General features: G+C 40.5%; 1 protein-coding gene across 3 annotated transcripts; it reads left to right on the forward strand.

Annotated features, from left to right (window-relative positions):
* Window positions 1-2,979: 2,979 nt before the first annotated feature.
* Window positions 2,980-67,290, forward strand: epc2 (enhancer of polycomb homolog 2 (Drosophila)). 3 transcript variants are annotated; one of them, XM_055638690.1, is made up of 14 exons: window positions 2,980-3,216; window positions 31,228-31,387; window positions 32,479-32,624; window positions 34,768-34,974; window positions 36,386-36,534; window positions 36,645-36,780; window positions 42,248-42,445; window positions 45,664-45,753; window positions 47,129-47,277; window positions 49,042-49,382; window positions 49,828-49,946; window positions 52,832-52,991; window positions 60,097-60,430; window positions 62,565-67,290. In XM_055638690.1, exons 1-14 carry the CDS (start codon window positions 3,064-3,066, stop codon window positions 62,632-62,634), a joined length of 2,412 nt encoding a protein of 803 aa, XP_055494665.1. In that variant the 5' UTR covers window positions 2,980-3,063; the 3' UTR covers window positions 62,635-67,290. The 3 variants fall into 3 exon arrangements, with proteins under 3 accessions (XP_055494665.1, XP_055494666.1, XP_055494667.1); XM_055638691.1 differs by having other exon boundaries at window positions 42,251-42,445; XM_055638692.1 differs by having other exon boundaries at window positions 42,365-42,445.
* The last annotated feature ends 51,488 nt before the right edge of the window (window positions 67,291-118,778 follow it).

Consider the following 118,778-nt stretch of genomic DNA (forward strand, 5'->3'; position numbering starts at 1 on the left):
AACATGAACCTTGTTTGGTTTTAAATCATTTCGAGGTGAAATCATTAACATCATTAACGACAGGCAAAATCATTAAACTTAACATCATCCAACATTTCTTATATTCTTTATGATACAAACCTTGATTTCAGGAGGTAAAAAAAGATTCAACCACAAACGGCAGGTACCAGGTATTGGAAATTTTATTGAATATTCAAAACTTTGCGCTGTCAAGGACACAATGTCGCCTATCCCATGTCTTCCAGAGATGTTGTCTGACCTGCTGAGTCACTCCAGCACCTTGTACTTTTTTGCTCGAGATGCCAGCATCTGCATTTCCGTGTGCCTATTGTTTTCCTGTTTGCAAATACACCTTCCATGCAATGGGATAACTTAAAATCTCATTGGAGACCCTCGGACTGTCTTTGATCACACTTTACTGGCTTTATCTTGCACTGAACATTATTCCCTTATCATGCATCGGTACACTGAATGGTTGATTGTAATCATGTATTGTCCTTCTGCTGACTGGTTAGCACGCAACAAGAACTTTTCACTGTACCTCAGTACACATGACAATAAACTAAACTAAAAGTGGACAAAAATAAGCAAGGAGAATGTCCAGACATGGAGGTTTACCAAGCTTTGAAGGTGCACAGAGCTCGTCTCCTGCACTGCACATGTGTATCAAGGAACTGCAGATGCTAGTTTAAACTGAAGATAGACACAAAAAGCTGGAATAATTAAGCGGGTCTGGCAGCATCTCTGGATATGCAAAAAAGCAACGATGATCAAGGAAATGGCCCATTATGATAATTGTTACTTTTTTGCATATCTTTCATTCATTTGTTCTATATCTCTTTATATCACCGTCTTTATCTCTCATTTCCCTTTTCCCTGACTCTCAGTATGAAGAAGGGTCTCGACCCGAAAGGTCACCTATCCATGTTCTCAACAGATGCTGCCTGACCCGTAACTCATTTTTCGTGTGTATCTACGGTTTAAAGCAGCATCTTCAGTTCCTCCTTACACAAGTGCAGAGCAGGAGTTGAGTGCTGTGCATCTTCATTGCTTGGTAAACCTCCTTGTCCAGACAAACCTCCCGCTTAGTCTGAAGAAGGGTCTCGACCCGAAACATTGCCTATTTCCTTCGGTCCATAGATGCTGCCTCACCCACTGAGTTTCTCCAGCATTTTTGTCTACCTGCTTATTTGCGCACATTATTTTTATTGTCATGTGTACCGAGGTACAGTGAAAAGCTGTTGTTGTGTGCTAACCAGTCAGTGGAAAGACGATACATGACATCATGCCTACATGAAAATGAAATAACGTATAGTGTAAAATAAAGCCAGTAAAGTCTGATCAAATATAGTCCGAGGGTCACCAATGAGGTAGTTTGTTCAGGACTGCTCTCTAGTTGCGGTAACAGCCGGGAAGAAAATGATCCTGAATATAGAGGTGTCCGAGTTACCCATATTCTCCAGAGATGCTGCCTGACCCGTTGCATTACTCCAGCATTTTTGTGCCTATCATCCATCCATGTTCTTCTCCAGAAATGCTGCGTGACCTGCTGAGTAACTCCAGCATTTGTGTGCCTATCATGTATCCATATTCTCTAGAAATACTGCCTGACCCGCTGAGTTACTCCAGCTTTTAGTTGCATCATCCATCCACGTTCTTCTCCAGAGATGCTGCCTGACCCGCTGAGCTACTCTAGCATTTTTGTGTCTATCATTCATCTATATTCTTCTCCGGAGACGCTGCCTAACCCACTGATTTACTCCACCATTTGTGTGCCTATCATCTATCCATGTTCTTTAGAAATGCTGCCTGATCCGCTGAGTTACTAAAGCATTTTTGTGTCAATCATCCATACATACATCTATCTATGTACCTCCCTCTCCCCCTCCCCCTGACCAGTCTGAAGGGTCTTGACCCAAAACGTCACTCACTCCTTCTCTCCAGAGATGCTGCCTGGCCTGCTGAGTTACTCCAGCATCTGTGTGTGTATCATCAATCCATGTTCTCCAGAGATGCTGCCTGACTCTCTGTTTCTCCAGCATTTGTGTGTTTATCATCAACCCATCCATGTTCTTCTCCAGAGATGCTGCTCTAGTATCTTTATTGCTGCCTGACCCTCTGAGTTACTCAGGCATTTGTGTCTATCATCCGTCCATCCACGTTCTTCTCCAGAGATGCTGCCTTACCCTCTGAGTTACTCCAGCACTTGAGTGTCTATCATCTATCCACGTTCTTCTCCGGAGATGCTGCCTTACCCTCTGAGTTACTCCAGCATTTGAGTGTCTATCATCTATCCACGTTCTTCTCCGGAGATGCTGCCTGACCCTCTGACTGAGTTACTCAGGCATGGATCATTTGCCCATCCACGTTCTTTTCCAGAGATGCTGCCTGGCCATTTGAGTGTCTGTCATCCATGCAACCACGATCTTCTCCGGAGATGCCGCCTTCTTACCCTCCGAGTTACTCCAGCATTGTGCGTGCGTCTGTCATCCATCCAGATGTTGTCTGACTCTCTCTGTTTCTCCAGCATCTTATCATCCATCCACATGTTCTCCGTCATTTGTACGCCTGTCTTCCTGCACTGCTTGCTGCACTTGACTGGGTCGCGGCCGGCCGGCGGGTGCGCGCGCACCCCTCCCCCCACGTTGCCGGAGGCGCGCGCGCGGCTCCCTGGGATCGCTGCTTTAATGTCCGCCATGTTTGCCGTGGCGCATGTCGCGGACCGACGGCCAAATTTCGGTTTCTCCGGCTCCGCTCGGTCGGCATGAGGGGCATTTTGTGTCGCGACCGACCGATCCCGCGGACGGACTCCTTAACTCGCATCCATGAGCGGCTCCGGGCGCCCGGCCGCCGATTTAAGACTGCTTTTGAAGCGCCATCTTTGTGCCAGTGAGGTCCGCTTTTTTTTTTGTGTATGTGTGTGTAACCTCGCAGCGATAAACCCGGGGAGGGATATCGCCTTCTTTTTTCCTCCCCCCCCCCCTCCCCTCCCTCCCCCTCCCACCCTCCCTTCCCTCTTCCCCCCTCCCCTCCCCTCGCACAACAACAACAACACCACCAACAATGAGTAAACTCTCCTTCCGAGCGCGGGCCTTGGACGCCGCCAAGCCGCTGCCCATTTACCGGGCGAAGGATCTGCCGGACCTCCAGGACTGCGTGTCCATCAACAGGGCCGTGCCGCAGATGCCCACCGGGATGGAAAAAGAAGAGGAGTCGGTGAGTGTGAGACAGCGCGGGTTGGAGGGAGGGAGGGAGGGAGGGAAGAGCGGCCGCTGGCGCTCCACTCACTGCGCAAGCCGCGGCCTCCGCCCGCCCGCCCGCCGGCCGGCCGCCATTGTTGTCATTCCCAGTGAATTGGCGCGGAAATTTGAAAACTAACCCAACTCTCCTCATCCTAACAAAATCCCTCCACGGGCGAAGAGAATGGACTGAGACGGTGTAGATGTTCTGCTCGTGCGGGAGGCAACTTTTTGTTTTCAGAGGGGTTAATAACAATTTTTTTATAAGTTTGCATCTGCTGCTGTTCTTGACGGCTTTGGGTTGAGGGAGGCCGATGTCCCGCCTCTCCCTCCGCCCGATTGGCTGCCCGCCCTGTCAATCACTGATTGCTGGCCGGCTACCCGCCGCTGATTGGGTGGCTGCCCATGGGGCGGAGTTCCAGCGGTGCCGGCGCTGTGATAAACACAAGTTGCATGGGCTCTGACTTGACAAGTCTCTCGCCAGCTGACACCATTCATTGCATGTGCACCTAGGGGGCAACCAAAGGATGAATTGCCCTTATTTCTTCGAGTAGTTTTACAGATACAGAAGAAACATTACGCTGTTGCTAGTTGTTCTTGATTTATTTGAGAAAAATACCCTTCAGTGCCCCTTGGATTCATACTGTGGAAACAGGCCCTTCAGCTCAACTTGCCCATACTGGCCAACATGTACTAGCTCCACTAGTTCCACCTGCCTGCGTTTGGCCAATTTCCCTCTAAATCTGCCTTATCCACGTAGCTGTTCAATTCTTTCTTAAATGTTGCGATAGTCCTTGCTTGAACTATCTTCTCTGGCAGCTCATTCCATACACCTGCCGGCCGCGACCTCAGTCAAGTGCAGCAGTGCAGGAAGACAGGCACGCATTCCACCACTCTTTGTATGAAAAGGTTACTGCACTGATTTTTATTAAATCTTTTTCCCTTCACTTTAAACCTACGTCCCCTTCATTGCCCTACTCTGAGCAAGAGAAAGTGTGGATCCACCCGATCTATTCCTCATGATTTTATACACCTCTGTAAGATCTCTCCTCTCCTGTGCTCCAAAGAATAAAGTCCCAGTGTACTTATCCTCTCCCTGTCGTTCAGACCCTTGAGACCTGGCAACAATCTTGGAAATCTTAATATTTTCTTGTATTTGTTGTACTTTTGGTTAAATGCAAATGCAAAATATGGTTTACAATGATATTGAGACACGGGGAACTACAAATGTTAGTTAGCTCAAAACAAACTCTGGCGGAGTAGGTCACTGGTAACTGAAGGAACATGTAGAAACAAGGAGCTACAGATGCTCAGCAGTTCAGACGGCATATCTGGAGAACATGAATAGGTTACATTTTGTGTTGGGATGCTTTTTCAGACTGTAGGCCTTGGGTCAGGATCCTTCTTCAGGCTAATTGCAGGATTAGACTACAATCAGTCTGCAGAAGGGTCCCAACCTGAAAAATTACCTGTCCATATCCTCCAGAAGCTGCCTGATTATTTTATTAGTTAGTGATTATTTTATAGTTTTATCCATTGACATTTATTAGTTAGTGATTATTTTATAGTTTTATCCATTGACAGACTAATAATTGAGCGGCATCTCATATTTCGCTTAGGCAGTTTACACCCCAGTGGTGTGAACAGTGACTTCTCCAATTTTGGGTAGTCCCTGCTTTCTCCTCCCCTTCCAAGCTCTCCCACTGTCTCTGCCTAGTGCTTTCTTCTCCCCCCCCATCCTCACATCAATCTGAAGAAAGGTCTCGACCCGAAACATCGCCTATTTCCTTCGCTCCATAGATGCTGCCTCACCCGCTGAGTTTCTCCAGCATTTTTGTCTACCTTAGACTAATAGTGATGCCTTTTTCCAGAGTAAACACTGCATGCCTTTCAAATTGGCTTTGTTATTCACGACATGAGGCAATTTGATAAGGCATGACTTTAAGCGGCACTGTATACTAATCTGGGTACAGATAGCGGAGAGATGTTGGAATGGGGTACTGAGCAAAATTACAATTCTTTCGTTTGCATATGTGCACATTTTTCAAATCTGTAGCAGGTGTGTTTGAAAGTTCTTGGATTTGGCAAATTACAGTAACAAAAACTAACATTTTTGGTCATTGAGGGCAATGTTGAATGTTTGAAAGGGAATTTACAAGGATTTGCTAAGACGAATAAGTGCACATGAAAAAAGTTTCCTGGGCTTCCAACTTGCTACGGAACACCCATGAAATTCGGGTATTATTTGTAATTTTAAAGCACAGTAAACCAAGAGCTAGGAGCTCCGGCTCTGCTCTGCTGATGTGCTCTATATTCAGATTCAGATTTGTTTATTCTAAAAAACACCAGAATGTAATGAAATTCTTAGTTTACATGAAGCTCATGGAGTAAACAATACAATATTTACAATAATAAATAAAGCAACAAATGCAAAACAACATAATGGTGTAAAGATTGTAATGCAATCTGACATATCACAAAAAACCCTGAAGTACAATAACAAAATAACTGAGTGGGTAGAGTAATAAGTAAGTACGGTGCGAACCTGGTAACTGTGGGAAAGAAGCCATTCTTTCGTCTGGACATCTGTGCTTTCAAGCTCGCATATCTTCTCTTGGAAAGTAGAAGAGGGGAAAAAAGGGTGGCAGGAATCTGAAAATAGTTAGATCTTTCTTGATCCAATTCAGCTGAAAATTAATTGAATAGAAGAAAGTGATGAGCATGTGATGGACTGAGTTGCATTCATCATTCTGCAGGGTAAACGCGTGCAGTCATGGGCAGAGCAGTTGGATACCAAACTGAGATGCCTCCCGTCAAAATGCTTTCTGTAAACCATCGGTAGAAGTTTGAGAGAATCCTCGACAGCTATTTTGTTGATAAGGACGAGGTGATGTTCACATCCCTGCTTTGTAAGGTCAACATCCAACACTTCCATCATTGTTGGAATACAGCTGTGGATACGTTTGATGAAATCGGTGATGGCTAAATGAGCTACCAGTGAAAGTGACAGAGATGGGTATAATTACAACATTTAATGGACACTTTACATATCCATGTATAGGGAAGCCTGCTTAGTCTACCAAGTTATTTAATTCTCCTTCCCATTCTTCAACACTTTAATTCCCCTCCACATTCCCACTGACATTGAAACATAGAAACATAGACCTTTCTGTCCTAGGCCTCGTTGATTGTCAGTGAGGCTAATCGCAAATTGGAGGAACAGCATCTCATATTTCGCTTGGGCAGCTTTATTGATTTCTCTAACTTCAAATAACCTCTGCACCCCCTCTCTCTCCATCCCTCCCTCACCCAAGTCACACCAGGTTCCTGTTTTCACCTAGCAAACAGTTAACAATGGCCTGTTTCCTTTATAATCATAACTTTTTTGCATATGTGTCTTTTTACAATACTGGCACACAATAATGTGACAAAGGGAGTCAAATTTCAAATTCATTCAAAAACGTTGACAAGCACTTTATTGGGTTCATAGCTAACATAGTATCAACAAAGGACATAAGAAAAGATACCATGTTGATGGCAAGTTTCCAAAAATGGCATCAGAATACACAAATACATTTTGTGAAACGGTTGTCATGTGGTGTCCACCAGTAACCTAGTTAACACAGTAAATGTACGTATTTCTTATTCCTTTCTATGTTTATGAATACCACATGAAACAATAACATTGCAAACACCTTTTCCACCAAAGATCATAGAGGCAATTTGATAAAGATGGTCCACTCAGCAAAAAAGCCCTTGTAGGTCATGGGTAATTTTTAGCGGCATCTTTGGAAACGGCTTCGCGATTACCGTCATGCTCCAGTATCTTTGCCTGCAAGTACAGAGTATGCAGCACCACATTAGTCATGCCAGCGCCGCACATTAATGTTATTATATGAAGGCTCATTAATGGGGGGGCCCCTTTTAGGCCAGTTCATTGGCTATATTTAAGAGGGAGTTAGATGTGGCCCTTGTGGCTAAAGGGATCAGGGGGTATGGAGAGAAGGCAGGTATGGGATGCTGAGTTGGATGATCAGCTATGATCATATTGAATGGCGGTGCAGGCTCGAAGGGCCGAATGGCCTACTTCTGCACCTATTTTCTATGTTTAGCCTGCAGCCATGATTACGCCATTCGAGTCAGCTTGCACCACAGCAACAGCGTTCCTAGCTCCGTGAACTTACCGTGTTATCTCCTAGGAAGTGACTTCTCCCAAGTTTAGTCCATTCAATTCCTTGTGCAAATTTTTTTTGAATGGGTTGCAGTGAAAAATGCACGCACTCTGGGAGCGAAAATGTGGGACGTTTCCCTAATGCGTCCTTGGGTGCTTGCATTTACTCATTAATGTTTATTCACATATTAAAAAGTAATTAAGAGACAGGTAATTTATTTAGATATTGCACACATTAAGTAACGAAATGGCCATTTGTGAAAATGAACACGGAATAAGTTCTTATCTACTTCTCACTTAAGATTTAGAACATATAATGTTGTTATTTAATTTTGTGAATCAAACAATAAATGGAAAAATACAATTTAAATTTTAAAACTTCCTCAAGCATAATTTAGTCACCATTTAAATGATTTAATGGTTCTTCAAAATATCAAGATCATGATGCATGTTAAATTCAAAACTAAACTATGGTAGCAATGTACATTATTCATGTCTAAAGCTAATACTTTGGTATCAGTGTAGGCATGTATACACTACATTTTATTACACTAATATCGAATGAAAACATATCTTGGCATGTGTTCATGGATATTTTATTCACAATATTAGGATTTCATAGAGGGAGAGAGAGATTGAAAGAAAAGGGTTGCTCAACAAATAATTAGAGGAAATCACAAGAAAGATAGAGAAATGTGTGTGGGTGTCTCTCCTCTCTTCCTCTCTCCTCTCCTCTCTCTCGCTCTCTCTCCTATCAATGGACACATGCCAGGATGGCTCGCCTGCCCCGGGATTGGTTGTAGTGCGCAGGCCGGCTTGCTTGCCCCGGGACTGGCTGTAGCGAACACGTCCGTCACAATCGTTTTGGAGCTTCTCGAAGTTGACATGAAGGAATGAAGTTAGCGACTTGGCCCGTACGAAATTTAAAGACGAGACAGTGTGTTGCCAAATTGAAAATTGGCGCAGTTTCTTAGTTTTGATGGCCAATTTATGCCAAAATAATGTTTTAATTGACTTTAAAAAGTCGGACAAGATCATAAGCAGTCGTTGTGCTTTTGACACCACAGTGTTTTTGATATATTAAATTTGAATATAAGAAAAAATAATTAACTCGCCCAAAAATCACTACTACCATAAGATACCTCGTTGATGTTTGTGAAAAGCAGTAGAGGTCTGGAGCCTCCGTAGTTTAACTTACGGAGGTACCGACCCCGATAACGGTCATTGTGGCAATAGACACCCAGCACAATGACCGTTACGAGATCTTTGCTGGGCGGAATACCAAACGTGTTACTGTATTTTTCTCCTGGTATTGATGAAGATATTTCCCTAGATCATTATCAAAAAGTATATGTATGAGAAGCCATATGAAGTTTATGAATTAAATATTCATGTCTAAATGTGGCCGAGTTTTTAATGTCACATTTTTGGTGCCGTTTTGGTGGTAAAACGATGAAAATGTGTCTCATGAACAAAGTTTTTGACTTTCGGCATTAATTCATATCTGTTATTTATTAGGTTTCACATGCTGGGTAGATTTTTATTAAGAACAGTGTATTGGTGTAAAAAACGGAATAATAATCTTGTTCCTCGAAATCTCTCCAGTATTGTAAAAATATACATTTCATTTGTTCTATATCTCTCTACATCCCTTTCTTTATCTCTTGTTTCTCTTCCCCTGAAATGTTACCCATTCCTTCTTTCCAGAGATGCTGTCTGCCCCGCTGACTAACTCCAGTATTTTATGTCTATCTTAAGTTCGTCCAATGTTCTGTTTGTTGACCCACTGCATGCTTTGCCCTGTATAATCTTCCCCTGTATAACCTTAAGCTTCTATGATTGTTATAGAAGCCATAGATTTCAAGTGTAAATGCAGTACAGGACCCCCCTCCCGCGCATCCTGAGAATGTACCAAGGCTGGCTAAAGCGGCCGAGCTCAACCTCATCAGGACTTCCGTGGTCAATCGGTAGACTGAATTTGCCCACTGCTGCCTGGTCTCTGGAACCTGACGGGAGCCGGCAGGTCCATTCTCATAACCGACTTCTGAGCCCAGCTTTGCGGGCTAGTATCTCGTCCCAAGGCAGACCATTCTGGTACTGTTTGTCTCCTCTTGTAGGTCCTGACCTCTGTTAGTCCGGCAAAACGGATAATCCAGCAAGGCTCTGGATAATCCACCACGGATGCCAGAAAATCAGCAGTGGACCTGTATTAATTTGCCCAAGAAAAATCATACGAAATATTTGGCTGCCAAGATAAAGGCAAGCTGCAAATGCAACATTTCGTCAATGATCTAGGAACTTATCAAGCATCAAAGACTGGTGGTTCATATTTGCGGCACTTGCCCTCCTCATGAAAATAATATCAACTTCTGCAACTTTCATACAAAGGCTTAACAGTTTGAATCACTACTTTCCAGATAATTAGAAAGATTGTTAACGGATAGATAAATGTAATGTAGATACGTTATACATTTTTCAGGAGAAATGAGTGATGAAGTTTAATCCAGACCAGTATGAGATGATGCATACATGGGAAATTAAGTACAAGATGAAATTATACGGTAAATAGCAGGGTACTTTGGAACATTGCTGTTTGTAACAACTGGATTTGGTGGTAAAGAAGGTGCATGACATGTTTGCATTCAGCAATTGGGGCGTTGAGTGCGAATGTTAGCAAGTCATGTTGCAACCGTATAAATCTTGGGATCTGCCACATTTGGAGTATTGCATGTAGTTTTGGTCGGTACATTACATGAGGTATGTGGATGCTTTGGTGAGGGTGCAGAACGTGCTACTTGAGGAATTGGAAGACACAGATAGGATAACCATGTTCAAGCAGCTTTTAAACAGATAAATAAACATGCAAAGTATGGAGGACATGGACCAAGTCCTGCAGATGGGATAAGTTTTGTCTGGTATCACAGTCGGCATAGACATACTGGACCAAAAAATGGTGTCCCTTTGCTGTATTGTTCCATATTCTGAAATTTAGGACTATCGCTCTTCAGCATACATCCTTTAACTGAATATACTCATCCCTATAATAATATTTAAATTTCATTGCATCCACATGATGATGATTAAGTACCCATGCAAATCCTAACTGCATTCCATATTATTAAGAATTGCATCCTTAACAACCACCTAAGAATTGAAATGCATTTTAACTGTGACCAAAAGTTTCTCCAAGCAATAAACTGATTTGTTATGTTTAAAATATCACAAGACTACCACTGCAATAAATGTATTATTTTGGTGGCATATTCCTGACCAATATGGATATGCACTTATGACCGTGGTGAATAAAAATATATGAATTACACAAGTAAGCAACTAGCCTTCAGCATACAATTTATAGAAACAAATTGCACTGCTCATTAAAGGTCAGTGAATAAACGTTAATTAACAAAGGGTGTGTACAACAACACAAAGAAAATATTGCCAGAAGCAATGTTTACGCTTTCAAAAAGCAAGTACTGAACTATATGTGACAATAAATTAAACTCAATTGAACTCAAACTGACAACACGGGAAGCAATTACTACATACAAAATAAACCACACAATAGTTTTTAGTCCAGCTTGAATAAAAGAGAGGTGTGTCGCATGCACATTTTGGTAACAATGTAAGCAAGGCAGTCTGAGGAAGGGTCCCAACCCGAAACGTCACATATTCTTGTTCTCCGGAGATGCTGTCTGACCCTCTGAGTTGTTCCAGCACTTTGTCCTTTTTTGCAAACCAGCATCTGCAGTTCTTTGTTTCAACATTTATAAATTGCTGGTTTTGGATTACTTTTCATATTGTGTCTAGTTCTTTAATAAGTTACTTATCTGATCCAGTAGTTCAATAAAAATCGGAATCTTTCCTGCTTTGTGGCTGATATTCCACAAAGAAATTGCAAACCTTTTTTAGTTGCTATACTTTGCTGAGCAGGTACCTGCATGACAATACTATATACTTATCAGTGGTGATTCATGGCTGATTTACATATATTTTTGATCAGAAAGATTAGCTCAATTTCCTGCATAGGCATTTTGTCAGATGTTGTTGGTTTCAATCCCTTTGACAAAATGTACACAACATTCCAAGGTGATATTGAACTACCATGGGATTGATGCACTATTAAAAAATAAACATAATGCTTGGGTAGTATGCGATTTTTATGTAGGAACTGTCATGTTGACGATCTGAAATCATTCTGAAGGCAGTCACGTGAAATGTTTTATTTCAGGGGAATTTTGGGTGACATTGATATGCCAGCATCATTTGCATGCATTTATTATTGAAATATATTATCCTAAATCTTGGTATTTAATCCAACCAACATCGTTGATTGGGGAAAAAAAAACTATAATTGATTGGAAAAAAAATCACCCCACGCAAACTAAATGTGTAAAGTGTGCTAATTTTTATTTGCTTTTTCTAAAATCACGTCACTTCTACCCCTTCTCTGGATTATATTTGAACTAATTGTATTTGTTTCTTTATTAAATAATGATGCAACTCATCATTTAGAAAAGAATTACAATTTTTATACAGCATATTTGCAACTACGTATCTGGGGGGAAATTAGCAGGCACTGGAAACCAAACTAAGAATTTCTATTTTTTTTAATTATTCTCTTATTTTATTATGCCAGATCCTGATTTGTGCCTGATCCTGATTTGCAGGTACAGATCCAATTTTAATGAAAAGATTTGCAAAATATTGTCAATTACTTATCAGTTTTTGTGGTGGCATTTCTTAAGAGAATGTGTGTTAAGTTTCTGAAAAGTTACTAAATTACAATTGGTCCCAACTTCTCATCTTCATTCTGGACATCAATTTGTTCTGATATATTGGTCAGTTAATTATCTCATTACAACAAAACCGCCATCATTTTGTCGGAGTTTCCAAATTAAAAAATCTGAACTTCTAGAATTACATTATGCCTCAAACTACATATCATCTGAGCCTTGGACTGTTAACTTTAGGCGAGTATGTTTTCTTAATTTAGTTCAACGTGCTTGTGTGTGGATGTCTGAAGAGAACTATAACAGGGCTGCCCTTTTAACTTAGTTTTGTCAGAGGTGCCCAAAGTAAAATCTGGTCCTTGCAAAAGTGTTGACATTTTTGAAACGGGTCTGGAAATAAGCTTGTGGGACATGTCTGAGGACATCCAGAGACCATATTTCAGAAGTGTTTAAGAAGGAACTGCAGATGCTGGACAATCGAAGGAAGACAAAAGTGCTGGAGAAACTCAGTGGGTGCAGCAGCATCTATGAAGCGAAGGAAATGGGCAACGTTCCGGGCCGAAACCCTTCTTCAGAAGCACTGGTTTAAAAGATCCCACAGCATTAAAGTAACCAACAAATCTTCCCTAAAGCACCGCATAAGATGCTGAATGTAAATCAGACATAAGAAATGGTAGATGCTGGATTCTTGTAAGAATATGGTGTAATTTCTCCTTCCTATCCAGAATGCAGTCCAATGAATCTTTATACAGTTGTCGTGTTTTTTTTCAGAATTTTGCAAACACTAACCAGTTTGAATATTTTGGTCTGCTGAAATTATATGTAATGCTGTGAATGTGATTTTTAAATTGTTTTTAACTTGCCTATATCAATCATCTTGCCTATTTCAGCTTTGTACACAAAGTCACACAGACTACAGGAATTGATGAAAAACTGTTTTGTTATGTAAGCTAAATAGCTGGCTATCCTTTTCTATTTTGAACTCAGTTGGTTTCAAAATTTGTAGTTCTCATTGAAGATTTAGTTATATATATCTACATGGCTGGTTCCAAACCAACATTGAGGATTATTGTAGATAGATACAAAATGCTGGAGTAACTCAGAGTGACAGGCAGCATCGCTGGAAAGAAGGAATGGGTGATGTTTCGGGCAGAGACCCTTCATCAGACTCATTTTGTGTCTATCTTTGATTTAATCGCCATCAATGTAGCCCAGAGAAATTAGCAAATTCGCTCTTTTGGTGGTCTAATCGTCATTTTACACTTGAAGTTACAATGAATGGGAGATTGCTTATTAATTATATGTAAATAGAAAAACAATACTATTTCTGATTTTATTACACCTTCCAATAAAATTAGTGAATTATCTGAAAAGGGAGTAATGTAGTTTAAGCAGCCAAATTTTTTCTTAACTATTTTCATAAAGTTGTCAAAGCTCATGTAGTTACAATAAGCATCCTGTGGTCCTTTTAAATAAATATTTATATTTTTATGGCGTAGATTTCATATTGTTGATCTTCATATTTTGCAGATGTCCTAAACAAAGAAAATGGGTAAAAATCAGGAGAAATTATTTCAGTGTATTGTTCCGATTGGGGTTGATCAGCCATGATCACATTGAATGGCGATGCTGGCTCGAAGGGCCAAATGGCCTACTCCTGCATCTATTGTCTTTTGTCTATTGATTGGCATCTTTGTAGTGGATACAAAATATATATATTTACCTTGTTCATAATCATTACAATCTCAGCTATAAAAGCTTTTTTAATATGAACTGTCACAGATATTAACATGTTTGTGGAAAATAATAGAAATTTGCAGAAAATTATGAGAGTAATTAAGAAAATGTTTGTCTTTTTAAGTTGCATTATGTCAGTTTCTGATAATTTGCCCCTAATTATAAACATAGAAAAATAGGTGCCGGTTCTGCTTCCCCCCCATATCCCTTTAGCTCCAAGAGCTCCAAGAGCTAAATCTAACTCTTTGAAGATGTAATAATATTGCTTTCATTTTCTTACGTTGCTGTCTGGAAATGACGAATGTGAGACCACAAAAACAAATGTTGGATAGAAAGTTTCCAAATTAGTTTGGCTGTAAACTTCCTCTGGATATGTAGAAACATTGTAGTGCATTAGTTAACATTTGTAATGTATTCTGTTTCTAAAAGGCGTAGTTGAGGAATTTTGTGTGGCTGTGGGGGAGTCAATGTGGGACCCGTGACCTTGGTATCAGCGGGCCAGGAGGTACTTGAAAGGCCAGGCAGGTGGTGAGCTCCTGGTTACGCTGGGCTTGGTTTTCTGGATTTGGTTTTCAATGCCATCTTCTCTATTTTGAATAATTTTGAGCCTGTGATTCCCTTGATACAATGGGGCTGCTGACTTTTTCCAGAAATCGTTGTGCACATTCTTGAATCTTTTCCTTCTCTACTTAGTAATCTCTTTCCCATATCAGATATGTGAATGATGAAGTCTGTCAGAACTCACTTGAATGCAATGTTGGCTTGTTAACCCCGCTCGTGTTTATGGTGGATTTTTCAGAATAGCCTTGCTGTTGTCTTTTCAGTACTTTGAGGTGCCTGTTGCAGGTGGACCATGTCTCAGAAGCGTACTTTAGGGCAGAGGTCGTGGCTACCCAGTAAACAATGGGCATTGTGCCAGATTTGAGCTTTTGATGTTCCTCAGATGATATAAGGCTTTGCTGGTTTACTGAAGGTTGAAATGAATTTAATTATTGGTGCCTACATGCCCTGAGTCTCACAATGTGTTCCATGTTTTCATGGGAATTTGTATGCACTGTTGTCAGTGGGGAGTCTTGTAGGTTGGGAGACTTGCATTTTTGTAGGGAGCATTCATTTGTATATTTTTTTTAGCGAATCAGTTGGCAAATCGGAAAAGACGCGACTGAAATTGGGATGACCTTGGTTTTGCAGTGGAGACAGGGCAGTGAATAACTGTTCTTTCTCAAGGGGCTCCATACCAAAAGGCCGCTTGTGGGATTTGCGAACTAGCACCGCACAAAAATAATGTGAAAAAACTTTGGGCCGATGAGACGGCCTCGCATGACAGTGATCAGTGCAGTCGATTAGGTGTTCTCGGGACTGTTGGTTAAGATCATGGTTTGTATGTCATCAGTGGTGCAGGTGCAAGATAGAGACAACCTTGCTTCAGAATATCCCTTGATATATGGGTTTCAAAGATATTTGTGGATTCTGAAAAGACCATCTTTAGTGGTTGATGCTGCTTCTTCCTGCATTTCTCTTGGAGTTACGCTTTGCAGAATATGTCTGTGGCTCAAGATGGGTATAACCCACACTGTGGAAAATGTATTTGACCTCTGGCTGGTTATGGGAGTACCTTCCCTGTTATGTTTTTTTTCTATTTTGTGAGTGAATGCAACAAAAAAGAAACTTGATTGCATCGTCAAGCAAATTTGTAAGCTTGTTCATTTGAGAGGTTGTATTATCATCGTCATAGTGTACTAAAATGTGAGGATTACTCACTTACAATCTGAAAGTTTTAAATGCAGACTAATGACATGACCAAAACAAGGGTAAGAAGGGTGTATAGTGTTTTATCAGCTGAGTTATTCAGTATCGGTTCAAGTCAGTATTGAAAAAAGAAGTAATTGAGTGATAAGTGAAACTTGTAATCATTGTTTGTGGTTATGACATTTTCAGTGTGATGGCTATTTAGATTTCCTTGCTGTTAAATTTAAATTAAGAATTGATTGTGTTGAATGTTGTTGTATGATTTAGTTTGTTTCATTACATGGTACAGAAATGAATGGTTTAAATTATGTCCTGTTGTCACTCTCCTTACTAGCAATCAGAATTATAATTGCATTTTTAACTAAATACTGAAACACAATGTTAAAAATGTACATTGGTCAGGGCTCTCGCTTAACTTTTTTTCCCTGTTGCCAGCCGGGAACCGTGGCAGCTTTCTAGGTTGCCAAATGACAGTTTAGGTAGTCATTTAAGATGACTTGCATGAAGCGTGCGATAATGTGCTTGGACGAAGCGCGTAGTAACCAGTCGGAATTATACTCAATGAAGCATTCTCATATTATTTCTGCTTCAAATAAAGTCACAAACAAATAAATTCACCAATCAAGACATGATATATCCCACAATGACATGCAGCAAAATTATGAGACAGTATCTCAACTCTTTTTACACATTGCAATTAATGCAATTTCTATTAGTTCTTTCCACTTCCAAACAAAAATGTGGTTGGATTATTCAGCGTATGATCAACCCGTGTCAATAAATCCTGGACCATGGTAACATACATGCGTACGTATAGTTGTGAATGTTGCTCATTAAATAACTACAGTACTGATACTCCATATTAAGAGCATTGATTTGCCGTTAAAATGAATTCTGTAATAACGTGTCAACGGTAGCAGTGACAATCGAACACTGCGGTTTTAATGTTTCACGTGTTCACAATTTAATTAATCCATCTTTATGGATTAAAACAAATAATAACATTGGGAATTAAAACACATTTGATTGCATTCCGTTATCAAACATAGTCAATATTCGCTCTGAAGACATGTCCAGGACAATAGGGTCAGGGAAGGGGGTGTGTGTGAATCAGTGCGGGGTGGATAGATGGCGGAGGGGGTGGTTAGAAGGCAGTCGGTGCAGAATGGATGGATTGAGGCAGGTGAATTAGTACGTGTTGGTTGGAGTAGGTAAAATTGTGAGGGGAGAGCACGGGGGATGTCAGTGGTGTTGAATGGGGGGGTTCAGTACGGGATGGATGGGGGTAGACAAAAGTGCTGGAGAAACTCAGCGGGTGAGGCAGCATCTATGGAGCGAAGGAAATAGGCAACGTTTTGGGTCGAGACCCTTCTTCAGACTGTTCCCCCCATTCTTCTTGAATGGGCGGATCACTATGGGATGGATGGGGGGGGGGGGGGGGAGATCAGCGCAGGATGAATGGGGGGGGGAGGGAGTCAGTACAGTGTGGATTGGAGGGTCTGTGCAGGATGAATGGGAGATCTCTACAGGATGAATGAGAGGAAGGTACAGGGTAAATGGAGAGTTGGTCAGTACAGGATGAATGTGTGGATTAGTACAGGATGGATGGGGATCAGTACAGGATGGATGGAGGAGGTGCAGGATGGATGGGAAAGGGGTAAGTACAGGATGAATTGGGGAACCCGTGTAGGATGGGGGGGGGGGGGGGCTATGGCGGAAGGAGAATTAATGCGAGGTGGATAGGGTGATCAGCGCGGGATGAATACATTTGGGGGGGGATGGGGAGGGGAGCACAGGGGATGTCAGTGAGGACTGAATAGAGGCGGGAATGGGGATTAGTGTGGGATGTAGAGGAGGGGTCCCAGGATAAGGGGGGGTGGAGGGGGCGTGAGAGAGAGAGAGAGAGAGAGAGAAGGGTGGGGAGGAAGGAGGGTCAGCGCTCCTCAGACAACATCGCTCGCTGCCTAAGCCATTGGGAATTCCTCACCACCGCCTCCCTCCTCCGCCAGCCAACAGCAAGGTGCGGGGCCGAGCGGTGCAGCTCAATGATCCTATAGCTATAGTATCTTTGGTGCAGCTGCTTCAGAAGTGTCGGTGCGATTGACAGGTCCCGCAAAGCGGCTCCATCTCCTCCTCCTCCCTGATAGCGATCGCTGCTTGCAAACCTGCTAGGCGATAACCGCTTTCAAAACAAACCCTCCCGCACGCCGAGGCCTCCCCCTCCCTCCTCCCGGCCTCCGCGTGCGGGAGGGTTTTTTTTTTTTTTAAACACAGGGCGGGGGGGCGGGCAGAGGAAGAGATGGAGCCGCTGTGGCCGCTGCTGCTGTTCGGGGCCCGTCATTCGCTCCAACCCTTTGTCACCACGCACCTAATATCTTTCTCACGCCATACAGCTGTCACCGCCAACACAAAACGTCGTGTTCCTTTTCTCCATAGATGCTGCCTGACCCGTGGAGTTACTCCAGTTTTTTGTGTCTGTCTTCGGTACAAACCAGTATCTGGTTGCCAAGCCGGGCAATATGACTCGGTGTTTAGTTGCCCGGCGGCGCTTTGAGTGGTCAATGGCACCCGGGCAACCGTTAATTTCGAGCCCTGTTGGTGATGCAATTTAACATTGTGAGGTATTGAAAGTGATTAATTGGGATGGAAAGCATCGGGCAAATTGTTAATTATTTAAAATATCAATGGGAATGTGCTACATTAGGTGCTTATGAGCTTTGAAAGTTGCATGGTTTGGTTGGCAGATTGAGATCACGTACTATATGAAAGTTAATGGTACAACTATTGAAATAGCTATGGGATGAAAATTGGACTGGGATATTTATTCTCGTGCACGTCCACACGATCTTTCTAGTCTGGAAACGTTTACAATTCTGTATTCCAGTTATATTTGTTCTTTACGTGAATTAAGTCTCGCCATGTTATCAGCACATGATGAGAAGTTGGGAGTAAGATTGTACATGGAATGTGAGTTAGTAAAGAGGGTTTGGCGAAATATTGGAACATTTAATCATTTTGAATGTACAAGTGCGAAACTGTTTGCAGCTTTATAATCTATGATTTGATCACATTTGGAGTTTTTTGTGCTGTTCTGAACATCACACTATAGGAAGGATCTGGAGATTTTGAAAGTGCAGAAAAGGTTCAATTGTGTAGAGAATGTTAACAATACGAAGAGATTGGACAAACCCAGCATAATAGGCCTGTAAACACAATACCCTTATTAATATATAATAAAGAAATAATAAATTAATAACCTCAATACCAGTGCAAAAAAATCTCCCAAAATTCTTAATGCCACCAAAAGCAGTCCACAGTAGATAGTTGCTGGGAAGAAGCTACTCTTGAACCTGGTGGTCTTGATTTTCAACCATTTCCCTTCTTCCTAATGCTGATTGTGAAATGAAAGCATAGCCAGTGTCTGTGATGATGTTAGCTGCCCTTTTGATGTAGGGTCTCCTATTGACCCCTTCTTTGTTCATGGGTATTCGAATTGCCGAACCAGGCCATGATGCAACCAACCAATGCACTCGCTATCATACACCTGTAGAAGTTGAAGAGAGTATTTGTCGACATACAAAATCCCTCCAATCTTCTAAGGCAGTGATTCCCAAGATTTTGATACCCATGTACCTTTTCGTAACCATCTTGTACCCCTCGTTAAAAACAATCATATTTCATTGTAAAAGTCGATAAAAATTGCATACAATTTTATTTTGGATTAAGGTTTGCATGCAAACAAAACATTTCTATAATATGTATAATTACTAGAATAAAATTAATTAAGTATCATGGAAGTATCCATTAAATATGTTTTTATTAAAATAATTTATCATCAATGTGAAGGATGAAATTGCTTATGTTGGGAAAATATTTTAGCAAAATTTGGCTCTGTTGTTAATTTCAACCTCGGTTGCGTTTCAATATCTAATATGCAGTTCCTCTTCTTCGTCTTAATGTTCACAAGGGCCAAAAATCTAACTTCACTGGTATGAGCTTGGAAATTCCAAAATTTAAGTATCAATTTCTTTCCAATTATTAACCCATAATTAAAAAAAAAAATGAACTTTAGGGCTTTATCTCAACCTCGTTTTTTGAATAATATAGTCTATGTAATAATTTGAATTGAATTAAATTTTTTAAGAATCTATCCATCATAAGCTAGTTCCAAAAGTTGTTCTTTTTCTGTTTGTGACAGACTTTTTGGCACTGATTGATTGATGTTGAATTGGTATCTTATGTCCATATTCAGGGAAATACTTTTCTATATTCATCTGTAAACTCTGTAAATGCTTTATTATAATAATCATCAAACCGTCTTCAATTTGTTCCCTCGAACTTGTCTGTAATCCATGAAGAGATGGAAAAGAGTCCACTTCGCCATTTAACAACTCTCTTTTGTCACAACTTCAATTTACGACTGTGGCGCTCACCTTATCTTGAACGTGAAATATAAACATTTCCTTGCCTTGTAAGGACAAATTAAGATTATTTAAAACTGAAAACATGCCTGCCAGATATGCTAATTGACAGAGCCATCTCCAGTCTTGTAAACATCCTTTCAATTCAAAGCTTTCATTAAGAAAAACCAGTAGTTAAATAAACGAGTCAACACTTTTCTACGAGAAAGCCAATGAACCTCGGTATTGAAAAGAAGTTGGGTATGGTTACTACCTATTTATTTGCATAGTTGTGAGAAAAGCCAGGCATTTAACAGATGTCCTTTAATAGGGAGGTAAGGTCATCAGGTCAAAGGGCTTGATGCACGGAGTAGCTCAATCCTTTTGGGGTACAAGGCAGCTCCCGGCATACACTAGTAACACACGCAACACGTACGTTCTTACTTGTTAAAAAAGCGGCAAAACGATCAATTTTTGCGCTGTAAAAAATTGTGGAAAAGCGGGTAACCGTGAGAGGAAACCGCCAATATTACTGCTGCGCACAGACTAGTGAAAGAGCAGCGTGCCGGCGGATTGAGGACAAGTCCCGGCCCATGACTGCCCGAGGCTGGATGGTGACTGATCGCTCTGAACCCGAGCACCAAAGCGTAAGCAGTCAAAGGAGCGCATCCCTCGGGACAGCCTCCACTCTCCCCCCGGGGTCAGAACTGTCCGGTGACGATCGCCCTCCGCCTCGTCACCCCCCCGTGCGGCTGCATTGTGACGGGCTGTGGGTCAGCAGTGCCCACACACAGGGCCAGGTGGAGCGGGGCCGCGGCTCCGGGCTGCGGACACAAGGGGCCATAAACCCGTCAACGTCAGCTGCAGCATAGTTGGGGAAAGTCTGGTCCCTCCGCCCACCCAGAGCCACTGAGCATGCTGCACCGGCACCTGACCCCCACACCGGGGTGATTCATCCGCCCCCGACCCACACACGGGGAGATACCCCCTCCCCGACACCCACACACACACGGCGTGATTTAAACCAGCCACACCCACACACGGGATGATTCATCCCCCAACACCCACACTGATCATCCCCCCCCCCGACCCACACACCAGGTGATTCACCCTCCCCAGTTAGTGTGGAGTCTGGATGCTGGGACAGAAGACTGGCCCTGCTGCATTTGCAGCCATAGTAAGTGCTTGCCGGACGTTCACCACTTGTACTCCAGAAGGCGTTGTGTGGCAACAGTACGGGTCACGGGTCGTGATCTCGAATGCCATGCAACCTCCCTACATAATTTATGATTTTCACTGCTTCGTCTGGAACTTTTTTTTGGTTTGCAGACTTATGTGTTGCCAAAGGCTCTCTGTATGCAACAATGTGTCGTTTTTGCATCTAGTGCAAAAGTTTTAATCCTTGAAACGAGCCCTTTTTTAGATCCGACCATGGCCTTTGCTCTGTCTGCGTAGGAATGTTACAAAATTTTGAGATTTTAAAAATCAAGCCTGTAATTTATCCCATCAGATAAAGCATAAAACTAACTTTAATTTGATACTTAATTTCACTTTCTATATTTTAAGTATTAAAAAAAGTTATGGCCATTTTCATACTCAGAAATTAGCATCTTGTCCCCTATTGCTTTTCCATTAACTTAACTCAAAAGCTGTGATCGAGGACAGTCATTTGACATTAAAGCCCATAACTTTCTTAAAAAATAAGAGGACTGAATGAAATTTTCAGTTATTATAGATTGAAGCATTCTGAAACAAATATGATACATCTTACTTGGATGACCTGAAATTAAAGCATATAATTAGTTAGTTACCTAATTGTAGATAATTACAAAATTGACTGTTGTGATGGAAATAGTAATAAACACCCAGACTGCCGTGAAAATTCAAAAATGTGATATTTTCAGGATCAGAACTTTAATATTGTTGTAACTTTAAAACAAATAGTAAATACCCAACAAAAAATGCATATTCATCGGTGTCATTAAACCAATTAAATTCATCTAAATTCAATTACTAGATCTATCCTATTGCTAAGAAAAGGCTTTTTTTTTTAAATATCCAAAGTATCCAAATAACAAACTGATCCCATTCACACAAGAATTCACAATTTAACATGATTTTTAAATCTCACTTTGTCATGAATTTCTATGCCAATAGGAAGGAATCCCTATAAATTAATCCAGAAACAACCACTCTTAAGGTAATCAAAATCATCATTTTTTTTTTTGCACAATACATCTGACTAAAACTGTACTGTGGATATTTAGTATGAAAATATTGATAATGGATAAACAACACAAAATATAGATGATTTCGATGTTATGACATGCTTGTGCAAAAAAAAAAATTGATTTTCTTGAGAGTGGATGTTTCTGTATTGTGATCGATTGGATTGTTGCCGCTGCCATGATTTAAGCCCCTATCAGCAGATTCATATCGGGGCCTAAATACCATTATTTTTTTGCAACAGCAGACTAAAATGAAGACAAACAAAAGCAAGATAATACGTTAAATAAACGATATACTTTTTGTTTTGTCCTGCACTTGCGATCCGTGATGTTGAAGGTGTTTTTAGTCGTGTTTAACTTCAATCCAGCGATGCGATCGACCAGCAACTTTTTGTTTTAAACGGGAGCGGGATCGCAGAACGGATTTTCTTCATCAGCTAGCAGTCCGAGAAAATTCCTCTCCGACAAGCAATACAAACCTGTATTTTAATCTCCCACCCCCACAAAAGTCTCTGGAATCACACGCACAGGCAGCAGGCAGATCTGCAGCCCCACTGATTAGGTTTTGTAACAACGCTAGTCTGTGCTTATTCCAACGCAACGCTTCCAATCAAGTTTGTTTGGTTTCATAAATTCATCCATAATGTTAGATTTCTTCTCCAGTTGTATGTTCTAGCAAAGGTTGGCAAAATAAAAGGTTGTCGTGAAGTTTTTGGTCTTTTTCTTACCAAATGAACACCAAAATATTTGCAAAATTCGCAATATCGCCTTGTTTTGGACCATTAAATCATTTTTTCAATATCCCTCCTAAACTCTTGATTCATCATTATCAGTTATTCGTCCAACAACAATGTATTGTCAAATTTAAAGATGTTGGAACTGTGAGCTACACAGTTGTGGATTATAGAGTGACTGGATCAGGCATACAAGCACACAACCCTGATGTACTATTGTGCTCATGGTTATCGAGGAGGGGGTGCTGTTGCCAATTCATACTGATTGTGCTCTGCCAATGTGTAAATTGTTGATCCAGTTGCATGGGGATGGGCAGAGATCCTGTTCTCTGAGTTTGGCAACACGTGTGGCGCGAATGATGGCGTGGAACGCTGAGCTGTAATTGACCAACAACAGCCTGCCATTGTTCTTACTGTGCCCTCCATAATGTTTGGGAGAAAGACCCGTCATTTGCTCCACAATTAGAGATTTGTAATACAAATATATCACATGTGGTTAAAGTGCACATTCAGATTTTATTAAAGGGTATTTTTATGCATTTTGGTTTCACCATGTAGTAATTACAGCTGTGTTTATACATAGCCCCCCCCCCCCCTCCCCCATTTCAGGGCACCATAATGTTCAGATAAATAAATGATGGGTCTTTGTCCCAAACATTACGGAGGGCACTGTATCTACCAAGTGATCCACTGCAGATTTGAGATCTGGCGAGATTGCATGCCCTGACCAATGAAAGCAAGCGTGTCAAACATCTTATTCACTACCCTGTGTTGCCAGAGTTCTGTAACCTCTCCAGGGCCTTGATATCATGCAGAAAATAAGTTATAATGTGAGTAATGTGTTTTAGCTGTTGTATCCAACCCATACAAGGATTCTATTAAGCACTCCCATCATGTTTGACAGAGGTTGAAGCTGGGGGCTTTGCTGGGTCAGTTACTAAATGTTGATTCTGCACACTGCAGCCATCCCACAGAGAATATTCTTTATGGAAATTCTGGAATTGGGGTCTCTGTTTTAAAAATAAAGGGTTGCTTTATTGAAATGAATTTCATTTTCTGAGGGTCATGAGTATTTGGAACACTTTCAAATTGCTGGAGCCTGATTCTTTAAATTATTTTTAATAGGTAGATATATTCTAGATGTTAATATGTGTTTATTGTTGTTTTATTGTATTGTATTATATGTATGACTGCTGCAATTTCGTTCAGACTTCGGTCTGAATGACAATAAAAGGCTATCTATCTATCTATCTATCTATCTATGTTGGCTTGAACTGGTTCCAGGGGTGGTGGGCTTCAAGATTCAAGAGAGTTTATTGTTGTGTGTCCCAGATAGGACAATGAAATTCTTGCTTTGCTTCAGCACAACAGAAGATAATAGGCATAAATACGGATCAGTGTGTCCATATACCATTGAATATATATTTATATATATATATATGTGTGTGTGTGGGGGGGGGATATATATACACACACATACATAAATAAACAGATAAAGTTGAATGGGTTATTAATGTTCAGAGTTTAGTATGAGTTGAGTTTAATCGCCTGATGGCTGTGGGGAAGCAGCTATTCCTGAACCTGGATGTTGCAGATTTCAGGCTCCTGTACCTTCTACCTGAGGGCAGCGGGAAGATGAGTGAATGGCCAGGATGGTGTGGGTCCTTGATGATGCTGGCAGCCTTTTTGAAGCAGCGACTGCGGTAGATCCCCACGATGGTAGGGAGATCAGAGCCGATGATGGACTGGGCAGTGTTTACAACTTTTTGTTGTCTTTTCTGCTCCTGGGCGCTCAAGTTGGTGAATCAAGCCACGATGCAACCGGTCAGCATACTCTCTACTGTGCACCTGTAGAAGTACAAGAGAGTCCTCTTTGACATACCGACTCTCCGTAATCTTCTCAGGAAGTAGAAGCACTGATGTGCTTTCTTTATAATTGCATCCTTGTTCTCGGACCAGGAGAGATCTTCAGAGATGTGCATGCCTGGGAATTTGAAGCTCTTGACCCTCTCCACCATCGACCCATTGATATAAACCGGATTATGGGTCCCCTTCCTACCACTTCCAAAATCCACAATCAGTTCCTTGGTTTTGCTGGTGTTGAGAGCCAGGTTATTGTGCTGGCACCATTTGGCCAGACGATCGATCTCACTTCTATACTCTGACTCATCTCCATCAGTGATATGTCCCACATGGTGTGGTATCATATCAGCAAGAGTGAGAAGATTAAACCTGTATTTTCTGGAATTAGATGAGATGTAATTGAGTAATTCTGACTTGGCTTGATGGACTTAATATTTACCCTGTCCGAGGAGTCGAGAACCAAAGGTCGCAGTTTCTGAATAAGGGTCATGTCATTTAGTTCAGATAAGAAACCTCTTCATGCAAACCATGCCTAGTCTTAGCAAGGATACGGAAAAGACTACCTGGGTTGATGCGCTGTTAAGAATCTTTACGTGAAAGAAAAAGCCTTGGAGAGCCTGTCTGCAAGGAGAGATTCAAAGACGAATGATTAAAACTTTTTTCTTATTTTTCTTATTAATTTTGCCAAAATTCATTGCTCTGTCATGTGAAAATTGGCACAGTGACTATGGATTACCTAAATAATTGGTTGTTTTGACTATCCATATTCACTAAGCCAACTTTCACATGATAATGTTTACAGTGGGATATCATATTTAGGTACCCATTTAATAACTGGCCAAATTGAGTTGCCTCCTTCATTTGATTTCACTGAAGAGTTTTCTTGGTGTGCATGGTCTGAGACAACTTTTGAATTGTCTTGGCCTATATGACTTGTATGGATTTAATAACGCAATGTCACCATCTTTGACTGAGGTGAATGGTTAGTTATGACATGTTAATTCCTTAATATGCAGGCATCCCTTCTTCTATTGATCTGTGCATGGAGTTGTTACTTTTCTAAATATTAAATCCTGCCTTGTAGGATATGCACAATTTGATATTTTTTATTCGTTAGGGTGAGGTTCAAGTATTTATGAATCATCGTGTTTTATTACAGTAATATTTTACAAATGCTCAGCTCTGTTTTCTCGACACCTGTCATTCATGATTTTTCTGTAATTTTATGTCAATCCAGACGCAGAATATTTGTCTAATTTCCTTACAATTTCCTTATTATGTAATATAATTTCTCTTGTCTGATTATGTAGGGAACCCACAGTTTAACTTAAGCTAATCTTTTTTCTATCAATAAAGTTTGCGTTGCTATTTCTTGTGAGCCTGCTCTTGTAACTACTTTTACACTGGTCCTATGCAAAACACTGAATTTTTCCAGTTCACGTGCTAACTATTTTGCCTCTGTTGATATAATACTGCCTTTAACTTCCTTTCAATAGCTACGGCAAAAAAAACACTTGTTCGTTTTGTACTTGTCCGTATTTGTGAACTGTATTAACTTAAGGATTTACCATTGCATTTTTATTTTAAAACCACTTATTGTTTCCCAACCTACCATAAGATACTTGTGCCTTATACCATCATAGTTTATTTTATTCAGATTCAAGACATTAGTTTCAGACTAAGCAAAAATCTTTTACGATATAAAATTCTATCATTATTATGGTAGCATCTCCCTTAACGCCACTTAGCGAGCAGATACCTTAATTTCTCAGTATATAATCCTGGACACAAAGTAGTTTGTTTCCACAATTGGTTCTCAACAATTGTAGAAAATCAGTGTGTACTTTTCATTAATGTATCCTCCACAATATTATGGCTAATATGGCTTGTTTTATCCATATGAAGATTAAAGCCCTCCAATTATTATTCTTGTTGCATGCATTTCTGATTTCCTAATTCATATCATGGATAGCATTATCAACTTTGCATGAGGGCATGTGTACAACTCCCAATGTTTTCAACTCTTTTCTGTTTCTTAATCTTATTCACACTTACCATCAGACTTTTGTTTTGAGTCAAAATTCTTCCTTTTTTTGTATAGTCTAAAGTGCTGGACATATCCACAGCAAAGTGATACTCGGGTGGGAAAACGTGAACTTTTGTTTTATTTTACTACCTCTGCAATTCCATCATTGTCCACAGGATTTCCCTTTTTTTCTATTTAGCCTTGGGTCTAGAAATTATTTAGTGCCTGAAACAGTACATTAAACCATAACAAAACTAACACCCGCCTACTGCCAGGAGCTAAGTTTTGTTGAACAGCAGGCCAAAAGTATTATTCATGATTATACTTCTGCAGTTGTATAGGGAGATCTCATCTGGAGTATTGTGTACAGTTTTGGTCTCCTAATTTGAGGAATGACATCCTTGTGATTGAGGCAGTGCAGCATAGATTCACGAGATTGATCCCTGGGATGGCGGAACTGTCATATGACGAAAGATTGAAAAAACTAGGCATGTATTCACTGGAGTTTAGAAGGATGGGGGGGGGGGGGGGGGGGGTCCTCATAGAAACATATACAATTATAAAAGCACTGGACAAGTTAGATGCAGGAAAAATGTTCCCAAAGTGGGGCGAGTCCAGAACCAGGGGCCACAGCCTTAGAATAAAGGCGAAGCCATTTAAGACTAAGGTGAGAAAAAACTTTTTCACCCATAGAGTTGTGAATTTGTGGAATTCCCTGCCACAGAGGGCAGTGGAGGCCAAGTCATTGGATGGATTTAAGAGAGTTAGATGGAGCTCCAGGGGCTAGTGGAATCAAGAGATATGGCGAGAAGGCAGGCACGGGTTATTGATTGGGGACGATCAGCCATGATCACAATGAATGGCGGTGCTGGCTCGAAGGGTCGAATGGCCACCTCCTGCGCCTTTTTTCTATGTTTCTATGATAGACCAGCCTTCCACATAATGCTAATAGAAATTTTTTTTCGCACTAGTCCTGGATTAGCAGATCCAATAAAGGAAATCGGGTAAACCAGTGATCATTAGTTTGGAGGTGTGGTTAAGAGGGTTAGACTTGAATTATGAACATCAAGGGCAAGGCCTTTGAAAGTTTGGGGAGGGGTGATGACCAGTATCAATTGCACACCAGCATAGGAGAAAGTTGAGTTTAGAGCCTGTTAAAAATTCAACTAGCCACTGGCAGAGGTTAGATGCTGAGGAGCTGGAGATGCTGGAATATTTTGTTAAAGGCACCAGGAACTGACAGAGGTTGGCTCAGTCTCGGTCCATTGCTGATATATGATGCCTGGCTTCATGCAGGGGTAGGGATCCAAGCTCCAATTAGGGCGTGCTGTTTTTGGACCCTGCGTGTGCATGTGTATTTTGTGTGTATAATGTCAAAACACAAATTGTACTCATTGAGTGTGCCCTTTGGCGGCTGTGTAAATTTGACATGCAAATGGAGGACTAAATACAATTTTTTAAAACGACAACACATGCATGACACACAAAGTTGGACTTTGAGATCTGTGTTTAAAGCACAAAATTGTTGTGCTATATTATGAATTTTCAACCTCTGGTATTTAAACGTTTTCACCCTTTTATAAAATCTTTAACTGATACTTTATTGCTTGCCATTTCACAACTTTTACATGGTGTGGTTTGATATGGGGAATGAGGGGGAAGAATCAGGAAGAAATGGAAATTTACCTTATTTTTGAATGGAGTCGAGTTGAGAATGTTAATATGCATAATGGTGCAAAAGCCATATTAAGAAGCAAGTAATGTGAACTATGAATGTGGAAAGAGGAAATTCAGATATTGATTGGGCTATGCAGAATTTTGAACACTCGCTGAAATTAAAATAAAAACTACAGAAGAGATTTGGAGTAAGTATTAGAAGGATTGCCTGTACAAAGAGAATGTGTTCATAAAAAGGTATGGCAATGTTTCCTCAAGCTGAAAAGGGTATTAAATATTAAGTGTGGAATATGATTTTTAAACTAGGCTAATGGGAATAAAAACCCAAAGGAAAGTAAATTAGATTTTTAATCACTATTTGCACTAGCTAATGTAGTTTTGCAGGAGCACATCACACGATGTGGTTCTCATTTACAATTATTTGAAAAGTCTTGTACACAAGGCGAAGCTTCGTTGTCGCACGGCTTTCTGTCTACTTTTGAAACCGACTAACAAAATACGATCATCTTTGTGTGTGAATAATTCCATGCAATTACCCATTTGTAAAGAGTTGTGGTGTGCTAACGTGGTATTGTAATTCTAGAGAAGGATGAAAATTAACTTGTTTTATTACTTTTCCACTCGGTCCTTACTCTTTTACTTGATTTTCCTCACTGATTTCTGCCCCATGTTCTTTCCCACTTATTTCTTTTATGTCCCCTCTTTTTGCTCTTGCCCCATGCTGCCTCTGTCCATGGAAATGCCTTAAGCCCAAGAGTAAGATTAGGGTTCTATATCTTGAACAATGTCCCTAGCAAGCCCTTGGTAGATATTCTTCACAATAAATATCTATGATCATGTCCTGTAATAGAAATAAATAGACCATCTTGGATGTAAAAGGTTAGCAAAAATGATATCCTATCTTGTGAATAGAATATTAAAATGCTTTACCTTGAGGTTGAAGTATATTTTGTGAATTTCTGAGGCTACATTCTGGGATGCTATGGGTACACATTAGATGCAAAACTTTTACGACTTCACATTTGGGCTGCAACCTTGTATTAATTCACTCTGCCTGTTTACTTCCCATTTTGCAGGGCTGCTCAGTTTATATTATAAAAGGCAATTAAGTGGGACCTTTTGGTGCTCTGGTGCTTTGAGCTGCTTTCAAGCCAATCCCTTGACAGCACACGAGCTAGGAAACACCTTTCAAATTTCAGGTACACTTGAAACCCAAAAATATAGACTCCCTATTAAAATTATCCTGTTTGGCAAATTACTGCCATAAGCAAAGATACTGATTGAATTAGACACAATGCTGTTTACTAGAGGTTGAGATGAGTGGTAGGATGTTGTGGGGAAGAGTCATTCCCGTCAAAATTACAGTTTGGATATGAATAATAGGCTAGAAAAGAATCGATGTAGCAATAAAATGCTCCTAAATACTTTGGACAGTTAAATAGCTTTGAAGTTTCATCATTGAGGTTGTCAGCAGTCCCTCAAATAATACCCAAGACAGTCTTAGACCCATTAATACCAATGAAGTAGATGACTAAATAATCAAATTTATAGTTACATATGCTTTATTTGGAGGTGGGGGGGGGGAAGAAGGAGACGGGAGAATAGATATTGAGATGTTGATTAAGAACAACTCCCATGCACTGATTTAGAAAATGTGATGCATCTTTTATGCCCCATTAGGTATTCTTTATTTGTCACTGCAGGTGGAATAGTTATTTCCTAATGCTTTTAGCTCGGATCAACTATCGGAAATACTTCATTTTGGCCCCACCTCTGCCAAGCGTTTCAAAAGGATGATCCATTCTCTTTTTGCTCTCTTCAGCGATCATAACCTCTTACCATGTTTTCATCAGTGATATGACTCGACCAACATCGTCTTCAACCACCAACTGGGAATCCTGTACAATCAGGCTTGACTGGAATCATTTTTAGATCAGCATTCCCGGTGCTTCGTGCCCCACTGCTCTCTTGGCTAGCTGGTCCTTAGCAATTCTAACCTTAGATATAAAAAGGGGTATCTAAGGGACTTTGTCTTTTATCACACATTTCTATTGTCGACATAGTGTTTTGGAATCTTGTCTATTTCTTTGAATTCTAACTCTAACGCATTTTTCACAATACTCGCAGGCAGTAAGCAGGCACCTTGCGTAAACAAAGCCATTAAGAAAATGTCATGACAGGTGATTTGGCTGTCTTGAATGAAAACGGACAGCATTCGACTCAGTTGCAAACTGAGCTATACTTGAATGCTACTTAGTAGTATGAGTCTACATTTTGAAAAGCTTATTATGTTGGATATGTAGTAGAAAATTCAAATTTTTTCCACTTCTGAAAGTGACTTGTTTACAAAGACTACATCATTCTTCAGCGGTATTTGCTTGTTGGGAATATGCCCGGAATGTTATCTGGCAGTTCTGTGATAGCGTATCATGATAATTCCAAATCCTCACCGCTGCAGGTGTCTGCATGTTCAATTTGCAGAAAGTAGTGATTGAGTTTTTTCTCCCCTCTGCATTCGTAGCTAGAAAATGTTTGCTTATTTTTGTGCCCTTTTAAAATTCATCAACATTGCTATAAGCCAGGGTTCAATTTTATTTTAGCTCAATCTTCTGGTAACCCTGAATTTATTTTTATTTTTCTTGCTATAAAATAATGTATTTTTCTTTTCAGGAACATCATTTGCAGAGAGCAATTTCAGCCCAGCAGGTCTTCAGAGAAAAAAGGGAGAATATGGTTATTCCAGTGCCTGAGGCAGAGAGTAATGTTTCTTACTATGATCGTCTATACAGGGGAGAATTCAAGGTTCCTAAACAACTCATTCATATTCAACGTAAGTTAGCAACTATCTGATTATTTTCTAGGTGAAAGCAATCTCACCAGTTTGTAGCTTTGGAACAGTTTACAGATAATTCTAATATGTGGGAGGCATTTTTTTTTCCAGTGATCACATTCCATTATAATGTTTAATGAGATTCTAATGAATATGATATATTTGTCTGCGTTTAAATCACGTCATTGCTCACTTAATCAAGTTCATGTTTTTATTAATTTTGTCATGTATATTCCTTAATGTGTTTGAAGATTCAGAAAGTTTTGTTTCTTTAATTTGGGATTTGAATTGCACCAAACTAAGATAAATTGTTAAACTTATTGTTGGCTTCAAATTGCATTTTCATTTTTCTAGGTATACTGTGGCAAACCAAAGTTTAGTTGGGCTTGTACTGTTTAGATCATAGAGTAGTGCAGCACAGGGACAGGCCATTTGGGCCCCAATTTCTGTGCAAACAATGCATACTTAAACTAATCCCTTTTGCCTGGATGTACATATCCCTCCAGCCCTGCATATTTGTTGACGCAAAGCCCCTTAAAGATCACAGTTGCATTACAAAGTTTTATTTCACTTCAACTCTTCACTAGAATATGTTCAAACATATAATTGTGAAAATGTCATGTGACGCTCCAAAGATTTCAACAGTGTTCAATAGCATTGAATGTTTCTACATTTGGTTTTAGAAAGGGTTAATACAGTGCAGATAGGATAGTGGTATTTAAGAGGCTTTAAGATAGCCACTTAAATAGTCGGGAAATTGAGGGATATGGATCATGTGCAGGTAGAGGAAATAAACTTGGCACAGACATTGTGGGCTGAAGTGCCTATTCCTACATTGTGCTATATTCTCGTGCAATTTAAAAATGTAAAACTGATAAACGTAATTGGACTGTTGATTTAAATAATTTTGCACCTTTAAGGAATAATTTTGCACCTTTATGTTAATTTACATATGTTATAAAATTACCTGGTTCGTGTACATTTTTTTTTAGCAAAGATTGGATTGTGTTAAATGTCTTGTCAGCACTGATTTTTAAAAGTATTATTTTAAATAGTATGGAGATTTTTTTTAAATCATTCCTTTTCTTCAGCTATTAATTTAGATAGTGAACAGCCTGATTATGACATGGATTCTGAAGATGAAATCTTATTCAATCGTCTAAATAGAAAGGTGGAAATTAAACCATTGCAGTTCGAAGAAATGTTTGACCGATTAGAAAAGGCTAGTGGAAATCAGGTACTGTGCTGCAACATTTATTATTATGTAATAGTGCAGAATTTGTAATATCTTGAGAAATTATTTAGTGCTATGCCCTACAGTAGACTTAATTTCTTGGTGCTTCCTTGTGTTAAACTGAGTTCTTTTGTCAATCTAAAGTAAAGAAAACTTGACTCAAACGCTTGTAGCTGTTGAAATCGATTCTTTATTCAGTACTGAGACAATTCTTTGAACTTTCCGACAGCGCTAAAAGCTCCGGGGCAGCTCCAAAGAATTAGTTACTTTGATACAAACTCATTGCATTATATAGGTATTAGACATTTCAGATACAGAGGGTACGACAAACTAGTAACCAATCATCTGAGTCCTTCTGGTGATTTACAACAGCAGTCACATGCCCCCCCCCCCCTTCTGTGGCCTCATTTTATAACCTTCGTTTGCCTGTGGTTTAACTGTTTAGAATTATTTTATTTCAACACAGCAAAACCCCAATAGGCTCGATTATCAATGACCACTCATCAAAATATAAGATACATATGTAATACAATGATCACACAAGTCATACAAACAATACACATTTTCCATACCAAGAAGAAAGCTATTTCTATAAATCTAAACAAAGTCTAATGTTTGCAATCCTACTTGGACACAATGCGTTTCATAAATGGTTTAACTACAATTTTACACCATTATTACCTATGTATTAAAAGCATTAATTATATGAATTCACCGAATTACACAACTTCTAAGTTAAATTCAAAACCCACACACACCTCCCAACTCCAAGCATACATGGGTCGTAAATCTGTCAACATTTGTCAACAATTGATGATATGTGTTTTATGCCAGGATGCAGCTTCATTCTAACTTGCAGATGAATTTCCGACCTCATCTGTAAGGCCTTTTACAAATATTACAGAACAAAGGATAAATTTACAACTTCAGACCATTACCTCAAAAGTACATCTGCTTCTTCGACTTTCTATAAACAGAAGGAATGTCACAAATCCATCAATCTGATTCTTTCCTCTTCAAGCATCAATCCCTTATCTCAACCTTATTATAATTTAACATAGTCAAAGCTAACCACAGAGTTTATTATCTCTCAGCCTTGAATTCTGTCTCTACCTCAGCATAATCAGCCATAACTTTTCATCTTTATGCCACACTCAGAGCTCAGGAATGTGCCATAGAGAAAGAGCAGATGGCCTCTGGCCTAGGAAGAGGCCCCATTCAGTTATCCATTCTTCAACACAAAACTATATCAAATATAATTTCCTCCAGCGTTATAATTGCCTCAAAGTAATAAACTAAGCTATGCAGGTTCAGATTAGCGTTTCTATGTTTTGATTCATCTGTTCCCTGTGTGTGTTTCTTTGTACTTTATTTCTTTAGGAGACATGTGTTTCTGAAACCCTTAAGCTTTTCTCTTGCAAATTACCTAGCTTATATAAAAGTCACTATCCGAGCGGTTCTATTATATACTATTTCCTCACTTGGTCTGATTTGTATTTATCTTCTATGTATTCGATTAAAAACAAAAAAATGCTGCATTAAACAATCTGGAGAGTGAGTGTTCAGCAATGTTGCAGATGCATTCTGATAAATAACTCTTATGCTAAACTACTACACGCTGTAAAATCTGTTGTATTAATTTCTGACTTGGCCTAAATGTGAAAATCGGAACTCTAAAGTAAGGCAGCAAAATTCTTCAAACTATTAATAATGACATTTGGTAGCAGTACGAGTTGAAATGCAACTTTGTTGGCTCTACTTGATGGGCTCAAATGTGCTATTATTCCCAATGATGTGATTTAAAAAAAGCTATGAATGTCAGAGTTGGTAAAAAGGATCCTGCTTATATAGAAGAATTTGATTTGTTGAAACTTTTCTCTTAAAGATATGAGTTGATCATAATATTGTCACTAACTGCCACAGGTCTACAGACTATGATGATGGCTGGTATGAAAGTTGTAAAATGGAAGTCTAGTGCAATGGGAGTCTGGTATTTGTGGATGGAATTTAAATGCATTGTTAATACAAAGTGGAGGTAACTTAAAGTTTAATATTGACGTGTCCCAAAAGAAGAGTGAACTATAATCTTAGCAATTTTCCCTATTACCAAATCATTGCCTCTATCCTGTGGCATCTTATTTTTCAGCTTGTATCTATTCAAGAGGCCAAACTGCTTTTGAAAGAAGATGACTACCTGATAAAAGCAGTCCACGATTACTGGGCAAGGAAACGCAAAAACTGTAGGGCACCCTCCCTCATACCTTTGGTCAAACAGGAGAAAAGAGATGGTTCTACTAACAACGATCCATATGTTGCTTTTCGAAGGAGAACTGAGAAGATGCAGACTAGAAAGGTGAGCATTCTGTTACGCTGCTTGCATGCAAAGGTCAAGAGTGTTTCATTGTCATATGCACCGAAATTGAACAATGAAATTCTTACTTGCAGCAGCAAAACAGGTCTGCAAACACAGTGTTCGATAGCTAACATAATAAACAAACAATACATTAAAAAAAGTGTAAAACAAAGGAAAAGCTCAAAGTTCCCAATTGCAACCAAGATTGTTCGTAGTTTAGAAGTTTAGTTGGTATTTGTAGCCTTCAATAGCCCGATGGTTGGAGGGAAGAAGCTGTTCCTGGAGGTTGTGGTTTTCACACTCCTATACCACTTTTCCAATGGCAGGAGTGAAATGCGTGTGGCCAGGCAGGGGCAGGTCTTGGATGATACATGCTCCCTCTTTGAGGCAGCACCTTCTATAGATCTCTTTGATGGTGGGGAGATTAGTACTTGTGATGGACTGGGCAACGTCCACCACTTTATGTGACCTCCTTCGTTCCTCGGGGTTCGAGGCCATGATGCAACCTAAATCTCGGCTGTATTACTGCAGTGTTTATTTTCCCTGAAGGAGGGGTGATCTGAAAAAGCTGTGCAAAATTCTGAAAAGGATAGATAGTAAGAATATTTTTTCCGTCAAAGAGGGAAATTGGAATGAGCACATCGGCACAAAGTGAGAGAGGATGTTGAAAGGTTTTCTTGCACGGAAAATTAATGAAATCTGTAATACATTGCCGAGGAAGTGGTTGAGGCAGCTGCTCTAACAACTTTTAAGAAGCATCTAGATAATTGCAAGAAGGTTGACTACAAAGGTCTGCATGGACTTGGTTAGCTGCGGGTTCTGTTTCTGTGCTGTACTGTGACTATGACCTTCAGAATGCAGTTGATGGACAAGTGAAATAACAAGTTATTAAGGAGCACAGAAAATAACTAGTTGTGAAGTGGGGCAAAATTGAGGGACTGTTACCCTCATATACACATGAATATGCCTGTTAAGGTGTTCAGAGTTTTTGAATTGCTAGCAGGTCAGAACAGTACAACTAAATCATTATTCAATGTTGTGTGTGAATGCTTGATATCAGTATGAAGATGCCACAGAATTGTTCTACCTGGATGCGTTTTCTTAAGCCACAATTCATGGGTGCATATTACATTATGCAATACGTTATATTTGAATGGGGAAAATATGATTAGCTGAGCACTCTGTCTATTATGCTCTCTGTGCTTTTATTTGCTATATGCTTTCAAGAGAGCTAGATAGGGCTCTTAAAAATAGTGGAGTCAGGGGATATGGGGAGAAGGCAGGAACGGGGTACTGATTGGTAATGATCAGCCATGGCTCAAAGGGCTGAATGGCCTACTCCTGCACCTATTGTCTATTTCTATTTCTAATGGGTATATCTCGAATAAAGCATAATGGGTTTTTTTCACAGAATCGGAAAAACGATGAAGCTTCATATGAGAAAATGTTGAAGCTGCGTAGAGAATTTAGTCGAGCAGTTACCATCCTAGAAATGATTAAGAGGCGGGAAAAAACCAAAAGGGATTTGCTTCATCTTACATTAGGTGTGGTCGAGAAAAGGTATGACCATAACTATTTGAACTGTTAATTAAATATTGCCTTCTTCGCTATCTAATTTGAATTCTGATTAGTATTACTGCACAAAAGCTGAAGCTATACTGTTTAAATAGGTACCACATGGGCGACTTTGGTGGTGAAGTTATGTGTGAGCTGAGGACTCAAAAACAAGAAAAGGCAGTCTCCAACACTCCAGTATCTCTTCACAATGGCAATCATTACAAAGCACCAGAAAACAAAACTGTTAAGGTAAGAAACAAAAAAGCTCATTCAATATATGTAATTGATATCGAAATAATTGGTGTTAAGTTTGCAGTATTTTTTTTAATATTCTGTTAATCAGGTTGGTTATCAAAATTTAAGACAATTCTTAACGAAGCTGATTGAGTTTGGGATCAGCATGAAATCCTTTTTCAAAGTTAGTTTAATCTGCACAGAAAATTGAAAATTGAAATGCACGATGAAACATTCTAGTGTGTCACTGTTGGGACCTAACAAGGCACAAAAATCAGCACAAGAACATCCCTATGTAAAGATAAGCATAACCCCAAAGCTGACCAGTTGACGGCATATATATATATATATTATAGACCGCCAAAGGGGGAGCGAGAATTGGAAGAGCAAATATGTAAGGAGATTGCAGATATTAGTAGTAAGCACAAGGTAGTGATTGTGGGAGATTTCAATTTTCCACACATAGACTGGGAAACACATTCTGTAAATGGGCTGGATGGGTTGGAGTTTGTAAAATGTGTGCAGGATAGTTTTTTGCAACAATACATAGAAGTACCTACTAGAGAAGGGGCGGTACTGGACCTCCTGTTAGGAAATGAGATGGGTCAGGTGGCAGAGGTATGCGTTGGGGAACAGTTCGGGTCCAGTGATCACAATACCATTAGTTTCAATATAATTATGGAGAGGGACAAAACTGGACCTAGGGTTGAGATTTTTGATTGGAGAAAGGCTAACTTTGAGGAGATGCGAAAGGATTTAAAAGGAGTAAATTGGGACAGTTTGTTTTATGGGAAAGATGTGGAAGAGAAATGGAGTACATTTAAAGGTGACATTTTAAGAGTACAGAATCTTTATGTCCCTGTTCGGTTGAAAGGAAATCGTAAAAATTGTAAAGAGCCATGGTTTTCAAGGGAAATTGGACACTTGGTTCGGAAAAAGAGGGAGATCTACAATAGTTATAGGCAGCATGGAGTAAATGAGGTGCTTGAGGAGTATAAAGAATGTAAAAAGAATCTTAAGAAAGAAATTAGAAAAGCTAAAAGAAGATATGAGGTTGCTTTGGCAAGTAAGGTAAAAGTAAATCCGAAGGGTTTCTACCGCTATATTAATAGCAAAAGGATAACGAGGGATAAAATTGGTTCATTAGAGAGTCAGAGTGGCCAACTATCTGCAGAGCCAAAAGAGATGGGGGAGATATTGAACAGTTTCTTTTCTTCGGTATTCACCAAGGAGAAGGATATTGAATTATGTGAGGTAAGGGAAACAAGTAGAGTAGCTATGGAAACTATGAGGATCAAAGAAGAGGAAGTACTGACACTTTTGAGAAATATAAAAGTGGATAAGTCTCCAGGTCCGGACAGGATATTCCCTAGGACATTGAGGGAAGTTAGTGTAGAAATAGCAGGGGCTATGGCAGAAATATTTCAAATGTCATTAGAAACGGGAATAGTGCCGGAGGATTGGCGTACTGCGCATGTTGTTCCATTGTTTAAAAAGGGGTCTAAGAGTAAACCTAGCAATTATAGACCTGTTAGTTTGACGTCAGTGATGGGCAAATTAATGGAAAGAATACTTAGAGATAATATATATATAAGCATCTGGATAAACAGGGTCTGATTAGGAACAGTCAACGTGGATTTGTGCCTGGAAGGTCATGTTTAACTAATCTTCTTGAATTTTTTGAAGATGTTACTCGGGAAATTGATGAGGGTAAAGCAGTGGATGTTGTGTATATGGACTTCAGTAAGGCCTTTGACAAGGTTCCTCATGGAAGGTTGGTTAAGAAGGTTCAATGGTTGGGTATTAATGGTGGAGTAGCAAGATGGATTCAACAGTGGCTGAATGGGAGATGCCAGAGAGTAATGGTGGATGGTTGTTTGTCAGGTTGGAGGCCAGTGACGAGTGGGGTGCCACAGGGATCTGTGTTGGGTCCACTGTTGTTTGTCATGTACATCAATGATCTGGATGATGGTGTGGTAAATTGGATTAGTAAGTATGCAGATGATACTAAGATAGGTGGGGTTGCGGGTAATGAAGTAGAGTTTCAAAGTCTACAGAGAGATTTATGCCAGTTGGAAGAGTGGGCTGAAAGATGGCAGATGGAGTTTAATGCTGATAAGTGTGAGGTGCTACATCTTGGCAGGACAAATCAAAATAGGACGTACATGGTAAATGGTAGAGAATTGAAGAATGTAGGTGAACAGAGGGATCTGGGAATAACTGCACAGTTCCCTGAAAGTGGAATCTCATGTAGATAGGGTGGTAAAGAAAGCTTTTGGTGTGCTGGCCTTTATAAATCAGAGCATTGAGTATAGAAGTTGGGATGTAATGTTAAAATTGTACAAGGCATTGGTGAGGCCAATTCTGGAGTATGGTGTACAATTTTGGTCGCCTAATTATAGGAAGGATGTCAACAAAATAGAGAGAGTACAGAGGAGATTTACTAGAATGTTGCCTGGGTTTCAGCAACTAAGTTACAGAGAAAGGTTGAACAAGTTAGGGCTTTATTCTTTGGAGCGCAGAAGGTTAAGGGGGGACTTGATAGAGGTTTTTAAAATGATGAGAGGGATAGACAGAGTTGACGTGGAAAAGCTTTTCCCACTGAGAGTAGGGAAGATTCAAACAAGGGGACATGACTTGAGAATTAAGGGACTGAAGTTTAGGGGTAACATGAGGGGGAACTTCTTTGCTCAGAGAGTGGTGGCTGTGTGGAATGAGCTTCCAGTGAAGGTGGTGGAGGCAGGTTCGTTTTTATCATTTAAAAATAAATTGGATAGTTATATGGATGGGAAGGGAATGGAGGGTTATGGTCTGAGCGCAGGTATATGGGACTAGGGGAGATTATGTGTTCGGCACGGACTAGTAGGGTCGAGATGGCCTGTTTCCGTGCTGTAATTGTTATATGGTTATATTTATATGGTTATATTGTTATATCATAAAAAGCAAAATGTAGCTTGCAATAGAAAAGTGAACTATCATGAATGCTGCCAGAAATCATGAAATATTATATGCAGCCTACAATAGAAAAAGCAGTACTGAATTGTCATTTATGCTTAATGTTGTTGAAGCACACATATACAATAAACTTGAAAGCGGAATAGTATCCTTTAATAGCACCATACATCCATCTCCAATGCGTTATAATTAATGGTAGCTCAGATTACACCAGGGTCGGAAGTACTTGTTCATCAGAGGTAGAAGGAAGTGGATTATCTACACTAGATTATTTCTCACTAATCTTCTCAAATGTCTCAAAAGAATTCCCCACTGTTCCAAAGTAGTTTTCTTCATGTACTAGGTTTTCTCTTTACATTTGTTTGAATCAAATAAGAAGACATTTTTTTTGTAATGTTTTTTGTTTTTGTCCTGCAATTAAATTTCAAGCTTGATGCCTGTATCAATAACAATTCTTTCTTCAACTTCCTTTTGTTCTGTACCTACTTCCTCATCTACTTGTTTCTTCTCGTCATCTTGAACCATGTCCATAATCTCTTAGCGGGTTGATAAGCAATATAATTCACACACTCCTCCAGATTTTCTTTTGTCATACCTTTGTTTACTTTAAGACATTTTGAGTCACATCTTTTGCATACTTGAATTCTCGGATAGTTTTCATTCAATTAGAAACTCAAAACCAGTTAACATCTTTATCTTTCTCTTTCTCAAACTGTTAATGTTAACCACAATTTGTGTCAGCCTTGCTGCAATGTACCATTATCAGCTTCATGAGGGTCTCAACCCGAAATGTCACCCTTTCCTTCTCTCCAGAGATGCTGCCTGTCCCGCTGAGTTACTCCAACATCTTCGCTTTAAACTAGCATCTGCAGTTCTCTCCTACACACATTATCAGCTTCATCCCAGGCTGAAAAGAGTGATCACATGACACTCTTTAGGTTAAATTCATGTATGAACATCAAGAATGCTTACTTACCATATGTATCGGGAATGGAACAAGGCCATTCTTACTTGCTACAGCTTTACAGGCATGTGAATGATGCAACAAGCTTCCCATTATTCACTATAATGAAAAGGGATGCATGAACTGGGTCCATTAATATTTCTGTGAATGCAATATGTACTGGTCACTGGGCTGAACAAAGGGGGTATAGATAGGAGAATGAAACAGTCCAATAGACAATAGGTGCAGGAGTAGGCCATTCGGCCCTTCGAGCCAGCAATGTGATCAAGGCTGATCATCCTCAATCAATACCCCGTTCCTGCCTTCTCCCCATATCCCCTGACTCTGCTATTTTTAAGAGCCCTATCTAGCTCTCTCTTGAAAGCATCCAGAGAACCTGCCTCCACAGCCCTCTGAGGCAGAGAATTCCACAGTCCACTATAAATATCTTTGACTTAATATTCTGCTTTAGGGTGGGCTGAACAGTTATCTAAAAACAAGAATATTTTTTACACTTTGAATTGAAGCCCACAGAATGGCAGTGCGCTCTTGTTTGCCGTAGCAATTAACTTTTAAACCATCCAGACATAATTGCATTGTATCCACTGTTTCTTGTCACCATGGTAGATTACACAAAATATTGTCACCCCTTTAAAGGCCCTTGCATGCACCTTTTAATCATTAACATGAGGTTGCACTGTGGATTGACTGCATTGCTGTAGCCAAGAATTGTGATCTTATGTTTGGAATTTTTATCTCCATTTAGGTGCTCCTCAATATTCTGAGCAAGGGTTTTTTGAAGAATGCAATACCAATACATGGTGGTCTCATCAGTGTTATACACCTGTTCTACAGATACATTTTCAATAGCCATTAACTCTAAATTCATCAACAAACTTTGCCACTGCTTCAATATCAGCATCTCATTTTTACCACACACGTACTATTCAATGAAATATTATACCTACTTTTAAACTTGCATATTCACAGTCTTATCCAAGGTTCAGCAATCTACTTTTATTCTAGCATTCCCCATAATTCAGCCCTTTGACCTTGTTGAACAGTTTTGCTGTATTCTCCGTTTAATGTTTTTTTTGGTCTGTCTCAGTGAGCGGAATTGATGGGTGATTAAGTTGTAAAAAGGACTGCAGTTTGATTATGACTCCCATTAACGACTCCCATTAACTTTATATAACTTGTGTACTTGGATTATAAGTATATTGTTTTTTTAAATCCCCAAATATATTTTAAATTTGATTGTGGTGATAAAGAACTGCACAAAGCACAAATTTGAGTATAGAGGAAATCATCCAGATGTGATATAAACTGTAATTCAAATTGAAACAATCCCAGGATCCCCATGTTATATTTAAATCAACGATCATGCAGCATCTATGCCAGAAATGGACAGACGATGTTTCCGGTTGAGGCCTTTCTTGAACTGATCATCCTGATATTTATGTTAAAGATGGTCTATTGGCAAGAATGTAATATTCCAAAAAGACCTGTTATATTTGAGGGTGTTTGACTTGTTCACCTGGAAGTAATCTATCTAATTTAGTTTTGTTTTGCTTGCTTTTAAAGCAGCAGACTCCACACCTGATATCACTTAAAGAGGAGGTGACTGATGTTGTTCGAGTAAAGAAGAAATATGTGAAGAAGAAACATAAAACTTCAGAGTGTATTGTTTTGCACCCTCAGCCTAGCACAGAATCGCAACCACCCTTGAGGGATATTAAGCAGTATGACTTCCTCAGTTCTGATGAAGAGTCTTACACACAGGTACCCAGTTTTTTCAGTAAGCAAATTAACATTAGGTTCAACATGTTATTGTAGCAATATGATATTCTGCTTCATATGATATTCTGCTTCAAGTTTAGTAACCTGTTCTAACTGAGTAGGATAATGTTGTCTTGCTAGCATCTATTATTTTTAGTGTTGACTAGACTAAGTGGGACCCATTGGGCCCCAGTCACCACGGGGGTGTGGGGTGGGAGGGGAGGTGTGTATGTGGGCGGGAGGGGTTTGAGGGGAGGAGGGATGTGGGGGGGGGGGGGGGGGAAGAGGGAGGTGTGTGGGGGAGGGGGTATGTGCGCAGGGTGTGGGGGGGGGGTCGTTTGGGGGAGGGGTATGTGTGGGCAGGGGGTGCTGTGGAGGAGGGGATTGTGGGTGGGGGAGGGAGTGAGGGGTTGTTGGGGGGAGGGGGAGGATGTGTGCGGATGGTGGGCAGGTGGTGTGGGTGTGGGGGGGGGGGGGTGTGTGGCAGTGGTGGGGGAGGGTGTGGGGAGTGGGGGTATGTGTGGGCAGAGTGGGGGGGGGGTGTGTGTGTGTGGGGGGCGGGGTGTTGTGGGGGGGGGGGTGTGTGTGGGGGGGGGGGGGTGTTGTGTGGGGGGGGGCGGTTGGGGGGGGGGGGAGAGCACGGAGGGTGGGCGGGGGGGGAGAGCACGGAGAAAAGCCAGGGGAGCGTGGCAGGAGCCAGCGAGGGGAAGGAGTTGGTGGTGCGATGGGGACTCACAACTGGCGCTGGTTGCTTTGTTGGTCATTCTCCGCCGGGATCAGCGTCTCCGCCGGGTCGTTTCCGGTCCCTCCCTCCAAAAATTTGGTCCGGTTGGAGACCTCCGCCTGTCATCCAGAGCCTCCCGCAGCTGCAGTAAAGACGCGATGGCGCAGGACGGGGCGGACCGTCCCGAGGAGTGATACTAGATGGGACCAATCCGCACGGTGCTGGATGGCGGTAGTGGCAATCGATCTGCGCACGCGCGGTTTTAAAGATTTTAAAACAATAACTCTTACCAGCTTCCACCGATCGGAACGAAAAGTGGTGCAATCGCAGCACAGGAGAACGGTGAGTAAGCTGGCGAAGAATCGTAGTGCTATTGCGTGCCGTTTTTGCGCAAATAGAATGACTGCCAAACCAGAAGATAACAAGATCAGAGTTTTAGTTATGTATAGATAGATAACGTTATAGGATTTTATTCACAATTTCCATTATTTTCAACAATCATTTCGAGATACGGTGAGAAATGGGTTTCCTCATTGATATTAGCATAAAAGGCCAAGTAATTTTATTTTACATTGCCACGTCAGTGCATTTTATAACGGCAAATATGATTGGATTTTCGGTAAATTCTCTGGGTATATGGGGTGTATTGTAGGTTCAGGAAGTTCAAGTGACTTATTTTGTCTTGGAATATTGGATTGATTCACCACTGGGAAAAAAGCCTTACAGGTTAGTAATTGTTCGGAATAAGGTCAATAATGTAAAACCATTAATCGTTGTGTTTTACCAATTCACCAAACATAGGCCTTTGGTTTGTAGCTCAGTTTTGGGTTGGAGAGATGAAAGGCATGAAGGAATTTGTGAGAAGGCTTTGAGGAAAAATGATATTTCCTGAGGGTGCCTGATATTGGGTCAAAAATGCTGCCTGTGAAATTCCTGCATTGATTATTTGGGACTCAATTTATGGGCCTTGACCAATGTGGATTATTGGGAAAGTGGGGTTTCATCTACTGTCGTGACTTTTGTTCTGTGCATGGAAAGCTGATTTAATAACCTTTGCAAACATTCAAATTAAAAATGACTTGTCTTATTGGATGAATATTTTCTTAATTTTTAATCTGCAAATCAAGATATGGTTAAGTATATCTGCAAATGCCTTAACCAAACATGTGGTGTTGAGAGAGGTCGTAAAGAAAAAAGGTGTTTCAGTTTGAACATTTTCTTCATCTTCGTTAATTAGAAAATTTCAGAATTAAGCCTGGGACAAAATACTGATATAAAACAAACATTTATTTTGGTTAGCAGTGAATGCTGCAAACATTTATAATTTGTATGATGTTTACACTTAGAAATTCAAAAGGTGTTTTATAAATTCCAGCATGAATTTTGGATGAAATATTGTTGCAGATTTGCATCTGCTCATGCAGGCACTTCTTACTCATGTCAGTATGAATCAGAAAATAATCCTTGGTGAAACTTCATTTCCATTTTGCAATGTTTATTTTGCATCAAACAACTGACAGAGGGGAAATTATACCTATATTTGAAATTGAGAAGCTGTGAGCAATAATATTTTGACCTAAATAGCTACAGAGAGAGTTCTCTGACTAATTGGTGCTTTAACTTTTTGTGTGCATATTTATAATTGTTAAAATTTATCCACCACTCATGGAGAAGATGCCGCATCGCTACTGGCAGGAGATGCTTCCCATATCATTATAGCCATGGCCAGCATTATGTTTCCAAGTGCACATGCACTAAAAAAAAATATGTGCTTGACGAAGGACTAAGCTCTAATTTTATTTATGAGTTACCCCCATGCAGTGGATGTGGTGTGTTGAATGACCTCCTGTGCTACTCTCCGGTGGCAATTGAAGTGTTTGTCCAGATGCTGCTGAAATATTTGAGAGTACCTGCGTCCACTTTCTCGGGCAGTAAGATAATTAAGGCCTTGGGTGAACAAAATTCTTCCTTGGATCCCCTCTCAAGCTCTTAATCCTCTCCTTAAAGTAATGCCAAGGCAAAAATGTTTCTTATTATATTTTCAACTTGTGTCTCTCATAACTGTGGACCACTATTTGGTGCTTCTGCACTAAGGAAAACAAACCCAGGCTATCCAGTCTCTGCTCATAAATAAAACATTCCATTTCAAGCAACATCCTGATGAGTCTCTTCTGTACACTCTACAGTGCAGTTGTATCATTCCTATAATGTGGAGACCAGAATTGGACACTGTTCAAATGTTTTCGGAATGTCTGGTTCCCTCCCCATCGCCCCCTCACACCCAGACATGTATTCGTTTTTGCCCCCAATATTTTATAACTTTCAATAACAATAACTGACTGAGGGAATTCCCTAGCTTGTAAAAGTGGGGAGCAATGCACTGCTCATTTTTAATCTTCTAATCGACAGTACCTCAGTTTCTGAAGAGAAAACTTTGATTCTGAACATTTCCATATATTAATGTTAATAATTCACTGAAATGTTTTGGTTTTGCTAGGTTCCTTCTCCAATATCAGAACCTGAGGAAGACAGTGACCCTGATGGGCTCTTTGCTTTCAAGAGGAAAGCTGGTTGCCAGTACTACGCTGTAAGTAAATATGCAATACGCAACTTCTGAGTATAAAGTAGTAGTTTGGAACATGGTATTTTTATCATTTGAATTTTTAAAGTGCCATTTTAATATATATACTTGTATTGAAGCATTTACATGGATAAACAAATTAAATGTGAGTACAGTTGCTGTATTGCATTGCTGTATTGCTGTACCGCTGCAGCTTTCTTGACGGCAGACGCCTCTTCATAGACCATCAACACGGGTTCACCTCAAGTCTGCATGCTAATCCCCCTGTTCTGCTCTCTTTACATCCATGATTGTGTGGTTAAGCATAGCTCCAATTCCATATGCGAGTTCATTGTGACACCACTGTTATCGGCGGACTCGCAAGCAGTGAGGAGTTAGTGTATAGCAGTGAGAGAGAACACCTGGTGGAGTGGCATCGCAACAACCTCTCGCGGAACATCAACAAAACCAAATAACTAATCCGTAACTTCAGAAAAGGGAAGTTAGGAGACCACGCACCAGTTTTAATTGGTAGGTTGGAGGTGGAGAGAGCTGGCAACTTCAAATTTCTGGCATTGACATTTTTGAGTGACCTGTCCTGAGCCTAGAACCTAGATATAATTGTGAAGAAAGTGTGCCAGTGCTTCTACTTTCTTAGAAGTTTAAAGAGATTCAGCATATCACTGAATACTCGAACATACTTCTACAGGTGCACTTCAGAAAATACCCTGACATCATTGCTTGGTCTGGCAATTCCAATACGTAGGAATACTTGAAGTTGTAGAGAGTGGTGTCTGCTCCATCATAGGTACAGCCCTTCCCACCATCAAAATTATCTACATGAGATGCTGCTAAAAGACAACTGGCATCAAGAATTATTTCCATTCCAGTCATGCCCTTGTTTCTTTGCTACCATAGGTAGGAGGTTCAGAAGTCGAAGTCTTAAACCACCAGATTCAGGAACAGCTACTACTTACAAATATCAGATTCTTGAACAGCAACCTGGTGAATCTGCTCTGCAACTTCTCCAGCGCATAGCGCCTGAAGAATCCCGAGCAAAATAACTATGGTTTGATGGTTTAATGAGAGCTTGCATGGGATTAAATAACAGAATAATAAAATATGAAAAACTAGAAAAATTCCTAGGAGGCAATTTGGGATTCTTGGATAATTGGTGTAGTTATTATCGTTTCAAATTTTGTCAGTGAAGTCTTTAACTGAATTCAAAACAGTTCTGCATTAGCTGAATCTTGACAGTTTCTTACCTTGCCTTAATCTTGACCGGATCATACCAGATATTTTAAGGTCATAAGAAGCCTTTATCGAGCCATGGCAGAAATGATAAATCAAATAACGATTCTTAACTAATGATTTAATGCATACATCTTTTGTCTGTTTATAGCCTAATGTGGATCAGATGAGTTCCTGTCCATGGCAGACTACAGAACCAGCTGGGTTAAGTGATTCACGTTATAGATATTGCTTGACCACACTCACTGTTCCGAGAAGGTGCATAGGTTTAGCACGAAGACGAGTAGGACGTGGGGGAAGGTATGTAATTAATCTTTGTGGATGTTACCAGTTAAAACAGAAATGAATTTTAAGAATTGCGCACTGAGCGACTTTGTAATATAGTGCAACAAAACTGCAATTGTGAAATGCTGTTCTTCTATAATAGGAAGACCTTTGAAGGTTTACCAGTGGAGTGGAGGAGGTTTACTAGAATGCTGCATGGATTAGAGGAATGTCAGGTTGAGGGGAGACTAGATAGAAGTATATACATTTCTGAGAGGCATCGTTGGGGTAGACAGTCAGAACCTTTCTCCCAGAATGGGAATGTCCAACACCAGAGGGCATAGGGATAAGATGAGGGGGAAAGTTTAATGGGGATGTGCGAGGCAAGTTTTGCACAGATGGCGATGGGAACATGGAACACATTGCCAGGTGTGGTGGTGGAGGCAGATACGATAGTGGCGTTTCAGAGGCTTTTAGGCAAATTGAAGTACAAGGGAATAGAGGGATATGGATCATGTGCAGGTGGATGAGATCAGTTTAACTTGACATCATGTTTAGCACAAACATTGTACTGTTCAATGTTCTATTTAATTTAACAATAATAAAAGCAAAACACTGTATATTGTAGAAATCTCAATGATGACAAAAAAAAATTGTAAATGTATGACCTGAATATTTCTTCTTTTTATTGGTTGTAAGTTTAGACTTTCGAGGAGGCAGACTTGGTTGCTCAGTGCAGTTTTGTTTTGCATCTTGCTGTCTTTTAAGAGATATATTGAGCACTGTTAAGGACTGAAAATCTTTTTTGCTTGGATTTATTTGATTTGTTCTCTCTGTGTGCTGCAGGGTAAAGTTCTATCTAATAAAGTTATAACCTCTGTGTCCCATATAACCTCAACATAATCTTTTATTTGATGGCAAAAATCTTCCATTTCTACTCGTGTAGCAGTGACGATTTCCAGGTTACTTCAGACCATTTGTGGCTGGACCTCTTCTCCGTATACTTTTGTAATTGCTCTATATGCCGCTCTTGTCTTTTGCTCTCTATTAAGTGAATTTATCTAAATTGCCCATGTTTTAGCATATCCACTTTTGTTTGTCCAATTTTCTTGTTTGCTGCCCTGATTGGTTCGCAATCCCTCAATGGCTTCAATATGTTCCCTCTCAAAACGTTCTCCAAGCCTGCGACTCATTAAGCTATTTTTTTGCAACTTTGTAGCTATGTGCTGCTATCCCCTACTCTCTCCTTTCCCACCACTCCCCTACAATAACAGACAGATCACCAAGACCATTGATCATTCAGCTACTTTCTCTTAAAATTCCAGATCTTTCCCTCATAATACACTGGTTTTGTATATTAAGTCTTGACTCATCACTATTATAATACAGGGCAGTATAATTGCAACTAACAAGCACTATTGCTGAGATTGCAGAAATGCCAAAGATAATCTAACGCACAGAAAATATTTTCATGCTAGCTTTTGCTAGGCTGAAACGACACAGCTGAATTTACTATTAAAATTGGTGATGTTTGCACTTGTCCAAATGGGGTTCAATTTTTGTCCCGTGCATGAAGCTCAAATCAATTATACATGAATGATTATTATGAGGAAATAAATTGGATGAATTATAAATTGTGTTGCTAAGGAAAATCAAAATTTGATGCATCAGAAGTGCTAAAATCAAGAATGTGAAAGCAAAGTGGAACAGGATTTGTATTTTAATTTGCTGATATTGTGATTATATCATCAATAGCAAATGTAAAATATGTATTTTTCTCTGCCATCTTTCTCGTTTTAGGTATTTGCTAGATCGCGCATCCACAGACCATGATCACATTTTACGGCAAATTGACCCAGAAATGCTGTCATCTCCCAGCTCCCCAGCTGCTTTTTCATCTGACGACTCATGGACCATTTCTTCCAATAAAGACTTTACAAATAGACTGTCACTTAGTGAAATACTAAGCAATATTAAAGCTTGCCGATTACGGCACTTCCAGCCTCGGATAACCCAGCTTCAGGACAGTGATAATCGCTGTACTTCCAAAAAATTAGGACAGAATGTGAATAAAAGAAGAATTCCAATGTCTTCTATTTTATCATCAAGTACCATGATCACCAGCAGGAATAGGATATCTGGTAAGATTTTTATTTATTCGTCTTTGTCATCTGCCCCAAATATCCCATTGTCCCATTGTGTGACCTGGTGCATTTATTTTCTGTTTGGTAATGCTTGGGCGGTTCTTGCTATATTGACTATGCTATTTAATTAGATGTTATTGTAACTGTTTTCATAAATCTTTAAACCTCTATTAAACCTTTAACTGCAAACCATAGACATATTACATTGCCTCATAATGACACCGAGCTGTTGATCTCTCTAAACTGCTTAATTGAATGTAGGACTTGTGTTTTATGATCTACATGCAAGCAAGAATATATGTGCTTAATTTCAGAAATATAGAATGGTCATCCAGATGGGGGAAGAAATGAAATTCTAAGGTCCACTACGCAGGCTGACAATTTATGGTTATTTACTGTTCAGCTGATATTCAACAATGATATTAAGGTATTTTCTTAATAGGTGGCATAACAGAAGAGCAGTACCACACCCATCAACAACAGCTTGTTCAGATGCAAAGGCAGCAGTTAGCACAGATGCAACGACAACATTCCTCAAACGTCTCGCAAGGAAGTTCACAGGTAATATAGGCTTGTGTAGCAAATTCGACCGTGGCTTTTATACGCAATGCTACTCCGAGTAACAGGAAGAGTGTTTGAGCTGGGGAATGGGATGTTGCGAATCCAGTGTTTCTTTAGATCTGGCACTGACACTGGTACCGGTCAAATGTGAGTGCCTATAACTTCTTCAGCACAATAGGTTCAAATGGACATCATTCATCAGGGATTATCACACTGCCTTTGTTACATCTTGGGAATGCCATTACCTGGTTTGGAACATAACCAAGCTTAAAATTTATCAAAGAACGTTTATTTTAGTTGACTGTCACGTGTACCGAGGTACAGTGAAAGATTGTTTGTTACGTGCTATCCAGTCAGTGAATATACATGATTACAATCAAGTCATCCACAGTGTACAGGTACACGATAAAGCTTCCATGTTTGTTAATATAATTTCAGATATTTGCTTCTGTACTCTAAATGGTTCTTTGTATTCAGGTTATTTCATGTCCAAAACATCACATTACTACTTTTGCCTCCATGGATGCTGGTTAATCCACTGAGTTCTTCCTGTTCTTCTGTTTTGCTAATCGAATACCTTACCTCTCTGATGTTGTACAAGAGCAACTTCTTAAATCTCCATGAAAACTTTAATTGCAAATTATTTTGCAATTTTTTTAAACAAGTATTGTAAATATTTAATATGGTATCACTTGACTTTTCAAGCATTTTAACCAAGTAACAGATATGAACTCGTTGAATTTTTTTCTGTAGATTGGTTGATTAGCTATACTGATATTATCGAAGGGAAAAGCATCAGCTTTTTTTAGTGTAATTAAATTAAATTTAAAAATCAAAGCTTTTTAGTGTGTAATTACCGTATTTCCCAGCAATGAAGACGCTATTTTTTTACCTAAAAATAAGGCACGAAAATTTACCTGCGTCTTGGAGGCTGAAGGTTAAGTTGTTAGCCAAGAAAGATAGACTTGGCTATCCCTCAGTACAGCAACATCAAGAGTGAGAGGATTCTGGCCTGGGTCAGCATGGCCAGGAGCATTGAGAAAGAGGGGGTCGGGGATCATGCCAGCAACTCACTCACTGCTGCTGTGGTGCTCCGGGTGCGGAGTCACCACGTTGTGGCCGGGGAGGGAAGTAGTCGCCACCTTCTGCCAGCCTGCTCACCTCTGGCAGTGCTCTCCGTCTGAATACCTCTCTCTTGCCGGTCTCGCTCATGTCAGCTCCTTCCCGCAAATCCTTAAATTCCGACTGCTGCTGGGAGCAGTACATGGCCTCACTTGCTGCACTGGGTGACACTGTATGGCATTCACTGCCTGGTCCGTGTCTTTCATTGTAGACAAGACAGTGAGGGGACCAGCTCAAGAGCAAAGATAGAGCGGAGCGGGTCAGTGGGTGATGGATAACATGACAGCGGGTGGTGGAGCTTACTACTGTGTCCGTGCGAGTAACCTCAATTGTTATTGTCATTCAATAAGATCACAACTGATTTAACTTGTCCCGGTGTGCTCCCGTTTTTCCCACCATCTCTACACCTGCCGTCACCCTCCACCCCTTAGTCATTCAGAATGGAGGAGATCTGGAAGCCTTGGGCAAATTGAATTGTCACTCTATCTATTTATTTATTTATTTGTTTATTTTTGCTGCAAGAAGTTCCTAGTTTATTTTTTGGCTTATCAAATTATCATGCTTTTGAATTTTTTTTTATTTTATTTTTAATATTTTTGTTAGAAGCATATACATATAACCAAAACATGGTTTGTTTACCAGTTACATTTTAACACAGCTTCTATTTTTTAAATAATTTTTTTGGAAAGATAGAGCTATAGAGAGAAAAGAAATAAGGGAAGAGAAAAAGGAAACTATAAGCTGATAGAAAGGGGAGGGAGTGAAAAAAAAAAGATTACCAATAACACAATTTTGGAGATAGGTCCGTAGATTATAGAGTGTAATTTATTCATCTAGTCCTGGATTCAAGTTTCAGTCCAGCTTCCGTGTTGAACCAATTTACCCCTTTAGAAAATCAATAAATGGAGACCATATTCTAGCAAATAGTTCTGATTTGTCAATTAAGATAAGACTAATTTATTCCAAGTATAAGGTCTCAGACATTTCTGTAATCCACATTTTAATTGTGGGGGTTGTTGGATTTCCCCAAAATTTTAATATCATTTTTCCCCCCAATTATTATACTATAATCAAGGAAATTTCTTTGATTTATTGTAAGTTTTATGCTTTGTTCTGATATTCCTAATATTATTAGTTTTGAATCGGGATCCATTTGGATATTAACAACTTCAGAAATAATTTTTAAAATATCCGTCCAAAATTTTTGATTTTTATGCAATTTACAAAAGTATGATTAGCTTCTAAGTATTGACATTTGTCACAGATAGAGACATTTGGAAACATTCTGTTTAATTTTGTTTTAGAATAGTGCAGTCTCTGGCATTTAATGAGCATTGATGTATATGTTGTAAACTTTCATCCCATATCTTTCATTTTTCTGATTGTGAGAAATTCTATGTCCCGCCAGCCTTTTTTCAAAATTTAGCAACTCAAAATGGGGTGCGTCTTCGACGCAGGTGCGCCTTCATTTCCCGGAAATACGGTAACTGGAATAGTTTGCTGAAAACTAAATGCAACCAGGGCACAATTGGAAAGATTATGGTTAGGGTTGGATTTTGGAAGGAGGGAAGTATGGAGTAAAGAAGCCTCTCCCTCTATTAGGTCTTGGTTTTTTTTAATAATGTATCAAATTATCAATATTACAAGATATGTTGAATACTATGATTTATGGCTGTCAATTATTTTACTGTAGCAGGGTATCCCCTCCTGTCCCCTTCCTGCATTTATCTGGGGGCTTATTCACTTATGAATTATCTTTTCAGGGATCCAGGATATCTGACAGCTCTTCGAAAACGCTAGATTCAGCTAGTGCGCACTTTGCAGCGTCAGCTGTTGTCAGTGCTCCTGGACCAAGTCAGGCAGAGGTTTCCAAGGATGCTGCAGGTCAGACTACAAACGTCAATGGTGTTGTCCAATCTGCAGGTGAGGCAAAAATGCTCTTGTCTGGAAATCTGTGATAAATATGAATGCATTTAGGGGAAAATAATTCTCATATTTCTCTGGGGTAAGCCAAAAACTTAGAAATTGTGAGTACCTTGCGATGTGTCAGAAATGTTACTAATTAAAGCAGACTATCAGTTGACTGGTATTATGTATTTCATAGCTTCTTTAGAGATTTATTCAATGATCCTTTCGGTGATGTACCAAAAATTGCATGGGTAAGCAGCTACAGTTTTGGAAGCGTTTTGAATTCATACATGGTCATTTATCGTTTTTGACATGCTTTGGCATGGAATCGACATTCAAAATTCAGATATTTTTTAGCTTGATAACATTGTGAATGCTGCAGATAGCCAATACATCCTTGTACTGTGCAAATTAATTGAATCACGCACACATTCAAATATTACAAGAGAATATACATGTCATAGGGCTACCTCATTATCATGCAAGGCACAGTGCAGGTCATTGCACCATTATGTCTTTAGTACATTACATGTCCGCCATGGTCATTTATCGTTTTTGACATGCTTTGGCATGGAATCGACCAAATTCAGATATTTTCCAAAGCATTTTATTAGCTTGATAACATCGCTGAAATGTTGCTTCGGTGACTGCCTCTGTCTCAGGGAACAACACATCGTTTCCTTGTCCTTTTCTCATTGCTAATTGAGAGCACAAATGCGTGTGGTACACCAGCTGCACAGCGGCTCAGAGGAAAGCGCTCCAGAGGGCCATTGAACGCCCAGAGGATGGATTTACCTTGGTCAGTCCAAGGCCCGCTGCAATAAAAAAACCCAGAATATAATAAAGGACATCTCCCCCCTATGCCCTGTTTGAACTGTTGCCGTCAGGCAGACGGTACAGATCCACAAGGACAAGGACAAATAGACTAAAAAACAGTTTTTACCCCACTGCTATAAAAGTACTAAATGTGGCCGCCAAGGAACGCAGGGGCGATACAGACTAAGGGACTGTGGTAACGGTGAAATCGACAGAAGGATGGAGGGTTGGGTGTGTATGCGTGCTTTGTCTGTGATTTTTATTTATTTGCTTATCTTTATTATTTTACCGTGGATGTTTCGTTAGCTTTAGAAATGTTTGAATGCTGCACTGACTGGCTGACATTTTAAATTTCGTTGTACATGGCCCATGTTACAATGACAATAAAGAAACTATTCTATTCTATTCAATGCAATATATTGAGATGATCTCATCGTTCTGCCAATTCAATGCAGTGGATCAACACCACAGCAGCTGAAATAACCCCAGTACAACATCATTTCAGGATGCTTCAAGAGACAGATTTAGCTCTTAGTGCTAACGGAATAAGCAGGAACGGGTTATTGATTTTGAATGATCAGCCATGGTCACATTGAAGGGCCGAATGGCCGACTCCTGCACCTATTGTCTGTGGTCAATGGGGCAGTTTCTCACCAGATGTGCAACTGAAGCAGGAAATGGCTTTCATCACTGCATAACTCCTTTCTCCGGTTCGCACAATCCAATTGGGTACTAGGGTGGTTAACGTAACTCCATTTTTTAAGATAGGAGGGAGAGGGAAAACGGAATTATAGACCAGTTAGCCTGATATCGGTAGTGGGGAAGATGCTTGAGTTGATTATTAAAGATATAATAGCAGTGCATTTGGAAAGCAGTGTCGGGATCGGTCAAAGTCAGCGTGGATTTATGAAGGGGAAATCATGCTTGGCTAATCTTCTGGAAATCTTTGAGGATGTAACAAGTAGAAAGGATAAGGGAGAGTCAGTGGATGTGGTGTATCTGGACTTTGAAAAAGCATTTGACAAGGTCACACACTAGATTAGTGTGCAAAATTAGTGCACATGGTAGAGCATTGACATGATGGGGAACTGGTTTGCAGACAGGAAGCAAAGAGTAGGAATTAATTGGTCCTTATTTGGCGGACAATCAACCGCAATGTCTAAGGGAGTTGCGTCCAATCACCGACCTGGTTCCCTTAAAATACCTATCCAATCAAAAAATCGATCTCTTCCCGTCCAATCAGCCGCTGCCTCCAAGGGCATTGTGTCCAATCACATAATGTGCCGGTCACTCGCCGGTCAATCAGACGCAGTCTCCGAGGGGCATTGCGGCCAATCTTCCGTTAATAAAGCAGAGGATGGCTGCAGCCAAAATTTTTTTCTCTGCTGTTTGCACACAGTGCTAGGCAAAGAGACATTTCAGGTAACATTTTTTGCAAATATTTTTTTAGCTGTAAGAAGTCCTTTATTTCATGAAATATTTGTCTTTTGGGTGGTATTTTACTGGTTATGTGTTAGAAAAATTCTAAGCTTCTCTTATGTAAACTACCAGCAGAAAGCTTTCATTTTATTGAAAATGCAGGAGCCTCCTGAACCTCCACTGGGTGGGGGGGCCTAACCGTCCTCCTCGACCCTCGGCCAATACTTCCTACTTTTTTTCTGGAGGTAAATATCATGCCTGTTTTCAGAATGGCAGGCAGTGACTAGTGGGGTGCCACAAGGCTCAATGCTGCGACCCAGTTATTTACAATATATATTAACGATTTAGACGAAGGAATTAAATGTAACATCTCCAAGTAGGAGCAAGGTGGTCCTACTGTAGTTGTACAGGGCCCTGGTGAGACCACACCTGGAGTATTGTATGTAATTTTGGTTTCCTAATATGTGGAAGGGCATTCTTGCTATTGAGAGAGTGCAGTGTAGGTTCACCAGGTTAATCCCCAGGATGGCAGGACTGACAGATAATGAAAGAATGGATCAACTGGGCTTATATTCACTGCAATTTAGAAGGATGAGAGGGATCTTATAGAAACATATAAAATTCTTAAGGGATTGGATATGCCAGATGCAGGAAAAATGTTCCCGATGTTGGGGGAGTCCGGAACCAGGGGTCACAGTTTAAGAATAATGGTAGGCCATTTAGGACTGAGATGAGGAAAAACGTTTTCACCCAGAGAATTGTGAATCTCTGGAATTCTCTGCCACAGAAGGCAGTGGCCAAATCACTGGATCTATTCCAGAGAGTTAGATATAGCTCTTAGGGCTAACGGAATCAAGGGATACGGGGAGAAAGCAGGAACTGGGTACTGATTTTGGATGATCAGCCATGATCATATTGAATGGCGGTGCCGGCTCGAAAGGCAGAATGGCCTACTCCTGCACCTATTTTCTCTGTTTCTAATCTTTATATTTTATGGCCCACTGGTATTATTTCTTCTACATTGTAGCAGTTAAAAGTTGTTTCTCCACCAGTCTTTGAACATACGACCGACTCCAAGGAGGTGGCAGCGCATGGTACATAAGCTTATTGAGACTTCTGTTGCCTCCAAATCTATCTTCAGGACATCACTTGTCTTTCTCAGATCCTCCTTATTTTCCTGAATGAGCAAGGCATCTCTTGGAGTAGTCTTTTTGTGACCTCATCTGCGCATCTTCTTGGGTGATAGTGATCCAATTTCAGACACTTGTTGACAATACTGAATATAGTAGCTTGGCTCACCCCTACCAACTGCAATCACGCTATGATTTTGAGCAATGTTGTTGCACGGTTATGATCTTTGTTCACCCCCTTGGAATACATTTTGGGAAATGCTTGATATCCATTTTGCAAATTGCCTGATGAGTTCTTCTCGAATGATAAAATAGTTTGCGGATGGTACAATAGTGACGCAATGCCAGTGTAACGTTATTTAGTATTTAATTAATTTTGAATGTTATCAGTTTAAAATATAAGAATGGTGGATAAAGAAAATGATTAGATGAAAAAATAGCGAGATCAGGATCAAAAAATAGCGAGATCAGCTCATGATTCAATTAATTTGCACAATAATTTTTTTTTTTTTCATAATCCTTTCATCCAAAACAAAAGGTTGAAACCAATAATTATAATTTTTTCATGTGAATTTGAAGCTTTCCAAAGCAAGGTTTGCCAATATGATGCCTGGATTAGAGGATTTTTTTAGCTATGATGGATTGTTTTCTATGGAACGCTGGAGTTTGAGGGTAGACCTGATAGAAATATATAAAATTATGAGCGAGATAGATTGACAGTTAAATCCCTCTTCCTCGGATGGAAATATCAAATAACCGGAGAGCAGAGGTTTAAGATGAATAGGGCAAAGTCTAAAGGATATGAATGAATCAAGGTGTTTTTTTTTAACCCTGAAAATATATTTTATAAGTGAATTTTCTATTTAAATAAAACACCAGATAAATGCAGGAAGGAGACAAGAATGGATGGGATACCCTGCTACAGTGAGACAGATGCTGCCTGACCCTGTTAGTTACTCCAGCAGTTTGTGTCTTTTGTAAACTAGCATGTGTAATTCCTTTTTTCCACAGTGACATAGTTGATAACCATAAATCCATGCTATTCTGCACATAATTTGCAAAATAGATGGGCCGTGAGTGCCTGGTAGGGGTTGGTGGTAGAGGTAGATACGATAGTAGCATTTAAGAGACTTTTGGATAGGCGCATGGATCTGGAGGGATATTGATTATTTAAGAGATAAGTAAGAGTTGGTCTTGGCATCCTGTTTGGTACAGACTTCATGGGATGAACAGCTTGTTCTTGGCTGTAATGTTCTATGTAGGTTTTTAAATATATGAACTTTTGGTTTATTATGGTATCTACTGGATATCAAGTTTGCATACCTGCTGTCCTGCTGCAAGTAAGAATTCCATTGTTCCATTTTGGGACATATGATAATGAACCACCCTTGACTCCTGTGTTTAACAATGGTGACATTGGACAAGTTTTCATTCTAGAAAGTGGAACTTGTTTTCATCTAAACAATTCCATCTTTTTTCAAAATAAAAACTCTTAGTCACTTTTTTTCATGGTTTGTAGCAGAAACTTAGAACTAGTCTCTTTGAATTAAGTAATTTATCATTTTTAGTAATTGTAGCATAAACCACAGCTTTATGCAGAAGAGTTTGATTTTCTTTGTTTATATAGCTTTTGAAGTTGACTAATTTATATTTTTGTTTCCTCCACAAAATTTACTTGGATGGTTTCAGAAAAGAGGATCTATAGCTTTAACATAGAAACAAAGAAAATAGGTGCAGGAGTAGGCCATTCGGCCCATCGAGCCTGCACCGCCATTCGATATGATCATGGCTGATCATCCAACTCAGATTTTAAAATTTTAAGATTTAGACAGGAGAAACTGAACTTGTTCTTGGTACAAAATTATAATTTCTTATCTGGAATTGTCAGAAGAGGTGGTAGATGCAGATACGATTACAACATTTAAAGGGCATTTGGACAGGTAGTTAGTTAAGGTGCAGATGGATGTCGGCCTAATGCAGACAAATGGAGCTAGTGCAGATACGCATCACAGTTTTATGAGGTATGCTGCAAATAGCTTCATCCTATGTGGTAACAAAAAGCCTGTTATATTCCTACCGCCCATAAGTAGGAGCAATCCAATTACGTTCTCTCCCTGTAGCCCTGCTAATTTTTTCAGATACTTAACAACTCCCTTTAAAGTATTACAATTGAATTTGCCTTTATTTCTTTCTTGACAGTGCATTGCAAGCCCTTGGTACTCAGTAATTTAAACGTTTTTTTCTTCTACTGTTTTTGGTTCTTTCCACCTTCATTCTGTACCTTATTGACAAAAGGCAATAGGTGTAGGAGTAGCCCATTCGGCCGTTCGAGCCAGCCTACTTGAACGGCCGAATGTGGTCAATGTGATCATGGCTGATCATCCCCAATCAGTACCCTGTTCCTCCCTTCTCCCCATTTCCCCTGACTCCGCTATTTTTAAGAGCCCTATCCAGCTCTCTCTTGAAAGCATCCAGAGAACCTGTCGCCACCGTCCTCTGAGGCAGAGAATTCCACAGCCTCACCACTCTCTGTGAGAAAAAGTGTTTCCTCATCTCCATTCTAAATGGCTTACTCCTTAATCTTAAACTGTGGCCCCTGGTTCTGGACTCCCCAACATCGGGAACATATTTCCTGCCTCTAGCGTGTCCAAACCCTTAACAATCTTGTATGTTTCAATGAGATATCCTCTCATCCTTCTAAACTACAGAGTGTACAAGCCCAGCTGCTCCATTCTCTCAGCATATGACAGTCCCGCCTTCCCGGGAATTAACCTTGTAAACCTACGCCGCACTCCCTCAATAGCAAGAATTCACACATACCTCCAGATCTCTTTTAATAACCCTTTTTAGAGTTGTGCCCTCTAACATTCTTTGTCTTATTTCATTTTTCCTACCTAAAAGTGACACTTATCACTTATCAGCATTAAATTTCATCTGAAACCTCATTGAACTTCATCAAAACCCCTGTCAGGTTGGACATGATTTGCCTTTAGAGGTTAGCATGGATATTTTCATCAATCCACACAAAAAAAATATATCCCATGTCACGATCTCTTTCTAGTGCCATTCAAGATCTCAACCACATCCTCCTGTCCCAGGACTCTGACAGCATTGTATTGGCAAAGATTGGTGTAAACTACTCGTACTGTACTTCATTTGGGCTTTCTGCCTAATTTGGCAGGTATCAGTCCAATATTCCCTCGTCATATTTTATAAGAGCACGATTGATAGTGTGGTCCCATGCAACTGTATTTCTCTCACTGGACCTTTTGAGTGATCTTCCCCTCGTGCTAAAAACAATCCAGTTACTTGATTTGTAGATAGCGACCATCCACAAATTCTTTTGAAGACAGACTTCTGTTGTTCACTCAGCATCTTACCCAATTTCTTGTTCCCGCTCATCGTGCATTTTTTTTCAGCCTTTCCAACTTTTTCTTTACTTTTTCTCACTTCACATACCTCTGAGTGATCTGTCCGCATATTCTGTCCTAAACCATCATCTTTCTTCCATTTTGTGAATAGCGCGAGCTTCTGAAAGTATTTCCACGCATCGTTTGTATGAGCAAAATGGTTTAGTTTATTGTCATGTGTACTAAGGTACAGTGAGAAGCTTTTGTTGCATACTCACTAGTCAGTGGAAAGAGTATACATGATTACAATCAAGCCCTTCACAGTGAACAGATGAATGATAAAGGGAATCAGTGTTTGTACGTGAGGAGTCTACTTTTAATTGACTTTCATGCTTTGTTTCACAGGTACCTATAGAAATCTTCAACCTTCGAATGTTACTTCATCCTCCAGCCCAGGATTATCTACTGTACAACTTATAAGAACTGTCAATCGCACCTCAGCAAATCATGTGTTCCCTGCATTACGCACAAGCAGTCCCCAGTCATTTCCTGTGAACAATTCCTGTATAGGTACAGCTGTGCGTCTGAACAGTATGAATGTGGTTACTCCTGTCAATGTGCATCTCACTGCAAGGACTTCAGCACCTTCTCCTTCTGCCTTAAAGCTGGCCACAGCTGCTACTAGCCTTGACAGGGTGCCAAAGGTGACCCCCAGTAGTGCCATCAGTAGCTTGGCTAGGTAAGTAAAAATATACACAATTAATTGGGGTATGATTAGATTCTGAGAGTGAACTGCTTTCTCTGCTCTTTCTTGTGTATAGATTAAGGAGCCCTCTGTAACATGCATATTTGATTACTTTTTGTAGGTGTCAAGTTTCCTTTGAGACTGGGGGTTCTGTAATGTCAGCAAAAAAAAAGCATGGTCTTCAGACCACTTAAGTCCACTCCAATTCCAACCCAATGGAAGTCCTTTCCATTTCCATGTCTAGCAAATCTCTTCTTAACCCCCCCCCCCCCTAAAGTCTCTCCCCGGTCTTTCCTTCACTCACCAGGGCACAAAACTAAGTAGACTCGCTGTATAAGAAGGCAAACGTTGGAAATAAATCCAAGGAATGCAATTGGAGAAAGCAGTTGCTTAAAGCTTGTTTACTATCTTAAGTATCCTACTGAATATCTGTGGAATAAATAGTCATTTCAAAACTACAAATTAAATGTTAAAATTAAAACTACAAATTCATAACTACAAATTTCTAATTTAAATAGAATGTTTAAAGTTTGATATTTTTCAGATTATTCTTTAGAGTGTTTTGGATTGAAATCTATTATTGGATTTGCGATAGAAGAATAGGAAAACTTGCCGGACACTATTTAAAATTAAGAGTTGGCCATTTAGGGCATGAGGATTCCACAGTTTTTTCCTTTCAGGAAATGTAATTGGAACTCTCTTCATCAAAGGGTGGTGGAATCTTTGAATATTTTTAAGGAGGAGTTGGACAGCTTCGTTACAGGTGAAAAGTTACCGGAGATGGCAGGAATATGGAGTTGAAGTAATAATCAAATCAGGCACAATCGTCTGGAATGGCAGAGTTATGTAGCCTACTTCGGTTCCTAGTTTGTACAACAGTATATTGATTGAAAGATACAGTATGGAAATGGGCTCTTCTGTCCATCGGATCTATACCCGCCATTGGTTTCCTGTTCACACTAGTTCTATGTTATCCCACTTTCGCATCCATTGCTGCACATTAGGGGCAATTTATAGAAGTCAATTAACCTTCGAACTCGCACATCTTTGTGATATGGGAGGAAAGCCGGGCACTCGGAGAAAAACCATGTAGTCAGAGGGAGAGCGTACAAACTCCACACAGACAACACTTTAGCCTTGAGAGACTTCGGCCCACCAAATCCGTGCCGACCAGCGATCGCCCCATGCACTAACATTATCCTACAAACAAGGGACAATTTTACAACTTCATAAAGCCAATTAATCTATAAACCTGCATGCCTTTGGAGTGTGGGAGGAAATCAGAGCACCCAGCAAAAACCTACATGGTCACAGGGAGAATGTATAAACTCCGTATGGACAGTTCCCGAGATCAGGATCAAAATATGGTCTTGGGCACTGCGAGACAACACTTCTACCAACTGTGTTTTGTTTGCCACCCCTTAATTGATCAATTTATTTGTTTTATGTATTATGGTATATTGATTGCTGATTATTATTTAAATAGAAATAGACAATAATTCAGTAGGACTATTTTAAAACTGGATCTATTGTGTTTATCTTAAGGAATGTAGGTACTTCTGCTTCGAAACAGTAGTTTCGAAGGAATCTCATTATAGAAAATGGTGTTATAAAAACAATTGTGTCAATGGGGAAAGGGGGTTAGTGATTAGAGTTTCAAACACACAATTACAAAGTTACATTTCCTTGCAGGATTTTTAGAAATATAAGCTTTTAATAACTAGAAGTTTATTTTTACCACTGTAAAAATCCTAAAGGCTGTATGTTTCATTGTTTAGTAGTTTAATAGAAGTGTCACTCGAAGATTGCTTCTTAATTTCAGCCCCCCATGGTGAAAGTTGCAACTGTATCCTTAACAGATAATAGTGTCTGGTTAGGGGGAGTTAAACAGAAAAAAAAAATTGTTTTTGCAAGATAGTGGGTTTTTCCGCCTCTGCTTGACAATTTCCAGTTACATTTTGCTCCTTTTTTCGTTCCCGACTAAATTTGTATTTTAACCAATTCGGCCCTCAGGATACAAATAGTGTCCCCTAATTCATCAATGGTTATATTCAATTTACGTTACGGAAACACGTGCATATAGCAGATGACACCTGAAAAATATTAATGATGGTTTCTTTTCTCGTAGGGAGAGCAGTGAACCAGAGAGATTATTGAACGGTATTGCAGACAAGACGGTTGCTATGGAGGTGACATAATGACGTCCAAAGCACTTCATCCAAGATGTACAGTGATGGAAATCTTTTATTCCAGACTGAATTGGAATAAGGCATCCAATGGATTGCAGTTGCTAAATGTGGACCTGAATGGCGTCATATCATAATTGTAAAATAAAATTGTCAATATATAAATGTAAATTTTGTAAAGTTCAGGTGATCACTACCTTGTATAATAGTTTATTTGTATCATCTTATGTATTTCTGTTACTTGAATACTAGATATTCATCATGCTTTGCACTTGAAATTACAACAGAATGAATATGACACAAATCTATGGGATCATGAGCATGAAATTGGGATCCTTTTGTCACTTGTTTTAACTATTTATTTTGCCATGTTTACATTTTGTAACTTGTACAAATCAACTTTGTGCTTAAAAAAAATTTAAAGATATTTAGGTAGGCCATGTAAATCCTTGTCATTTTTTGTACATTGTAAAGTTTTCACTCAATTTTTTTTCTCTCAAATTGAATAGATGGATGTTTGGTAAATATTAAGTGACATTTCTTTATCAGACATTTAAGTCAAGACAAAAATAGTATTTTCTATTGTTTTGGAGGGCGAGGGTAGTGAAACAGAATTGAAGATGATCAACTTCCATTTTGCTCCTTTCCCTGTGGCTGCAAGGCAAGTAACAGGTTAGAAAGACTGTCTGACTTTTATGTTTGGACTATAGTGTTTTTATGAGTTTATACAATTACTATTACATAGGCCTTTTCAACAGTATTAGTATTGGAATGTTAGTGTCAGCACTACATCAGACAACTTCCTTGTTACTTGATCTTGTTAAGTGAAAAAAAATGCAGGGAAATTAAACATACATATCAGAATATCGGTTTGGACTAGCATTATTTCCCAAAGCAAACATTCACGTTACAAGCTGACAGATGTAAAGAACCGTGTTTCAAAAGTCTTAATGGTTTTGATCCAACTGATTCCGAAAGTAAATATTCTCTATCTCGTATAATACATTTACAGATTTTCAGGAAAGATTTTGATGTGATTTGGCCCTTTCAAATAGATTGCTGGCAAGAAATTTGCATTTCGTCCTGGATATTAGATGAAACAAATCCTGCGTTGGTGATATTTTGCATAAAGGTGTGGGTTTTCATAGAGTACAGTTGGTATGGCTGCTTGGGATTTGCTGGCATTTTCTGGACAAAACCATCAGCAAATCAAATGCCTGAGTATGAAACTTCCATTGGATCAGCACATTGTTTTCTGAATCAAACCAGCTATTTTGTACCATCGCTGAAGCATGCGAGTACCAAGATATCGGTTAAGAGATTTAATGACTTTTTATTCGCTGCAATTTATTGCTTTGTGTTTGGTACAGAAGACGAGTGACCACATCTGTGTCCAAATATGCTATAAATGACTAACATTAGACTAAATCCTAAATTCAGTAGCAACTGAGCATCATAGTCGTACAACACAGAAACAACGTTAATTACATTGTCATCCAAATCGGTAATGTATTTAACAAACACCGGTAGACCCAGCATTATCTCTTAAGGCACTTCAGGCCGTCAATTTGGGAGAAAAACTTCCACAACTAAGCTTTGCCTCCTTCCACCAAGGCAATTTTGAATCCAATTGGCCAGCTCATCTGTGATTCCAGGTAGGACCTGGTCTAAAGCCTAGCTAAAGTCCATACAGACAAGTCCATACAAAGCCCTGCCCTCATCATTCCTTCTGGTGACCTCTTCAAAAAATTCTTATCAGATTTGTGATTAGGAAGAGTCAGCACATCAGAAATAGACTTCCTAATCAGTTGTCCCTTTCCAAATGCTTAAGATCTTGTCTTCAAAAGTCCCTTCCAACAACTTTCCCACCACAGATGTCGGGTTCACCAGCCAGTAGACCCCAGGTTTGTCCCTGCTGACTCCTGGTTGCTTACCGTCCCTTTGAAAATGTTCCAGCCGCTCCAAGAAATCCTGGATCCTAACACCAGAGAGGCAACACGCCATTCTGTAAACTTGTTTGTGGCCACAGAATCTCCTGTGCTGCACTAATTATAATGTGTTTTCAAGGGGAGTGGCCACAAGGGATTCCTGCACTCTGCCTACTTTTACCCTTCCTGGTACACTTAGCCTTTCAAGCCAAAGCCTCAACTCAAAACAGTACTTCAACTTCAGAACTCAATCTCTATTAAAACAGCAGCTCTACTAAAGCATCACTTCCTATTAGCTGCTGTGTCTCTCAATGATCCAATCAAACAACGTTCTTTAAACCTGCCCGCTGCTGCTCTGCCTTCTGGTTAGAAACTAACTTCCATTGTTGAAAACTCTGCAATATTCAGCATGTCATTTTTTATGTGACTGGTACATTAATGTTTTCTACCCGATTTTCCAGCATCTGCAGTTCCTTCTTAAACAAATTAATATTATGTTGGTTTGCATCTGTTTTGGAGAATTCTAGCCTGTTTCAAAGAGATTTTGTCCTTTACAGCATCTTTATAAATTCATTCATAACTACACAATCTAAAATACTACCATCTGTAACTTTGTTTGATTCTTACCACATATGTACCTTTCTGCTGGAACTTTTATGTGTACATTTGTTGCCTTTTGTGATTACATTGATGCTTTCTTGGACAGCCTCAACATGGTTGCTCATCAAAAATGCTTTTATCCTATCCTGTTTCTAGACACTCCTTTTAATTTATTGACACAATTTAAGTGTAAGCCATATTTTTTAAATTTGTGGAACAAATTATGGATGATTTATGAAGCACTTTCTTGTATGAAATGTATTTGTTTAAAATTCAGATTTGCAGCTTTTTTAAAGTGTCATTTTCATTAATATTGGAATACATCAAAAAATCCAAGGGGACAGGCTCTGGTCTATAAAATTGTTTTCCATTTCTGTGACTGCACTGAAATATTGACTTGGGGCACATTATAGTTATTTGTAAAATTGAATGTCTCAATGATTTTTTTAAATCAATAGTTTGGCATTCATCATTATCCTTCCCATTTTAGAATCATGAATGTAAATTGGCTCTTTAAAGAATATGGGCAGTTTTTTAAACATTTGGCACTAGATCAGGACAATATTCAGCGTCGGGGACCATCAGTGAAGAGAGAAATAGGACGGCAAGTCTATACTCGTACATGCATCCTAATCTGACGCTGCATTTTCTGAGTTATTACAGATTTCCAGCAAGTTAAGTTTATGCTGCTGGGCAAAAGTAGAATGCGATTGGCACCAGCAAATTAATTGGATTTTGTAGTTCTAACAGTACGGCAATTGAAACCTTCTTCAACTTAGTACTGGGTGATGATAATTCTAGCAGCATATGTTAAAAAAAACTCTCAGTGCAGGTAAGAATGTGCCGTATTTCTGTTAAAGATAAAAGCATCCTTGAATGTGTGCCACAGCACGGCATTTTTCAGTATTAATGTTGGGGACTATAGATTCACTTTAGTAGTTAATGATTCATGCTGTTGATTGTCCTTTATACTATAAAAATTCTATTTTTTCTATAAATTACAGCTAAACTGTAATGCAGAATATTAGCTGTTGGCATCGGAGTGCCCATTTAAGTCGGGGAATGGTAATCACTTTATAGTTTGGAGAGATTTTTGATCCTGCAACAATGAGGTCCAACAACTGACATTTGTTTAATCCTACTTTGAGAAGGTTTGAGTAAATAATCTAGATTGACTTTAGTATAGTACTGATGAGGTCATCATTTTACGCTGGAAATGACCTGAGAGATTTTCATATTCTGTTTTTTAATTACCAGGAGTTATTAAAATTTACCACTGTTAGGAACAACCAATGATTTACCTAATATTCCTCAACCATCAGTAATTGACGTTTGCAATGTTCTCACTGTCATAACAGAATAAGCAGTGAATTTGCGCAATGCCATTTCAAATGGCAATATGATGGCCATATATTTTTGTAATATTTGAGGATAAATGCTGACCAAGATGCTGGTGCTAATCCACTGCTCTATTAGAGTGCCAATTGTTTTACCTGTAACTAGAAACTGAGGCCACTTGTGTTTAACATTGCAATTTTCAGTATGAATTTTGTGCACATATCCAGAGTAAAACATGCCAATGATTTACAGCTCATGGTTGTCAGAATCGCACTGCTGTGTAAGCAATGTGGCTGCTGCATGGCCTTTACATTAGCCTGAACTTAATTTTTGTAATCATGAGGCAAATCTTGCACAAGATGCATGTCTCAGAATTTTTCGAAACTAGTTGGAAATTTCTGTTCATGTAATATTTCCTGGAGTTTGCGAAATTGTAATTGGAGGTGTTTTTTCGTTTATGATTTATCATGAGTATGGGGGCGGGGGGGTGGAAGATTGCAACCTTCACGTGGTCCGCCCTGTTTCGACGAATGCAATCAACCCGGCGTGCACGATCAAATAGAACAAGTTGTCCGACAACTTTAGGCTGTGCACGCCATATGCAAGAAGAGGAAGAAGATGAATATGGTCATTAATTCCAATGATAGGAATGATTTTCATACAGCCTTCCCTTACATGATGCATTTCAAATAGGTATCTCAAATACCTTGCCAATAGGTTTCTACCCTGAATAGCCTCAAATCAAGAATAATCTGCACAGTGGAGCAATGCAACTTGTTTGGGTAGGCAACTTGCTAAAGATTGCGAAATAATTCCACCTCCATTTAGTTCCACATTCTGTATCCCATTGTTGATAATAACTGATTCCAAATCATTGAAACTGATTATAATCAGAAGGTGGGTGAAATATCTTGTTTTTTAAATAATACAAATTAGGAACATGAGTAGAATACTTTGCTACCGAAGTTTGCTCCATCATATATTAAATCTGATTGTAATATCAAGTCCAATTTCCACTCTACTCCCTTCACCCATTTGCTTATTAAATATCTATTTTGCCTCTAATGTTATTAAAAGACTGATTTCATCATATTCATGACCTTCAAGAAAAGTTTTTTGCCTTGTATTTAATTAGCTAGGCTACTCCTTATGTTCTTTCTCACACAAGAGGAAGCATCCTCACAGGATTTTGCGTTCAATTAAGTCATTTCTGACTCTTAAGCACCACCAGATACAAGCCTTGTCTGTCCAACCTTTTCTCACAAGGCTTGTCAGCTCATAAAGATATGTAACATTTTCAAACCTGCATTTTAATTTCTGCTTATAGATAATAGAATGCCACAAGATGGCACTCCAAACTATAATTGATCTCAGCAGGTATGTAGATAGTAACACAATAGTTAATAAAATGATACTTCTATTAAAACGTATAAATATGAGAATTTGCCATTTTATTTAGCACAAGTGGATGGCGCAGATGTAGAGTTGCTGCCTTACAGCGCCAAAGTCCTGGGTTCAATCCTGACTATAGGTGTTGTCCATATGGAGTTTGTATGTTTCCCATGTGACCATGTAGATTTTCTCTGGGTCTTTCAGTTTCCTGCTAGACTCCAAAGACGTGCAGGTTAATAAGTTGTAGAATTAGCCCTAATATGTAGGATAGTATTAAGAGTACAGGTGATCACTGGTCGGTGCGGACTCAGTGGGCTGAAGGGCCTGTTTGTGGGCTGTATCTCTAAATTCTAAAAGTATTTTGGAAGTATAGTAGTCCTTGCTTCTTTGTAGAAAACTGAATATACTGTCAGAGGTGGCTTATGTCCTAAAAGACAATATGTTCAAATGGATAGCACCAGGCAAAGAAAGGGTAGTTGTATATTAGGATTAACAAATGTTTTACTAGAGAAAGATTTATCTATCCCACTTCACATTGTGTTTATGATTTTTTGTCTTTGGAGCGAATTCTGTCTTTAATTTGTGTATTGGTGATGTCCTTATTATTTATTTTACTCCGACTATGTTTTTTCTCTCGTTAATTTTCTGTAAGGTGTCCTTGAGACTTTGAAAGGCGCCTGCAAATAAATAAATAAAAAATAAAATTTATTATTATTATTACCAAGCATTGGATTGATAATCCTGCAGATTCCATCTCTTCAAGTAGTTTTTAAATAAGAAAAAAACCCATTCAAACCCAATACTATCGGGGCAGGTAGGAATGGTTGATCTGCTACTCTTTTCATCACTGGATGTAACATTAATTAGACTCCACTTTGCTTTTCTGGAATCACTATCATTGAGAAGGACAAGAGATGCAAGGTGGGATTATCCTGATCTTGAGTTTGCACATCGATTCGCTGGAGAATTGTCGGCATTTGTTTTATTGGCAATAGATTAACATTTTGAAATTTCCTGTCTAATGTAATTTGCAAATGTACTTTCATTCAAATATTTTATATAGCAATCTAATATGTACAGTGGGTTAGAATTGCAATAATATAAAGGTTCATACAAATAAGGTGTTAGACCAAGCTTTATGACCAAGAAAGTTACCAGTTATTACCCAATTAATGACAAAATCAATGTTTATGTCAATATTCAAAATCAATGCAATTTCTAAATTTAGTGCACAAGCTCGTAGAGAGATCTCATAATTGAAGATTATTTATCCTCGGTCTTATGTTTGACTTATTACAGAATGGACTATTGTTAGAATGAAAAATCTAACAATATCGGAGGCCATATTGCCTTGAAAGATTTTCCAGGAGCAGTTTAAGTAGCATTCAATGAGCCAACACAATGATCATCTGGAGAGACAGAGTGGACAGCTATCTGCAGAGCCAAAAGAGATGGGGGAGATATTGAACAATTTTTTTTCTTCGGTATTCACCAAGGAGAAGGATATTGAATTATGTGAGGTAAGGGAAACTAGTAGAGTAGCTATGGATACTATGAGGTTCAAAGTAAAAGAAGTACTGACACTTTTGAAAAATATAAAAGTGGATAAGTCTCCAGGTCCTGACAGGATATTCCCTAGGACATTGAGGGAAGTTAGTGTAGAAATAGCCGGGGCTATGACAGAAATATTTCAAATTCATTAGAAACGGGAATAGTCCCCGAGGATTGGCGTACTGCGCATGTTGTTCCATTGTTTAAAAAGGGTTCTAAGAGTAAACCTAGCAATTATAGACCTGTTAGTTTGACTTCAGTGGTGGGCAAATTAATGGAAAAGATACTTAGAGATAATATATATAAGCATCTAGATAAACAGGGTCCGAGTAGGAACAGTCAACATGGATTTGTGCCTGGAAGGTCATGTTTGACTAATCTTCTTGAATTTTTTGAAGAGGTTACTAGGGAAATTGACGAGGGTAAAGCAGTGGATGTTGTCTATATGGACTTTAGTAAGGCCTTTGACAAGGTTCCTCATGGAAGGTTGGTTAAGAAGGTTCAACTGTTGGGTATAAATGCAGGAATAGCAAGATGGATTCAACAGTGGCTGAATGGGAGAAGCCAGAGGGTAATGGTGGATGGCTGTTTATCGGGTTGGAGGCAGGTGACTAGTGGGGTGCCTCGGGGATCTGTGTTGGGTCCTTTGTTGTTTGTCATAATAATAATAATAATCTTATTTATATAAAACATTTTTAGTCAACTTGCATTGACCCCAAAGTGCTTCACATAATTACATTACATTTACACACAGGCATGTACATCAATGATCTGGATGAAGGTGTGGTAAATTGGATTGGTAAGTATGCAGATGATACCAAGATAGGGGGTGTTGTGGATAATGAAGAGAATTTCCAAAGTCTACAGAGTGATTTGGGCCATTTGGAAAAATGGGCTGAAAGATGGCAGATGGAGTTTAATGCTGATAAATGTGAGGTGCTACACCTTGGCAGGACAAATCAAAATAGGACGTACATGGTAAATGGTAGAGAATTGAAGAATACAGTTGAACAGAGGGATCTGGGTATAACCGTGCATAGTTCCTTGAAGGTGGAATCTCATATAGATAGGGTGGTAAAGAAAGCTTTTGGTATGCTAGCCTTTATAAATCAGAGCATTGAGTATAGAAGCTGGGATGTAATGTTAAAAATGTATAAGGCATTGGTGAGACCAAATCTGGAGTATGGTGTACAATTTTGGTCGCCCAATTATAGGAAGGATGTCAACAAAACAGAGAGAGTACAGAGGAGATTTACTAGAATGTTGCCTGGGTTTCAACAACTAAGTTACAGAGATAGGTTGAATAAGTTAGGTCTTTATTCTCTGGAGCGCAGAAGGTTAAGGGGGGACTTGATAGAGGTCTTTAAAATGATGAGAGGGATAGACAGAGTTGATGTGGACAAGCTTTTCCCTTTGAGAATAGGGAAGATTCAAACAAGAGGACATGACTTCAGAATTAAGGGACAGAAGTTTAGGGGTAATATGAGGGGGAACTTCTTTACTCAGAGAGTGGTAGCGGTGTGGAATGAGCTTCCAGTGGAAGTGGTGGAGGCAGGTTCATTGGTATCATTTAAAAATAAATTGGATAGGCATATGGATGAGAAGGGAATGGAGGGTTATGGTATGAGTGCAGGCAGGTGGGACTAAGGGGAAACAAAGTTGTTCGGCATGGACTTGTAGGGCCGAGATGGGCTGTTTCCGTGCTGTAATTGTTATATGGTTATATCAGTGAGATCCATTATAATGAATATGCCCTTCATAGACCACATGAGATTAAGATCTGCCTCATGGTCAGGTCTTAATCTCATGTAGTATCTGAATGGAATTCCTCTATCATATTGGCAGAGAATACAAGCTATAATGGGTTTCTCTACTGGACTTTGTGCAAATATAATATTCCGATTCCTGGCATTCGGGCTAGAGCCAGTACTTCTGGTTAGAAAATCTCTTCACTGCTTCATTGACCTTCTGATATCCTGTAAGGTAGAAATTATCTGCTTCAAACGATTTGACTGAAGAGTTCTTGTCAATGGAAAATCTAGCCCCCATGATAGTCAAACAATTAACAAATCTGTAAGTTATGCAAATATCTTTTTCATAGCAGAAGCGATGCCATGTATCGGCAGAACAACATCCATAAGTGAGGAAAACAATGGAATAAAAATGACATGACAATTCCAAAGTTTAAATAATTTGATTGTGGTAAAAGTCTAGATTTTGGTTCCAGTCAGTTCACCTGTGCCATGAGAGCTCAGAAGGATTTGTAGAAGTTTCATGTTACAGCAAGTATCAAAGCAAGGACAATTGATTGTATTTATTGTTAACTATGCAGAGAACAATTTTGATTACAAAAATTATACGAGAGTTAGGAATATGCCATTGGGTTTTTTGTGTAAATATGGGGGGAGGGGGGAGGGGGGATGTGATACTGACTCAATTCATTTGGATGGATTTATGGTGAGAAGTGTTTGATAATCATATAAAGAAAAAGGCAATCAGATTTCATCTGAAGAAGGGTCCTAAGCTGAAACATTGCCCATCCATTCCCTCCACAAATGCTACCGGACCCACTGAGTTACTCCAGCACTTTGTGTTTTACTCGACATTCCAGAACCTACAAAAAAGCAGTTCCTTGGATGCAAGCCCTCTTAAGGAAAGGCATTATTATTCACATATAAACATAGTACAGCACAATTGCTGTAAAAAGGCCCATTTAAAATGGGTCTGTGCGCGGACGTTGACATCGCGCTGGATTAGTGTATTGCCAAGAAACAACGTTTATCTGCCTGCCACATCTCCCTAATAATCCTTTTATCCATGATGCCTAGGCTGAACATCTGCGATTAGTACAAAGTCTCTCAGGTAAATGTCACTGTTGTATCATAGTACAGCACAGGAACACCACCACAAGAACCGCCTGGCAGCATGTTCCATGCACTCACCAACCTCTGTGGAAATAATTTTCTCCACGCATCTTTAAACTTTGCCCCTCTCACTTTGAAGGGGCAGCTTCTGAGGGTGGACATGATGGGAGGAAATGTGATTAGATTAGATACATGATGAGAGCACGATGTGAAGAAACAAGGTTAGATTGGGTGGATTATAGAGATAATCACCCATTAGACTAGCTTGGTCAAATAAGTAATGCCATAACTCCAGGAATTGTAATGAGTGGAGGTGGTGAAGCTTGGTATCAACATTAATAGAACCTTTCTGAAATTACTTTCCAATTGTGGTAAAATGACAGATTCTAATACACAGTTTTTTGGTTAAATGCAATGTGACTTGTTTTCTGCATCTCCTGAATTGATGAGTTTGAAATGACTGCACAATAGCCTGGATAGTGGAATGGTTCATAAACATTTTTGGAATTGCTTTGATTGAGAAAAGTACTGCAAAGGAATATTTGTGCATTTCAATGTGTTGAAAATATATGATGATGAATGTAAATTAAGTATATACTTCACAGCTCAGTGAAGCCATTGCTATGCAGATGGAGAAATTTAGCACCTTGAACAATCCGTTGTGAAGTATTCTCTCTCTATGGGGAACCGTGCTTTCCATTATTGCTTTGGTATAATGATGCTCTTTAAAATCAGAACAGCCATGTAGCATTTTTTTTTTAACTCGAAATATATCGTCTCACAAAATGTGCCAATACATTTTACCATGAATCTGTCCGATCTATTAATCTACCTGTGCTGTTGCAAGGTATTGTCATCCAGATTTGAAGTGTCTACTTGTCCAATTCCAGTGACATTTTGAAATAAAACCAGGTTCATAGAATTAACCACTCAATGTTGTTCAGAAAGACTCAGCAGGCTTCATGATTAGTTTGCCCTTCATCTAATGCCTTATCTGATTCTGACTGATCCTTGCCATTTATTTTACTTTCTATCATTGTGGGCGCACATTTTAGGGGTAGCACAGTGTTGCAATAGGTAGAGTTGCTGCATTACAGTGCCAGAGACCCAGGTGCAGTCCTGATTATGGGTGCTGCCTGTACAGAGTTTGTATATTCTCCCTGTGACTGCGTGGGCTTTCTCTGAGATCTGCGGTTTCCTCCCACATTCCAAAGATGTGCAGGTTTGTAGTTTAATTGGCTTCTGTAAATTATTCCTCGTGTGCAGGATAGAATGAGCGATCATGGCTGTTGTGAACTCGGTGAGCTGAAGGGCCTGTTACCACACTGTATCTCTAAATTAAACTAAACTATAAAATAAAGTGCCTGGATTAGGATTTGGCACTGGCAATATATCCTTGATTTTACACATTCCATTTTGTCATTTAATTCTTAATTAATTATTTTATTGAGTGTAATCATTCCAGTTTCCTTTTGTTTTAGATTCACAAATTGCTAGAAATAGGACAATATGTAGTGAAAGGATAGATCTCACAAAATCAGCCAAAGCACATTCTCTTTGGAGTTCATTGAATGTATGTGAAGCCAAGTTAAAATCAACGTCCCAATGTCGGGAGCTCCAAACGATGCCAGAAGGTTTCGACCAAAACCGACCTAGGGGAAGATCGCCCGGCACGGGGGAGATGAGATTCCCCCCCGATGCAGGAGCTTGATTGACCTGATGCGAGGGCCCAAACGCCGCCGGCTATGGGAGCCAAGATTGGAAGGCTTGAGGCCCCCGACTGCGGGAGAACAAAGAAGTGAAGAGATTGCATTTTTTTTCCGTCTTCCATTACAGCGGTGAATATGGAGTCACTGGATAATGTTCATGCTAAAATGTGTTTTGTGTGTTGCCTTTTACTGGTATGACTATGGCAAATCAAATTCCTCGTATGTTGCAAAACATACTTGGCTAATAAAGTATGATTATGATTAATTTCTAGTTGTATTAGCATAACTCCTCAGTGTACATGTATATGAAACTAGGTTCGGGACTTACATGGGTGACATAAAAATAATCATGATCATAAAATGATCAAACTATTACCCATTATGTATCTCTTGTGGTCTTTCTGGTGGAAAAAATAAAATTGATTTAGCTTAATAGTGAGAGAAAATAGTTTGGCATAAATAATTAAGAGTGCAGTTGAACAATATACATGATCTTCATGGAGAGATTCTCTCCTACTTGTGTACCATTTGCACATTTTGGTATTGTGTGCTTTAAAATTTTCAATAGACAGTAGGTGCAGGAGTAGGCCATTCAGCCCTTCGAGCCAGCACCGCCATTCAATGTGATCATGGCTGATCATCCCCAATCATTACCCCGTTCCTGCCTTCTCCCAATATCCCCTGACTCCGATATTTTTAAGAGCCCTCTAGCTCTCTCTTGAAAGCAACCAGAGAACCCGCCTCCACCACCCTCTGAGGCAGAGAATTCCACAGACTCACCACTCTCAGTGAGAAAAAGTGTTTCCTCGCCTCCGTTCTAAATGGCTTAATCCTTATTCTTAAACTGTGGCCCCTGGTTCTGGACTCCCCCAACATCGGGAACATGTTTCCTGCCTCTAGCGTGTCCAAACCCTTAACAATCTTATGTTTTCAATGAGATATCCTCTCATCCTTCTAAACTACAGAGTGTACAAGCCCAGCTGCTCCATTCTCTCAGCATATGACAGTCCCGCCTTCCCGGGAATTAACCTTGTAAACCTACGCTGCACTCCCTCAATAGCAAGAATGTCCTTCCTCAAATTAGGGGACCAATACTGCACACAATACTCCAGGCGTGGTCTCACTAGGGCTCTGTACAACTGCAGAAGGACCTCTTTGCTCCTTCATTCGATTCCTCTTGTTATAAAGGCCAACATGCCATTCGCTTTCTTCACTGCGTGCTGTACCTGCATGCTTACTTTCATAGACTGATGTACAAGGACCCCCAGATCCCGTTGTACTTCCCCTTTACCCAACTTGAAGCCATTTAGATAGTAATCTGCCTTCCTGTTTTTGCTACCAAAGTGGATAACCTCACATTTATCCGCATTAAACTTAATCTGCCATGCATCTGCCCACTTCTCCAACCTGTCCAAGTCACCCTGCATTCTCATAGCATCCTCCTCACAGTTCACACTGCCACCCAGCTTTGTGTCAACTGCAAATTTGCTAATGTTACTGTGAATCCCTTCATCCAAATCATTGATGTATAATCCCTTCATCCAAATCATTGATGTATGTCCAAATGTATCAAGAAGAAAAATAGTCCCTATGCTGCTGCGAACACGATTTTTTGTTGCAGCTGTATCTAGCTGTACTCATGCATATCGCAATAACAATCAACTTGTCCTATGGGCTATTTGTACTAATTCTAAGTGAAAATCACCCATTACTAATTTCTTATCTACATTGTCACATTCCCTTTAACATTATTGGATAGATATGGATTTCATCCATTTTACATGTACTGAATGTGCGCCCACATTGAGTTATATCCTTCGGTGAAATTGGCCATCAAAATGTGAGTAAATGTATCATGGTGATATATGTCTCATACCATGAGTTAAGATAGAACCTAAGTAGTTTCCAATGGACCCAAGACTCTTATTGCATATCCATTTGTAAAGAATAGCAACCCTTAAAGGCACAGTCCTCATGGTAGCAGCAACATTCATCATGGAGGAGCAAATAGTTGCAGATAAGAGGGATGGAGCTTTTGCATTCAGTAAAAGGGACCCAATATTCTGATTGCTGAGGTAAATAAGAGGAGAGAGGCCTCACACTGGCCTTGTCTTGATAATCTCCATTACATGTCCCTCCTTTCACCTTAAATCTATTCTCCATAATAATAATATTAGACATTTCCTCCTGGGAAGAAGGCATTGACTATTTACCCTACTTGTGCCTCGTAATTTTATATACTTCCATCAGGTCACCTCTAAGCCTCTGACGCTCCAGAGAAAACAATCCAAGTTTGTCCACCTCTCTATTTAGCTAGTATTCTCCAATGTGATAGCATTCTGGCCAACCTTTTTGCACTCTCTATAAAGCATCAACATCCTTTCTGTTGTGTGGAAACCAGACTGCACACAATATTCCAAATGTGGCGTTGCCAAATTTTATACATCTGTGATATCACTTCTGGATTTCTATGCTCAAAATCCTGATCGATGAAGGCAAGCATGCTCTATGCCTTTTTTTAATAACCCCATCTACTTGTGTTGCCTCTCTCAGAGAATTATTGACTTGCACCCAAATGCTGTATATTGATGCAGTCCTGCCATTTACTGTATAATTTCCACTTGCATTTGATCTCAAAATGCAACAGCTCACTCTTGTTTGGATTAAACTCCACCTGAAATTTCTCCAGCCAAATTTTTCATCTGATCAAGGTCCACCTGTATCCTCCAACAACTTTCCTAATTTTCCACAGCTAGATATATATATATATATATATATATATATAGATATATATATATATAGATATAGATATATATATATATATATATATATATATATATAGATATATATATATATATATATATATATATATATATATAGAGAGTGTATATACACATATGTGTATATACACATATACACATACATACATAGAAGGTCCCAGCACTGATCCTTGAGGAACACCACTAATCATAGACATTCAGTCAGCAGAAAAACATCCCTCCACCGTAGCCCTCTGTCTATGACTAAGCCAATTTTGCATCCAACATACCAATTCAACATGTATATTATGTGACTTTATCTTCTGACCAGCCTGCCATGAAGGGAAGTCAAACGCTTTTCCAAAGTCCACGTACACTATATCCATTGCCCCACTTTCATCAATTATTTTTGTCACTTCCTCAAAAAACGCAGTCATATTTGTAAGACCGAATCATGTCCACACAAAGCCATGCTGATTTTCCTTTATAAATCCTAAATTTCTCAATATGAGTACATTTTGTCTGCAAGAATCTTCTCCAGTATTACCACTGATGTAAGGCTTCTGTTTTCTGCTTGGTTTTGCTTTTGTGTGAGTGCATATTCCAAGAAGTTGATCTGGGGGATCCTTGTACATCAGTCTATGTTTGGTAGTGCAAAATATGCTTTACAGCAGAAAAAACCCACCAAGTGCTGGAGTAACTCAGCATGTCAGGCAACATCTCTGGAGAACATGGATAGGTCAGGATCAGAACATCATACATTACCAATGAAACTAATTCCAATAAAATACTATTTCGTGCTGCTAAATGTCTCGATAGTATTCTCCTTGCACCTGGTATTTTCAGCATTTTTTGTTTGTTTTAATTGGAACCCAGTCAGATTGTGAAGTAGTTCTTTTACTTTTGCGAGATGGGATTAATGGGTAGTTTGAGCAAAATGCAGCAAATAACAGGCATTCCTCAAAGCACGGTAAAGTACCGTATTCATTGCAGGAGAGGAAGGATATGTGTAAGCAAGAGTCAGGAAGTCAGCTGCCTGAAGCCAATCTGTATTTACAGGCACTGTGATGACACCATGATGAAGAATTACTGAGTCACTGTTCCAAGGTGCATGGTAATAAAATGTGGTAATCAGAAAAAAACATTATGTTTTTGACAAAACTGAATAGAACAAGAAAATGTTACCAACGGTGGGGGGGGGGGGACTTTATTAAGCAATGTAAAACAAGGTTGTGACAGTTACTTTTAACTGTGGACTGATCTGATAAATTGCATGTGGCTCAATCAGAAACAGTTATTAATATAGAAAATTAGGTAAACACCTTACATTCCTAGCAACACATCCTCCACATTGTAAAACATGCCAAGGCATTGTTCAGGAGTGCTGTCAAGCAAAATTTGAAAGATTCGTGTGAAGCGATTGGTGAGCAAAAATTAGGTCTGAAAGGTAATTTTCAAGGTGCATCTTTATGGAGGAGGAGATGTAAGGAATGAGATAGTTCAGGAAAGGTATTCCAGAGATGAAGGTGTAGGAAGAAACTGCAGATGAGTGGTAGAGAGTAGTGAACACAGGCCAATCCATCAAAGGCTCATCATTTCATTTCACCCAGCCTTTAAATCCAGTGACACTTCTGCATACAGTGCGGCCAGGTCGAACCTGAACAAAGGCATAAAAAAGGCCAAGACATCCACAGGCAAAGGGTGGAGGACCACTTCAATACCGCGGACACCAGAAGCATGTGGCAGGGTGTCCGGGACATCACTGACTACAAGAGCAGCCCCGCCTGCCCCCACAGTGATATCACACTGGCCAACTAACTAAACATCTTCTTTGCCCGCTTCGAAACTGGCAACACCACCAGGACAACCTTCTACCGCTGCACCACAGAGAGCATATTAACGTATGGCATCTCTGTGTGGTATCTCAGCTGCACGGAGGCGGAGAGGAGAGCTCTTCAGCGCGTCGTCCACAGAATGCAGAGGATTATTGGAACACAGCTACCAGCCTTCGAACTACTTCCCTCCGTCAGACGTTACAAGGCCTTCTACACCCGAACCTCCAGACTCAAACAGCTTTATTCCCAGAGCTATAGCGGCTCTGAACCGGCCCTGCTGAGTGCCCCCCACCCCCCCTGGACTGTCTCCCTCGGCTGGTCACACACCACAGCTTGTTTATTTATTTTACTTTTCTTTTACATCGGTTGGAAGCTGCATACTAAATCTCGTTGCACTAATGTGCAATGACAATAAAAGATATTATTATTATTATTATTATTATTATTATCAGGATTGCTGAAGGTATTGCCAAGATGCCTGCCACCCTGGCCATTCCCTTTTCTCTCATCTACCTTCTTGGAGAAGATATAGAGGCTTGAAAGCTCGAGTGCAAGATTCTATAGGAATTTGAAGGGCAACCTATTCAGATGGAGGTTGGTAGGTAATTAGAACTAGCTGCCGCAGGAAGTGGCTGAGGCAAGTATAATAACAACATTTAAACGCCATTTGGACAAGCACATGAATAGGAAAGGCTTAGAGGGATATGGACAAAAAACATTAGGTGGGGCATCTGCGGATCAGATGCCCCATCTAATCCATTAGCTTTGATGGAGCATCTGAATTACTTCTGCATTGGGTGACTCTGTGACTTGGAGACAACTACAGATGCTGTAATATGGAGCAAAAACAAATGCTGGGGGAACTTAGCGAGTCGAGAAGCATCTGAAGAGGGAAATGAATTGTATATTTTTTAGATCGAGACCCTGCCTCATGCCCTGCTCAGTTTCTCCAGCAATTTGTCTTTTACTCAAGAAGAATTTAAATTTGGAAATGTGGGAGCAGATCAGTGTAGGAAAAACAAATTTAGTTTAGTTCAGAGATACAGGGTGGAAACAGGCCATTTCGACCCACCGGGTCCGCGCCGACCAGCAATCCCCGCACATTAACACTATCCTACACCCACTTGGGACAATTTTTACATTTTACCAAGCCAATTCACCTCCATACCTGTACGTCTTGGGAGGAAACCGTAGATCATGGAGACGCAGGTCACGGGGAGAATGTCCAAACACCATGCAGACAGCACCCGTAGTTGGGATCGAACCCGCGTCTCCGGCGTTGCATTCGCTGTAAGGCAGCAACTCTACCACTGCGTCACCATGCCGCCCAATAACTCGTAAATTGACTCGTAAATTTATGATGCAGAAGATGGCCATTTGGCCCATCCTGTGCATATTGGACAGGAATAGAACTAATTGGACAAGATCAGGTCATAATTTTCAGGCAATAACCCAAAAGGTCACATTTAATCATGTTTAAGGATTTTGCTTCCATTAACCATTCTAGATACCCTGGGCCAAGAGTATCTCTTCAGCTACCTACTAATCTTTGCTAATTACTGTGAACATATGTCTCGTCAATTGACCTTCTTACCAAGGAAATAGGTCTTTCTGTTCATACGGTCTGAGCCTTGTAATTTCATGCACCTTGGTTCCACCTCTACCAGTCTCCTTTGTTTGAAATAAATCAACCTCTCTTCATAAATAAACTCCCTCAACAGAATTGACCTCTCACAATGCATATTGTTACATTTCTCTGGATTGAATTCCAATTTACACAGTTTGCCGATGCATTAATATAATCCTACAGCCTACAAGTTTCGTTCTTATCATTAACTATACAGCCATTCAATAATCTCAGTAAAATCTGCAAACATATTAATCATAGTCCAACTCTTGTTCAGTACAAAAATCAAAGGAATGATGCATGAGTCTAAAGGAACATCACGCATACAACCTTACACACAACCGATGCTCTCCTTTGCTTATCCTTTGCCTTCTGCCACAAATTATGCCTATTACAGAAGTCACTAGAATTAAAACAAAAGCAAAACGCTCTGGAGCATGTTTTCATCAAGGAACTCTCTGTACTTTGCTCTGTTCATCTTTCCCTCTAACCTGATTAGTCTCCCAGTTCCTGCCGCTGAAAAACATCCCCACAGCATGATGCTGCCACCACCATGCTTCACCGTATGTATGGTATTGGCCAGGTGATGAGCAGTGCCTGGTTCCCTCCAGACGAGACGCTTGGCATTCAGGCCAAAGAGTTCAATCTTGGTTTCGTCAGACCAGAGAATCTTGTTTCTCGTGCCTTTTACTGAGGAGTGGCTTCCGTCTAACCACTCCACCAGAAAGGCCTGATTTGTGGAGTGCTGTTGGTATAGTTGTTTCCTCTGGAAGGTTCTCCCATCTCCACAGAGGAACTCTGGAGTTCTGTCAGAGTGACCAGAGTGGTCACCTCCCTGACCAAGGCCCTTCTCCCCCGATTGCTCAATTTGGCCGGGCGACCAGCTCTATGAAGAGTCCTGGTGGTTCCAAAGTTCTTCCATTTAAGAATGACGGAGACCACTGTGCTCTTCCGGACTGGCAATGCTGCAGAAATTGTTGCATACCCTTCCCCAGATCTGTGTCTCGACACAATCCTGTCTCAGAAGTCTACGGACAATTCCTTCATCTTCAGGGATTGGTTTTTTGCTCTGACATGCACTGTCACTGTGGGACCTTATACAGACAGGTGTGTGCCTTTCCAAATCATGTCCAATCAATTTAATTTACCACTGGCGGCCTCTAAGCAAGTTGTAGAAACATTTCAAGGATAATCAATGGAAGCAGGATGAACCTAAGCTCAATTTTGAGTGTCGTGGCAAAGGGTCTGAATACTAATGTAAATGTGATATTTCAGTTATTTATTTTTAATTACTTCGCAAAAATTTCTAAACTCCTGTTTTCACTTCTTCATTCCGGGGTAGTGTGTAGATTGATGATGAAAATTTGAATTTAATCCATGTAAAAATATGGCTGTAATGTAACAAAATGTGTAAAAAGTGAAGAGGCCTCATCTTTTTTAGCAGCCTCCCATGTGGCACCCATGGGGATACTGTGGATAGGGTGAGCTGTTTTAAATACCTGGGTCCACATCTCTGAGGATATGACATGGACATCACACGCTGCAGCACTCGTGAGTAAGGCAAGGCAGTGCCTTTACCACCTCAGGCAATTGAGGAAATTCAGAGTGTCTCTGAGGATCCTCCAGTGCTTCTACTCAGCGGCTGTGGAAAGCATCTTGTCCGGAAATATCACGATTTGGTTTGGGAACTGCTCTGCCCAGGATAAGAAGGCTCTGCAGAGAGTAGTGCGTTCGGCCGAACGCACTATGGGAATTACACTCGCCCCCCTGCAGGAACTATACATCTGGAGGTGCAACTCCAGAGCCAACAAGATCATGGGAGACCCCTTCCACCCCTGCAATGGACTGTTCCAGCTGCTACGGTCAGGCAAACGCCTCCGTTGCCATGCTGTGAGAACTGAGAGGATGAGAAGGAGTTTCTTCCCAGAGGACTAGGACTGTAAATCTCTCCAGGGACTAACTTTACTGTCACTGCTACTATTTTACTGTTGTGTGGTGTCTTTTTAAAATTGCTGTTTTTTTCCTTTTTCTTCCCACCCTCCCACAAATATGTAATATGTGTATATGTGATTCTGTACCATTCTGTTTGTAGTTTGTTTGTTTGTTTTTTGCACAATTTGCGAGCATTGCCACTTTTCATTTTGCTGCACATCTCGTATGTGTATGTGACGAATAAACTTGATTGACTTCACTTGATCAAAGGCTTTCTGAAAATCTAGGTTTACAACATCTACTGACTCTCCTTTGTCTCTCCTGCTATTTACTTCTTCAAAGAATTCCAGCAAATGTGTCAGGCAAGATTTCCCCAAGCTGACTTCCTAAACCCCCCCCCCCCCCGCCCCCCACCCTCACATCAGTTTGAAGAATGGTCTCGACCCGAAACGTTACCTATTTCCTTCACTCCATAGATGCTGCTTCACCCACTGAGTTTCTCCAGCATTTTTGTCATCCTGGTCGGAGATGGGTGTCGTTTCTCCGAGTCACATCTTAGCCTACAATCTGGATTGGCGCGGCCTTTCCTGCCGGAGACCGGCCAGAGCTTCAGCAGCGGCGCAGCACAGAATTCCATCGCGGAGTGGGCGATGCCTTACTGGGGATTGCCGTGTTGGAGCTCCGGAGTGTTGGGCCTGCTGATTAACACCATGGAGCTGTGGTTTGCGGAGCTTCCAGCTGCGGGCGGCGCTGACAGCATCGTGGAGTCCTGGGATCTTTTGCCGAGGGTCACCAGTGATGTATTTCCGCCCAGCTCGGCCTGTGGACTTTGGGAGCCGCGGTCACTGGTAAGAAGTGCCCGATTCAGAAACTCAAAGCCGCTGACCGTTCCGACGCCGAAATTCCGATCATCCTGGCGAGAGGGCCTGAACATTGGGCCGCTGTAGCGGCGACTTCTAAGGTCTCAAAGGCCCCGACCTCGGGTGAACAAAGAAGAAGATGACTGAACTTTATTGCCTTCCCTCACAGTGGAAACGTTGATTCCGCTGTGTGGGGATGTTTATGTTAAATCCTATTGTATACGGTGTCCTTTTATTTGTATGGCTCTATGGTAACTCAAATCTCACTGTATCAATTGGTGCATGTGGCAATAAATGTAACTTGAACTTGAACTTAACTTGAACTCTACAAACTCACTTTTTTGGGGTCCAGTACAAACCAGCAATGGAGATGTCACAGGTAGAATTAACAATTAGAAAAGTTTGGACTTTTGTGGGAGCTTTCTAATAGTAACTATGAAAAGCCACAATACATCAAGATGGAAATTAGCTACCGTTATCAATGGCAAAACGACGCCAAAGTTAAAGGTGAATTATGACGCACGGAGATTGCGATACGCAGATTGACATGTTTGGGCGGCGCAGTTGCCCTGCGGTAGCGTTGCTGACGTAGCACCAGGGACCTGGGTTTGATCCTGACTACGGGTGCGGTCCATATGGGGTTTGCATGTTCCCCTTGTGACCGCGTGGGTTCTTTCTGGGTGTTCCAGCTTCCTCCCACACTCCAAAGACGTACAGGTTTGTGGGTTAATTGGCTTTGCCAATTAGGAACCACATCAAACACAAAATGGAAGCAGTTATTTCAATGACATTTTACCTTTTGGATAAGCAAATGCATATGCAGGGAATGGAGGGATTTTGGATCACGAGCAGGGAGAGAAGATTAAGATAACTTGCATCGTGTTCGGCACAGACATTGTGGTCCAAAGGGCTTGCTCTTATGCTGTACTGTTCTACGTTAATAGGGTGAATGGGAGCAATGATTTATGACTCAATGCCATGATAGAATAATGATTTGAACTGTTAAAATCTGCCGTTTGCACGACGTTTGCAAATGAACATGGAGAAATGGTGATCATCCTGAATGACTGCTTAGGGATAATATGTACAAGAGGAAGAAGAAGATAACAAACCATACATCCCAGGAAATTAGTAATGAATGAGGTACATGGGGTCTGGCAAAATGAAGTTAGCGGAATAGCTGTAATGAACAAAATGAAAGCTCAAATAGGGAGAATCGGAGGAAAGAAATAGGGTAGAATAAAAGTAAATGTGTAATAATAGTGAATACAAGGCGATCCAATGAGTCTTTCATATGTGCCAAGGTACATAGAAACATAGAAAATAGGTGCAGGAGTAGGCTATTCGGCCCTTCGAGCCTGCACTGCCATTCAATATGATCATGGCTGATCATCCAACTCGGTATCCTGTACCTGCCTTCTCCCCATACCCCCTGATCCCTTTAGCCACAAGGGCCACATCTAACTCCCTCTTAAATATAGCCAATGAACTGGCCTCAACTACATTCTGTGGCAGAGAATTCCAGAGATTCACCACTCTCTGTGTAAAAAATGTTTTTCTCATCTCAGTTCTAAAAGATTCCCCCCTTATCCTTAAACTGTGACCCCCTTGTTCTGGACTTCCCCAACATCAGGAACAATCTTCCTGCATCTAGCCTGTCCAACCCCTTAAGAATTTTGTAAGTTTCTATAAGATCCCCCCTCAATCTTCTAAATTCTAGCGAGTACAGTGATAAGCTTTTTTTTGTGTACTATCTAGTCAGCAAAAAGACTATACATAATTATAATCAAGCCGTCCACAGTATACAGATACAGGAAAGAGGGTATAACGTTTAGTGTAAGATAAAGTTCGATAAAAGATAGCTTGACCGTCTCCAATTAGGTCGTGGGGAGGTGAGGACTGCTCTCCAGCTGGTGATAGGATGGTTCAGTTGCCTGATAACAGCTGGGAAGAAACTGTCACTGAATTAGGAGGTATGTGTTTTCAAACTTCTCTACCTCTTGCCTGATGATGGGAGAGGACCAGGGTGATTGGTAAATTTTGCGTGGCTTTGCCGAGGCAGTGTGAAGTGCAGATGGAGTCAATGAAAGGGAGATTGGTTTGTGTGATGATCTGGGCTACGTCCATAACCCTCTGCCATGTGACAGAGACTTGTGGGCGGGTGGTCAAATCATCCTCTCTCCTCCTCTCCCACCTGATTCATCTGCCCATCATCCCTCACCTCATCTGCTTCCATCTGTCCTCTCCCAGCCTCTGCCACGCTCCTACCTCTCACCTCTTCATACTGACTATCTTCCCTCTACACTCTCGACCTGAAACATCGACCATCCCTTTGCCTTCAGAGATGCTGCCTGACCCACTGAGTTCCTCCAGCAGTTTATTTCTTGCTCCAGATTCCAGCATCTGCAGTCTCTCGTGTCTGATATCTGAAGGGTATCTGTTTTGCAGAAATGAACAACCCTCAGAATTCTAGCTGGTGAAGCAGATTCCAGTGTTATAAAATCCCAATTTAATCTGCAAAGGATGTTGAAAGGAAAGGGTAAATTCATTCTTCTCTTGAATTACAATATTACATGGCTATCACATTCCTGATATGCCACGTTTCATTTCAACTTGAGCCTTTTATTTCATAAGATTTTTCTATGTCATGCACAAAGCTGCACAATATATAATCATCTGCCATTTCATGTACATGAACAAAATATGCTTTAAAAACATAACTAAACATTTGACAGAACCCTGGTTTATCCACCCCACTTAGGCCAGATGGAGTCTCAGCATAACTAGGAATGAACAGCAGTTTATTACATTCAAAAGAAAATCCAAATCAATGTGAAATACTGAGCCACAGAAAAAGGGCAGTACCAATGCAGCTATGATTATAGTGCAATTTGGACATGTTTTAGAAAAGAATATCAGGGCAATTTTAAAGGAAAGCGAAATGCTATTCAATCAGCTTTTGAAATAAAATTGGAAACTGCTAAATGAATGCTGGCTAAAATGGTTGCCAAGCATTTCCTCCCCAAAACTGCATCAAATCACCAGAGGCATAGAGTCATATTGATACAGTGTGGAAACAGGCCCTTCGACCCAACTTGCCCACACCGGTCAACATGTTCCAGCTACATTAGTCCCACCTGCCTGCGCTTGGTCCATATCCCTCCAAACCTGTCCTATCCATGTACCTGTCTAACTGTTCCTTAAACATTGGGATAGTCCCAGCCTCAACTTGTCCCATCTGGCAACTCGTTCCATACACACACCACCATTTGTGTGAAAATGTTACCCCTCAGATTCCTATGAAATCTTTTCCCCTTCACCTTGAACCTATGTCCTCTGGTCCTTGATTCCCCTACTCTGAGCAAGAGACTCTGTGCATCTACCCAATCTATTCGTTTCATGATTTTATACACATATTGATTAGCAGAAAGCCAAAGACAAAAAAGCTGGCAATCTGAAATTTAAAAAAAAGACCACTTTGGAAGTGCTCAGTAGGACAAGGAGTATTTCAGGAGAGAGAAACGTGGGTTTAAAATTTCATGGCAATAGCCTTTCATTAGAATTTGATGATACTAGGGATGAAGGTGGAACAGTGCTCAAGGAGTATAGGTAATCCCGTTGAATTGTGATTAACTGGAGATAATTGATGAAGTTGAGGTGCGAGGCAAACTGAGCTAAAACTGTAGGAACATGGTTTTAGCATGTAGCCAGAGTATGTGCATGGCCATCCGAAGGGGGGGGTTGCGATTGCAGAGTGAAAAAAAAATTGGGGCGCAATATTTTTGTATTCTACACCCAGGACACAGGAAGCCTTGCCTTTGGGCTCCTTGGCTCTCTTGCAGCCGTGCAGCCACTGGATAACCCTGGTGTTGCGTTCGATGACTGAGAGGGCAGAGGGTGGGGGCTTGTTCTTCCCCCAGAGCGGCTCGTTGCTGCTATCACTGCTGCTGTGACGAGACGGGTCGCTCTCCGAGTCTGGGCAGCTCACGCTTCGAAACTTTGAGGTCAAGGCTTTCGAAGGTGGCATCGGCGGCAAACTTCTCCCTGGCCAGGTTCTCGATCACCTCGGGCTCGAGTCCACAGTTCTCAAAGAAACTGTCCAAGCCCGAACAGGCTCGGGAGATGCGGCAGCTGAGGTTGGAGTGCGAGCGTCGCAATCCGCCTTCACCAACCCGCTGCTTGAGCGGCTCCTTGGGGCAACCAGCTGCTGCTTCTCGGGCGCTGCTGCCGTGGTACTTGGGATGCTGCTGATGTTGCGACTCGGGGGGGGGGGGGGGGAGAGGAGGTGGGGGGAGAGGAGAGAGGCCGGGGAGGGGGGGAAGATGAGGGGGGGGAGAGGAGAGGAGGGGAGAGGAGGGAGGGGTGAGAGAGGAGGGGAGGGGGAGAGGAGGGAGGAAGAGGGGGGGGGGGAGAGGAGGGGGAGAAGAGGGGGGAGAGGAACAGCGGGGAGCAGGCGTTAACTAAAGGAGGAGGGAGAGATTGGGGGGGGGGTGACAACACTCGCAGCACGAGCAAGATGGAGCAGACTTCAAAGTTTGTCAGATTTTTGAAGATTTTCATTAATAACTCGAGAAATAAAGCATGACATTTTCAGACAAGGACTCTCTACCGGAATATGTAAAAATGTTACTGTTGGCGCGTCGTTTTTTTTCGAGAAGGTGTGATTATACACAAACAAACAAACACACACACACATGAATAAACACACACACATCCAAGATCAGACTTTTAATAATTATATGATTGAATTAAAATCAAGAATTATTAATTCACACTTCAAAAATGGTTTTATAATTCATTAGTACTGATTTTCAGTATTCCATACTGATATTTGAGAATACATGAGGATGCATGCCAAATACTGATTTTCAAAAATCCAGTTTCTGTGTAGTATGTTCTATTGCATTTATGTGAGAAATATCGATTTCCCCAACAAAATACTGATTTTCAGCCATCAAAATACGGAAATGCTCGGTGAAACTTGGCAGCTCTGCAATTATTCACAATCACATTGTGTTTGAGAATTCAAAATATGATTTGTGATCTTGTTTATGAGTCATCATGGAACTAGAATTTGTTATAATAGTATGACAGTAAAATAGATTTGTTTGAAAGCGATTAAAAGTTTGAAATGCACCATTTAGTTTGACTTCAATTTTCATGATGGAAATTAAAGTAGAACTAAATGTTGTATTCACATCACTATTCCATGTTGAAATTGATGTGATGTGAAGTTGTTAGGTCAGGAGGACCATTAAAGGTGCACTGCACACACTAACACAGTCGAACAGTAACAGGCAATCAACACACAAAACATGTTCTAAAAAAAGGTTTTCTTCACTGCAAAAACGTACAGTATTTTATTTGCAGTTTTTGCATGCTCCTTTATAACATTTTATATAACATTTTACAACTACAACTTGATTATTAAAACAAGGACAACTTCAATTCTTGATTTTAAAAACTGTATACAACAATGACCCCAATCATCCCAATCCACCCACTCATTACTCTTGACTCAACCAAAATTATTTCTGAAATATTGGTCATAAATTTGGTGTAAAAATGCTCCTAAAGATGACTCAGAATGCACCAGAGAGCATCTAAAACCCCAGAGCTTCCAGGGCCCTGCCCCGGCCGCGAGGGTCTTCGAGCTTCACGCTCATGATGTGCGCTGCACGCACATTATTTCACAGAAAATGTTTGTAATCCTGTCATGCCACCCCCCTTTTTGAAAAGCTTTGTATGGGCCTGATGTTAATTGTGTGCCACTCTAAAAGCAGTAGCAGCCACTGCCCACCCATTTGTAAACTTCTGTAACACCAGTGTTCTCCAGGGAGAAGTGCATGGACTATTGCGTTATCGACCTACATCATTGAATTAGACACAGGCATGCAGGGTAAAATGTTCATATTTGCAGATGACATAACGCTTGAAAGTTTGATAAACATTATAGGAGGTAGTAAGGAAAGATAGATCATCCGGCTGAATGGCAGTGAACTGGCAGATGAAGTTTAATACAGAGAAATGTGAAATGATTTGGCATAGGAGAAAAAAATAATGAAAATCAACATAAAATGCTGTCACAGTTCTGAAGGCTATGCAGACACACACACACACACACACACACACACACACACACACACACACACACACACACACACACACACACACACACACACACACACACACACACACACACACACACACACACACACACACACACACACACACACACACTAGACCAAGTGAGGGAGGTGTGGGGTTGGAAGGGATAACTTTATGGCTTTGCAATTTTGGTCCTACTCTTGCTCAGAGCAAATTTCAGAACTATGCGCATTGAAGTCTCTGCTGTTTCCGAGCTGTTGTCAGGAATGTGAAGTTGGAGAATGACCATGAGAAACTTTAGAAGCTGGTCTGTAAGTGACATTGAATTCCTTTTCCACAGTGTTGAGAGTTGGCCATATTACTATCAAATCATATTTGGGCCACGATGGGAAGTGTGTGGGAGGGTGGGGGGTGAGGTGGGAGCACCGTGCAGTGGGAGGGTGGAAGGGGCGGTGAGGCGTGACCACTGCGCTGTGTGAGGGAGGCAGGCCGTGGATGGGCGTGGACTCGAGGACCCGATGAGGCCACAGGCGGGCATGGACCTGAGGATCCGAGCGAGGCCGCGGGCGGGCGTGGACCTGAGGACCCGAGCAAGGCCACGGGAGGGCATCAAGCAGTCAGAATGAAGCAGCTTGACCATTGGGGAAGTGGCGAAGCATTGGAGGAATGTTCTGGAAATGTAGCCCTCCCCCTGACATCACTCGAAGCTGGTTGAAGAAAGTCGGTTTGAAAGGTAGTTTTGTCTTTTTTTTAAACTTGAATCGCCAATGTCGTGAAATATAGCATCAAATCTTAAGTGAATCCGATCACTGCGTAGATGGGGAAAATGTGTCAGAATATCTAAAAATTCAAATGTTACCGCGTGGCATTTTGGTGAAAATATAAAAACGCATTCACACACACACACACACACAAGATGAGACTTTTATAGGTATATATATATATATTTTTTTTTTTTTTTTGTGTGTATATATTTATGGAGGGGCATTCTGAAATGGTTAGTGAGATGTATGCGATACTGGGGTTCATAAATAGAGGTATAGAAGACATATTCACGGAAACTGTTGAAACAGTACAAACTACTGAAAAGACCACAAATAAAAATATGTGTCCAATTCTGGCTGACAGACTTTGGCCAGGATGCCAGAGAAGGTGCAAGGAAATTTACTTGAATAGTTTCAGGAGTTTTCTCCTTGGAACAAAGAAGGTTAAGAGATGATTTGCAAGTTGTAAATAGAAAAAAAGCTGCTTCCAGTAGCAAAGACATTAGCATTAAAATTTGGGCAATGGATAAAAGGAGGCTAAGGAAAGTTATTTCTACTAAAGAGTATTTAGGAACAGGAATGTGCTGCCTGAGGTGGAGGTGAAACAGAATCAATCAGGACCTTCAGTAGGGAATTGGATTGGGCCAAACAAAAGACACTGCTCCTCAATTAATCCTTGCAAAGTAATAGAAATATATGTTAGATTTATTTAAAATCTGTTGAGAATCCTTAATTTATCTGTAAGATTGAGAAAAGTTTTCTTAGTTCTAAGGTGCCAGACTTGAATGTGTACGGTGTATCTAAACTTGGGAAAGTTTATAGCTAAGTTTGATTGTCTCTGTTTTGCCAGGCAGTAGGCTCACTAATACAAGTCATGATGAGCCAGATCTATTCCTGGGAGCTGCAGTTTTCCCACCGAGAACTGAGCTAATGTGCAGGCTAGGTGATCCAGTGATCATTGATGAATATTATGTTCAGTGGGTGATGTACCCTACAACCCAATGTGAATATGTTTAATCTAAATGCTATGAAGAGTTTGTATTTTACCACAAAGGTGGCAAACTTCCAATAAGTAATAACAAAGGTACAAAAACATCTAACCCGAAACTAAAAAGGGAACAAGAAGAAGATCATTTCCACTTGTCAAAGTCAAACTCATGGATTCATATTTTTTCAAACATAGTGTCTTGCATTCATGTCACGCACTTGCTTATTTTTTTTAATGTTTTTCCAGAAATATGTATATACCTTTTGGGTTTGCTACCTGTGCAAAATATTCTGCCATATAATGATTTGTATTGCTCAATGATGTTTCTATGCAGCGTTGCTGTCAGGAAAATGAAAGAGGTGCACAAGTAAAGCATTAAGTAATTTAGTGGCTCTTTCATCATCCAACCGTGTCTTGCCTGTTATTCAATATGAGATTTTATTTTCTTTTACCACATGTAAGCGGAGAATTTATGAACAGTTCACATAACCTTTGTCATTCACACACCAGAAAAGGCAGTGCAGCTTTTGGGAGTAATGCTCCTGGCTATTCAAACTAACAATGATAGGATTTTAGAAGAATTCTGAACATAACAAATCAATATGTTTTTTTCCAAAGAATGGATCAACTGGATATATTCACTGGAATTTAGGATGAGAGGGGATCTTATAGAAACTTATAAATTTCTTAAGGGATTGGACAGGCTAGATGCAGGAAAAGTGTTCCTGATGTTGGGGGAGTCCAGAATCAGGGGTTGCAGTTTAAGAATAAGGGGTAAGTCATTTAGGACTGAGATGAGGAAAACGTTTTCACCCAGAGAGCTGTGAATTTGTGGAATTCTCTGCCACAGAAGGCAGAGGAGGCCAATTCACTGGATGTTTTCAAGAGAGAGATAGCTCTTAGGGCTAACAGAATCAAGGGATATGAGGAAAAAGCAGGGGTACTGATTTTAGATGATCATATTGAATGGCGTTGCTGGCTTAAAATTACCAAATGGCCTACTCCTGCACTATTTTCTACGTTTCTATGTTTCTAATACTTCCTAACGATTAGTTTATTTTTGGCAGGAAAATAAAAATATGCACAATAAAATGCTTCATATTGCCAAGCAGGTTTACTAGGGGATGCATTGTTTTAAATAATAATAGTTTTTCCACACAGCTGGTTATATGCAGAAATCAATTTGTTCGATCGTCTATTTGATCGTCTCTGCCGAGAATTACACCTGTGGGGCACTGAATGGGCAGGAGGCTAAAATCTAACATTCCACAAAACGTTATTGGCACCATGAAGTTTTTCAAATGTACCCTCCAGGCCCATTCCTTTGCAATCATTAGAAGCAAAATTACTTTCAACATGTTATCCAAGAAGCATTATAATGCACACTACATTTTGATGATTCCCATAACATAACTGAGTAATTTACCTACTTCACTGTTGTGTCCATTTAGGTGGATGCTTGGGGATTTTTTAAATTATTTCATTGTGGCTGCTCTTCATTTGTCCATGAAAGAGGGGTGTCATGGGGTGATGGGTTGTAAGCAATGGTGGTGAGGGGGGGGGGGGGGGGGGGGGGGGGAGAGGGGGAGTGGGGGGGCTTCGAGAGAACTAAGGTGGAGGTAGGTGGGGGGGGGGGGGACCATTGGGGCAAAAAAAGGATATTTTGTAACTGTCGGCCCCCTTTATGAGGTCACTCTTTGTATGCCCAGGTTTGCAAAACAAAGCATCTTACTGTGACTTGTCGCATGTGAAATAAAAGTAACTCAATCTCACTTCAAAGATCCAGGCAATGACCATATCTATTCAAGAAACATGAATGCGACTTTAATATTTCTTAAAGAAATTATTCAACTACATTAAATATCTTCTGCGTTAAATATTTTACCTGTAGAATTCTCATTATAGTGCAAACAAAAATACATGTGGACTTTTCATGTGAATCTTTCCATATTTGGAGGTGCCAATTTTTTTTTTTTTTGCTCTGTAACCTTTTTGCTCTGATCCCTCTACCCTGCTACCTGAGCATCTGATCAGGTTCAGCTGCTACTGCTGCGACTCAGTGGTGTCTTCTCCATCTATTCTTTAAACCTAAACAATATGGGCTTTCTTGCTGTCGATCTGTCATGTTAGAACATTTTGTTTATGTTAAATGATTAAATGACTTTTATATGACTAAGAGATACTGTATAGTATAAGGGTTTTTTCTTTTCCTTTTTCTTTTTTTCTCTCTTTTTTTGTATGGCTGTAAATATTTGATTAGTGTATAAATGTAAATAATTTGGTGTACATATAGCTGCTGGTGTACATATGGTGTACATATAGCTGCTAAATTTGTATAAGATAATTATAAGCAGTTGAATAAGGGGTGGGAATTAATAAGCTTTGGCTTCTTCCTGCTCCTTTTCAGCCACATCCGATTTCATTTATTTATAGATATTACATAGAAACATAAAAAATAGGTGCAGGAGTAGGCCATTCGGCCCTTCGAGCCTGCACCGCCATTCAATATGATGATGGCTGATCATCCAACTCAGTATCCTGTACCTGCCTTCCCTCCATTACCCCTGATAGCTTTAACCACAAGGGCCACATCTAACTCCCTCTTAAATATAGCCAATTAACTGGCCTCAACTACCTTCTGTGGCAGAGAATTCCAAAGATATTGTTTATGACAAGAATATTTATAAATATTCTTGTTTTGTTTTTTTGTATGCTGGTTCACACTTGCTTTTTATTCTTTTATTCTTTTTAAAATAAAGAATTAAATAAATAATAAATAAAGTGACTACTTTGATATTAAAGTAATTTAATTTGTATTGAAGCAAGATCTTTAATACATATTTATCTCTGTATCTGTCTGTGACTTTGTGACACATAAGATTACAATTTAATCCTTTGAAATATATTGTAGTTCTTTGCATTTTATTTTATTTAATAAGGGTTTGTAATATTTATGGCCAGGAATATATTAATTGGAGCATGTTTGGATGCAGTCTTTGTTTTCATGGCTCCTTTTAGTTGCAGTCAATGGGGTTCAAAAGTCAAGAGTCTAGACTTTGTTTTCAGAGTCAAATCAAGTTTTATTGTGTACTGTTTTGGTCTCCTAATTTGAGGAAGGATATCCTTGTGATTGAGGCAGTGCAGCGTAGGTTCACGAGATTGATCCCTGAGATGGTGGGACTGTCATTTGAGGAAAGATTGAAAAGACTAGGCTTGTATTCACTGGAGTTTAGGATGAGGGGGAATCTTATAGAAATATAAAATTATAAAAGGACTGGACAAGATAGATGCAGGAAAAATGTTCTCAATGTTGGGCAAGTCCAGAACCAGAGGCCACAGTCTTAGAATAAAGGGGAGGCCATTTAAGACTGAGGTGAGGAAAAACATTTTCATCCAGAGAGTTGTGAATTTGTGGAATTCCCTGCCACAGAGGGCAGTGGAGGCCAAATCACTGGATGTTTTTAAGAGAGAGTTAGATAGATCTCTAGGGGCTAGTGAAATCAAGGGATATGGGGAGAAGGCAGGCACGGTTTATTGATTGGGGACGATCAGCCATGATCACAATGAATAGCGGTGCTGGCTCAAAGGTCCGAATGGCCTCCTCCTGCACCTATTTTCTATGTTTCTATTATTGTCATATGTCCCGAAATGGAACAATGAAATTCTTACTTCCAGTAGCAAAACGGATATGTAAACATAGTACTCTGTAAACACACATGCACACACACACACACACACACACACACACACACACACACACACACACACACACACACACACACACACACACACACACACACACACACACACACACACACACACACACACACACACACACACACACACACACACACACACACACACACACACACCATTAGGGCAAAAGGTGATAAGTGATAGGAGCAAAATTCTGCCCATTCTCCACCATTCAGTCATGGCTGATCTATCTCACCCCCCTAATCCCATTCTCCTGCCTTCTCCCCATAACCCTTGACATTATATATATATATATGTGTGTTTTTTTTAACAACAAGCCACTGAGATTTTATCAAAGGATGATATGAATATCATGTATGATAGGAAATACATAACAGGGCACAAAGGGCTGGAGTAACTCTGCAAGTCAGGCAGCATCTCTGGAGAACATAGACATTTCGGGTCTTGACCCTTCCTTGAGATTCATACATTGTATTATGATCACACAGGTAAATTGGTGGTGAATGCTGCTGCTGTTAAGGTTTGGAATATAGAGAGGCCGTTATTGGGACTGACGATTGCTTTTTAGGCTCCTTATGAAAAATTGTGCCTACCTCTACCATTTCCTCCGGCAGCTTGTTCCATATGTCCATATGCTGTTTGAAAAATTCGCTCCTCAGGTTTACTTAAAAAATTTCCCCTCTTAACTTAAACCAATTCCCTCTACTTTTAGAAATCTGTTACCATGGACAAAAGGCTGTGGCCATCCCTCATGGTTTTAAAAACTTCTATAAGGTCACTCCTCAATCTCTTTGAAGTATACAAGAAAGAAAGAAATCTCCCCATATAGCTATTATGGGGAGAAAGCAGGAACAGGGTACTGATTTTGGATGATCAGCCATGATCCTTTGAATGACGGTGCTGGCTCGAAGGGCCGAATGGCCTACTCCTGCATCTATTTTCTATGTTTCTTTGTTTCTTTATTTCCAGGGAAAACAATCCCAGTCTACCCAGCCTTTGTAGGGAATGTGCCTGGGGCTCATTCCCCATCAGTCAATGAGAATTATATGCAAAACTGATTTGTTCCGTACCTGAATGTGGGAGTGGAATTTGTGTAGACCTCTGGTAGAATATGAGTGTGTGGGATTCATCATGAACCCATCAGTTGCTGGAGTGTTCACTCTGTAGTTCACTCTGTACTTTTTCAGCCGGTGATCCGTATTCGAATGGACGTTTCACTCTACAACTGGGATTTTCCAAGAATGTGCAAGAGTGTGGGATTCATTCCATGTCTAACATTATCTGGGAATGTGTGACAGTGTGGAATTCTGTCTGTATCCAGCATTTGGGGGGGAATATCAGAGTGTGGGATTCACTCTTGATCCAGTATGTTCTGGGAATGTCGCATTCGCTTTGCACTCTTCCAGCTGGCAGTCTCCAGTCTGGTGTGAGCATGTAGGGTTCATTCAGTGCCTGCCAGTCCCTGGTATAGTGTGAGAATGTGGGATTCATTCTGTACCTGCTACTTTTTGTTTGCTTCATGTGGTGGGTGAGAGTTGGATTCATTCAGTTTCTTTCTTGAACATATAGAATCACAGAGGTATACAGCAGAGAAGAAGGCTCTTTGTCCCAAGGTCCCTGCCGACCCTTTTGTCCCTGAATCCAGAATTATCAATGTTACTTCTTTCTTTAGATGTGAGAGTCTTGCTAATTTTATTTTATAACCCTTATCCCAGAATCTTAACCATTGGAAACCCTGCATGAAAGGAAAAGAAGATGACCTGGAAACGTATTTAAACCATACAGTTATAATACAATTGTATTAATTGTATTGTACTTCATGTTTGTTACACTCTGTGCCATTGACTATTTTGATCTTCAGTCCAAAGCTGCAAACTATAGAGGATGCCAAAAGCAAGTAAATTAAGATTGAGGCAGTGTGATCAAGATTGGAGCTGTGGCTCGTTGGCAATTGGGATCAGGGCCTCAGGAATTTGGGATTAAGACTCCAGGAGATTTGGACCACAGTGTTTGGGGATGGGTCGTCCAGGCACTGAGCTGATTTTAGAGGTTCGGGTCAATCAGAGGGTTGTGTGGGTGGGGGGTGGGGTGGGGGGGGGGGGGGGGGGGGGTAAGGGAACCTGTGGTGTAAATTGTGTAACGGGTAGAAAATATGTATAAGAATGATATCTGCAAGCTTCAAGGCCGATGCTGCATGACAAAACGACCTGTTGACCCAGAAGTGACCACCAGTCGCCAATGCTCATTTGTAGCAGAACTTGGCCTAATTTCCCTGGCCTTGCTCTAAAGAAAAAGTCACATTACTGGATGAACATCTGATGCTGAAATTGTATCAGATGCACAGTGACAATATCTGCTTAGAATCGGTCAGACAAGTCTTCGAAATAACGATGAATGACCAGGAAGTATCAATATAGATTTTTATTCTGGTAAAAATACATTGTCAATTTCAGTGTGCTGTTGCAAATATGGCCATACAATTGAATTTCCGTGTCAGTGTGTTTTGAGTCCCAAATAGTCTCTGCCTTCAGTATTTAAGAAATTCAGGTAAAATTATGATTGGAGAAATATATATATTAAAAAAATGTATATCAATTATTTATTTATCTATTTATTTATATCTCTTACTCTTCAGCAATCAATATCTCGGGGAATGTGATATTTCCACATTCTGAAATAAACATTTGGATGGAATGAATTGTTCTGATGTCACGTCAATGGAAAATCTCATGAGACTTCACCCGATGCAAATATGTTTCACGAGCGTGTCGTCTGGATGGAAATAAATCATTATCCCAAATGGATCGTTAAGTGACAGCAAGCAGCAAAGGCCCTTGGTAGCTCTGGCAACAAACAATCACTGCATTGAATGCAGGTCTCCTGTCTGGCAACATCAAAATTGTGTGGTTAAGAAGGAACAAAAAAAAAACACAAAATCCACGTGGTCTAAAAACACCAGGATCGGGTATGTTGGCTTTAAGATACAAGTACAAAGTCTGTACGCTGGCAATAGAGACAGGGTGAATTAGAGCCTAGAATTACAGGGAAGCACTATAATTAACTCCAGGTGTTCTAATCCAGAATGAAACCTCCAGGTTTATACCCTGTAGTCATTAAAGGATTGATTAATGCACAATACCTTTGACATTTCATCCGCTGTTACTTTTGAAATATTAATTTGGGTTCTGTGAGCACAGGACTGCAGTTGGGAATTAGTATCTGCACAGCAGCTAGGCTGCGTCATCCTTATAAACTACCTAATTAACTCGGAGTATGTAGGCAATGCTCTCCAGTCGTGAGTTTATATAAGCTGCGAACAGTAGCTCTGCAGAGAAATATTTAGATCTTCTGAGTGGGACTCCATTTAAACAGTATACAATAAGCAGCAGTGACAGTGTTTAGTGTTGCACAAAATTATTTCCTTTGTTCGCACCGGAGCAGGATAAGTCATGGCAATTGGGAGAAAGGAGGCAAGCATATTGAAGAATGATTTAATTTCAGCCTCTTTGGTGTCCATAATTTATGAAATGTGACACTGGTACTTTGACGGCAGTGAAATGGAAGCCGTGCCACAAGGTTATGCTTCACTTCTTCAATTGTCACATAAACAATCGGAATGTGAGATTCCTTAATGCGGTGAATTAGGCGTTGTGCCCTTTACCACTGGGGATAGATTCATAATCCATCCAGGTTTGATGGAAACAAAGCCATAGCTGTTTGTGGGTGCAAGATTATTTGAAGAAGAAGCCATTTTGAACAGCTTTCAATGGCATCTTAAAGATCACAGGCCAATAGCTATAGAATAGCCCTAATTCAACTGCTGAAAAGAAGAAAAATTCAGGTGCCGCATATCTGAAATAAAAACAGAAAATGCTGAAAATATCAGCAGGTTAAGCAGTATTTATGGATAGGGAAATAGAATTAATGTTTAAGGTCAACGATGAACAGTCATCAACCTGTTGCCTAATGTAATGGATAGGTAACATCGAGCAACGTACAACAAAAGAACAGGCCCTTTGGCCCATCATATGTGTGCTGAACATAGAAACATAGTAACATAGAAAATAGGTGCAGGAGTAGGCCATTCAAGCCAGCACTGCCATTCAATATGATCAAGGCTGATCATCCAGAATTAGTACCCAAGATGCCAAGACCAAATCTTATCTGCCTGCACATAATTCATACCCTCAATTCCCTGCACATCCATAAGCCTATCCAAAAGTCTCTTAAATGCCACTAACGTATCTGCCGCAACCACCACACCTGGCAGCACATTACACGCACTCAACACCCTCTGGGTAAAAAAATATGCCCTGAGCATCTCCTTTGAGACTTTGCCCCTCTTACCTTCAAGCTATTCCCTCTGGTATTTGATTTTTCAATCCTGGGAAAAGGGTTTTTCCGACTGGCTATTCCATCTATGCCTCTCTTCATTTACTATTTTCTGTTTTTATTTCCAGATAACATTATTTCACAGTCCCAATGAAGGGCAGTGACTAAGGAAGGAATACCCAAAAAAAAGATGGATTGGGCGATTGTCTGATTTTGGTAATGAAGCACAGAATTGAACAGAATACCTGGGATTTTATTTTGCACCAGGCCATCCACACCTAACCGTGTGGTGCTTGATATGAACAATGTGAACCAGAATTGGAAAGCCTTTTGTTCTCCAGAAGTAACGTGGCAAATACTAAGGCCCCTGCATACATTGTATAATTAGAAAGGAAAAGTCAAGAGTGAAATACTCCCTATCGCACCCATAGTGAAGTAATGCCTGTTGAGAATCTGATAATAAATTGAACTGGAAGCACGCTATATTGATTATTTGTTCTTCCAATACCCAATCTGCATACAGACCAATGGTTTAAAAGGATCTTGAGCATTCTTTTTTAAGCCTTGGGTATTTAGAGATCGTTTTTTTTCTGCACATCTGGTCTTATTCTGCTACTTGTACAACTATCAACTGGGCATTTAGTTGCAATTTCACCTCTTGATGCCCAAATGATTCATAGAGTCATAGAGACATAGTCAAACAGCATGGAAACAGACCCCTTGGCTCAACTTTCCCACACCGACCAACATGCCCCATCTACACTAGTTTCACCTGCCTGCATTTGGTCAATATTGCTCCAAACCTATCCTATCCATGTACCTGTCTAATTGTTGCTTAAATGGTGCAATAGTCCCTGCCTCAACTACCTCCTCTGGCAGCTTATTCCATACACCCGCCACCTTTCTGTGAAAGTGTTACCCTTTCAGATGCCTGCTGATTTTTATTTATTTATTTATTTATTTTAAAAAAAAATTCTGTTTCTTGTTTTTTGTGCTAAATTGTATGTATGCACTGAGTACGAGCAGCTTTCAGTTTCACTGTACATGTATAGTGACAATAAATGGCATATCTATATCTATCTATTTTCCCTTTCACCTTAAACCTATGTCCTCTGGTTCTCGATTCCCCTACTCTGGGCAAGAGACTCTGTGCGCCCAATCTGATTGTTGCAGCATAAGTGATACGTACAATTTCCTGCAATGCCATTAAAGTCTGGGCCTTTTTTTAAGTTAGATTATCTCTTGAGATAAGGACAACATTGGACGGCAGCACTTGTGTCTTCCTTACCCTGAATTAACAGTAGTCAACCATGTAGTGTTAGATGGATGTTGTACACATAACGCAGTTGTACACATATCGAAGTTGCAGATTCCCTTCCCTGTAAGATATTAATCTAACAACAGTGATGATATTTAATGTTTGATCATACTGCGCTAACTCACAAATTACCAGATTTACTGGACTTCACAATTTATCATGCATGTTCTTGAATCAACAACTCTAATCCTACATCGGCAACCAAACGCAATGAACCATCTCTGGCACTGCCATCGACTTGTTTCTATCTCTGATTGTGCTTTGCACTAATGTCTTGTTTTTTGTGCACAGTTTATTTTTACTGACTTGCAGAATTTGTGTCATTTATTAATAATTTATATTTTTAATGTTGCTGAGTCGAGGGGAGTGGCGGGGGGGGGGGTTGGTAGTAAACAGAGGAGTACATTGACTAAGATTAATAGCTGCATCAAGTTCAGGAACTTCTTCATAGCATTCAGCTGTCAGGTGTGTCAATAATTGCTGCTGGTGGGACAGCAGATGAGGCAGTTGAGTGCAACTCATCCCATTTGGTAGGAAGGAGCAGAGAATGGATGCTTATCATCTCCTCCCCAGATATACAAAGACAACCAAGTGGTCTTGATTTCTCTAATTTCAAGTAACCCTTGCATTCCCTCCCTCCCCCTGTCCCCCACCCTAGTCATCCTACTAGTTCCACTGTTCGCTTCCTTGTATCCATTCATTATCACCTCTTTCCCAGCCAACAATGGGCCAGTGTGGGCTCTGCCCTCGACAACTGTTGGGGGTCCTGCTTTGTTCTGGCCTTTTCTTCTCTCCAGTTTCATCCCCAGTAGGGGCCCGACCCGAAACGACACCCATCCTTTTTCTCCAGAGATGATGTCTGACCCGCCGAGTTACGCCTGCTCTTTGCGTCTTATCTTCTTAATGATGCTCTGGTTCTATGGCAGTGATGGATTGATGGCTCTGATGAATAATGCACAGGCTATTTAGTGAATGTGTTAATAACCAGCTTCCTTTGGCATCCGGAATGCCACAGGGCAATGAGGAAGCAAAATCCTTGGTTACCTTCACTGAGAATGGCCTGAGGCAGTTTATATAGCTCCTGTTTTGGTTTCCAGATAATTGCACAATCTGTTGATTTCTGTTAGCACCATTCACTTCCTGTATATACTGTAAGTCTGGATGGCAGACCGATGGCTAATGGATGCTCTCCTCCTCCTGCGAACCTTCATTCCACCGAGATAAACACTGCTTCTTCCACATGTCAAAGTTAAAGTAATTTCCAATGGGGATCCACAATCCACGATCAGTTTGTTACAAAGGAGTCTCATTTTTTGTAGAAACATAGAAACATAGAAAATAGGTGCAGGAGTAGGCCATTTGGCCCTTCGAGCCTGCACCACCATTCAATAGGATCATGGCTGATCATCCAACTAAGTATCCTGTACCTGCCTTCTCTCCATACCCCCTGATCCCTTTAGCCACAAGGGCCACATCTAACTCCCTCTTAAATATAGCCAATGAACTGGCCTCAACTACCTTCTGTGTCAGAGAATTCCAGAGGTTATGACTAGCTTATGTAGGGCAGATTGGTCGGCATGGATGAGTTGGGCTGTAGTGCCAGTTTCTGTACTGTATGACTCGATGACTTTAAGTGAAGAGACATTCAGGTCTAGATCACCAAATTGTATTTGTAATGAGACCGAGCAACAGGTAAGGACACTATCAATCACCTCCTTGAACTGTTCTCCTCATGCTTCTTCCCACTCTATGCCCAATCTATTTCACCCTGGATCTCCTAAATTCCCTCCAAATCTCAATCATGGCTTGTTACTATTAACCATTTTTATGTGAACAAGACTAAAGCTTCAGGTACTCTTGCAGTTTACAAAGGTATTTGATGTGAATGGTTTTGCCTTTGACAATAAAGAGACGTGTATCTCTGGAAGTCATGCTCCTGTTATTTTCAATAAAAAGCTGCATTGTAATCAATATTTCACTGTAGGTTACTACCATTAATTGAGCCAGTGGTTTCAATAGAGGGTGTGGAGCCCATCCTTCAAGCAGCCTTCTCATTTATTTCAGTAAGTAATGACTCGGTCAGTCAGTCAGTCAATACTCACTGAAGATCTCAGTAAGTACTGACCTACTGAGCTTTTCATCTTTTGGATGTCTCAGCCCACTAATGGGAGACATCTGTGTCTCTTCGTACCATTTTACACCTGCGCTATTCTCAAGGACTTTCAATGAAGGGATATTGCTATGTGCAGTGAATCCAGCTGTTTTAGTGCCAATCGGTTAGGCAGTCTATGATGTTTGATTGTGAGATTACCCTCTCTTCAGATTCTCAATTCTGTTTGGATTAAATTGGCTTTAAGAGTGACATTGTTAATTCAGAAACAATGGTTCTGAACTTAAAGAAAGGTAACTTTGAGGGTATGAGACGTGAATTGGCCAAGATTGACTGGCAATTAATTCTAAAAGGGTTGACGGTGGATATGCAATGGAAGACATTTAAAGACTGCATGGATTGACAACAAAAATTGTTCATCCCAGTTTGGCAAAAGAATAAATCAGGGAAGGTAGTGCATCCGTGGATAACAAGGGAAATCAGGGCTAGTATCAAAGCGAAGGATGATGCGTACAAATTAGCCAGAAAAAGCAGCATACCGGAGGACTGGGAGAAATTCAGAGACCAGCAGAGGAGGACAAAGGGCTTAATTAGGAAAGGAAAAATGGATTATGAAAGAAAACTGGCAGGGAACATAAAAACTGACTGCAAAAGTTTTTATAGATATGTGAAAAGAAAGAGATTAGTTAAAACAAATGTAGGTCCCTTGCAGTCAGAAACAGGTAAGTTGATCATGGGGAACAAGGATATGGCGGACCAATTGAATAACTACTTTGGTTCCGTCTTCACAAAGGAAGACATAAATAATCTGCCGGAAATAGCAGGGGACCGCGGGTCAAAGGAGTTGGAGGAATTGAGTGAAATCCAGGTTAGTCGGGAAGTGGTGTTGGGTAAATTGAACGGATTAAAGGCCGATAAATCCCCAGGGCCAGATAGGCTGCATCCCAGAGTACTTAAAGAAGTAGCTCCAGTAATAGTGGATGCATTAGTAATAATCTTTCAAAACTCTTTAGATTCTGGAGTAGTTCCAGAGGATTGGTGGGTAGCAAACGTAACCCGACTTTTTAAGAAGGGAGGGAGAGAGAAAACAGGGAATTACAGACCAGTTAGTCTAACATCGGTAGTGGGGAAACTACTAAAGTCAGTTATTAAAGATGGGATAGCAGCATATTTGGAAAGTGGTGAAATCATTGGACAAAGTCAGCATGGATTTACGAAAGGTAAATCATGTTGACGAATCTTATAACATTTTTCGAGGATGTAACTAGTAGCGTGGATAGGGGAGAACCAGTGGATGTGGCGTATCTGGACTTCCAGTAGGCTTTCGACAAGGTCCTACATAAGAGATTAGTATACAAACTTAAAGCACACGGCATTGGGGGTTCAGTATTGATGTGGATAGAGAACTGGCTGGCAAACAGGAAGCAAAGAGTAGGAGTAAACGGGTCCTTTTCACAATGGCAGGCAGTGACTAGTGGGGTACCGCAAGGCTCAGTGCTGGGACCCCAGCTATTTACAATATATATTAATGATCTGGATGAGGGAATTGAAGGCAATATCTCCAAGTTTGCGGATGACACTAAGCTGGGGGGCAGTGTTAGCTGTGAGGAGGATGCTAGGAGACTGCAAGGTGACTTGGATAGGCTGGGTGAGTGGGCAAATGTTTGGCAGATGCAGTATAATGTGGATAAATGTGAGGTTATCCATTTTGGTGGCAAAAAACGGGAAAACAGACTATTATCTAAATGGTGGCCGATTAGGAAAAGGGGAGATGCAGCGAGACCTGGGTGTCATGGTACACCAGTCATTGAAAGTAGGCATGCAGGTGCAGCAGGCAGTGAAGAAAGCGAATGGTGTGTTAGCTTTCATAGCAAAAGGATTTGAGTATAGGAGCAGGGAGGTTCTACTGCAGTTGTACAGGGTCTTGGTGAGACCACACCTGGAGTATTGCGTACAGTTTTGGTCTCCAAATCTGAGGAAGGACATTTTTGCCATAGAGGGAGTGCAGAGAAGGTTCACCAGACTGATTCCTGGGATGTCAGGAATGTCTTCTGAAGAAAGACTGGATAGACTTGGTTTATACTCTCTAGAATTTAGGAGATTGAGAGGGGATCTTATAGAAACTTACAGAATTCTTAAGGGGTTGGACAGGCTAGATGCAGGAAGATTGTTCCCGATGTTTGGGAAGTCCAGGACAAGGGGTCACAGCTTAAGGATAATGGGGAAATCCTTTAAAACCGAGATGAGAAGAACTTTTTTCACACAGAGAGTGGTGAATCTCTGGAACTCTCTGCCACAGAGGGTAGTCGAGGCCAGTTCATTGGCTATATTTAAGAGGGAGTTAGATGTGGCCCTTTGGCTAAGGGGATCAGAGGGTATGGAGTGAAGGCAGGTACGGGATACTGAGTTGGATGATCAGCCATGATCATATTGAATGGCGGTGCAGGCTCAAAGGGCCGAATTGCCTACTCCTGCACCTAATTTCTATGTTTCTATGTTTCTAAGATCAAAAGCTCAATATTTCTCCCTGAAGTGAACCTCCACAGAACAATCCTCTCAATGATCCATGGAGCCACAAGAGTCTGCAGATACTGGAACCCAGAGCAACATGCAAACTGCTGGAGGGATTCAACAGGTGAGGTAACAGCAGCGGAAATGAACAGATGAGATTTTGGGTTGCAACCTTTCTTCAGACTCATGGCAACATTGTCCTTAGTTGTAAAATGTCCATTTACTGTTGTGGTCCTGCCTTAAAGTCACACTGTGTGGAAACAGGATCTTCGGCCCATGCTGACCAACATGCCCCATCTACACTAGTCCCACCTGCCCCGCGCTTGGCCCATAACCCTTTAAACCGTTCCTATCCATGAACCTTGTATCCATGTAAAGTCCATCTTTGATTAAACTTTACTGGCTTTAACTTGCGCTAGACGTTATTCACGTTATTTCCTTCATCATGTATCTGTACACTGTGGATGGCTCGATTGTAATCATGTCTAACCGCTGACTGGTTAGCAGGCGACAAAAGTTTTTTACTGTACCTCGGTATACCTGATAATAAACTAAACTAAACACAAAGTAAATATAGACACAAAGTGCTGAGTAACTCAACAGGACAGGCAACATCTCTGGAGAGAAGGAATGGGTGACTTTTCGGGTTGTGACCTTTCTTCAGGTCTGAAGAAGGTTCTGGACCTGAAACATCACTTATTCCTTCTCTCCAGAGATGCTGCTTGTCCCACCAAGTTACTCGAGAAATTTGTGTCCATCTTCAGTTTAAACCAGCATCTGCAGTTCCTTCCTCCACATATACGCAACCTAAACTACCTGTCCAAATGCCTCTTTAATTTCTGCTTTTTATTTGCATGCATTTCCACATTGCTACCATTGCTGCTGCAACATCTTTTTAGCATTCACGATCAGTGTGCATTATTAAAGGAAATGCCATTTCCTGAATTGGCATTGCAACCTGCCTAGTTCAGTTAAATAATTTAGAGTTATTGGACAATGTGACATAATTGCAGCAGCATGTCTCTGCTGGCAGTGTGAAAGAACAATCCTACTAATTCCACTTCCCTGCACCACCCCATGGGGCTCTGCAAATATTTCCTCTTCACTTAATTATTCAATCCCTAACAGGCTGCACATTTCGGATCATACCAGCTTGCATCGTATGAAATTTTATTATTTGATTTCCCTCCGGTTCTTTTGCCGATTGCCTTAAACGTTGCCTTTGCTTTTTGATATTTTTGCTAATATTTCAATTCATTGATGTCAATGTCAGTGATAGGGCATGCAGTGCACCTGAATTGGGAGGGTCAGTAAAAACGTAAACATGTTAGCCAGAACTGAGTAATGGGCCTGTCCCACTAAGGCGATTTTTCAGGCGACTTCCGGCAACCATAGCAGGTTGCTGAAAAACCGGCGACTGGAACAGTGACTGTCAGAGTGGAACATACACACATCGCTTCCTTCACCAGCCATTCATGCAAGCGGGGGACAGGGCAAGCGGGGTGAGCGCTGTCTGAGTGAAATTCACACGGTGCAAAGCCAATGTGATACAGACACACACCACGATGATCAGGAAGGTTGGTGCTGTAATTAAGATGGTGAAAGCACAGTGTACGGAAATGGTCACATAAGTCCTTTAAAAGAAGGGGGGGAGGGGCGAGGAGGAGTAGAAGGGGGGAGAAGGAGTGGCGACAACTTTTAAGAAGCCAGAGATACACGCTGGGAAGCTGTGTAACATTACCGGTTGGTTATCCTTGGTCCTGAAAACTACTGTTTACGTTTTTTTCCCAATGAGCCAATGAAATTAACCGGTGAGCACCAGCAACAATTTACGACAACCTATGACAACCATCGACCTCCTGGCAACCCACTATCACTGCACCTATGGCACGAGAATTCTCGCTACTCTCCATGGCAGCTTCATTCTGGTCACCGCTAATTTTTCAACATGTTGAAAAATTAGCGGCAACCAGAATGAAGCTGCGACTAGTTCAGAGAATGCGGGAACTACTCACGACCATGAAGGCGACTCCCCGGAAATTACCCTGCGAACATGTAGCAACCATGTGGCGACTGCATAGCCTCCTGTAGTCACCTAAAAAACGCCTAAGTGGGACAAGCCCATAAAGACGGCAGATTTCCTTCAGTCATCATGAGAAAAATTGGGTGGGTTTTTACACAACAATCAAGTGGCATTATTACTAGCTTTGTTATTATTAGTTTTCTTTGTAATTCCAAATGTATTTAACTAATTACATTATTGAACAGTCAGTGTCTAGTAGTCCTGACTTGCTGCTCATTCCCAGATGTCTGGATTGATGTCCACCATCTTCAGTTCTCATTTACCGATGTTGTTGCTGCCACGAGGAATTCATATCCTGATTACAATAGGAAACCATTTGCAGTTTTCTAAAAGGATCTTTATTTTAATTCTCCCTCTTCTTTGAGTCAAAAGTGACTGTGGCTGTCCATGCCAAATTTCAGCAGAGGGATTGTAATTGTAGGTAATATTATGCCAGGGTGGAATAAAAGTTTTCACTGATCTCTATTCTTATTCAACCATGTGAGTGAGGTACCAGAAGACTGGAGGATGGGTTTTAGTTTTAGTTTAAAAATACGCCATGGAAACAGGCCCTTCAGCCCATCAAGTCCATGCTGACCATTGATCACCCAATCTCACTAGTTCTGTTATCCCACATTTACATCCACTCCCTGCACATTTGGGCCAATTTTACAGAGGCCAATTAACCTACAAACCCACATATCATTGGGATGTGGGGAAAAAAACTGGCGTACCCAGAGAAAACCCATGTGGTCACCCGAGGTCAGGATCGTAACTGAGTCTCTGGCATTGTAAGGCAATGGTTCTGCCAGCTGCGACACTATACCTTTAGTTAAGAAAGACTGCAAGGACAAGCCAGGGAACTACAGGCCTGACATCAGTTAATGGAAAGGATTCTGAAGGACAGGATTTATTTGTATTTTGAATGACACAGACTGATTAAGGATAGTCAGTATAGGCTTTGTTCATGGGAGATCATTACCATAAATTTGGTTGAATTTTTTGATGAGATGACCAAGAGGATTGACAAAGGCGGGGCAATGGACATCAGTCTCTGGCAAGGTCTTGTTTGCTTGGCTGGTCTGGGAGGTTAGAATACCTGGGTGTTAATTGGACACAAAATTGGCTTGGTGGAAGGTTGCTTTTTAGATTGGAGACCTGTAACAAGTGGTGTGCTGCAGGAATTAGTGCTGGGAGCTTTATTGTTCATTATATATATTAATGATTTGAAAGAGAACGTACATGACATGGTAAGTTTGCAGTTGACACCAAAATTGGTGGTATAGTGGCCAATGAAGAAGATTGCCTATTACAACAAAATATAGACCATCTGAGATATTGGAAAAGGAAATGGCTGATAGAATTTAACTCAGGCAAGTATGAGGTGGTGCTTTTTGGAAAGTTGTACTAGGCTAGGACATATACAGGGAATGACAAGGCCCCCAGAAGTGTTTTTGGCGAGCAAGGCCCTGAGAGACAAGCACATAGATACCAAAAATTGATGACACAAGTAGACAGATTGGTAAAAAAAAACTTATGGTGTGCTTGCCTTTGTAATTTGAAGCATTGTGTATGCAAGTTGGGATGTTATGTTAAACTTGGCTGCAGAGTGACTTTATAGAGGTTAGTAAAGTTATGAGGAGTATAGGTAGGGTAGTCTTTATCTCAGGCTACGGGTGTCCAAAACTAGAGAGCGGAGATTTTAGATAAGAGGGAAAATATTAAAAAAAGGGATCTGAGATCATTTGAAATCGAGATACAAGAGACTGCAGACGCTAGAATCTTGATCGGAGACCTCTTTTGTACACTTGGATATCTTCTAAATGTTAGATTGTAACCTGTCTGTACTTTTGTAGTTGGAGATTCTATCAAATGTTAGATTATGTAGTAAGCAATTTTTTGAAATGGAAAATTGATTGTTAAGAGCACTTATGGTACATTCTGAAAAATTCAATTGGTGTCTTCTGCAGTGTTGCTGTTGATCCACTCTTGGTAATGGATTTGGAAATTCCCACCCAGATTATAATTTATGCTCCCGTTTGTTTCAATGGGTTTACCAAATATGATTCAACATTGAGGAGTGCTGATCAACTGAGGGATGGTGCTAATCAGCAATCTTCCTTATCCACGTTTGACCGAAAGCCATAAGACATAAAAGAGTTTGGAATCAGCGTTGGAGACTCCCAAAAACATTTCCTCCAGACCACATATTGTGTTGCCATCTCTGACCAACCAGTATGTCGGAGAGGGCACATACAGAAGTGTGATGAAAGTGCCTGGGACGTTGGCTGCAAAATATAATTCAGTGAACACAGTTACGTCACACTGTTGTTTGGTTTGTCTTTGGGGAACCTGTCCAACATTAAGCAGGTGGATTTGGTTCTTCCTTTTTCAGGTTAGCTGGGTTGGGAATGGCTTTGTCATGTCTGTGCCTCGATCCATGTTCGGCAGTCTATTAGGTTTTATTCTTATTACATTTTCATGCAACACTTTTAATATAATTGATTGGCCTGTTAGACATACAAGCCAGTCCATGTCAAGAAGTAGATTTCCTTTTCTGAAGGACAATAGTAAAACAGATGAGTTTAATGACAAATCAGTGGTTTTGTAGTCACCAGTTCTGCGAATAATCTTCTTTTTAAATTCAAGGTTATTTAGTCAATTAAATTTAAATTTAACCGAAGATAAGATGAAGTTTGAGCTATGGATATTTAGCCCAGACCTCTGTATTAATAGTCCAATTACTTCAACAGCACCATTCTCTTCCCAGTGATTACTTCTTCTCCGAGCTCCTGTCAGGCAGAAGATAAAGAAGCTTGAAAGCAGTTACCGCCAGACTCAGGAACAGCTTCTTCCACTCTGTTATCAGGTTTCTGAACAGTTCTTCAATGAACTTGGGGGACTAGCTGATACGCCTCTACCTTATTGCAGACACATGATTTGTCTTTAGGACTGGTGTACTACAATGCTGAGAATTATATTCCGTACTCAGTATCTTTCTCTTTGCTCTACCGATTAACTTGAGTTAGTTTGATTGTATTTATGTACAGTTTTATCTGATTTGAATGGATAGCATCTAAAACAAAGCTTTTCATGGTATCTCAGTACATTGTGGCATTAAAAAAATCTAAACCTAAACCTAAACCTTTTAGTTATTTTGGTATAGCATTGTATAATTTTCGTGCTAGTCATAGAACAATGGGGTAAATGTTTCATCCAACAAATATTGTAGGATATTTATTTCCTAGTCAAAGATTCCTGATGGAGGAACAGAGATGCAGAAGATTACATAGGACAGTTGAAGAGCATGGAGTCTGAAAGAAAATTGTAAAAATAGAGATAAATAGGAAAGTTGCGGAATTTTTAGAAAGTTGTAAGGTAGAATGGCCGACTAGTCGAGAGCATTGCCAACAACAGTAAAGATGTACAATGAGTAATCACACGTCAGTACAACAAATTATATATATGTTGAAATTTACTAAGATCAGGAATGAGTGGGGTAGGGGATGGTTGGAGAGTTCATTAACTTTGGAATTATTTGAAGGTAAACAAAAAAAAAAATTGCTTAGGTAGGAAGAGCAGAGACAAGGGTTAAACTTCTACCCCAAGGCCACTTTCTTGAAATAATGCAATATCTCACAATTACTTACTATCTAAAAATTTAGCTAAGACCATCTTTAAAATTAAAGGAACTGTTTTTTGAGTTTCATAAAATGGAAAGAGTATTTTTAACTGGATTAGGGTGGGGACTGGCAGACAATATCCAAAAGTTGTGTAGGAAGGAACTGCAGATATGGTTTTCACCAAAGATAGACACAAAAATGCTGGAGTAACTCAACGGGTCAGGCAGCATCTCTGGAGAAAAGGAATAGGTGTCATTTTGGGTCAAGACCTTTCTTCAGTTTGGTCCGAAACATCATATATTCCTTTACTCCGTAGATGTTGCCTGACCTGCTGAGTTACTCCAGCATTTTGTGTCTATTTGCAATATCCAAAAGTTATCACATTCAAGCTCAGAACTGTGTAACGAGGCTCCAAAGTTGAAGGATTAAAAGTGGAATATTTGACGGAAAATTTGTTTGAAAAACATATAAAAAAGTCAAGGTTTGAAGTCAGTGTTCCGAACAAAGCCTGTGGATCAATATCTGCAGGTTCTTACTGATTTGCATGATATTTCTAAGTTCCTACTTCTAAAGCTTGTACCTTAGCATTCACATGGCATCTGCTTGTCCTTGCATTCATTGTTATCAAAACATGAGGGCATGGAGCATTTTTGTTCGCATGGAACATTTTTGTTTGCAACAGGAGTTGCTGCAGCAAAAGGAATTAGTGCACAATAATCAAATTCCCAGACTGAAATGCTTCCAGACCTTCTCTGAGTACTGTATGCGTAGTTCCAAGGACACTTGTTTTGTTATTGTTTGGTTAAAATTTTCAGAAAGCTTTTTGGCAAAGTTCCAGATGAAAGATTTCTGATTAAACTGAAAGCCGTGTGAATCTAGGATGGGGTATGCTGCTGAGTAAGGCTAAGAAAAAGGCAGTATCTCTTCCCTAATGACTCAGTGAATAGATTGGCTGAGAGGAGACTGACTGGGTCCAGAAAGATCGAAGATTTGATCCCTTATTTCTGCTGAGTCAGATAATTGGCAGGAGATCTATATGCATAGCCTTGTAAAAGAGGCAAAGATAGTTTGGCTAGAGTACATTTCCATTTCTCATCCAGCAACACCAACAGGTGCAGCATATGGGCAGACATTAGGTGAGGGTATAGGTTTGTATAGCCTGCTGCCTCTGTCAAGCCACACACATTAATGGAGACGAGTTGAGCATAAATATGCAGACAACATAAAGAGAGCAGGGGATAAAAAAAGGCATCAAAAATGTATGAAGGATTTGTTCCATTTATACAAAAATCAGATTTAAGAGGATAAGATTTAATGTTGATGATTATGAAATGTAACATGTGGACAAATAGGCACAAAATGGTGAAAATAAAATTACAGTCATTTAGCTGTAGTGTTGCTTAGATTACTGACAAAACTGCATTTCGTTGTACTGATACTTTGATTTTAAGATTTAATGTTGATGATCCTATTTGTACTGCACAAAATGGTGAAAATAAAATTACAGTCATTCGCTGTAGTGTTGCTTAGATTAACAATTTGATTTTAAGGTCCTATTTGTACTGCTTATCTGCTAAACTTAGAGTATAAGTTGTGGTACCTTTGCAAAAGAGAGTTAAACTTCAATATTTTACCCCACCAAGCAAAGACCATGAAAGTAAATCCAGCTTGAACTGAGGATGGATTTGGGGACAGGAAAAGCTTTAAAGCCCTGACCCACTGTACGAGCTAATTCAAGAGCTCTTCTTCTCCCACGTTTGCCCCGATTCGAACTCGGAGATTTACGGTAATGGCCGCTCGTCGGTACTCGGCGCTCTCGCGGACATTTTTCAACATGTTGAAAAATCTTCACGAGTCTTCCTGAGCTTACCTGCTGTTAGCGAGTTTTACCGAGCACCTGCCGTCAGCGTTACAAGCCGCCAAGAGACGTACCTGAGCTCAAACGTGCTTGCTATGTTCATTCTCCGTGCTTACCACGAGTTTGATTTTTTTTAAACTCGGGAGAGCTCTTGAATGAACTCGCATCGTGGGACAGGGTCATTAATGCACCCAATGGCACTGAAAACTGGTTCACTGATGAATTTCATACTAGTGAACTGAAGCCTGCCAGTTAGCAGGATGCCAACCAAGAACAGAACGTGAAATGAGGATAAAACTTGGGCAAACGTGGTTGGGAAAGAGAGGAACATATTTTTTGTCTTCCAAATATTTCCAAAGATATATCGAAATGTCATCATTTAAGTAGCTCACCTTGATTAGGCATGGTATATACCATGTCGCACACTCACTCCGCACATATAGATGTGAAATTTATTTATATTTACGTTACAGTGAATTTTCATTCTTAGAGTTATGTTGGATTTTGTACTGGTTTCAACCTCTTAGTGTATAATGACAGGAGTACAGGAACCTCTGGCCTGTTCCTATTGAGACTTTGTGTAATTTGCACCCAGTTCCAGGGTATCCCTCAGTAATCAGTCCTGAGCCTTGGGGTGAAAGAAATGTAATTGCATTGGGGACTGAGTGGTTACTGACACACAAGAGCCTGCATCTCTATTGTGGACCAGGAGGAGCACTTCTATCAACTACAATTTCACATATATATCTATCATTTCATATACTTATTAAAATTCTGATATTGTACATGTGTATATGTGTGTGTGTGTATATGTGTTTTCTTTACTTTGCTAAAACACTACGTGGTAACAATTACATTTTTGCATATGCTGATTGACATTTTTTCCCTCGAGGCAGAGAGAGCACCTTCACTGAACTTTTAATGCTTGATTTCTTGACTAATTCTCGACTTATTACTGATTAAAAGTTTAAAAAAATCAAAAGACTTTGAATTTAAAACGACCAGCTTCAACCGATGACGTCACAATGGCCCGGCTAGCAGTGATCAGCTTCACTGAAGATTTCATCCTATATTTGACGTTATTCACGATTAAGGTTTTAAAAATGCCAACTTTCACAAGAGTTTTACATATTCTGATTCACATTTTTCCCCTCTAGGCAGAGACCACTTCACTGAACATTTTATGCTTGATTTATCGACTTATTACTGATTAAAGTTTAAAACAATCAAAAGACTGAATTTAAAACACCCAGCTTCAACTGATGATATCACAATGACTCGGCTAGCAGTGATCAGCTTCACTTACATTCGGGAATGGCTTGAGTTTTAGGACCACGCCTCCTGTGACCCAACGGGTCTGCACTTGGTCTAGTATATTACTAAAACTTTCATCTTGTTTGTTATGTTGTCTGTCTGTCTGTGTGATCCTGAAATTATGCCAAAACAGTACACAATAGCAGTACAATTTCTGGCCCACCTTACTCACCATTGTCCTGTGGCATGGGGTATCAAGTTTAGTTCAGATTGATGGTATATTTTACAAGTTATTCACATTTTAAACTTTACAAAATCCAGTTCGACAAAAATCTTGCACTGCCAGTTATGCGTATGACATCAGCGTTTGACATCATAATGGGATCCCAAATATCATTTACATAAAATACTTGCCCTGCCCATTACAATGTTAACAAATGACAAGACTCCCAGTGCAATGAGAGAATTGTTACATTGTTGTAAGGAGAGGGAGGGTGGGGGAGGGGAAGAGGAAAGGGCGAGAATTATTTAAACATTGTGTTTAGTGGGGGAATGGGATAGGGGGGAGGTAGGGAATGGGGAGCAGGAAGATAGAGGGAGGGAGGGAGGGAGGGAGAGGGAGGGAGAGAGGGAGTGACTGAGGTTAGGGGAAAGGAGAGGGAGGAAGAGGTGTGGGAGGGGGGGGGAGGAGGATAGGGGAAAGAAGAGGGAGAGTGAAGAGGAGGGGGAGGGAGTGCTGGGGGATGAGGGAAAATGAGCTGCGCCTGCACAGTTGGGGGCTATGGGTGAGTGGTGGAATATTGCGTTGGTGGAACGGGACCCAACGGGTCCTACTTGGTCTAGTGTATTTTAACACTTAATTATTTAATTGAAGCCAATCATTGGTCTGATTCTTAATAATCACTGGCCTCCTCCACTGTCAGAGTGAGGTCAAATGCAAATTGGAGGAACAGCACCTCATATTTTGCTTGGGCAGCTTACAACCCATCAGTATGAGTATTGATTTCTCAAATTTCTAGTAACCCTTGCATTCCCTCTCTCTCTCTGTTCCTCCCCCACCCTAGCCGAACTGCCAGTACCACTGTTTGCATCAATACAGTATATCCCTTTGTTATCACTTCTTCCACAGCCAACAATGGACCATTGGGAACTCCACCTTTCCTTTATCATCAATGATGGCTGATTTGTCCTGAACCTTTTCATACCTCTAGTTTCCCTTTCCCCTGACTCTCAGTCTGAAGAAGGATCTGGACCAAAAATGTCACCTATTCCTTTTCTCCAGAGATGCTGCCTGAATCCTTGATTTTGTGCCTATCATGCAAGAATTACTCTTGGACCACACGTTGACCTGATATGGGTGAAAACATGACAAGTTCAATGTTTGTTGCAATCAGAGGCCAATAAATTTATGAATTAGGTCCTAAATCATGCATTGGGCCCCTTGTTAGGATTTTGATTGGGCCTATCTCTGCCTCTAGGTGTGGCCAAAGTGATCCCTTGTCAGCTTAACAATGGTAGAGTCATAGAGACATAGAGTGAAAACAGGCCATTCGGCACAACTTGCTCACACCAGCTACACTAGTCCCACCTTCCTGCGTTTGATCCATATCCCTCCAAACCTATCCTCCAAACCTGTCCTACCCATCTATGCCCCATATATCATTTCCTGATTGTATCCCATCACAAAATTGCATGTGCCAAATTTCAACCTGTCCAGTTGGACCCAAGGGAAATATTCCGGGTCAATGTTGCTGCTCTTGCATTGACCATTCAACGTTCATCAACATGAAAAATCCCTTCAAATCCATTCTGTTCCTTTCAATCTTAGAAATGCTAAGGGTAATGAGTTGCAATAAGTAATTCTTTCATCATCTGCCTTTGAACTTTCAAATGCCCATCAATGAATGCCGTGCATTAGGCGAAGGACACTGAATTATTCATCAGATTCATGTTGCAAGTATCTGAGTCTGCAGACTTAGGGAGGAGAGATGAGTATGGATGGATGGAGGTTGGGAGGGACAAGGTAGGGAAGGAGAGATGGAAATGGCAGCAGCAGGGGTCTGCCCGAGTCTGTCTCTAGTCAGTATGATCATGGCTGATTTTGGAGATGAACGGATTGACATGCAGAGCCAGGGTGACCAGGTTAGCTGAGCATCACTGTCCTGCTCTTTCCTCGACCTCTTTAACTCCCTTGCAGTTCAAATGCCTGCTCATTGCTGCCTTGAGTCCAGTACATTCTATCACTCTGTCTCCTCAGCTCCAAAGCACCACAGCCACCTGAGAGAATAAATTCCTTATCATATCCATCTTAAAAAGTGACCCCTTATTCAGAAGCTATGCCTCCTAAGTTCTGAACATCTGCAGGAGAGGGAAAATTCTTTCAGCATCTCCATCAGTTTCTCATATGTTTCATTGAAATCACCTCTCATCCTTTTAAATTCCAGTGGGCTTAGGCCTGGCAAGTCTTCATGTCTATCCCTTCATCCCATCAACCTGGTGAACCTTGTCTGCATTGTGACACCTATACATACCCAACCTTCATGCACCATATACCTCTGACTCTATGCGTTCTGTTCGAGAGCCTTGCCTATCTTGTTTCTTCTCTGATAGGGATTGTTCAAGGTATGTACCTTCTCGAAGTCCATGGACCATCATTATTAATCATTTAGTGTCTTCTACCATGAAGATAAATGGAAACTAATTGGATCTCTTCTATTTTTCTATGTTCTATTATTAATTCCTTGTTCCCGACCTCTAAGGAACTGTTTATCTGAAGGTTGTCCTATTGTTCATTATAATATTATTTGCTAATTTATTGTTTTGCTGGGGAATATGGAGGGAGGATGGGTGGAGGGAGGGAGAAATGGGGGGGGGGGGGGGGGGAGGTAGGGATATAAGGAAGGGGAAGATGGAAGGAGGGGTGGAGGAAAGGGGGAGGGAGGAGTTAGCGGAAGGGAGGAGAGTGGAGGAAAGGGGTGTGGAGAGAGGAAGGGTAATGGAATGAGGAAGGGTGAAGGAAGGATGAAGGGAAGGAGGAGGGATGGGAGGGTGGAGGAGGGAAGGAGGATGGGGGGAGGAGGGGCAGAGGGTGGAGAAAGGAGGCAGGATGGAGGAAGGGAGGAGGGTGGAGGAAGGAGGGGTGGAGAAAGGGAGGGAGGAAGAGGGTAGGATGGAGGAAGGGGATAAGGTGGAGAAAAGGGGGAGAGGAGGGATTGCTGGGTTAAGAATGTGGAAAATGAGATGGGGAGGAAATGGTGTAGGGAAGGATGAGTGAGAGGAGAGGGGAAGTAAACTCTCAGAGCAGCCAAACATTTCCCTTTGCCTTCCTCCTCTGCAGACTTTGCTCTGCAGCCACATGGGATGATTAGCTGCTCCAAAAGTGGGTGGTTTTGCAGATAGTGAAGATGGTTCTCAAAAATTGCAGCAAAATCTTGATTGGTTGGCCAAGTGGGTTGAATGGTTGATGCAATTTAATACAGAGAAATGTGAGGTGTTGCATTTTGGAAAGTCTAACATGGGCAGGGCCTACACAGTGAATGGTGGGGCTCTGGGGAGTGTTGTAGAGCAGAGGTATTTAGGAATGCAAGTGCATGGCTCCTTGAAGGTAGTGTATTGGTCTTCATTGCATATTGGTCTTCATTGCTCAGAGTATTGAGAATAGAAGTTGGGAGGACATGTTGTGGTTATATAAGATGCTAGTGAGCCCGCATTTAGAGTATTGTGTTCAGTTCTGGGCACCATGCTATAGGAAGGATGTTGTCAAGTTGGAAAGGGGACAGTGAAGATTTCCGAGGATGTTGCCAGGACCCGAGGGTCTGAGCTGTAGGGCGAGATTAAGCAGTCTGGGACACTATTCCGTGGAACGCAGGAGGATGAGGAGTGATCTTGTAGAGGTGTATAAAATCATGAGAGAAATAAATTGAGTAGACGCATGAGTCTCTTGTCCAGAGTAGGGTAATTGAGAACTAGAGGACATAGGTTTAAGTGAAGGGGGAAAGATTTAATAGGAATCTGGATGCTAACTTTTTCACACAAAGGGTGGTGGGTATATGAAACGAGCTGCCAGAGGAGGTAGTTGAGACAGGTACTATTGCAACATTTTGGAAACAATTGGACAGGTACATGGGTAGGACAGGTTTAGCGGGATATGAACCAAAAGCAGGCAGGTGGGACTAGCGTAGATGGGACATGTTTGCCGGTGATGGCAAGTTGGGTCGAAGAACCTGTTTCCACGCTGCAAGACTCTTACTCTAATCAGTCTGAAGAAGGGTATTGACAAAACAATACCCATTCCTTCTCTCTAGAAATGGTGCCTGTCCCGCTGAGTTACTACTGCATTTTGTGTCTATCTTAGGTACATGGATAGGACAGGTTCAAAGGGATATGGGCCAAAAGCAGGCAGGTGGGACTAGTGTCGATGGGCATGTTGGCCGGTGTGGGCAGGTTGGGCAGAAGGGCCTAGTTCCATGCTGTATATCTCTGTGACTATGTCTCTATGACACAACGTATGTCTCTATGGCTCTATGCCTCATTGTTTCTATGACTCTGTCTCTATGACTCCATGCAGTTGGTGCTCTAGGATGACGGGAGATTTCATAGCGTGATTTTGTGAATCTCCTTGCAAATTGCAATGTCTTAGCCTGATTCTGCAGAGCTCTAGGGTATCCCATCTGAGAGAAGTCAGTATATTATTCACGCTTGATTTGCGCTTGTAGTCATTACATACAAAGCGGGCTGCTCGGCGTTGTACTTTCTCCAGGGTGATCTTGTTGTTGTTGTTGAAAGGATCCCACATAGCTCCACAATACTCCAATTTGGGCCTGACCAAGGACTTGTATGCATTCTCTTTGACAAATGTACTACATGCGTGAAAATATATCTTGAGAAGGCCGAGAGTTCTATTTACCTTGTTAGACACTTGATTAATATGCATCGCCCAACTTAAATCTTTGCTTAATTTGACTCCTAAACATGGGTGATGGTCGACAGCAAGCAATGTACGGCTACCCATGTTGTATTCCAATAAAAGTGGTTTGATCTTGTGTGAAACATGCATGGTATGACATTTGGTTGTATTGAATGACATCAGTTTATTTATCCATGTGTGTATATATTT

This window comes from Leucoraja erinacea, chromosome 7, assembly GCF_028641065.1.
Source record: "Leucoraja erinacea ecotype New England chromosome 7, Leri_hhj_1, whole genome shotgun sequence".
Taxonomy (NCBI): Eukaryota; Metazoa; Chordata; class Chondrichthyes; order Rajiformes; family Rajidae; genus Leucoraja; species Leucoraja erinaceus.

Coding starts and splice junctions, on each gene's coding strand:
- epc2 (XM_055638690.1), top strand. CDS start 3,064: ATGAGTAAACTCTCCTTCCGAGCGCGGGCCTTGGACGCCGCCAAGCCG. Junction 36,535..36,644: donor TTAGGTGTGGTCGAGAAAAG/GTATGACCATAA, acceptor CTGTTTAAATAG/GTACCACATGGGCGACTTTG. Junction 52,992..60,096: donor TGGTGTTGTCCAATCTGCAG/GTGAGGCAAAAA, acceptor TTTGTTTCACAG/GTACCTATAGAAATCTTCAA.